Source organism: Sturnus vulgaris, chromosome 6 (genome assembly GCF_052056855.1).
Source record: "Sturnus vulgaris isolate bStuVul1 chromosome 6, bStuVul1.hap1, whole genome shotgun sequence".
Taxonomy (NCBI): domain Eukaryota; kingdom Metazoa; phylum Chordata; class Aves; order Passeriformes; family Sturnidae; genus Sturnus; species Sturnus vulgaris.
In genome coordinates, this window is record NC_142248.1 from 41,475,938 (window position 1) to 41,596,667 (window position 120,730).

Sequence of the window (120,730 nt, forward strand, 5' to 3'; positions counted from 1 at the left end):
TAGCCTGTTGCAGAAGGTCATTTAGCCTGTTGCAGAAGTATTTCTTTTCCAGCTGGGCACACAGGTGCTGTTTTCTTCTGTACAATGATTTGTCTAGGTCCCAGCTGCTTTTTAAGCTTTCATTCCGACTCAGTCAGGAGTTCACGTGATGTTCTTGCATTCACCTCTTACTGATGTCCTTGGAGAAAGTCCAGTCTAACGAGAGGAAGCAACCTCTAAAACCTCATTAGACGTATTCTCTCTTCTCAGCAGAGCTATTACCAGCCTGCTTTTTGTCAGCAGTTTGTGAACCAACTCATGCATGCAGTCATCCTCTCATACGAGAAGAGCCACATGATTCCCTTTTATGTTGCTTCATATGCAATCATGGTACAGGTGAGCCAAACCAACTGGTTCAGAAATTAAAGAGCGAGCTTTATGGGGAGGACTTCAGCACAAGTCTGATTTTCCCTTTGACAAAACATTTGCTGTTATTCCCTCATCCTGAATCTGTAAGCCATATTTTCACAGCAACTTCCAGAGCAGCTAAATTAGGCACCTCTGGCAGTGGCAGTCCTCTTTTTGATCCATTTATTTGTGTTTAGGATCAATTATTCACCCATGTCTCCTGTTTGGCAGTGTTATGTAATATGCTGTAGGCTATTCTCCATTACACACCCCAGCCAGAAATGAAGATGATATTTAGATTTCTTCAGTGAAGCAAGAGCTCAGTATCTGTATCAGAACAGAGAACTGAACCCTTAGCTTTATCTTGATAAAAGGAAGACTTTTTCCCCACGTATTTCATAAGGCAATGTAGTATAAAAATAGGACTGAACCCAACTTATAGTTCAATCAAACATCAGCCACTTGGATCATTAAGATAAAGGTGAAATGCAATGAATGATTTTTTAAGTTTGGTAGTCAGAAGACCTTACACCTTAAATTCTGGTATCCATTTCCCTAATACCCATTTCTCTTGTAAAACTATCCCAAAAATTGCATACATCAGATTGTACGGTGAGAATGGATTATTTTATAATACAGCAATCAGTTCAGGAAAGTCTAAGCAACTGCTATTCTAAGATCATGTAATATTTTGTCACAATACCTTTCCATCACTGAAATTTTTCATCTTCTTTATATTTGTGAAGGTATGTCTGGTACTTGGAATTCAGACAAGAACTACCAGTGTATGAAATGACAAGATTCTTCTAACAAGGTGTTGCATTAAAATCATAGTGTATGTGGGGGGAACTATGTAACTTACTTTGTATTTATATACCTCCAGGTTTTCTGCACAGCTGCTCCTTGTTAACTTAAAGGGCAGCCGTAATACATCATCTTACTTAAATAAGTGCTCCTTTGTTTTTGTGAATAACAAATACAGTTCTGCAAATCTGTATAACGTGTTTTTTGGCAAATTACACAAATGCGTGATCAGTACTATGGAAATACTCAGAACAGCAGAATATAGGGCACTGTAATTTCATACTGCCAAACCAGGAGTTCAAAACTAATGAGTCAGATCTCCTAAAATTATAAACCTAGTGACTTTATTCACCTTCTGGCATTTTCATTTTTACTGTATGTTCAGATTACACTTTTAGGATTTTCCATGCGATTTGTAGGTCTAATTTTTTTAATAAATAAATAGCTCATTACACCATCTCACAACTGAAACCGGGCTGACTCAGATTGATTAGATTCAATAAAATAATGGAAATTGTCAGCACTGATTTAACTAATGCTTGATGCTTCAAATAATTATTTTATAATTAAGTGGTTTTTAAGCACATTTATTCACATAGACTTCTGACAGTTTGCTGAGGCATGATTAAAAGCTGAAGTTAGTATCACTAGTGCTAACTAGATAAACGGGTGTGCTATGCATTTTAGGCAGTGAGTTCTTTATTCCTTTAACTGGAGCCTCCCTTTCTTGCAGGCAGTACCAGCTCTACTGACAGTCCTAAGCAAGTGACTTTAAAGCAAAACATTTTCCAGTAATCGCAGAATCAGATCAGAAAAGGTCATTTAGTCCCATTTTGTGTTTAACCAAGATTTCCTGTCTTGCAATTTAAGGCAATTATTTTTATTCATATTGACTGTGGATATGAGAAACAGTTGTACCATTTTTCTTTGCAATCAGATTTTATATGTGAAAATCATTTTGTTTTCCCTCCACCATCTCTTCTGTAAAATGACTTAAAATCACTCAACCTGTGCTCAGAAGCAAAATCTTCTTAGTTTCCAGACATTCACTACTTTCTGCTGGGTTCTCTGTACGCACCTTGTATCTTAGTTTTCAAGTGCTATGCTCAAAACTGGAGATGTTGCCAGATCTTGCCTTTGTGGTTCTGAAGGAGCAGATGATACTTCAGCTTTTACCTTTATTTGCAACATCATGATGTTGCAGATTAATTTTCCGAATATGATCCAAAAAAATGCATCAATTCTTTTCAGTTGAAATTGAAAAGGCAGATTTAGTTTAGATATAAGGAAGAAATCCTTTACTGTGACGGTGCTGAGGCCCCGGCACAGGTTGCCCAGAGCAGCTGTGGCTGCCCCATCCCTGGGAGTGTTCAGGGATGTTCAAGGCCAGGTCGGATGGAGCTTTGAGCAACCTACTCTGGTGGAAGGTGCCCCTGCCCATGACAGGGGGCTGGAATGAGATGATCTTTAAGGTCCCTTCCAACTCAAACCATTTTAGGATTCTATGAAATTAAGCAGCTGTTCCTTTACCTGCACATCTATGGGTTACAGCTTGCACTTTTTCCTATTAAATAATATGTTTTCAGATCCCATCTGCACCTTGCCAGGATTATTCTGAGTTCTAATCTTATCTGTTAATGTACCTGAACTCTCCTTGGTCTTCTTTGACGATACTGAAAGGATACTCTATATGGTCCAGGGAGTAAATTAATGAAAATAGACAATTTTATCTAGAACTGCTATGATGGGGTTAAACAATATACTGCAATTATTGGCAGTAACTGTAAAACTGCAAAATTATGCTAAGTCTTAAACAAGATTAATGGTGTACACAGGCAAAGACCAATAGTTCTTACTCAGAGATCAGTATGTGATTAATCTCTCAGATTTACTGATATGCTTAGTGTGAACAATTTTCATAATTGAACGGTAGCATGCTATGAATTTCTCTTGTTTTCTCATTTCTATGATTGTTTCATATTTATTAATTTCTGCTTTCCCTCTTGCCTTTAACAGGTGAATGGGAAAAACACAGGAGCTGATGAAGCAGGTGGTAACTTCACCCTGTTGCCAGGACTGTTATCAACTCAGGTATAAAATGGAATTAAATGAGAATAATAAGCAGATTTGTAAGAGTATTTTATTAAAGATACTGTTGCAAAGCACAGAATAAGCTTTAAAGATGATGATAACTAACCTGGAATGTCTTTACTGATACTCTACATAGACTAGAAGTAATTGCTAAGTTACAGAACAGTCGCAGCCTGTTCTAGATGTCCTACACTTTGTATACTGTTGAAGGCGATGCTATAAATGTGTTCCTTTCTCTCCTCTGCTTTGTGGTGGTCCTACTCTCATGGTCCTTCATGTTTTCTATAGAAAGGACATCCCATTTGCTCTTAGATATCTTGTGCCTTCTCCTTCCAGTGGTATCTGGCTTTGCCCAGATATTCACCATCCTCCCCTTTGCTCCATACAGCCACTGGAACTGAAGTGAAAGCATTCCAGTGCTGCACTGGAGGCTTTTAAAATACCTACATTAACGTTTAAGGTGTTATGTGTTAATAGAGCTGATACTTTCAACATCTATATGCTGAAACATTAGGGGGCTACGTAATTAGATTAAGCAACCACATTCAAAGATATCTGAACATCTTTTCTTGCATTTGTATAGTAACTTTATAAACTCAAAAAGAGTAAAGCAAGCACAGACACATGCCCTATACAAGCTGCAATACAGACAATATTGTACACACTTTGTAACAACAGTAATGAAAATTATGCCAATTATAAATAAAATTATAGACAGACTCTTCTTGAGATAACAGTTATAGTGAACAATGAAACATCTTTTTAAAATCATGAGTAGAATTAGTAAGATACGTAACTACAGCAGAATATAATCAGCATGTTTAGTCTGCTTTACATGTCTTAATTTGATCCACTGTTGTCTGAGAGAAGCAAAAGAAATTAATATTTTTATAATTCATGCTTTCCCTAATTTGGAACATTTACTGCCTTATTGCTTTTTTGGTTAGGGTTTTTATTCCCTCCCCCCATTAATTTAGCTGGAAACATTAGTACACCTAAAATGTTCAAATCTGAGCATGAACACCTGATTCTCTTCTTCGAGCCAACTTTTGCAAGGCTTAGCTCCAGAACAAAGTGCACCCTGTGCCCTGTGAAGATTATTTCACATTTACTCATCTCCTTGTTGGTAAAAAATTTTCACCATTCTTTTTAAAAGACCAGAGCACCATTTCTTTACTCTCCACATACAAGCACTGTGCTCCATGGAAGGTCCTCTTCAGCTTGCAAATGATGATCATGGCAGCAGGGGAAATCAAGTCAGCTGGATCTCTCTCACCATCCTGTCCTTCCTCAGGGACCCTCTGTCCTCAGTTTTAAGTTTTTCACCTCTTACTCTTTTTTTTTTTTTTTTTTTTAACACTTGATAGTTTAGCATTGTGCATGAGTATACACTTGTAATGTTTGAACTAAAAAATCTACACAGTTTTTGACAGCAACTCTAAGAAGCCTCATTTCAGAAAAGAAGCACTCCAGCATGTGAATAGAAATTTTGCAAATTCATTTCAGTGCAGCCCTTAACACCTGGCATCTGCCTCTTTTGGCTGTCTGCTGCATGAAAGACTTCAAATTTGTTTTTTACAGCTGTAAGTAATAGTCACAAGGAAGTAAGATTTATGATACATAGAAGAGTCCAAAACAACTTTTACTGCATGTTCTAATTTGACTGCTTTGGTGCCTTTTGCGACTGCTGCAGTATGTCAAAAAAGCAAAGGTGGTGCCAATTCAGATCTGGCACACGAGGTTCTGAGTTTTTATGAAATCTTTTGCCGACCAGTTCTTCCTCATGTCTTCTCCAAATCTGGTTCTCTCAGTTGTTCAGAAGCTTAGAAGTCCCTATTTCACTACTGCCATGCAGAAAAGAAATGCAAGAAAAATATTAAAAGTCAGAAGCCCACACTGCAGTACTGTATTTGCTAGCATGATGTGGTCCCTCCCACCTCACCATGTGTGGTTTTGCTCTAAATACCCATCCTTCAGTTATGTTTAGAGCACCCACCACAGTCAGGAACTCTTTTAAAAAGCCATACATTTCCTTCAACCCCTACCCCACCAGAACATGGCCCTAAACAATATCGTCATCTTGTTTCAGAAATTTTGCTTCTTTTTCCTTTGCCTTCTGTTTTCAAAACAGCTACAGATTTGCTGAAGAAAAACTTCACTTCCCAAACCTCCCTGAAGTAATTTTTCATACTGTATGTGTTACTTTCCAGCAGTGGTTTATGGCTTGGCTTAGTGGATGCTCAAAAAATTGCATGAGTATTATTTCCTCTCAGCCACTCATAGTTTGGAATACCCCCACTCTGGAATACTTCTTAGTGCTTCATATTTGACTGTATTTTTGGTTGTGGTTTTTTTAATCTTGCCTAACTCAGAGATAACTGTTGACACACACCCCACCGCACCCCAAATTCTTATTTTAGGTTAAATGCAGATAAATTGTATAAATATTTACAATTTCTGTAAGTCTCTTTCAACCACACTATTTCATGACAAATATGAGCAGCTTTGTGTCAGATAGGAATGATCAAGAAACTGGAAATGCATGGATGTAACTTTTCAGGGTTGTTGGGGGTTTTTTTGCACACTGACTTCTTTTTCTGGATATGTGAATCACATTGTACAAAGTATATGATTGTGCCACTTCTGGATAATTTACACTTTGGTGTTTCTAAGACACTGGCCCAAGTGGTTGTGTCTACACTGCAGAGGCTGCACATGAAGCCAGGTTTGGCAGCTCTTTGCATTACTTACCTGCCAAAGCATCCTCAAGGCCAGCTCAGGGCTGAATTTCCTGGCACACCTTTGAGAGGAAAGCCTCGAGTGATGCTCCACACCTCGGTGTGCACCGTGGCCAGGCTCTCACTCACTGCATGTGCCAGGCTCGGGCTTGTCTGGTATTTTATCTGCCCTCTGTGCCATGTCACATACTTAAGGTGGGCAAAAAGGCTAGCTGGCACAAAAGGCTTTTGTGCCTGATGTGAACAGGGGAAAAAGGTCTTGGGCAAACTGTTACCTTCAAAGTACTGCTGGTTCTGGCAAAAAGGCCATGTGTCTGCCTGCCACATTCTTAAAATCTTGGAGGGGAATTCACTGGACTGGTGCTGTTATTGTAAAGTAGCTCTTACATGACTAGCTCAGAAGTCAGGAAGTACTTTTTTTTTTTTTTTTTTTTTTTTTGGTAAACTAACAAAGGAGGAAAAAAAGGTATTCTAACTACAGTATGCATGTGAGCACTGTTTTTCCCCAGGCAACATCAGTGTTTACCATTGCTGTTCATTACCATGCCAGCCTGCACTTTGCAGTCCACAATCTCTGTCGTTTGCAAATCACAGACAACACACACACACGACTGAGCTGCATTCCACCACCTCCCCCAAACACATCGGCTGTGCTGTGTGGGACCACCTCTGAGTGCGGGAAGGTGGGTGAATATTAAATTCCATTTTTCCGATGAGACAGCAGAAACGCTGCTGATCAGTGCCAGCTGTGGTGGGTGGGTGTAGCACACGCAGAGCTGCCGGCGCTGCCGAGAGCCTGCAGCCCGCAGCAAGCGAGATGAGCGATAAAACGCGGTGCCCTCCTCGCAGACTCTAAACTCGCCCTAAGCACTGAAGTTGTTCGGGGATGCACAGCGGGGAGGATCCGCTTCACCTCCTCCCGGCAAACCGGAGCATTCCAGCCCTGGGAACAGGGACAGGAGCGCTCCCAGAGAGCCACGAGATGGCGCCGGAACGCCCATCCCTGCATCCCGAGCATCTGCAGCATTCCAGCCCTTCCCAGAGCTTGCAGAGGATGCGGCTTCTTCCACTTCATCAAAGTCAGAGGAAGTCTGTGATTAGCTGCATGTTTACAAATAAGAGGAGGATCTGGAGGCAGATCAAAGATGACTCTCCAGATTTGGCCCGATATCAGGTTCCTGTGCTAACAGCATCTGCATGGGTTCCACTCTTATATTCAGTGGCTGAACTTGGTGTATCTCATCATGCATTAATAATGCTTTTTCAAGGCTTAGTGCATTTATTAGAAGTCTGAAGATTCAGCCAGCTAAGGACCTGAAGAAACAAAACAACAATATCCCTTAGCCAACAAGATCTTCCAGGCTCCATCTAAGAGAAGCACCCACTGGGCTCTTCCTCACCCTGCTTCCTGCAATATAAAGGGAACCAAGAAGCAAAGATAAGCACTGTTCCAAAATCTAAAGGATGGAGTACTTCAGACTTAGTAAACAGGAGCAGTACCTCCTCTAACAATCCAAGTAGCTTGGATGGTCCAATCACACCCTACATGCTTTTCACTGAGGAGTCTGTCGTTCATGCAGGATCTCAGTGACTTTGTCACAGCCCAAAGCACCAGGGAGAGAAGCAGATGGGAGATAAAAGATGTGGTGTGTGAAATACACTGAGTTAATGTATATCTCTTCTAAGAGACATCTTTGTTTTGACTCTGTGTAACAAGCCAACATAGCTTGTGAGGTCTGGAAGGCCACAGACTATTCCTTCTCTCATAGTAGTGCTCTGTTTGAAGTTGGTATTTCTATTTGGGGTCTAAGCCACACTGAACTTGATCAAATAAACATTCTCCAAAGGAAACTGCCTTTGAACTATTTAACTCTTTGCATAACAAACTAAAGCTGAAAGAACTGTAACAATTACTGTAAAATCTCTTGTGTCTTGACTGAGTTATTTTCCAGTTTTGAAGTTACTGTACATCAGGACCTCTGTCTTTTCTGGCAGAACTGACCATGTCAGCAATGGCCAGTAAAATCTAAGTGAAACACAATCCATCTGAAAGCAGACTAGGTGGGGCTAACCCCGAGACTTCCAGGCATGCAGAGTATTAAGTGTCATATTTTACAGCATATGTAAGTGTACACAACTTCTGTTTAATTCACCTGATAACAATGTAGCTCAGACATCTGAGCTCTCTCCTGGGCTGTGGGACATACTAAGACAATTTCTTCATCAGTTCCAAGGGCTCCTACCCTGTATTTCCTCTTCCTACAATATTACTGTATCTATCCTTTTCCCAAAGGAGGGATACTTTAGATTTTGTCTCTTAAAATGTTTCTGATTTGTCTAAGTAATTCAGTAACCAGTGGCTAGAAACCAGAACCTCAGTAGTTTGGAAGCTGGGGCTCTGTACCAGTAGGTACCAGTAGGAAACCCACAAGCAGGGAAGAAACCAGGTTACCATCTTTAGCATCCTAAATAAAAGCCCTAACAACAACTTGTGTAAGAGGAGTGTAACCAATACCAGAAGTCTGGTGTGTCAGCTGCCAAAACCAAAAGCAATTTATGGTATTCAGCAAACTCTATTTTTAGGCAGCTTATCTGCATTTCCACAAACTTTCATGGTCTTTGGGGCTTTTGCCATGGAGAGAAGGACAATATGTTATTTTTCCCTTTCATTTTCTGGGGAGTCAGAAGCAGAAGTCCCTCTGGTGACCATCCACAATGTAGAGGGATGGTTACCTAAAAAGGAGAGAACAGGTATTACTGATTTGTGTAGATTCAACTGAACATGTGAGAACTATTAAAAAAGGCAACTTCTCAGCACTAGTCATTGCTTTAAAACAGGAAGAAAGCAAATCTTCCTTTTCAGAAAACAGAAAGCAAATAAAAGAGCTGAAAGGACGTGTTTTTAAAATAGCAACCTTGTCATCAGGGGAGATGGGGGAAAAGAGAGGGGGAAAGACTGATTTTTGGCAATGCAGCTGCTGCAGAGACCTTGGCAATTGCTGACACTGGTGGCACCTTGCCTGACAAACAAGCTGAGAAACTAAGGATTTAAAACAGTCCTGATTTACAGTGGATTTCCTACAATCAACACCGCTTCTGGGATTTGGAGGTCTATAAGAGATCCATTCATTCCCTGTCAGGAGTCTTGGGATGTCTACAGAACTACAAGACAGATTTATCTGAAGTCACGTCTTATTTGCAAATGAAAAAAAGTATACCCCAAAATCTCATTGATGCAAATCACACCTGAGTTTGAGTGAAAACAATAAAGTTCTGCAGCAGAACTTTGTCAGAGAGGGAAGTTCTTGAACCATTTCTTTTTTTTTCTCCCACCGGAAATTCTAGATGCAGCATTGTTTTTGTGGTTGTAGCTGCAGGAAGATTTACTATGGTTTTTAGTATGCCAGAAGGCACAGGAAAGGATTAAACCTTTTCATTTTCTTGCAAGAGAATCAAAGATCCTGACCATGTCTGAACCTCAGGGCTGCTGGGGTGAGGTATGCCACGCTGGCTACACAAAAGAGACAGTCAGAGCCTGGCCTTGGACCATCTGAGGATTCCTCATCTCACAGTTCTGTTATGTTCCCTTTAATATATTAATATAAAACTTTAAAAGTCTATTTCCAACCATTCTTACACAGGGAATCTGCATGAATACTGAAAACCATTTCTCTAAAAGCACGATGTACAATGTTGTTTTCTTATGTCTTAAATTAATTTTAAAATCCCCACCCTACAAGATATTTGAGGGCAAAAATAACCCAAATAAAGATCTGATAGTATTTCTCCTATGAAGCTGGCACTGGTCATTCAAGTACATGAAAAGAAACATGGACTGTTTGTTTCAGGGCTGAATATTTATAGTCATGATGAAGTGATTCCTGAGTCATGAGCTCTACTGCCCTGTTACAAATTAAGATTTGTCTTTCTGCATTAAAAAAAATAAAATCACAATTAATTCCAGAATTGTGGAAGTGACTGTAAAAGTACCAAAAGACACTCAATTTATAAAACGTGACCTAATTTTTGGCATCTTTCCTCTACAAAATCTCAGCCTACTCACACATCTCAGGAATACACTGCACAACAATATTTTAGGAGTTTTTTGGAAGTTGGAAGAAAATAAAAATCTGGTTTATAGCTGAGAACTACAGAAATGTCAGCTTTTGAAAACATGTTCCTAATTTCTAGCCTTCAGCAGACTTTATAAAGTCAAATTAGTCATGCTTCATCTTGTAGGTCTGTAAGTCTGTGACAAGCATCAAACCGGCTGAGAATTAGGGAAGTTAGAAGATTTGATTTTTAACCCTCTGAGACTGAGAAGCACTTAAAAGTCAGAAGCACACAGGGTTAGTAACATCAGCTAGGTAGTAGCATCAGCTTAACTTACACATGGAATTACCCCGAGCTTTCAGCATTAGACCAAAAATGAGACGACTGTCTCCCCTTGCTGTGAAAAGCAGTGAGGGGCACAGGGCAACAGAGAACTCCACAGCTGCATCTGGGCCCACAGCTGGAGGGCAGGAAGGCCAGAGGAAGGTGGGAGCCATTCCTGGTGTTTGGCCAGACAAGGGGCCCAGCTCATTCCTGGCCTCGGGCCAGGCCAACCACACAAACCCAGTGGTGTGGAGCACTACCCAGTGTGCTGCAAGAAACACTAAGAAAGCTCCAGAGCATATTTGTGGGATGAGCTGAATGCAGGAAGGTTTCCAGTTCTCACGAAGAGGGCAGATAGCAGAGATGTGTCTCACTTGTAAGAGGTTGGGCTGCCTTTTTCCTTATCAGGAAACAGGAGATGAATGTAAGAGTTCAGCTTCCCCGAGGATGCTTGGGGGAGACAGAGACCGAGTTAAATTCGGGATATGCTCTGAGTTCTGGTACAGCTCGTTTAAGCAAAGGAGCCCCCTCCCAGCCACTCATTCCTCCTCTGGTGCCACCCCTTCTATTGTGCTTGCACAAGATCTGACACAGAGATGGAGAGGGAAACACAGCAGGGAACTGATCCAGCTAAAAACCAGCCCCACAGGGAATAGAAAAACGCCCGTTGTTTGATTCAGTTCATTGTGAAGCTACATAGCTCTGTGCTTTTTGACAATGGAGAGGGTGGCACACAGGCGAGAGGAGAGCTGAAACTCATGGCGAGAAGTAAAGGGCTGCCAGGGCTCAAGGTGGCACAGCCTCCAGGAGCAAATTCGTGTCCTCACCAATAGCTCTGAGACTCTTGATGGTTTACCACTAGAGTATTCAAATACAATCATGTAGTCAAACTAATCACTTTTGTAATAATGTATTTTTAATACATTCTCCAGGGCAATATATTTTCTGTCTTCAGCTTTGAATAAAAAATAAGCTGAATTATATGTTTTACACCAACTGAACATGTTACATAGAGAAGTCCCCTAATTAAAGCATAAATTCTTAGAATTCCATGATAATCTATTTATTGAAATCAAGATATCTCCACAGACCTGTTGGCTACAAATATCATTATACACAAATATAAATACTTGAACTAACAAGTCAGCAGAAAGCATTTACAAGTATATATATATTAAAATTTTAAACATCTCCTCTAAAACTGAAAAAGAAGCTCAACAGCTTTTGTGGTATTTTAAAGCTCATACCGGGTCTTCATGAATTCCCTCTTTTTAACTTTCAGTAAATCTTGAAAGCTAAGAACTAGGCTGGCCACTTATAAATTCTCAGGATTGCAGCCCATAGCACTCCAAAATGAGAAAAACAACAGAGCACAGAGAGGTCCTCCAAAAATAAGAATAGCAAATCACTTAAAAATATAACTGATGGCATCCAGCAAATCTTTTCCTTTCTGGCTACGCCTTGTGCAATGCTTACACCTCCAGTTTTAAATATCCTTAAGTGCTTTTCAACACTAATATTCACTAAGGAGATGCAAAGGAACAATGTTATGGCAACAGAAAAGTACAAATTAGTGGAAAAGATCTCTTAAATAAAATATTTTTGCTTCTCCTTCATGATCTTTCAAGTAACAGCAAAACTTCTGGGATAACTGTTGATTTTTTTTCAAGTCTGCTTTTGTTCTGTCCCCACATTAAATCATTTTTGTCATGGTAGGAACACTGAATCACCATCATTTCACCCTCCTGCAGATGTTGTCCCATTCTGGGGAGAACACTCAGGAGTGGCCAGCCCCAGGCTGCCTCAGCACCCAGACCTTCTTCCCTTTCACAGCAGCCAAATTCCTCCTGTCACTCCAGGCCTTTTCTCTAACAGTCCCATGCTGCTCCCCTGCACGCTTTTACATGTCATCCTAAATACTCAGCTATTTAAATACCCATCTATTTGCAAGCCTGGCTGACTTGTTTATGTTCTCCTATACTCCCCCTGAACACTTCTCAGGCTACTTCAGTCATTCTGATTTTTTCTGCCTACATGTAAGTAGACCCATTTTTAAGCTTCCCTGCAGTGCAATTCATACTCTTTGTAAGCCTTAGCATGGACTTTCATACATGTGAACTCCAGGGCACTGGGTTTTGTTCCACTGGAACTGGAAAAAACATCAATTCAAGTTCAGTTGGAAAGGTTTAACAAACTTTACTTTGAAAGGCTACTACAACACAGCTTATAATTGAAAAACAGAGGTACTCAGGGTGTTTATAGTTAGATAGTACACGTAAATACCATCATTCCCAGTTTCTCCACTTAGCTTCTGTAGTTGGCAGGTCTACTTACACTGGGAAGTCACATTTTTTTAAGAAACATTTTGGGTCAAGTTCAGACCAGTAGGCTGTAAACAAGGGCTCCTGATCCTGAGCAGGAGGCTCTATAAATCACCCTTAGCCCTTCACCGAACTGAGGGCTGATCCCTTACATGGCAGAGGTCACTCCTGCTTTTCCTTAGTGCGGGCTGAGCTGTGCCCGCAGCGGGGCCGGCCGTGCTTGGTACACAACCCGCGTTTGTCCGTGAGCTCATGGCTCAGGCCACGGCTCCCCAGCCGAGCTGAGTCATCCTCACTCTGCTCTCACAGCCGGGACATTTTATCCACTCCTCCAGCCACCCCCTCCATGCCACTTTGGGGACTTGCTTCCCACTGCACGGCTCTAATCCTGCCTGCCTTTGCCACTCCCTCCCACTCAGGATCTCTTCTCCCACTCCTCCAGTGCCACGAGACCCTCCTGCCAGCTCCCCCAGTGCTCTCCAGTTCTTTTTCACATCCCTTGACCGCTTTTCCCAATCCAGCTGATACTGTGAGGGATAACCTGCATGTCAGGGAATCACTGTGTGCAGCTTTGGAGTGCTGGAGTGTATTCATGCCTGTGCTCTTTCGGCCTCGGTGCTATCGAGGACTTGGCTGACTTCAGCATCATACAAGGAAACAAAGGACTGGGCAGTTAAAGCAAAACACTAAAAGCCCACTAAACTGCACCCAAAGCAGCTGGTGCCTCGGAGCAGCTGCTGGCTCAGGACCAAGGGCTGGTGGGGGAGCCTTCTCCATCACTGCAGAAATGCACATGTCTGCCAACCAAGAGAAATCCTAACGCACATTTAAAACTGAATAAATGCAAGGCAACTCACGCTACTTTTAACAGTTAAAGTGGAGATTCTGAATTGTATTCACTCCTCTGAATAGTCTAAAATTAAAACTCAATACCCCTCATAATCCCCAAGAAACTAGGAATGAAACTTAACTCTGACAGAAACAAGCACATGAAAGCCCTGGACTAGACAGTCATCTCCTGGCTCCTATTCTCAAACCCCACCACTGGCACATGAGGTGACAGAACACTTCACTTGGAAGGGACCTGTAATGATCATCTACTCCAACTGCCTTAATTGCTGATCTAAATTACTTTCCTTGCCCCATAGCTCAGTGGGAAATAGCATTACCACCCTCTTTGATAAAGTGAGATCTGCTGGGAGTAAGTACAACTAGGTTTTATTTTTTAATTGTTTTCTCCACAATTACGTATTAGGATCCTTTCCTCCACCCCATCACAAATCACACACTTAACAAACGTTTAGACAGCTGGTGCCTAAGAGTCAAAGCCAGTTGCTCTCTCAAAGGCCAAAGTGCCTCACTGAATTGATGTCAGCTGGTACTTAGTATGATTTTTAAATTCAATTAAATTAAGAGACAAGCTGCATAGACTCTGCTAGAATCAGAAAAGAATCTTAAAAGGCATAAAATATATTTACATTTATTAAGCAAACTCTGCAGTCTTTTCTTGTTATATTCTTGTTGAGAAACAGAACATTCATAAAGTATCATGAAAACAAGAAGCAAAAAAACCTTAAGGTCCCAAGCAATGGGACTATCTCCACACCCACCCTGCTTTTAACTTTCCAACACAAGCAGCAAGGCACGGTTCACAGCTAGGCTGAAAATGCAGTCTTCAGTACACATGGCCATACTGCATTCCTAGCAACCCACCACAGCCACTCCTCCCTTGTATGTTAGGATAAGCAGGTTAAATATACCCACAGAGGTACAGACAGTCAAAGAAAGGCCACCATCAGTTGAACAGTTCTGCTAGGAATTCCCGTCTGGAAAATGAGCACTGTGCTGGAACCCCTCGGTTATTCCGACAGTCATTAACTCCCTTCCCCCTGGTGCACAGCAGCCCGAGCCTGCAAGGGTTAACTGAGCCTATGTGCTCTCACCCATGGGAAGCACCTTCCAACAAAGCCAAGAAGCAGGGACCAGGAGAGCCAGCTCTGCCCCTGCAGCAGAGTCAGAGCCCAAAGGATTATTTCTTGGCTTGGTTTGGTTTTTTTTTTTTTTCATTTTGAAAATTAATTTGGGGATTGCGAACAATTATGCTCTTGCACATTAGTTGCTGGGATCTAAAGTTTTCACATGAAGAAACAACACATGGAAATATTAAATCACTCATCTTATGGAAGATCCGAGAACTGTTTAATAGCAGTCAGTGAAGGGGTAACATTGTGCTTTTAATCTACAGTTTAAAAATAATGATTTGTATATCTACGTAGTAAAACAATAAAATTAAGAACAGAAACTGGTATTAGGAACAGTGAAAATGTAATAATTAAACACATGATGCTTTTCAAAGCTTTATACTTAATGAGCCTAAACAGACACCTATGGTTAGGAGGGTCTTAAAAAAATAATAAAAAAGAGACTTATTTTCAAATTTTTTTTTCCTTTTCAAATTTTTATACTATACTTATGCTTTGCTTTGGTGTTCTCTCTGCTGCCAACTTAATGCTTTAACAGTATGTTTATGCTTATGTTCTTTTCAAATGCTTGGCATTATAGTGAGATCTCATATCTTTCCTCAAATTAAATTTTGCTCCACATACTCCACATGTATACAGATGAACATCCCTGTGCTGCTCCAGTTGCTCATTATTTGGGAATATCTGAAAGCAGACCTGGCATATAGTCTCTCCAGCTGATAAGTGAGATATCATATGCCGTACATGGTCATGTTTTCGGAAGTTTCCTTGATCACAAATGGAACAGACATACCTGGCCATGCCTTTGTGCATATCATTGTGGAGCCGCAACTGGCGCTCTCTTAAGAACTGCTTCCCACATGTCTGACAAACAAACTGTTTTTCCTTGGTATGAACGGTATAGTGTTCCCGCAAGTGGCAACGCTGATAAAATCCTTTCCCGCAAAGGTTGCAGAAATGCTTACGCCTGTGATCCCTCTCGTTCTCTTCCAGCATGGAGTTCTTGAACAGATCTTGCTCCAGGCAGTTTGACATATGTTCAACCACTAGGTTTTCAGTATCAAAACGCTGGCCGCAATTAGGGCATCGGAAAGGACAGGCAGAATGCTTGTACAACTGGTTTTTTTGAAGGCTGTTCATTTGGAAGTGACTGTCCCTGAAGTCCTCTAGCATCTCTGCAAACATCATGTCCCTTATTTCTGACTGCTCCTCGGGGTTTTCTTCCAAGTCCATTTTCTCCTCAGAATTTCTGATCCCGTTCATGGTCAGATCCTGGGGTTCTCCACAGGTCTGTGCATGATCCTGTAGCTGCTTGCCTTTGACCAGTATTTGACCACACTTGCCACAAGCACATATATTTTCTATGTGTTTGGATAAATAATGAGAGGACAAATCTTCCTCAGTGATTGTTAGCCCACAAAGTTCACAGGGAGCATTCTCCACATCCTCCTGCACTGAAGGAGCCTTGCTGTTAAGGTGCCGTGGACTTTTCAAACACTTTCTTTCATCCTCATCCATGGATAAACGAGGCTTTAGAGTCTTCCGAGCATTTCTCTTCTCTCTCATCTCCTCCTCGACGTAGTATCTGTAAAGCGGCTCTTCTTGTTCATCGTCTAGGTCGTCATTGTCAGAAGACTCATTGCAGTCTTTATCTGCCACCTTGATAATATTAAAATCCTTCAGCTCATCTGTAGGATTGTCCTCTGGCTCTACCTTGATGATAATCCTCTTCCTCTCAGAGGCTCTACTTCCTTCTTCACCTGATGTCTCAGAGGCAACCGTGCTGCTTTTTCTGCTCGTGACGTTTGACACAGGAGACGACGAATCGTCCGCAGCGTGGTTCGAGTCCCCCTTGTACTTTTCTGTTTGTGTGGAGATCATTTTAGAAGTAGAGTTCTTTTCACTAAAGTCTATTTTCTCAGCAGTGTAGTACCTGGCACTTTGGTAGGAATGCCTGTTGGTGCATGTTAACACATGCTCATCCAGTAGCTTTTCACAGCTAAAACTAAACCCGCAGCTGTCGCAGGTGAAGCTCCTTCCAAACCGGCGCGAGTGTGACACGCGCTCTTTCGTGTGAGAGAATTTGGACGTGGTGCTTTTTTTGCAGACATCAAACAGTTGCTCAGGGAAGCTGTTGAGCTGCAAAGTTTCTTCCTCAGGCTCTTTGTTATGGGACGTATTTACCGTTGAACTTGGTGGCTCCATGCCCCACCTGTTTGCTTCACTGCCATTTCTAGCAAGTGCGTCTTCATACATTCTCACACCAAATATCATTTTACCAGTCTGGGTGCTAGAAGCAGGAGATGAACATTTTAAACTAGATGAGTCTGTGTCCTGTATATCTTCTAGACACTCAGGTACGTTATATAGCTGTAAATAGTTCATGGCCACTTTAAATTGCTCAAAATTGGCAGGGGCTGTCATAATTTTTCCTAAATACATGAACTGTAAAATAAGATCAAAGCATTCAGCACTAATCTTCATGTTGCTTAGATTCAGCTGGGCTGTAGTGTTTTGATGGTTCATAAAAAACATCCTAAAATAGGCGCTGCAGGCAGCAAGGACTGCTTTATGTGCTTGGAAATAAATATCATCGATAGCGATGCAGCAGTCGCACAGAAAGCCCCACTCTCTTTGCTTGTTTAGCTGCTGAAGGACATAGTTGCTATGGCTGGTTTTTGCCATCTTGTACTTCGATTACAGCCCTGCATAAAGAAAAAGGTATCTGTTAAATCACGAGCACAAAACCCAAAGCCTACTTAAACGCAGGGAGGAACTGCCATCTCTTTTCTCTCTAGATCTTCCTATTCTGCCAGTCTGCGGCACAGCTTCCTGTCTGGAGGTCTCTGCTGGTAGCTACTTATGAATATTGATGCCAGTGAAAACATCCATAATTCCATGTGCTCACCACTAGACTTACAAGACTAGTAAACTAATAAACATAACCAAGACACACGTCAATCAGAGCTGCTAGAATATAAATTAGCAAATATGTCTCAAAGTCCTACAGCCAAGGTTTTCAGATATGAATTCTGAACACAGAACTTCAAAAACTTCACAGAGTAGACTTCTGTAAGATGGCCCCAGGACAACACCTATACAAGGTAAGCTGGCTGTCAGAAACCACTCTTCAGTCTCAACTTGCCTTTTTACCTGCCAGTCCAACGGGCACATGATGCAACGCACACTGGAAACCAGGCCAGGCTCAAACTGGTCTTTCCCTCCCCATTAAAGGAAATTAAGAGACAACAGAGCACCCACACAAGCTACTCCATACATTTTGCCCTTCGTGGCAGCTGAGGGACCATCTCAACCTTCTCTGCAAGGCTCCTGCAGACCAGGAACTGCAAACTCAAACGCCTTCTGAGAAGCAGAGGGCAGCCGGGCTGTGGTGGCACGTCCCACGGTCGAGCCCGCTGCAGATGGTGACCAGGCGAGCTGCGTGACAGCCACAGGGACTGCAGAGGCAGGAAGTGGTGCACGCCGTGCCTCCAACTGCTCTCAAAACCGCTCGTTCAGAGAGCTGAAATGTAACCAAAACACGTAGATGGGAAACCGGACAAAGAAAAACTCAGCAATGGAGAACTGAGAGAGCCAGAGGTGGAGCCACGGTGAAATGAAGCCTCGGCAAAGACAGGAGAGAAAGGTCTGCCAGTGCTGAGGGCTGCTCTATGTGAAAGGACTAACTCGTCCTCGAGAGAAAAGAAAACATCACGGTTTATGTTAACAAAAGGTATCCAGAAGAAATGCACTGTATACAGGAGGTGTGCATTTGATTAAAGACAAACTTCACCACGTGTGGCCTAGTCACGACTCACTTTGGAAAACCTCTACTGATACACATAAGCTGTTCCAACTGCACAGGCTTGAGGGGGTGAGGAACCAGAAGAGGGTATAGAGAACAGCCTAATTGAAATGAAAAACATAAAGCAGTAATGAGGATTCTTAGCATTTTGAAAGGTTATTGCAAACAATGCAAGTAACTGTAAGAGGTTTGTACAAATAAAGTACAGGCTAGGAAATAACATATACTAAAGGGCATTTTATGACTCAATGAAATGCATGGATTGATTTGCAACCACTCTTTCAACTGTCCAAAATTTAAACACAATACACACACAAATGCTCCATTTTGCTTCTTATTTTCCTAACAGCTTACATCTCCTAGGGGGAAAAATGGGTAGAGAAATTAAATTCCACAATTAGTGTTGAATTCGCAAGTCATAGGCGTTGTCTGGCTTGTTAAGCAGCAAACCTAGCATTAAGTCCCCGTTCTTCATTCCACAAAGGGCTGCCAGGGCAGAAAGGCTCTCAAGCTCTCAAGAAAAGAACGTGCTCACCCCACCCAGTAATATTCCATACTGCCAACTCACACAGCAGTTCCTATGGATCACCACCAGCACAAGATCTTGTCTGGCATCAGGAATCTTGAGATTTGGGTTGAACTACACTGATGATGATCATCTGAATGACAGCTGCTCCTCTCCTCTCAACCCTCAACTCAACCCTCCACACCCAGAACTCCAGGCTAGCACCCTGCCATAATAATTCTCAGACTGGTTTGGCCCAGTGATGTCCACTGCAGAAATGCAACTCGTTGCTTGGAATTCATTTCTCTTTTTTACTAACTTGCAAGGCAGTGGCTTTGAAAGGAGGAGAACCTCTGAAAGAACTTCACACCTTTTCTACAGAAACTGGTTATTGTCTGTTTCACTGGGTGATTTCAGATGTTTCTGTGAAGAGCAGCAAAGCTCTTGACATCAAGTAATAAAGTGCACTTCATATTCTTCCAAGTGGAAACATGTTTTGGATTCGAGGCAATTCATTAGATGCTTAAATGTAACTCAATCTATTGTATTAAGAATAGCAGCTGCATAATGATAAAGAATTAACTCCAACTTCCACATTCTAAGAGTGAAAACCAACGAGAAAATGAAATTATGCTGTTTCAGGCACCACTGGCCTCTTGGTGTGAGCTGCCAACTGAGAAAAGGCTCAGGACAGCTCATGTGAACTTCCCCATCCTCATAAAGTGGCAAGTTCTACATGTTTTATTTAACTGTGGCTTTTTTACACTTAGATACACTTATACACTTATACACTTTAGATATACTCCATTGTGTACTCCAATAGAAAAGCAGCAATACAAGCAGCAAGCCACTAAAACAGGTGGTCACAAACTATCTGCAGGCACCTGCAGATGGGGTCGTTTCCAGATGGTGGGAACAATGAGTAACAGCACACTCATCTTTTTCAAGTCTTCTTCTTTGAAAATGGTAAAAGATATTTCTCCTTTTGACACATAAATTCCTGCAAAGCTTTCAGCACATGGATCGTGACATGCAACGATGATCCACTGGCAACACTCAGGGAAAAAAGGTTGGAGCATGAGGCTGCTTGAGCAGGATGGCAAGGTTTTGGATTTGACATATACTTGGTCTCTATCACAGTAGTGCTACATGTAAGTATTAAAACACGGTGTATGAGGCTATTTATGTTAATGCAAGTCCTGGCATCCTCCCTCTGGATGCTGTATTAACCTGCTGGATGTCACTTCCCACCACGAGAGCCTGTGTCGGGCTATTTAAAACTTCGACACATTTCAACCAGCAATGGCAAAACTTTCCTTCTGAAACTTTGGACTTACTTATCTTCCCTCCTCCACAGAAAAGCTCAGCCAAAACGGTTCCAAAAATGAGGCTAAGAAAAATCTTCCATGTATGCAGATTATTATTTTTTCATTTAGAAATTAGAAGTTTCTCTTCCAAAATCTTTGAGGAGACACATTATGTGGGAGAAAGTGTTATGGCTTAGATACGTTGTCACAATATAAAAATCTGCCCAAATTTGGCCAAGCTATATGCTTGAGTGGGAGAAGATACAAATTATCAGTTTATTCACACTTAAGATTTTTATTAGTTGTTAAAACTTCAGATTACAGCCTCACTGAGAACATTTCATCCTCTTGCAGCTGCTTAGAACACAGCCATCCACAATGAAATCCTCTTTTGCACAGAGCTCTGCCATGGTTTTAAACTACAAAAGGGTTGGTTCAGATAAAGGGAAGAAATTTTTTTTATGAGGGTGTTGAGACACTGGCACAGGTTGCCTAGAGAGGTAGTGGATGCCCCATCCCTGGAAACACTCAAGGTCAGGCTGGATTGGGCTCTGATTTTGTTGATATCCCTTCTCATTGCAGGGGGTTTGGACTAGATGGCATTTAAAGATCCCTTCCAACCCAAACCATTCCATGTGCCACCTCCACAATGTCACAGTCGACAGCAGAACCTCCTGGAGACTGCTCCATAGCATGGCTCACCACGGGGTCTCAGCTTCCCTGGTGGTAGCTGATGGAGAAGATGCCCAGTTCTAGCAGAGGGAGAGCCAGAGCCAGGAGGGGATACAGGGAAAACACAGGGAGATGGGGAAATGTCAGAAGGATGTGATGGAAACCCTCTGGAAATCTGGAGAGAAGAAGAGGGCAGGCTGAGAGTGCAGTGCTGAGCCAAGAAAAGGGCACTGGGAATTAGGAAGCAGCAGTGGGAATTAAAAATGGGTGCAATGAGAGTCTAAACAGTGGAGGGAAGAAGCCACTTGGGCAAGGGGCTGGGAAGAGCCAGGCTGCAGGGCCTAGGGCAGAAGGGGCAAAAAACACAGACAAGCTCTTTCTGGGGAATGGGTGGAAAATAATTACAGCATTAACACCTTCAGAGCAGGAACTGCACCCCAAATTCCCAATCCTGCCATCCCTTTGCCATCAACAAGCATGACAGGCTTGCTGACAAACTCCTTCCCAACAAGAGCAAGCTCTCAGAAAATGGTAATTTAACATTATTTGTTAATTGCTAAAATGGCAGCAATCTGCATTTATCACTCATGTGGGTGGATCAAGTACTGCAAACTATTTTTGAAGTTTGCTTTAGAAAAAAAAACCAGGACATTTTACAGAAAATTCAAGGTATACACATATATTATGTATATATCACAGTGTATTCTTCCACCCCTCTTACTAAATTTTCCCTTACTCAGCACATCTTCTGGATCTGTTCAGGCACAGTCTGAACAGTCAAAGACAAGATCCCTGCTCATTTGGTCAGGCATTTGGTGGATGTGAAGTGAATGAAAGGTGAGGGACAAAAAGGAAGATCTCACAGCACTGAACACTGCCTGGAGAACATCATCTCATTGCCGTCAGTGCCAGGACAAGTAATTTCAACCTTTCTGTTTTCGTTCTTTTAATAAGCCTGGCCTGCATTTTCTGGATGCCCACTTTATTCACACAGGTAAACACCACTGGGGAGCAACTGAGGCCAGTGAGAGCTATTCTCTGTATGTATTAAATACTGAGTATCTTGGAAAATTAAAGCTCCATGCAGGTCAGTTTGTCAATCCAAAGCTTTTAATTATTTCTGATCCTCTTTTTCAAAGAGAGGAGAATCACCAGCCACTTGCCCAGTGGACTAGCACACTTTGTGAAACATCCAAATCCTGGAGGCACCAACCTCACAAGTCCACGAGGAACCCAAGTAACTCCATCTTCAGCAGTGATTGATTTGTGCAGAAAATGCTGCACAGGCCACGTTGTAAGCAATACTGAATGATGCAGAGGTGTTCTGAAAAACTAAAAAATAGATGCGAGAAAAGCATCTGGTATGAAAAAGAAAACTGAAGGTATCTGACTTGGGTATTTTCACTATGCTTTTCAAACTCCAACTCTCCATATGCATTTTGTTTCCCTAGTAAATACTTTTACACAGCCAAGCTTTGATCCAAGCTACTTGTCGGCCACAAGACTTTTCTTTTGAAGCACCACTTAGGTATTATTCAGATGTGACCATGAACAAGGTTAAGTTGCACTACTACACTAACCAATTATGTTGTTTGTAAGTCTGCTAACAAGAAAAAAGAGATATTTACTACAGCTCCATGCTGTCATTTCCTCACACTCAAAGTTTTCTGAAATGTTTTAAAACAAAAGAAGTAAAAAAAGTCCTCAAGCAAAGAAGTAGTGAAGTTCTTTTGCTAACTTCTCTGTCTTTAAAACAGACATACCACAAGGTTCAGAATTCAGGAGCCTTTCGGCTCCTAAAATTAGTAGGTGGTTTTCAAAACCCAGCATTTCCACTGCTGAGCAGGCAAAAACATAGCACTTACATGCTTAGTTACTGGCTGCCTTTCTTTGGAAACCAAGAACAGGCTGGATAAAAGTATAATAAATGAGTGGGGAATTTGGTGCTAATAGAAAATGAGATGGGAAAACCTCGAGCAAACAACGCCCAGTTATCCAAAAAACAAGCACACGAGGATCAGAAAGCAAATCCCCATCACCATCTGTCTCCATACCCCACCCTGGTGTGGGTTCCCAAGAACTCTTCCCCCTAATTTTGCCATTGTGGGTCAGATCTACCAAAAAGCCTGGATTCCTAAATGACAGCATTGGCAGGCTGCAGAAAATCCTACAGAACATGTATAAATGCACACAATGCCCAAGAATTTAATAGGTTTGGCTACTGCATTGACCACAGAGCTGTCGAAAGGCTACAACTTCTACCTAGATACACTCAATAAGAAGCCACAGAGATTGCTCTGGGTGTCTCAGTTTACACAAACACTGAAAAAAACAGCAAAGAACTTGGGGCCAGGTGATAATTGTCCACCTCAACAGTGAGTATGGATCAGTTTGCACTGAAAGCATAGCCTTGATCATAAATTAAGACAGCTATGGGAATTCCATGTACTGGCAGGGAAAATGTAATTAAGCTCCATTATTCAGGCTATGAAGGACTAAAGGTATAATTTATCCTCCTCTCCCAGCCCTTCCAATCACCTGCCTTTCAGGCAGGACAGTTGGGAAGATGATTCCAGTGAGGCAGATACTCATCTTCAGACACATCCCAATGGCTGAATCAACTCATTTTAAACAGACTGCTGGACAATGAACAGGAACAAGTTTCATGGCATTTGGGCTAGATTTGAACCAGGAGAAGGGAAGATGCTCCAAAGCCTCCAGCAAGAGCTGTCAGAGCTCCTAGATGCCCTGTTCTCCACTGCTCAGCTAGCAGCTCTCTGCTGATTCAGCATCCATGCCCACAAATGAAAAACAGACGTCAAATTTTAGCAAGTTATGTTTCTCAACTGCTAACTGAAAGTTAGTTAAGATACATTACATGGTCTTAGATCAGAATATTCCTCAAAAGATAAGGAATACAGCTTGACAGAAAAAAAATAAGAAAACTGAATTTGTGCTAAAGCCCCATATCAACTTCAAACAACTTTAGGGTAGATCTAGGGAGTAGAAGTCCTAGAGAGACCTTATGCAGTCCTTTAAAGTAACTTGTTAGCCACAAAGGTTGACTCTAGAAAGTCACAGTTATCTTTTATCTGGCACCTTTACAGTTGTCAGGCAACACAGTAATGATATGTTTAAAAGAAACAATTAGTGGGGAAAAAAATATGACACCAAATTTATGCTTTGCAGCAGAAAGATGAGCCTTTTCATCTTGGCTTTCTGAGTTACACCAATTTTCAACTTCTGGAGGCATCTTGGTGGTTTAACCATGTCTTGAGACCCTCAAATGAAGGCACTTGTGCCTTCCAGGAAAGAATCCTTGGATAAATACAGGTTGCACTTCAGTGTAACAAGTTGCTGGATGCACATGAATGAAGCACAGTAACTTGTGACACACAGATCAGGCCGCAGGTTTGCTTGACTCTTCCTGGTCTTAAATGTTTCACATTTTACTTTCAGCATACTAAAAATAAAAATAAGGCTACTAAGGTCTCCATCCAATGAAATAAGTCTAACATGGGGGAGAAAAGGCAACAGCCAGCGAATTCTGGAGTTTTGCAGTGACACTGTGTGCACAAATTAAAAATTACCAGACCACTTTGAGGATATAAATGGTCCTCATGCAAATTATGTCAGCTGTTGTGCCCACACACTGTGTCCGCAGCAGAACTCTTTGGGTGAGGGTGTTTACCATTCCCAAGCAAAGGCAGGGCAGAATAACCCAACTGCTGGAGAGCCACTGTCCAAACTGAAAAATGAACACATGGCTTCTCATTCTACATGTGTGTGAGGTCTAAAGAAACTCCAGTAAGGGACCCAGCTGTAACAACTAAGAGAAAGGACACCGGGCTTGTATCAGGAAACTTTCACTATCTCAGTTCTGAGCAGCTATTCTCTTTCCATCCAGCAGGTAAATAGCTACTGCGGCTTTGTCCATCCCGGATTTTCATGGCTCTCCACTGTCAGCAAGAACAGAAATCTGTGAAAGAAGCAGCCGCTCACATTCAAGTAAGAAAGCATCTAAAACCCCAAATCCCTGGTTGGCATGAGCACTCTCAATGTAATCACTGCTAATTCCTGTGCCAGTGACAACAGTGGTTGAGTCTGATGAAGGGGAAGACTTGTGCAAGCAGAGCTGAAGCATCTGTTAAGTCTGTGATCTTATTCCACACCAAACTTTCTGGCTACTAGGAAGAAGTGGCTTCTATTATTTCTCTGAGCTTCCCACGCAGCACCAACCCACATCTTCATTACCTTCATCCAACACCCCCAGTAGGTGCCTGCTAGTTCCCTGCAACCTCAGATATCAGCAGAGTGCAACTAATACTATTTGTTACTCCTTAGGTTTTCTGGCCAGTTATCCAAAAATCTCTCCACCATCATATCAGCTAGCTGTGCTGCTGCTGCTTAGGAAAATCTCTGCAACCGCTCGCGTTTGGCCGGTTTTCCCCACGGCCATATGGTCCCAACGCCTCTCCCCCGCTCGCCATGAAAGCTTAACTTGTAATTCGGCAAAAACGAGAAGCCCGCATCACCCTGTTCACGGCTGCTCTGTGGGTTTTTCCAAGAGCTGTAATGAGGAATGTTAAACAAACACCTTTAATTAAAGGAATGTTTGTTTAGTGTAATTAAATGCCTAAGGAACACCGCACTGTTGCAACCCCGGATAGTTTTGCAGTGCGTGCTGTACCTTGCGATACTCGAGTGCGAGGGAAATAATGCAAGCAAATGACAACCTGGCAGTAAACACCCAAATATTAAGCAGCATCCAAGCCATGCTACCCGTTTACCAACGCCTACACGTCAAGAGGAACCGACACTCCTGTATCAGCTGAAACAGGGAAAACTTGAGAAACTGAGTTACAAAAAATCCTGAAAAATAGAGAGGAATAAAACCCCAGCCCCAAACTCACAGCGTTTTCAGTCCCATTTCCTCTACTCTCTTCAACTACCTTTCTATCCGAGCAGAAAAGAGGCGTCCTTTGAAGAACGAGACTTTCGACACCGCTCCCGCAGCGGCACAGGGCTTGTTTTTTATGTGACAAAAGTATTCCCCTTCCTCTCCAGCCGCCTCCACGGCGATCCAGCGCACTGCCAGCCCCGAGTGAAACCCAAGTCTCCCGCCTGGCAGGGTGGAGCATTCCCTCCGGGCTGCAGCTCCGCTCCGTTTTTCGCTAAACTACCGCAACTCACTCCAAGTTTTGGGGCGTTTATTTTGTGAAGACAAAAGGAAGAGGAGCGGCGGGACCCACGGCGGGGGCCGGGGCCAGGCGCGATAGCGGCACTCGAGATGTTTACCGCGACTTCGAGCCCCGGAGCCACGCGGGCGGCGCGGTGCCCTTCCCTTCCCTTCCCCGCCTCTCCCCCCTGCACCTCCCTAGGCCGCTTCTCGCTCTCCAGCGCGGCATCCCCCGACCCCCGCCCCGCAGGTGGGGCGCGCCCGCCGCGACCCCCGGAGAGGAGGAGGGAGGGCAGGAGGGAGGCAAAGAGCGAGCCGGAGCCGGACCCGCCGCCGCGGCGCCGCCGCTCAGCCCCCGCGCGGTCCCCGCGGCGCCGCTCCGCTCCGCGCCGTGCCCTGCCCGGCCGACGGGCGCAAGGTCACCGCTCCGGCCGCCGGCCAGGGACCGGCCGCGGCTGGAAAGCCCCTACCTGGCAGCGCCGCCGCCACTATGGCGGGCCGCGCCGGGCCACGCCGCCGTTCGGCACTTCCCACCTCCCGCCGCCGGCGGAGCTGCGGCCGCCTCCCGCCTCCTCCTCCCCGGGTCCCGGCGGCGGCCCCCGGGCCCCGCTTACCGCGGCGCGGGGAGAGGCGGCGGCCGCCGACGGGGAGCTGTGCCCGCGCCGCTCCCGCCGCTGCTGCTGCTGCCGCTGCCGCCGCGGCTGCAACAAAGGACTTCCGCCCCGCCGCGCTGCCGCTGCCGCAGCGCCGGCTCCGCCGCGACCGCACGGAGCCGGACCCCTCCCCTCGGCGGCCGCGGCTCCCGGCGCCGCCGCTGCCAGCGCTGCTGCGCCGCCGCCAATGCCGGGGCCCGGCGGGCGGCTCCCTGCCGCGCTCCGCTCTCCTCCCATGCCGCCGGGGACGCGGCGCGGCGCGGGCTGGCGCTGTCGGAGCCCCCTCTGCCCGGCTCCTCCCTGTCCTCCGGCGGAGCCCCCCGGACCCACGGAGGGGCAGCGTCCGCCGGCGGGCGCCCACCGGGACCCCTCGCCCGGGCTGTGCCGCCTCGCTGCTCTCCCGGCCCCCCCCAGTCCGCCCCTTCCCCGCGCACCCGGGCTCGCCGCAGCGAACGGGAAGTCGCTGCTCTCCCCCCCGAGCCAGCCGCGGCCGGTGCTGACGGGGAGGCTTCGGTCACCCGTGTGGGTGTCCGGCGATGGAGCGCTGCACCCGCAGCCCCACGCCCCCCGCCTGGGACGGTTCAGCTGCGAGAAGACCACTGTAAGCTGCGTGAGAAAGTATTTCCTTCTCGCTGCTATTTTTCACACGTTAATACCTCCGCCCTCCCTCCTGGAGCTTCACGGTGATGCAGAAGCACAGGGCTGGCAGCCACCGCCACGCTCTGTCACAGATCCCGAGGACAGCGCTTTTTTTCATCCTTACTGGAGCTGTCCCAGGCCCTCTTCCCACCAGTGTCTGGACCTCTCCTGTCTGACAACATCCAGCTTCTCCGGAACTATCCCATGTGAGTAAGTGGGATTTCCGGCCCCCCCTGCTATCTGCCACAGATTTGAGACAAAACATAAGCCAGGTCAGGCTTTCCTCCAGGTCTTGCCACTTGACTTTTCCACCCCCCAAATGGCATTTGTTCTTCAGCACAAGCATTGTAAGTGGTTAATCCGCACAGCTCCATCATTCAATTTCTGGAGATACCATTGTTTTTATATTGCTGCAACTGAGATCCCTCTAAGTATCTGACGAGCCAAAGGGGCAAACTTAATCATAGCAAAACGAAGAGATTTTATTACGTATTTGAAAATGGCAAAAGTAACAAAAAAAAGGGCAACAAAATAAAATGCCACAATGTTAAAATGTACCAGCATCCATCCCTGCTTCAGTGACCCCGAAGGTCTTCCTGAAGCATCCCTCCACTGTGTAAGCAAACAGGACAAACCCAACTAACACAATCCTAGTTTCCAAATGGAGGATCAGCCCTTCCTTCTGGGTCTGTCATTACAGAATGAAAGCAGAGCCTTCAAAATATGTCTTTCAGAATGGGTCTAAAAAATCCGCATTTCTCCTCTCACTCTGCTTCAGCCTTGCCTCAGGAGTGTGTAGCAATGCCAAGGGAAAAAAAGCCTCTGTGGCTGTAAGACACGAGCTCCCACAGAAGGTGGAGGGACCCCCCACATTATAGCTACTTTGTAGGTTTTCCTGTTCTATAGGAAGTTAAATAAACGGCCTCCATAACCCAACAGGGTCGTGGTTTTCAAATCGCACTGAAAAGTTGCTCCTCATATGGTTCAAGAGTCTTTTTCTCTCCACCTCTTTACACACCCCAGGGCAGCACAAGCCAAGAGTGCCCATGTGGGGCTTGTGCAGCCTCTTGCTCTGTCCCATGTGCGTCACAGCGGGAGTTCCTGCCACCTCCAGTAAGGTGGGGCACAAGGCAGTCCCCCTTTCTCACCACCCCTGTTCCTACTGCCCTCCCACCACACTTATCTTTCCAATTTGTTTTTTAAAAAATTATTATTTTCCGACCACAGAGGAGGGAGCAGAAACACCCATGAAGAGAACTGTGGTTATGTCCTGATGTCTTTCTGACCCACCAGCATAGGCTGTGTCACTTTGTATTGGCTGAGGTGAGTGATATCATCGCCTGTGTTTTACAGCAAAACACCAAATTTCATTCCTCACCACTGCTTTCATCAGTTTGGCTCTGGTTTCTCTGAAGCTCTTCAAAGTCCTCTTTGGACCAGAGTCAACCTAAATAACATGTAAATAATTAATCATTTAAATAAATAACATGCCATCTGCAAATAGCGACTCACTCCGTATGCAGGTTAATAAATATGTTAAATAACCCAAAACAGAGTACAAAACCTTGAGCCACTTACTCCCAACCTTCTTTGGGGAAGAAGAGTGGCTACTGATATTTATAGGAGCAGCAGGATTATAGCTCCATGATCTCTCAATTCTGCTGCTGTGCAAACACAAGAGGGAAAGATGGTCCCCAAGTCCTGTGAGCTTTATATTTAAAACAGAAGAAATAAAACATCAAGGCAACGGAAAAGATAAAGCTGTGCTGGTCAGTGGGATAAGCAGCAAACCCATGGATGAAAATGCTTTGGAGCCTACACTCTGTCTCAGCCCATCTTCATCATGCACCCAGGCTCAGGCTGCCTGGAAACAGCCCCACAAGCTGATGCATTCTGGTGGCCGGGGGAATACCTTGCCTTAAAAATATTCAAGAATTGCAGTTATGGGGATGCAATAAGAAAATGGACTACAAACTATCAGATGCTGAGAGGAAACCAAGAGGGATGATCCGAGGCACCGAACATCTTCTGCAGAGGCCCTGAGTCAGCAGAAATGCCATGAAGGAGGTGGGTGTGATAGATCCTGGAAACTGCACCAAAGTCATGACAAAAGAACTCAAATAGTGATTTTTCACTGCCTTTTCCAGCTGGAAAAACAACGTGTGAGCATCGAATTAACCTGGTGGCAGCAGGACGCTGTATGGACTGGGGGTTTGAACAGGTTCAGGACGCAACTTGGTAAGATTCATCGGAAGGACCACTCAGATGTTGTACAGAGTGCCAGAGCGAGGGGTGCGGCTCAGGGGACCCTCGGGAGGGGCTGCTGGTGGCCAGGCAATCGCGGTGAGGATGGCAGTGCCGCCAGCGCCTCCTCCTCTGCCTGGCACCTCACCCGGCACAGCTGCTCTCACCTAAAATAACCCCTGGTTTAACATCACCGAGCGGCTGGAGGAGGCCTGGCAGAGCAATGGTGCGTCCCGAGGACTCGCGGTGCTTAAAGCAGCACAGAGGCCGCAGACATTGGTGAGGAAGCCAGATCGTATCTTCTCATCCATTATCACGAGCGGCCAGACCAGGGAAGCTCCTTTAAAAAAAAAACAAAACAAAAAAACAACAAAAAAAACCCCAACGCAAACCAAGAAAAAACCCCCCACACCCCTCACCCACTTCATGCCGAGAGCTGAGGCGCTCAGCACACCACACTCCGCCAGTGGGCGACGAAGAAGCCAAGCCCCCCAGCCCAGGGCGATGCCTTTGGCAACGCACGGGAAAACACGCACCCTCCCAAAAGAATCCCCCACGGGGGTGCACCCGCTCTTTCCCTCCCTCACACAGGCGAGGCAGGGCCGCCCTAACCGCGCACGGGCCGCGCCCACCGCAGCGCCAGGGCCGCGCAGGGGCCGCGCTCGCGTTTCCCGGGAGAAGCCCATCCCTGCCCATCCCTGCCCATCGCTGCCCGGCCCGGCAGGAAGCGCGGGGGGGCAGCGCCCACCCCATCCGCCGGGCGGGCCGCGGGGGCGGGCGGTGGCAGCGCTTCCGCGCGGGTAAGCGGCTGCGCGGGCGCGGGGAGCCGCGGGCCGGGCCGGGAGGGAGGGAGCGCGCAGGGCCCGCGCCTCGGGGAGGCTGCCTTCACCGCCTCCCGCTGCGTGTCGTGTCTCCATCCCCTCAATAATTTTCTGCGGAAACAATAGCAAATATCAGCGTTTATTTGCGCAGGGGCCGCTGGCGGGGCGGGGCGGGGCGAGGGCGGCTCGGCCCTCACAATGGGGGCTTTGTTGGGCGCACAGCGCTCCTCTGTGCCGGAGCCGCCGCGCTCAGCCCCGCTCGGCCCCGCTCCCCCGGGCCCCCGCCGCCGCTCCGGGCAGCAGAAAGAACCCTCAGGTCACAGGGAAAACGCGAGCCACGTTTAAAGTTAGCGCTGACACCCCAAGGAGCGTAGTTAATCAGTGGGAGAAGCATCTCTGAGTGTAGCTGGCAGATGGAAAAGTCCCCGAGAGGTCTTGGGCTCATTGGTCGGGGGTTTGAGCCCCAGCGGTGGTATCGGGAGGACAAACTGTTAAATTGAGGTGCAGGGACCATCTGGAGGAGGGAAGAGGCTCCATGCCAGACGTCCATCTCGTTTCGGTGGTGAGAAGTGAACATTTGAGCCTTTGGGAGCTCTCTGATTTCTCAATGAGATGAACATCTTGTTCCCTTGCTCCCAGGCACACCATGGATACCACCGGCCACAGCGTCCTCCTCCTCCAGCAGCTGAACATGCAGCGGGAGTTTGGCTTTCTGTGTGACTGCACAGTTGCCATTGGAGATGTTTACTTCAAAGCCCACAGAGCGGTGCTCGCTGCTTTTTCAAACTATTTTAAGATGATATTTATTCATCAGACGAGGTAAGAACACACAGCTCTTGTCATGTCCTTTTACCACTCCCAAGATTCTGCTTTTTCTTCTTTCTAAAGGTATGAAGTCTAAAAGAGTATAAGTGGGGATGTTAGATGGCCTGAGTTTATTTTCCTAACCCAGCACAGGCCTTGGCTCTCTTAACAATCCCAGTCCAGAACGTGCTGCCCTTTAAGACCACTTTATTAATCAGCATATGGCAGCATCACACCCGCATTTTGGAGATGAGACATTTGTGCGGCCAGATAAATAAAGCATGTAAGTACCACCATCTTCCTGCCGTGAGAACCTTGCAGATTTGGAATCCAGGGATATCCTGATACCTCCAGCCCATGTGCAATATGTCCAGTACTTTGCCTTAGGTTGTAGTCAAGCTTGCTGGGTGAGAGTATCCTTTCTGGCAGGATACACAGGCTTGAAACAATCGAGAAGCTGTGGCCTTATCACAGTTGTGTGCTTCAGGCTCTTGCAGATAAGGGCTGAGACTGAGATCATCAATTCATTTCAAGCTGTTGTTCACATGCTTCACCTGGTCAGGAGTGGTTCTGCAGGTATAACAACAGCAGTGGCAAGGTCAGGTCTCTGACCTGGGGCTGGCTGTTTATGATGGGTTAAACCCTTCTTCATTCCCTTCCTTTCTGAGGGTCGTGGCCTCCAGCAGCTCTGCAAGATAATCTTTAGAATCGGCTGCATCGCCCCTTGGCTGGAAGTGAGAGGAGTTAACTGCTTTTCACTGTGGATGCTGTTTGCTGACACTTAAGTGCAATGCTCATAAAGATTACACAGTACTGGCAGCTGAATTTATTACTTAAATAAATGGGGTGGCACACACTAGTGATGCTCAGCTTGCATGGCATCACTGCGGTGCCGTGTGGCTGCAGCTGGCTGTGCATGGGAGGGACAGGGTGGCCAGCGCTGGTCACTTGCACCAGCCTCAGCTGCAGTTGTGCACGTGGTCTTCAGAATCACAGGGATAAACGCAGGCTCAGGCACTTGGCTTTGCAAACAGAGCTTCTGTACTTCTGCAGGGCTTGGCAGGGAGTGCTGCTTGTAAAAGCACTCTCACAACAAATGGGCAGGTAATGGATCAGGATTTGGATCCCTGTATGTACTTAATCATCTCTTTTGTTTCAGCGAGTGCATAAAAATTCAGCCTACAGACATCCAGCCTGACATATTTAGTTACTTGTTACATATCATGTACACTGGGAAAGGGCCAAAGCAGACTGTCAGCCAGAGCCGACTGGAGGAGGGCATCCGCTTTCTGCACGCAGACCACCTCTCGCACATCGCCATCGAGATGAACCAGGCCTTCTCCCCAGAGCCGGTCCAGTCCTCCAACCTGTACGGGATCCAGATCTCTACGGCACACAAGCTGGCAAAGGAGCGCCTGGGAGCGAAGGAGAGCCTGCCCAAGGCGGGGAGCAGGGCTGCGGCCCAGGGCGATCACCCCCAGCTGCAGCTGTCCCTTGCCATCGGCCTGGACGACGGCCCCCTGGACCAGCAGGTCGCTCGCCCCTCGGCCCAGCCCGCGGCTCTGGCCAAGCCGGCGGAGGAGCGCCCGAAGCTCTCAGTTTCCATAAAGCAGGAGAGGTGCGACTCGGAGCCCGTGGTGTCCCAGAGCTGCACGCCTCCCTCTCCGGAGGTAGCGAGCCCCATCTTTGCCAAGGGCAACCTCCGGGTGCACCTGTGCCACTACTGCGGGGAGCGCTTCGAGTCGCGCGAGGGGCTGCGGCAGCACCTGCACACGCACGTCTCGGGCTCGCTGCCCTTCGGCGTGCCCGCCTCCATCCTGGAGAGCAGCGACCTGGGAGAGGTGCAGCCTCTGGCTGAGGACAGGGAGCCTGGGGACGGCCATCGCCTCGGAGCCTTCCTCCTCAAGGAGGATGAGCATCAGCTGGAGCACCCGAGCTGCAGCGACCTGGAGCCTCTGCAGATCGGGCAGCTCTCCCTTATCTCCAAGGACCATGAGCCGGTGGAGTTGAACTGTAACTTTTCTTTCTCAAGGAAGAGAAAGATCAGCTGCACCGTGTGCGGCCGCACGTTTTTCCGGAAGAGCCAGCTGCTGGAGCACATGTACACTCACAGAGGGAAGCAGCACAAGTACGGCCGCTGCCAGCGGCTGGAGAGCCCCGCCACCCCCAGGTTCCACCCTTACTGTGACAGCGAGAGCGTGGGTAAGAGCTCCAGCTTGTCCCAAGACCATTTAGATGAATGTATACTGGAGTCAGATCTCATCCAAGAAAGTGTTGATACGATCCTGGTAGAGTAATTCTCCCCCTTCAGATGCTGAAACTGGATGTTTTGGCATTCTCCACCTAGGGAGCTCTGTGCAGCTGATTTTCTTGAGCCACCATTCCCCTCACCGCTGAGACAACTGTGAAGGACTGTGTACTTTGATTTGTGTACTTGCTTTTTTTACTTCTCTAACTTTTAAACTTGAGCTAATTCCCATCTAAGTCCTTCCTGGAAGCCTCCGTGTAACTCAGTTATGTTTTTCCTGAATGTGAATTTAGTCCTACTCTGCTTTACTGGAGTTAAGGCTGTATTGCTGGGTGTGAGGTTTAAACATTGTCTAGTACTCTGTGTGGTGCCTAGGACTGTTTGTGTCCCATAGAATTGCTCTTCTGAAACCAGATGGATGGAAGTGTAGAGGGAAATACATATTGTGTTTCCCGAACAGTTTGTTTTTAATGAAAATAAATATCTTAAGGAGATGAATCCTGAAGTTCATGTTGTTCATGTAACTGCAGTTAATAAATCTCTGCATAAATATTTGCAGGAGCCATAAGGCTGCTCTTTTCAAGGGAATTGGCAGTGTTGATGTAGGGGTGGCAACCTTCATTTTGACAAGCCCTGGAGTCCTCATCTGTCTTCTAAATTTACTTTTAAACTCCAGGGATTTGCATGTGTTTTTCCTCCTTCCTACTCCTCCCTCATTCACCACTACTGCATAAGCAAGGACAGATTTTGATGCCTCTCTAGGACTATATTCCATTATTGGACTGTTTTCTTTGCAGGGAGGAAGGAAAGCTGCAAAGGAATGTCCTCTCTTCTTAGAGAGGAGACATACCCTAACTTAAGTCTTTATGGCACTAAATGCCACACACATATTTTCTGAGTGAAAATGATTTCTGACTTTATAAACAGCTTGGAGTAAACACATTCTTAAATATTACAATCTGTATATTTGCTCAGAACAAATACACAGCGTGTTATTTTTTCTCTGTTTTCACAGCCACTGTGAAATGGTAACATGCAGGTTTTTTGCCATTCATATAATCATAGAATGGTTTGGGCTGGAAGGGACATTAAAGATGATCTAGTTGCAGCACCCCTACCATGGACAAGGGACACCTTCCTACTCGAACAGGTTGCTCAAAGCCCTATCCAGCTTTTCATTTATCATCACTTGTTATCTGAAGGGTAATATCCAAGAAGAGGTTAAAATTATACCTATGCCTCTTGAATTCATCGTTTGTCCCTCTCTAGTTTTTCAGCTGAAATATCCCAGGCTTCCCACCAGAGGGGCTGCAGCTCACCCCTCGGAGATGCTGTTAACCAGAAGGGCCTGAGGAGGCACACCGAGTTCTTAGAGAGCTGAGGTCTCTTCCACAGCACAGAGCAAAAGCCTCGTGAGCTGCTCCCGTAATCTCATTACCCAGTTTTTGAGAAACTGGAGGCTTCCTGCCAGTCCTGGTGGAGCCTTTGGAAAGGGGGAGCCTGAACAATGGTGAGAACAGTTTGCTGTCAGAATGCCTGCTCCAAAGCTCTTTGTAGTTGGGACTCTTGAGCTGTCTTTGATATTGTCCTTGAGCAAGAGCTGCAATTAAATCACTGCCGAATTAAAAGACCATCTGAAGTCTGCTTCCCCTGGGCAGGGAGCTGCACACTCCAGGGGATGGATGGGCCACTGAGAGCTGCCAAATTGTGTTTCAAGACAAAGGGGCAAAACAACCAGTCCCTGAGCCTGCCGAGATGGTGTTGCAAAATGCAGGCTGTGGTTTGGGGTGTGCTTCCCTGCAAACCCCAGTGCTCCTTTTGCTGCCTGTACCCATTAAAGCTGCTCTGATGTGAACACATTTGAACTCTGCTTAAAAAAAGCAGAGTTCTTCTTTAAAAACAAGCAAACAATCCGAACCCAGCCGACACCTTGGCCTGTGAATGCTGCATCTGAGCATGGAGCCATTCGCACCAAGCATTTCCTAGAAGAGAGCCTTCTGCCTCTCTCCCAGCCTAGTAGCATCAGCTAAATCACATCCAGCACAGGCTGCACATAACTGGGCAAATGCCCTCTGGCTTCCACTGACCTCTATTTCTATATGACAGGTTAAAAAAAAAGGAAAAAAAAAGGTATTTTATGGTCATTCCCTATTTGCATGTGACACTTATACTGCGTGGGCTGGCTTCTCCGGGTGCTGCTTGCTTCCCTCGGCTTCCTACATTTAATTTAAAAACAGAGAAGCATTTGCTGGGGTGGCTGGAGCTGTAGAGATGAGCTGTAGAGGGACTGAATATTTGCTATTCAGTCTGTAGATAAGCACCTCGGATCGTCAGATAGGTGCCTAAATTGCGTGAAGTAATTGGTACTGAAAGTCTCTTGATGTCTCTGCAGTGGTAACAGAGTAGTGGTAATAGAGCTCAGTATTGGGACAGCAAGCAGCAGTGCCCAAGGCATCTCTGGGACACGCTGCTCATCCTCTGGTGCGTGGGCTGGACTGTTTTGTTCACTTCTTGCCCATTAAAAAGGGAGTTTTATAAAAGCTATGATGTCGGGTAAAAGCCAAACGTCACTCAGCTGTATGTGCTGTAGGAGTGACTCCATGGCACTGACTGCAAACACACCTGCAAAGCCGAAATGAGACATAAACCAGGCCTGTGTTCATGTCTTGTGTATCCTTGAAAAGATACAACTTAAACGATTGTTTTCTGTTACCCTCACACTCCCTTTAAGAGGTGCACTTTGGTTAACCTCTGTGGGACTGAACATCTGTGATATCAAACATCTGCCAAAGGCTTTTTTTTTTGCATCATTTGCAATACAAGAAATGCATTTTCAGCAGTTTTCTAGTGCAAGTGTTAAAGCTCTATTATAATTAAAGCAGCAGGAAAAGCCGGAGACAGAAGTCATCAGCTCCGAGTTATGTTAACATAAAAACATCATTCTCTCCAAGTCTCATGAATAGAAAATAATTTTACAGGGCAGTTACATTTTCTAAGCAAGGGCAGCAGCTGCTTCTGGATAAATAATGAGAAGTTTTATTACTGGATGTGGAAGACACAAATTACTGGGTGCTTAACCTTTTTGCCGGTGCATGCTTGGAAATCTGCCTGACTTGCACAGCTGGATTTAACAGATACTCATTTCTTGTTGGGGTTTGATTTTTTTTTTTAATAAAAACCTAAAAATTTTGTCACAGTGTGCAGAATAATTATACTAGTGATTCCTTCCAGATATCTGTGATTGATTAATAGATACACATGGGCTTAGGCAAAGAAAGCACCAGGAATATTTCAAGGGTGGAGGATCCAGGGGATCCTTGGAGATTTGCCTTGTGCTCTGGAGGGGTCCCATCATTAGGGGTACTGAGCTGGTGAACCACAGTCATTGAAGTGCCTTGTCTGTGGGCTCTGCAGCTCATATTTTATGTGAAGATGGGAAGATTTGGGCTCAGACCCCCCCCCGCCATAGCCCCTAAGCATGAGCAGACTCCTCAGCCAGCTCAAGTGACCCTCTGAAATGCCACTAAGTGCAGCAGTGCCTGTCATCATGTATCTGGGTGCTGGCCCCAAAATGCTGACTGTATGTTAACTGGCTCAACCACCAGAGCATAAGGAACAATTTCAAGATAGGTAATTTGAAATATTTTGAAATATATTTAGTGCTCTGATGCTGCTGGATCCAACATGGTCTGTGTTTCTAAGGCTTCTTAAGGTGCAATAAAGTGTGTGGAGAAAAGTGTATTTATTCCCCCTTGCTGTGTGGGGTCTGTTTTTTTTACTGAGAATCTTGCTTTTGTGCACACTGAGAAGGTTGAACAGGGAAATAAAATTTGCTGTTGGGATGTAAACCTGAAGCAGTGAGCATTACAGTTAAAAATAAGGCCATGAAATACTGCTATCATGACATTTCATTTCTTCAGTGTAATGCTGATACTGAGTAGCTTTCTGCTATTTTGGAGGCAGAAAGTATTTATCTTGTGTAAGTGAAGCCTTCAGAATTGCAGTAGTCACCTCAGTATATGCAATTCAGCATCATCGAATGGGACCATGGGCTATCAGTGTCCAAACTTCATGGCTTATGGAAGCCCTCCCACAGCAATCAGCCAAGCAGGTTGTGCCATAGCTCTGCCATGATCTTCAGATTCCCTGTTTTATAAAACTCAGGCTCTTCCCCTCTTGTCCAGGATTGCCAAAAAATACTGCAACACAGTGGGCTTCCCAGCAGTCCAGCGCTAGGAAAATATATTCTGAGCAATAAGAAATCGTGAGGGAAAAGATAATGAGGATGGATGTGCCCTAAATTACATGCCAGTTAAATATTTACAACCACAGCTGTGTCAAGACTGAGTTCCCTGGGATGCAATCGCAGCATCTACAGGATTTGCATGTTTCATTAAGAAAAAGTAATGATACAACTTCAAAAGCAGCCTTCGAGAGGAAATGTTCTCCACCAACTGTTCTAAACCAGAGGCTGCACCCTTGGAGCAAAGGTGGGGCAAAGATCTCAACCTTCTCTGCTGCTCTGGGTTTCACCTGATGAAGATGGCCCTGGGAAGCTTTGGGGGTTCCAGACAGCCCTGGGGTACTTCCCGGGATGCACAGGGTAGTGCAGCAATGTGAATCCTCCTGTTGCTGGCACAAACACTGCCTAAAGCCCTCTGTCCCTCCTGGCAATCCCTAGGATTTGCAACCCATGGGTTTTAGGACATAAAGTTACAGGCACTGGGGCAGGGAAACCAGAGCGGCGAGCCATCGAGGGGTGATGGATGCTGGAGAAGAACCTCGTGGTGGGCAGACAGTGATGTCAGCCATCGAGACAGGCTCCAGCGGTGGGCGTGCAGCCTCGCCGGGCTCTGGCCGGAGCACCGGGAGCGGCGCCCGGAGCTCCTCGCCACCCGTTTGTCCGCAGCCATCCCGGGAGGGACCCGCTCCGGCAGCGCTCGCCCCCGCCGCCCGCAGCACCGCCGGAGCCAGCAGGGCAGGCGCCCCAGCCTGTCATTAGGGCCGAGCATCCTCCACCGGGCTCTTTGGGTGATTCTCTTACTCATCTCGCTAATTAATGATCGGGGTGCGCCTTCCTGTTGTTCCTGTCGCACTCGCCAGCCGGGCCCCCAGCCCGCTCCGCTGCCCGCAGGCTGCCCCACGCACGGCAGGAAGCTTCGGGACGGGATTCTCCCAGCGCCTCGGCCTCCCCTGCCTCGCTCCAGCTAGGAAATGGAATGCAAATTGGGTTTCGGGCTGTCTGGGCTGCGCCGGAGCCCGACGCCTCCGCGCAGCGCGGTTTGGCAGGAGAGAACGGCGGGGGCTGCCGGCAGCAGCGGGGCCGCTCCGCTCCCCCTTCCCGGGGGATGCTCAGCAGCTCCGCAGGAGCCGCAGTCCTTGCGCTTCCCACCCAGCTGCCATCTCTCCAGGCTGCCGTCATGCCGAGCTGTCACCGCGCTCAGCCCTGACAGCGGCACCGCGGCCTCGAGCCTTCATTAAAATGGCAAATACTGAGAGAGAGTAAATGTGACGCGAGTGAGTGGCGCTGGGGCGCAGGGATGACATCCATCCCTCTCCAGACCGAAATCTACTCCCAGGGACAACGGCAAAGTGATGCTCGGTGTGTCCGTGCACCGGTGAGGACCTGGCATTGGAAAGGACCTTACAGCAGTACCTGCAGGAGGGACCCTGCTGGAACACCCATCTTGGTAGGGGGATGTCACCTCTTCCAGATTAAAGAGGTTTGGAAGGCAAATCTCTGCGAGGTCTAACTTAAGGACTGACAGGGCGACTGCCAGCTCAAGCTGCAGATGATACTTTCATCTTAACAATCTGAATTGCAAAATATGTTTTTTTACCATCTCCCTCCCTTTTGTATCCAGCCTGCTTGTCAGTTTTTATATAACAAAACCTACTTTAAAACGCTGGATTTAGGTATTTTTGCTGAAATCCACTTTTTGGCTAAGTGGACTTTAACCCCACAGCAGAAAAATCCCATAATTTGGCACAGAACTGCACTCTTCAAAATTCTCTGCAAAAAGAAAGACACATGAAAGCTGTACCTCCTAAAAAACATCAACCTATATTGTAGCTTAAATAACTCTGTAAGAAATAACATCCTCTGATTAGTTAGTTTTTTTTTTTTCAAGTCACATTTAATGTTAAGATTTTGTCTGTTTGCAAATGAAAAGTATTTCATTATTTTGGTACTACCCAACAAGAGCTGACAAGAACCATTTCTCTGGGAAATAAACTGCAGAGGTAAAATCATATTAAAGCAATTATTTAAATCAATCTGTTTCCTTAGAGCAGTTCATTTTGAGTTACTCATATTGAAATGTTCTATCTATAACATAGGAAACATTAGGGCTTCACTGCCTGTAACATTTGGGTCTGCTTCCATCCATCCATCCATCCATCCATCCCAAGTGCAAACCAATGTATTTTGTGAATTTACTCCATTTCTTACATACATCTGTGAAAAAAAACCCCAACCAACCCAAACCCCACAAAAACAACAACCCCCCCACAACCACATCTTTGCTTTTATACATGTTGCACATGAGAATGTCCATGATTTATGCAGGGATTGCACCTTGGATTCAAACACCAGATTCCTGGCTGCTGTAGAGTCAGTCCTTTTAAGCCTAAGGAGCTGCCATGACCTTCAGCAGCTGGAGATCCAGCCCTGTGCATTTCTAATCCACTTCTGGTGCCCCAGGGCAGGAAAGAAAATGCAATATTTGTTTGTGCCATCATTGTCTACTGGCAGTTTCCACAAGGAACTTTTCAATGGACACACTTGTTTTCTGCTGGGCTCAGTGTTGACTTAACAGAAAAGCTTTTTATCCCCCTGGAAGCCTTTCTGGGTATGAGTTATACTATTTAAACACCCTTTTCTTTGCTGCTAACATAAAAAAGCTGTGGGAGATGAAAATATTCAAAATGATACAGCAAAGCAAGGATAGGGAACTTGTTGGATATAGAGCTGAATTTTGTCCCCACTGAGAAGAGCACTGGAAACGTGGGACAAAAGCAGCAGCACAGGCTGTGGGGTGAGCAAAAGAACCACTTCCATAATTCAGAGGGCAGCAAGCAATGAATTCCAGGGTAAGGAGCCAGACAGCTCAGAAGCAAGCCGAACGGGGCTATAAAAATGATTGGATATCAGGAAAAAAAATCTTCCCTGAGAGGAGTGTCCAGCATTGGAACAGGCTGCCCAGGACAGTGGTGGAGTCACCATCCCTGGAGGGATTTAAAAATATGCACATGTGGCACCTGTAGGGACATGGTTTAGTGGTGGCCATGGTGATCTTAGAGGTCTTTTCCAACCTGAATGATCCTGTGATTCTATGATAATTCCAGATTATTTTAGCTGTTGGTGAGGATGATGGTCCTATAGTCAGGCCACCCTTTGGTGCTCTGGCACAGCCAGGCAGCCACATCCTCACAGGTTCCCTGGCCCAGCACTCTTTCACAATAGTAAATTTATCATTCCTTCTATGAAAGAATGTTTTATTAATGTTCTACTCTATAATCATAAGGAAGGAGTAGAGAGTCTTAATTAAGTCATTAGCAGCTGTTATGAGACTATATTTTGTTCTATAAACCTGAAAGAGAAAATAGTATTAATACTATTAAAAATGTGTAACTTCTTTCCCTTGTATTTTGTGTATGTTTTAAAGTGTTTCAAGAAATTACATGAAGGACATTATGCAAAAAAACCAGTTAGGGTGTGGGACCGATTTCATCTCTCATAGAAAGTGCCAAAGCACCAAATGTGCTGCTCCCCCTCCCAAAATGCCAGCCCCAATCTGAACGCTGCCAGCACCAAACAGTGCACCTGAAAACAGCAATCCCAAGACTTGGGAGCAGGAGCCAGCAGTTTGCAGAGCAAACCAAATCCCCTGCATGAAATCAGAACTGTGCCATTCCATGGGCAGTGGGGTTTGCCAGTCTGCAGAGCCTCAAACATTTTTCTCTGGTGCCACGGGGTATCTAATAGGGAATTTACCCATGGGGCAGCAGGATGGCTTTTCTTAGCTGCCAGAGATTTGTGATCCTTCACACATTCCTTACAGCAGTCTCTGGGCAGCCAGGACTCTGTAGTGGAAGTCATTGACCATCAACCAAAAGGAAATGTCATGGAAAGGGCAGAGGAGGAGCAAACCTCCAAAGAATTTGGATCTGCCACCAACATTAAGATTTCTCTCTACTCACTGTATGACTGCCTGAAAAAGCTGGACACAACGGAGCACCACTGTGAGTTAATCCTTTCACATAAAAATCTCTCCATAGCTGCCCACTCAAACACAAGGCAAGAAAACAACAGGTACATTCAGCTTTAATGAAATAATCATCAGTTCTATGTACAGCTGTAACAGAGGGAAAAACAGCTACAGGAGAGGATGCAAACTCAACCCCCTGACACGGAGCAAGTCGCAGGGCAGGGCTGGACCAAGCATTTCAGCAATTCTCCTCCTGTTTTTGAGGATGTGTTTTGCCTCAAAGGCAATATTAAAATAACACAAAATCCTCCCAAAACAGCTTAGCAGGCTGACAGAGGAAGACAGCCTGGCCCTGTGGGGTAATTTTGTGTTTATTTACTAAAGCTTGGACATCCTCCTCTGCAGCTGATCCAGTGGGATGCCACAGCAATACTGCAGCCCTTTGCTCAGCAGCAGCCTGCCAGAGTGCCCAGTGTAATCCCATGAGCCACTCTCAGCATCAGGATGGCTCTTCCTGGGTGCTGCAGCAGCTCCAAAGGTACATCTAAAAGTCCTTTAAAAGTCCCTTTTCCAGAACTATGGCAAAATACCTGGAAGGACCGGTGTGAAGTAAAAAGCCATTAAAATTGTGCACACTGAATTATCAATAGCTTAATAAACAAATTCACAGGAAAAAAAAAAGACACTTTTTTTTCTTTACCACCCTCTGGGTTTTTTTTTAAGTTTTGCTTGCGCAGAAATGAGCCGTGGCTCTTGCTGCTTGCTGTCCTCTCGTGACATCGAGGAGATGTTTCATCAAGGTTTAAAACAATGTGCACCAGGTACGAGGGACAGGAACAGCCCCTGTGTTTTAGCAGGAATCCAAAGTCTGCGCTGGCAAGGGGAATCTCAGCACGTGGTCAGTGAGCAATTGCCATTGCTGCTATTTCTGTGCCGGCTCAGGAACACGCAGGAGAATTTTCTCAGAGGAACACACTTGGCCACAGCTGGATGCAAATCCCAGCCAGGCAGATGCAATCCCGTGTTATTGAAAGGCTCCTTTCTCCTGCAGAGCAGGTTAGCTGGGGGTGATGGGCGATGCTCACACACACACGCCAGCCAGTGCAAACCCCTCGGGCAGGGCAGTTCGGGGGTCTGGCAGCTGTAGGCTTGTCCAGGCATTTTCCAGCCATGTCCTCAGGCCTTCATGTCTGGATTCTTTTTTTCCCTGAGGACTTTGGTAAGACTGCTCCAGCATTTCCCTGCATGTTTCAGAGCGAGCTACATGGCGTGCCAGAGCCTGGTGGCAGCGAGCCGGGCGTAAGGCAGGATTCCCAAGGGATGGCTGGGCTGGATGGAGGCAGGAGGCGAGCGGGGAGTGGTGCGGGACAGGCTGCCGCCAGCAGCCAGGGATGCCAGCGGCACTCAGACCAAATCAAAGCCATCCCAGCGCCGGCAGCACACTGCAGCTTCCCGAACTATGCTGACTGCTAACACGCATGCAGCTCACTGCTATTTATATCACATGCCATGTATAAAAGATATGCTACATCCGAGGAGAGCTTCACCACGACACCGGGATGGGGACGGAGGGAGGCGAGGGAGGAGAGGGGCTGCCTCCCACGGCCAGGATGCCCGATGCAGGGAATTGTGCCGATGCAGGGAATCCTGCCCGATGCAGGGAATTGTGCCCGTCGAGTTCAATGGTGCGAGAAAGGCTCCCCCAGCAAACGAGGCGCTGCCGCTTTCTTGGCATTCACACAGCCCGGGGTCAGCAAGGCGAGGCTGATGCTGAGCTTTGCCGTGTCTGGAGATGCTGCTCGTGTGTCGTGACACGGGGGGAGGCCAGTGAAGGACAGAGCTCGCTGGAACCCGCTGGCTTCGTGTGACAGCAGTGACCACGGGTCCTGGTGCCTGTGCCCAGTGAGGGCCTGTTCACAGCACAAAACACAGCCTGGCACTGATGTTTTCATGTTAATATTGCAGACACTTCCCTCTTCCTCATCTGCAATAAAGCCTCCAGCTGTTTCAGAGTGCCCCAAATCCAGCCCAGCAGAAGGTCAGGCACTCACTGCCTTTCAGGACCTTTCTTCAAACACAAGGAATGTACAGATCTACAGCATGAACAGCGGGGAAACAGGGCATGGGTGACGGCAGAAATGTGGCCTTGACGTAAATGTGCCAATAAGTGAAAATACAGTCACTGTAACACCTTAGTTTTTCCACAGCTGTGGTCACTGGCGCTGTCTGCAGCCCCAGGGGACACACTGCACTCAGCAGAGCATGCCCACATCCCAGGATCTGTTTCACATAGACACACAACTGAACTGAACTGAACTGAACATGCAGAATTAACTACACCTCGGCCTCGGGAGCTCTCCGACTTCTCCACACACCCCGCAGGCCAAATGGAGCTTGAAATCACTCCCTCTCCTCTTTCTCTCTGGGGCAAGGCTGCCATCACAGAAAGCTGTTGTGTTTATTCTGTTCCAGGGCCATTTCGTTGACCAGCTGCTCTATGGATGACTGAATGGCCGCCTTCACGAGGGAAGAGGCGGTTTCTATGAGGAGCAACTCGTACTGCTCCCCAGTTCTGTGCCCCTGGTCACCCAGACCTTTCTCCTCTGCCTGGGGACCGCCATCAGCCTCGGAGCCCTCTTTTTGACCAACCTCAGCATTCCTGTTTGTTTTTTTATTCCCTTTTTGCCTTTTTTGGTGCAAAACTGGGGATGGCTCATAGGCCTGGTCAGAGTCGGTGTTGTCAGAGTCCTCAGCTTCGGTGATGGTGATGATGATGCTGACACCAGCACCTGCATTCGCTTCTAATACCTTCTGGCTGGAGCACTCCTGCACACTCGCTGCCTCCTGCACACTTGCTGCCTCTTGCACACTCGCTGCCTCCTTCACACTTGCTGCATCCTTCAGGCTTGCTACATCCTGTGCACTCACTGTATCCTGCACACCTGTGGCATCCTGCATGCTTGCTGCATCCTTCACACTCGCTGCATCCTGCACATTCACTGCCTCTTGCACACTCGCTGCCTCCTGTGCACTTGCTGCACCCTGCACACTTGCTGTCTCCTGTACACTCACTGCTTCCTGTGCACTCGCTGCCTCTTGCACACTCACTGCCTCCTGTGTGCTTTCTGCATTCTGCACACTCACTGCATCCTTCACACCCACTGCATCTTGCACACTCATGGCATCCTGCACACTCGCTGCTTCTTGCACACTCACTGCATCCCTCATGCTTTTTGCATCCTTCACACTCACTGCATCCTGTGTGCTTTCTGCATCCTTCACACTCACTGCATCCTTCACACTCACTGCCTCTTGCACACTCACTGCATCCTTCACACTCACTGCATCCTGCACACTCACTGCATCCTGCACACTCGCTGCCTCTTGCACACTCGCTGCATCCTTCACCCTTGCTGCCTCCTGCACACTCACTGCATCCTGAATGCTTTCTGCATTCTTCACACTCACTGCATCCTGTGTGCTTTCTGCATCCTTCACACTCGCTGCCTCTTGCACACTCACTGCATCCTGCATGCTTTCTGCATTCTGCACACTCACTGCATCCTGTGTGCTTTCTGCATCCTTCACACTCGCTGCCTCTTGCACACTCACTGCATCCTTCACACTCACTGCATCCTTCACACTCGCTGCCTCTTGCACACTCACTGCATCCTTCACACTCACTGCATCCTGCACACTCGCTGCCTCTTGCACACTCACTGCATCCTGCACATTCACTGCATCCTTCACACTCACTGCCTCTTGCACACTCACTGCATCCTTCACCCTTGCTGCCTCCTGCACACTTGCTGCATCACCTCCAGATGCCACCTCACTGAAACCAGTTACAGTCTCCTCGGCTTTGGACTCCTTAGAAAGATTTATGCCCTTTTCCATTTCATCCCTTTCAGGCATCTCTTTGCAGATATTAGGGATTTCCTGCCACTCTGTGATTTCAGGTGTTTCGGGAGCAACTTCCCCGCCCTCCACATTGTCAGTGGTTTGGGGTAGGCTCCCTTCCTGCAGTTTGTCCTGGGCTGTTTCATCAGCTGTCTCTGAATCAGTTATCTCCAGCTGAACAGTGCACTCTGAATATTCCTCTGCATCACCTGTGGGCTCTGTCAAGGGCTCACTCTTCCCAACAGAGGTGTCACTTTCCTTTGCTGTATCGTGGTCCTCTTTCACTGTATCCTGGTCCTGCTTCACTGTATCCTGGTCCTGCTTCACGGTATCCTGCTCCTCCTGTGCAGAGACTGGGCTGAAGGATTCAGATTTGTCCATTGGGGCCAAATCCTCTGGCTCCTCACTAGCCTTATTCACAATACCCATCACTTCATTTGCTTGAACACTGCCCTCTGACTCCTCCACTGCTTCTGAGGGGCTGGATTTTTTCTTGCCTCTGGAGAACCTCACACAGGGCATCTTCACCCCAGAGCTCACCCGTTTCTTCGGGAGGTCTTGTGCACAGCTCTCCTCGGCATCCACCTCCAGCTGCACTTGGGAATCAGACACCTTCTTCCGTGAGGAGGACTTCTGCCTTTTCCGAGGCCTGGCAAGGCTTTTGATGGCTGCCCAGGTTCCTTTGGAGGATTGTGATGGATTGGAAGCTTTTCCCTCCTCTTGGTCAGTGCTGACACATTGGCTTTTCTCCTCTGAGGGTCCTTCACACTCATCCTTCACAGTCAGCCCCTTCTTACAGGACTTCTTCCGCTTCTTAAAACAGAGCATGGAAGGTTTTTTTGCTTGTTCCTCTGGTGGGGAACATGTGGCCCCTGTGCTGGGACTCTCTGCCTCTCTTGGGTTCTCCATTTGAATTTCCTTGGCTGCCTTCACCATATTCTCTTCCCCTTTGTTGGTGTTGTGCTGCCGATTTTCCTGATCAATGCTTCAGATACAAGAACTGCAGAGATGCTCAAAGTGCATTTTTTCCTCAAATAGATTTCCAAAAAACGTTAGCTGCTTTGTAACGAGCAATGTGGCAGTGAGAAGAAGTTCTGCTGGAGCTGTCGCATCCACTTTAGAACTCCCACTTCGCCTTATTACTCACTTTATCACCTCTCCAAGGAATCCCGGGTAGATGTGGAGTTGAACAGGCTTCTCCTTGGCTTTGCTGGCCTCAGTCACTCTCATCTCTGGAGCAACCCACCTCCAGCTGTCCTTGGTCTAACTGTATAAAGGCCAGTCTGACATACCTTTTTTTCCCCCAAAGGATGACAAATCAAGCCAAGAGTTAACAATTTTTATTCACCCCACGGACCTGGAAGGAACTTGCACTCTGTGAGCTCTCTGCAATTCCACATTGCCCAGGGAGCTTGATTGAAGCACCAGTGGAACCAGCGGCTGTTTTCTGCCCCCCAGTGACAAGGTCAGATGCTGCTTTGCCTTGGCTTTGGTTTCTGCTTCAGTTCCCCTCGCGTGTTACATGAAATTTGCTGCAAAGCATGACCGAGGCTTTCATCTTTTTATCTGGAACACAATAAATGAGTGATAAGAACTGTAGAGAAATTTTTAAAAAGTACTTAAAAGGTTTTTTTTTCTCTAAACATTTCATTTTGGGAGGCAGACCAGTGCTGGATGCACTACAGTAGTTTTTTTTTTTCACTAATTAGCATCAATATCCAAAGGCAAAATAAGGCCACGAGATGTCAACCCAGTGATGTTCCACCCCAGAAAGTACTGTTTTGCTATTTTATGTAGTAAAAAGGGACTTTTTCAATATAACTGCCCATATTATGGCGAATACTTATTACACAGGCACACACATATTTCCTTCTCCTACGGTTTGCTAAATCCTTTCCCCACTGCTCCATATGCACTTACAGTTCCAGCTAGGGAAATTACACCCTGAGACAGCAGATATTTTTATCTTTAATGCACCATATGACAATATGCAAAACCAGAGAATACAAAAAGGAGGCCTGAGGAATACAAAAGCGAAATCACATGGCAAGAAGGCAGCTTATTTATACTACGTGCATGCCTCCCATGGCAACCTCAATTAACACCGTGTGTGCTCATCAAAGACACGATGTTGTAAGATGTGTGTCAACCTTAGCATAAAAAAAAAAAAAAAGAAGAAGAAGAAAAAGAAAAACTCTGCTTCGAAACATCATCAGAACCTTTTGGATAGAACAATGCAAAAAGGTGTCACCACAAACAGACCAACTTCTGCAGGACGGGCTCGGGGGCTCCGGGCAAGGCTTTACACCGCATTTCGTGCTCTGCTTTTCCAGAGTAGCGTGATTAAAAGGGGGTTCCGGGGCACGCTTCCCCCGCAGCACATCTGGGTTTTTTAAAAATTATTATTATTTTAATTAGACTATTTTAAGGGGAAGCCGAGCGGAGCTGCCAGAGCCGTGTGAGCGCGCACCCGCAGCAGCGGCGCCCCGAGCGCATCCCGCGCCCGGCTCCGCCGCCCCCGGCAAGTTTCGGGGGCGTTGGCGGGCGGGCAGCGGGACCCGCCCGGGCACGGGGAGCCCCCCACGACCGGCCGGACCCTGCGAGCGCAGAGACCGCGGAGGCGGCCCCGGCACCCCGCTCGTGTCACCGCCCCCGCGGGTTCTCCCGAAGCGGAGCCGCCCCCGGCCCCAGCCCCAGCCCCAGCCCCGAGCCCCCAGCCCCGAGCCCTCACCTGCAGCCCGGGCCGGCCCCGCTCCGCTCCGCTCCCGCGGCTGCGCTGCCGCCGCCGCCTCCGCCGCAGCCGCGCCCCCCGGGCCGGCGGGGAGGGCTCAGCCGGCAGCCCCCGAACCGCCCCCGGCCCCCGAACCGCCCCCCGCCCCGGCCCGGCCCGGCACGGCTCCCCGGCACCTGCTCGCCGCCTCCTTCCTCCCGCGGGAAAGCATCTCTCCCTGCTCGCCGATCAGCATCCCTTTCCTCTCGTGCCCTGTGGAGGGACAGCACCGCTCTTCTGGAGGGTGACAGCCCTCCTGGTGGGGCACGGTCACCTTCCGTCCCCTCCCAGGCTGCGCACAGCTGCTGCAGACCCCAAAACCATGAAGTTCAGCTCGAGGTAAAGGTCCTCTCAGAAATGGAGCTGCGGTTTTAGTTTGGATCCCAATGGCAGCAGGAGGCACTGTAAGGGAGCCCGGAGCGCACCCCGCAGGAAGGAGGGACCGCTGGGCTTTTCCTGCCTTTGTGGGAAGGGAGGGTGTCCTGCTCTTAGCAGCTGATTTTTGTGTCCCACCCGAAACCTTCACAGCTTTCAGCACTCGCTGCTGGAGGTGCTGCAGGAGCTACACCTTCGGAGGTGGAGATAAGGACAGCCAGCTCCTGGCTTCAAACTAATCCATTCGCAAAACACAGAGAAAGTGCCTCTTTTCATCGGAGCCTTTCTTCTCTCCAAAGCAGCTGAGATCTGACTTTAAAAAATCAAGTTTCCAGCTGTGATGATTGATGGGAGAGCCTCCAGAAAAAGGACTACCCAGTGCAGCTGATGAACTACAGGAAAACTGGAGTTGAGATGCCCAAACGTCCCCATTCATCTCCACGGGGAGCTGACGCCCACAAAGGCTTTACAGACATTAACTGCTTCACAGCATGTTTGCACACGAGAAACTGAGCAAAGCAGCACTCTCAACTTGCAAGTGGCTTCCAGTGTAGGCCAGGCTTAGAAAAAAAACCCTCCTCAGCTGTTTAATGGGAAAAAAGGTATACAAAACGAGTTAGCTGAGCTGAAATGCCAGCCAGGAGGGCAGAAAAAGTGCATTGAGCTTCACAAGGAATTGCCTTTCTAAAGCTCCCCTCTGAGATGTGTTTGCTTGCATTCACTCAGGATAATGAAATTCATTTGGAAACAGCTTCTCTCCTGAGGTGGGTGGTGGGTTCTAATTATGATCCACTGCTTTATTAAAGCCAAGTGAGGCCCCATAATGCAAGGAGCTTTTTCCTCCTTGCAGTTGGAGGCAGGGAAGCAGACAAGGAGGATGGCTAATGTGAGGCTGGGGAATGCAGTGGTGTGAGGCAGGCAAGCTGCTGAATCTCCTTGGGAGCACTTTGCATGGAATCCAATTATTCCTGACACTCCAGGGTCAGATGGTAACACCAATGGCTGTGGTGAAAGGGAAATGAAAGGCAGGGTCAGCAAAGGTCAGAAGTTGAGTAAGCTGGACAGAAGATCCTGGCCCAGATGGATCCTTTTTTCTTTGTGTGGTGCTGGTGACATGCAACAAACCAACCAAACAACACCTTCTCCTCTTCCTTGTCCCCAGCACTACTTAAAAACATGAATGTGTTATTTCTTACAGGATGTGATGCAGTACTCTCACAACAGCACAGCACGGGGGACAGATAGCCATAACACCAGCTAAGGACCAGGCCCACAAATAGCCCATTGAAAACAAATTTGTACATAATTCGTTTTTTCTCTAAGCAACCGGAGGAGAAGAGAACCACTGAGTACTTAGCTAGAAGAAATTAAGTGTCCTCTGTGTCCTATTTGACAGGACAAGAACCTAGCTGGCACCCTTAGCTGCAAAGGAGAGTATTAAAAAAATAACCTATTTATGTATCCATCCTGCAAGACAAGAGAGAGGGTGGAAGTGCAGGTTAGAAACATTCCCCATTAATCTCTGGAGCTGCTTGGGGCTATTTTTTGGCTCTTGTGCTTTGTTGTTGTGCAGCAAACCCTTCAACAGCTCGTGCCTGATCCGGCGCTGTGCCTCACTGCAGGAGGGGGACTAGCAACCTCTTGAACCATCTCTCTCAAGCACATGGCTATGATCTCATGCTAAACTAAAAGGAGGCTAATCTTAGCATAAATTTGCACTTATCCCATCTTTCATAAGCATAAAACGAAGGTGGAACACAGAGCACTCACAGGAAAGCAGTGTAGCAGGGAAGATTAAACGTAGGAGCTGACAGCAGACTTGGCAGCATCCTCTCTGGCACCCTGCTTCCAGGGGAGGCTGGGCCCAGGAGCTGCAGGTGAAGAGGCACCTTCAGCCAGGCTGGGGGCTGGGCAGCAATGGGAGAACTCCCTCTGATCCCCTGCAAGGGGACTGTGCCTGCACTCCTGGCTGCCTTGGCTGGATAACCTCAAAAGGAACATTTCAGGAAGCTGTGAATGCATCTCAAATGCTCTTATGACTATTTAAAGTATTCTGTTTGCTTGTGTCACAAGCAGGTAACTTTTATATAATTATTCTCCCCTCTTAATTAACTGACGAGATCTCTTTCCCTCCATATATATACATATATATATATATATTCATACACACAGTATCTGTGTACTACAGATGCTCCCCTACGTTAGTGAACACCTCCATCCTGATCCTCCCAGTTCTCACCAAATTTGGAATGGTTTTAGATCCAGTTGTGATACAAGCAGATGGGCCTCACAACTGTTAATTCAGATATTCTGCAGTCAGATGCAAGTATCTCACATTCACAGAATAATTCAGGTAGTTTATTTCCTACAGATGACATACATCATCTAGGGAAGGAAACCAGATTAAAACACACACCCTGGTGCATTGCAGGCTACTTACTACTGCAATAATCATCCTACTTGTCAATACAAGGATTGCTGTTGTGTGCAGTTAATCACAGAAATAAATTTTAATTCAGTAATCTCAGTGCATACATTAAAACCCAAAAAGCACTTGAAGTATTTGCCAGTTTATTTTATTCGTTAAAAAATTGGCAGCAATGCAATCTTCATGTTACAAAATTATTTTTGGCCTGCTGACAAAACCTGCTACAAGTCACTTGATCACTATTCATGTTGTCTCTATTGACCAGAAAGATACCTTCAGAAACAAGGCTTGTCAATGGTGTAACTGCACTTATGGCTGAGGAGAAAATGGTTCAAAGGACACATTTGGTAGAAGCCACAGACACGGGCCAGGGACCCAGTCGCTCCAGATCTGATATCCAGGGGTTTCATTCCATTGACAGAAGAATGCAGCAGTCCCAGCTGGGCTTGGGGTATCTGATGTGGCTCAGGTGCCTGCAGGAATAACTCACAGCAGCAGGCAGGTAAGCACTGGCAGGGTGCTGGAAGTGAAGGGGCTCCTCCTTGCTCCTTTGAAATGCCACTGGTGCAGTGTCAGGGCACAGCAGGTTCTCCCGAAGCACAAGAAATGGAACAGAGAATTCCACGTGGCAAATGGGAAACTGCAGCCAACAAGACTTTTAAAGATAATATATGCTGCAAAACCCCGATGCTTAAGACAATTAAGTCCCAAGACTGTTTCAAACAGTTCCAGCTTTAGGATTTTTAATTATTAAAATCATGTCACCGAATCAAAAGGGGTCATTAAACCCAAGCTTCTGTATTGTGCTTCAGCTATGATTATGAAGCAGGAGGTCTGTAGAGGAAGTATGCTTTATATGCTCCATGCCAACTAGCCTGGAACACAGCAGTTTAAAAATTACTACAGATTAAAAGTTAGTGGTTGATTCTTCGGCACTCCTCCTTCCAGTCACTTCTTTCACTATATTCTCACTGATATCTTGTTCTGACTTAAAAAAAAAGATCAGAGCACAGTTCCATTTACATGACTCATCAGGTGTTCTTCTGGGAGCTAAAAACAAAAATAAAATGTAATTATTATTATATAGTACTGCAGGCAACTTTCAGGCTGAATTACAATCAAATGTCATTTGGAAACATATGGCATAATATGGGATTGGCTTAACTCCATTATCTCAAGATCTTTGTAAAATAAAGCCCAAATATTGAAGGTCTTCAAGAAGGCACCAACCTTTCCTTTTAGAAGAGCCCATTTACTTCTCCTGACACTGAGTCCAGGTCTATATCATAGAAGCAGGGTCTTGTAGGAAGTCCTGGCATAGTGCTCATCTGGACAACAGAGAGAATGTTAAAGCAGCATCAGCAGCATTCTGTGTACAAGATCCAATAATGAAGACTTGGATGGCAACAGCTCCCTGAACACTAACAGACCAGATAATGATAATCATGGACTGTTTTGAAGCACCCCATGAGAACCAGGAACTCCTGCCTCAGTAGACAGATATGACGTTTTTGCTTTTTATGATGAGAATTAAGTTTGGTTTCTGCAGCTGCAAGTAACTGAGCCCAAGATTTGGCAAAGTACTTGGCTATGCAGCTGACCAGTTCACTGCTGGAGGAGCACTCACGGACTTTGCTGTGATGAGATAATGACTTCTGGCAGTTTTCTGGGTACTAAAGTGAAGATACAAATTTTAATACAAATTTGCCAGCTGTAAAGCCTCAGTTGATTGCAATTCTTTGAGAATCTAGAACTAGACATGTTAAGTAATTAGGAATAATTTCTGTTGAGAAGACATTTTAAATAGGTTGGAGTTTGTTCTGTTTTTTCTAAACTTGGATAAAGCAGAGATGAAGAAGTCAGTTCTGACTGGAACATGCTCAGAAAGGCTGTGCAGGAGCAGAACTGAAGCTCACAAAGCAGCTGCCAGCCCTAATGCCTCAGGCCAGTCCTCTGCACTTGTCCCACTGCCGAGTACTCAGTTTCAGGGATGCAGAACACAAGGCTGGCAGGAACTACACTTGGCCTGATTTATTCTTGCATCTGACAGCATTTTTCCTCCCTTAACTCAGCATTTAGCCCAGCAGCACACACAGGCTGAACACAGACTCTACATGGGTGGACAACTTGTAACCATGTTTGGTAGTTTGTGTCAGTGGTCATTAAGTGCATTTTTAAAAAGGGAGAACTTGAAAGGTCTCATTTTCTATCTGCATCACCCTGCCTCAGTTTTCACAGTCAGTATTGTTATGCCTGTCTCCATTAGATTAAAGATCTCTTTGGCAACGTGGTATTTTCTCCCTGAGCAAGTATTTTGCACGCTAATCAAATTACCTCCCCATCTTCCTTTTGCTAATAAGCTAAGCAGCAAGAACACAAAGCTCTGTTGGTGAGGTCTTCTCTGCAGTTCTCAAAACTGTTCAGGGAGCTTTTGAAGTCCTAGCCCATTTTCCTTAGCCATTTACAAGTGCTAACACCAGTCCTACATGTACTGTACCACTGCAAATCTTTTATGGGTTATGCAGAGGCAAAAATCACTTGAAGTCTCCTCTTTGTAATGAATTCTAGGGCTGCATTAGCTTTTTTATGAGAGCCACTGCTTTCTCACACAGAGAATAGAGGGTCCACAGAGAGGGCCCCTATTCCTTGTCTTTGAGCTCAGCTGTATAAATATTTTGCTCTCAAGAACATCTCAAGGAAGTATTAAGAGGTTCAAAGTGCCCAGAAGGGTTTTCCTGTTCTCAGCTCCCAGTCTCTGGCCACGAAGAGCAAGAAACTTCCTATTTATTTATGTACCACTGGAGAATCGTGGAGCTTTGCAGATCTCCACCTCCAGATTCAGAGGGCCACAGCAGGAGCTGAGAGAGTGACATTCAATAGAGTAGGAGGTGCTGAAAATGTGCCTGACTTTGCCATTTCTTGCACTTTCTAATTTGAAATGAACAGTCAATTTTTCCTCCTTTCCTATCCAGAGGGCAGCCTACAGTGGCTACTCTGCTATCTATTACTTCAAGGCAGTCTGCTTAAACCTCAAATTTCCATGCAGTGCAGAATAATTTCCATCCAGGCTACTAATTTTCTGTACAAGTGTCTACAATGCTTCATGCACTCAGCTATTTTCAGAGCTGAAGGAATGAACTTTTTCTCATTTATCCTCCTCCCCTTTAATACCACATGTGCTCAAAAAGAATACAGGGCAATTCACACTATTTACTTACAAGAAACCACATGGGTATAATCAAACCCCTTGCAAGATTTCAAATAAAACTAATACCAACCAAACATATATTATTTGTTGCTCTTGTGGATCTTTCAAAATAAATGCCATTTAGGGCCTAAAAAACCAGAACTGAATAACAGAATTGTTTGCCATTCAGCAGCAGCACCAGAAAAGAAACCAAATCAATCTGACTTCAATGATTTATTTCTAAATAATTTTAATAAATCACTTTAAATCTAGATAACCTTTGAAATTATATTTCCTTTAAAATCTCACAGTATTTCATGGAGGTATAAAAGTTTCAACTTTGAGCCAGAAAGGAAAATTCCAAAATTCAGAAGCTGAGAAAAAAATAAAGCGTGACGTGCCTTTGTGATTAACTTCAGACAACAATAGGCACACATCGGTGATTAATTTCACCTCACATTTATCCTAAAAGCTTCTGCATAGAGCTATGTATTTGTTGCATTTTCAGCTCACAGTTCAATGGCTGCTGCCAAAAATTTATTCTGAGGCTAACACATCCCCTGCTGAATGGGTTTAAAATAGTGATCTGATTCAAAATGCCCCAGATTGCTTCTCCAAAGGACATCCATTCCCTGGGCTTTAGACACCACAGAAGAGTGATCACATCCCAGCCAGAAGACTTATTGTTAACTCTGGCAGAATTAATGCCATGATTTGCTACATGGCCAAGCAAACATTAGGAAATGGGTTACAGGAGCAGAAAGGAAAAAGTCCAACTCCACAGAAACTAAAGACATCAGAAAAAGAGCCAAAATGTTAGTTTTAATGTCTGAAAACATCCCTCTCTTGTTTACTCATTAATGCAGTGTACCCTGTCCTTCTCCAATGCTTACGAAATAAATAATAAAATAAATCATTGTTTGGACTAAATCTTGGCTTGCAAAAAATGCCATTTATAACAGGAACAGGCATGCTATCTTTCATTCTATCCCAAAACACACATTAATCTTTAGAACATAGATGAGCCAGACTTTAATCAGGATGTGGTTACCTTATTTATGCTGGATAATCTGGAAACCTTTTATTACCTTTTATTTTTTTAAGAAATAAAAGAAAAAGGCAGCCAATATTTGGATCTAGCTAGCATTTGAAGGAAGAGAGGATCCAACTATTAAATCAGCAAACTTCATCAACTGAGTCATGCACCCCTAATACTTTTGAAACGTTAGTATAACAAACATGTTGCCATGAAGACCTCAGAAAAAGGTTCAGCCTAGTAAACAAGAAAAAGAGCTGCTTGCTCCAACTGCCTGATGCCCTAAGGTAATCTAACTAGATACTCAACATTTGCCCAGAATAGATTCCCCAGGTAAGATTTCCAGTGGATCCTTTCATCCTAGTGTAGTTTTGATGGATGCAAACCTGAATGTGGGTTCATTTTGCAGATAGCTCATCTTTCTGCCAGGCAATTCATATCAAAGCTGTTCCAGGATCCTGTTTCCATTGTTGCTACTGTCTTCCCTCTCAGCTGAAATTATGCCAATCATATCAAAGAACAGAAACTAAAAACTCAAGGGCACAGTAAAATGAGTTGTTGGAATTGTTGCAGGCTGAACAGCAAACAGATGGTCAGCAAAACCATGAGAACTGAAGTGGAGGGGAGCCTGATGAATGATTGATAGCACAGCTCAGCTTTGCTTTGGAGGTGTCTCATCCAGAGGCATCTGCTCCGTAAGCTTAGGAGGGGTTGCCTTGTTCTGCCCTGATCCACAGGTGTACACAGAGGTCACCTGCAAAGGGCTCTCACCAGGAATGCAAAGTCACAACAGCAACCAGGTGGGCCAAGGATTTCTTCCTCTACCAGACTCCTGTTCCTACAATTCACTAACTACACAGCTCACCCTTTTCTCAAAATCGAGGAAAAGAGAGATGTGGGACCTGAGGGATACAGCAGGGGCTTGCTAATTATTCAAATGTCAGATGTCTATTTCAGCCTCCCTCTTCCCCCTGAGAAAAACCCCTATTAAGGAATCTACACTGGATAGATACACTGGACTGTTACAACACCAACTGCAAATGACAAGGACTCTCCTAATTTAAGACTCTTAACAGGAAGTGATTCCTGGATTGCACATGAAGCTTTTTTCCCCACCCCACAGCTATCACATACCGTCCCCACCAGCGGATACAAGAATCCAGCCCCAACGCTGGCCCGAATGTCTCGGATTGGCAGAATGAAACCTGTAGGTGCTCCTTTTTGTTCAGGGTCATGAGACAATGACAAGTGAGTTTTAGCCATGCAGATTGGCAGGTTTCCAAATCCCTGGGAAAAGAGAAAGAAAAGGAATGACATAAGTGGAAAAAACAGTAATTTTTCCAGTATAAAAATGTAATTGCTCTATTGTGCCATTCTCTGCAGACATCAGGCATTTTATTCCCCTACAAGTGCTTCATCCACAGCCTGTCAGATCCACTGATCATTCTACATCCCCATTCCCTCTCTCTTAAATTCTCTCCCCACCCCCCATTCAATAGTAAAGAAAGAACCACCATGTCCCTTGACACATCCAGCTGAGGAAAAAATTAATGGTATGGAAGTGCAGCATATACAAACTTGACAATCAACTTACTTCCTACTCTCTTCCCAAAATGTTCAACAGCTCAGAGTTAATTTTTGTTCAGATGAAGTCAGTTAATTAGAAATGTTTGATCAATACAATTGCAGATAGTGACGAAGTGGCAATTACATGCCTTTGGGATTTTGATGGACTTGTACAGGAATATATAAAAAGCATGAAAGTGAGAAGCTATATATGCCAGTAGTAAATGGACTGCAAAAGAAAAATTGGTTACAGCACACTGCAACCAATGAATTGCCAATCTTCACATTGCTTTTCTTTTCAAAGACTTTTGATAACACAAGAAGCAGGTAAATTCACAATGTCATGCTAGAGAAGAGCAAAAGCAACACAGCAACCAGAAAACATTGAATTCAATAATCAGATGGCAGGTTCAAAAACTTAAAAAACTTTCCACATCAAATCTTCTATAACCCACAGAACTCTTTCCCCAACATAATTGTGACTGCAAAAATCCACATGGACTCAAAAACTGATTAGTGGAACTTGATCTCAATGGAACAAGATGAAAAAATAATCAGAGACTATTTAAAACCAGCGTAATGACTTGTAATTCCCTAATTCTCTAAATGCTGAAAGACTGGAGAGTATAGTAGGGAAAGATCATTAAATCCTCCTACCCTTTCTCCCCCAAACTATCACAGATGGGTACCAAGTGGTACTGGGCCCCATGAGTGAGCTCTGTCTTCCTCACCAGAAGACAAAGTCAGTTTCTCCTTTCCCATATCCTTTTCTTCCTCTGCCATAGCAGCATTTAATGAGTCCTGGATAAGGACATGATTTGAGTGAGGATTCCCTTCAAACACAGCTTGAACACCACCATTCAGTGAGTTAATTTTGAATGAAAAGCACCACTGCTACCAAGTGATGTGGAAAACTCACCTGCTTGGTGTACAGGGCAACTTTCTCCTGTGCTTCTGGAAGTAGCTCAATGTCTTTTGCCCCATAGACCTGCTGGGCAATAAGCCTGATCTTATCTACAACAGGCAGCTAGAAAAACAAAAAAGACAGGCAAGTCAGCATGGCCAAAGTACAAAGACCTGCAGCATCACAGCAGTTTCAGATCCTCCCCACGTGCTGTCAAGTCCACATCTACAGACATAAGGCTTAATTCCATTTGCTGTAGAACAAAATACAGAGTAATTTGAGGGTTTTCAAAACATGTTTCAATATTTCATTGGGTAGCCAAAACAGTAAGAACTAATTAACTAGGTCTTTGAGACTCCTAGAATCAATGTTTCAATTCTAACACCAAGTTTCTTCTCAATTTCTCAGCCTTTTAAACAGCCCTAAGCAACTTAAGCTAGTGAAAACAACTGATATAAACGAAGCATCTCTGTAATAGTGCAAGTTCTTACCTCCACATTATAGAGGAACCTGAAGTTGCTAGGGGCCTGGGATGCTCTCTGAACAGCTCGGGCCAGGGCCAGAGCTCCTTTTCCTCCCTCTGCCCAGTGAGTGCACTCCACAGCATCGAATGCTCCTGCCTCCTTTGCATGCTGTACTACAAGGGCCAGCTCAGCCTTTGTATCTGTCCTGCAAGGAGAAAGTTTGCATGTCTGTACCAGAATGCACACACAGTAAATGCATGTTTGTTCTTGTCAAGATCAAAACGTGTCCAAAGAAATCACAGCTACCAGAAAGCTGCTCGGGGGTTATCCACCACAGCCTTCTCCTTGGTTGGCATCAGCTTTAACACCACATCTCAAAGTACTTCTGCTGCATAAAAAGACCACATAGTGGTTGTTTGCTGTGCAGTACAACATGCAGAGCCCAAATCATGGATTTTCCAACAATGCAAAATTGTGGTGTTCCAGTATCTGAAGGGAGCCTACAAGAGAGCTGGAGAAAAACTTCTTAGAAGAGCATGTAGTGACAGGACAAGGGGAATGGTTTCAAACTGACCGAGTAGGTTAGATTGGATGCTAGAAAAAAATTCTTTACTGTGAAGGTGCCGAGACACTGGAACAGGTTGCCCAGGTGTTGAAAGTGTTCCTGAAAGTGTTCAAGGCCTGGTTGGATGGGGCTCTGAGCAACTTGGCCTAGTGAAAGGTATCCCTACTCATGGCAGGGGAGTGGAACTGGATGATCTTTAAGTCTCTTTCCAACTCAGGCCATCTTATGGTTTTATGATTCTATGGATATGCTGCCAACAACACATCAACAGTACTGAAAACAAGAGTTTGTGTCAAACAGAGTATATGAAGTGCCACAATGTTACACCCCTGCATCACCTCCCCATCCCAGCTCACTCACTTGAAAGCATTGACAGCCACGACCACGGGGACACCAAACATCCGTGCGTTCTGGATTTGCTTGTTTAGGTTGCTGCAGCCTTTTGCCACCAGCTGAAGATTCTGTAAAGAAGGAAGCAAGCAGGAAGCATATTTTATCAGGGGCAGGGAAACTTTTGTTCCAAACCCATTAAATCTTGAAGCTAATGGTAAAAATGTCAAAATGGGAATGAAACCACAAAGGCAAATCCTCAGTGTTGCTTTCGGAACAGTCCAGTCCGCTGCAAGCTCTTGGACAGGAGACAGGAAAAAGAATGACTATTTCTAATGATCACTGGTTTCAGCTCCCAAGTCAAGGTTAAGAGAAACCTTTTTCATCACTTTTTGTCATGCTTAAAAAGTTAATACCTGTTCTCATTAACTCCACTCAGTAAAGCCTCAGTTTCCTCTCTGATGCATTTCTCTTTATATATAAAATATCACCAGCAGTGAATTTCATGACATCCATTTGAAGTCTGTAGCAACAGCTTTCAGTTTACATATATTTACATTTTGCAGCATCAGAGACTATTCATGGAAATTCAGACATTTCATTCCTTCCTATGCAAAGGACAATATACACAGAAGCTCCACGAGTGAAAGAGCTGCAGCAGTGCAAAGAGCCTGATCAGTTATCCAAGGGTACACAACCACTCAAGGCATAAGGATGGAAGGTGAGACTTTAGTTCACTTTCCTCGTTTGCAAACAAGGGGGGATAAAAACAAAAACTTGCTAAGAAGAGAGTAATTAGAGAGGCACTCTGGATATTTTCAGAGACAGTATTTCAGCTAAGCAATTACTCCACATTGAGAAGGTTGGGGAAACAGAATAGATATTACTACAAAAAACTGAGCACACAGACAACTGCCTGAGTTAAGGAGAAGAAAAAAGCTCTGAACACTGGCTAGGTCAAGGACAATAAATGTTTGAACGAGAAGAGCCAAAGTAACATCATTAAAAAGAAAAGAACATTACAGCTAAGAAAAAGCCTTTCTGTGGCAGCTAAATAAGTGACACACTAATAATCCAGGCATGCACTGCATGACACCAACATGTCGTGACCACGTCACAACAGCTTAAAGATTACCTCTTCTGTGTATTCCTTTGGCAAAGGTACCCCAGCAGTGACCTGTGGAAAAAGGGAAAGAAATGGAGCCCCATAAGACTTTTATCCATGACAGCAATTCCCACTTGATTCTTATCAAATGGTATCAAGATACAACATTTTACTCCATGCTCATCGTTTTTATTTCTACGAAAAAAATAAAAGGAAGAAAAAAAAGAGACTGCATGATAAAATACATGACTCACTCTGGGACTGTTACAAGAGGCCCAGCATGCAGGCACTTCACTAGGGCAATAAAACAAGCAGGTATGACCCTGTAACATTCTACAATTAAACTGCTGACCAACAGAGAAATATCAATTCCTTTTACAACTCGGAATTTCAAGCTGATCAAATGCTACAGGTCTTTTAAGTGACTGGAACAGAACAACAGGAACAGCCCCTCAGGCCTACTGAAAACCTTCCCCAGTACTTACTGCAGGTCCTCCACCATGCATTTTCAGAGCTCTGACAGTAGCAACCAACACCACCACATGAGGCCGGAGACCAGAATAACGGCACTTAATGTTGAAGAATTTCTCCATGCCTATGTCTGCACCAAATCCTGCTTCTGTAACTATAGTAGGAAATAGAAACGAGTTTGTGAAAGATTTCTGGGTGGACAAATCATACTCTGTTTATATAAATCAGAAACTTCTTCCAAAGAAAAAAAAAATTAAAAAGCCTAATGATGAAAAAAAGCAGATCCCTCCAAAACAAAAGTAAACAAAAGTACTCCACACTTACCAACAAAACCATCTTTACCCACAAGCTTCAATGCTATTTTGTCTGCCAACACAGAGGAATTCCCATGTGCAATATTGGCAAAAGGTCCAGCATGAACAAACACTGGTGTTCCCTATAACAAGCGGGACGCAGGAAAGAGAAAATCAGAAAGTGCAATTTTGCAAATATGCAGCATGTTAGGAGCTAAGTACTGTGGTATCTGAAAGTAAAGAAAAATACTTTTAGAAGACAGATCTTAAAGCCTTCTGATCAGACATTTGTTATCAGCAGTAAGGACTACAGGGCAAACAGGATTATTATAATCTCCACAAGTGGAGGTATTAATCCGCTTAGGAAAAGGATGGCTAAAACCCAGCAACTCTTTGTCATTCTCCTTCATCCACACCATTTAAATTCCCAAAACACATCCTGACATTAAAGACAACAGACCAAAGACACAGCAAAGTTTAATGCATTTCGTCAGGGTCATCCCACATGCCAGTGGCAGACCTAGAAGGAACCCAGCCCTCTACCCTAGCCCTGAGCACAAAACCACAGTAAACCCCCAACTCTGAGCTGAGCAGATCCCCACTGACTGTGATGAATGAACTAAACCAGTTACTCTAAGTGCCTTCTCAGAGCCAAGAAGCAAATCATCTGTGCTTACCTCCAATGTCTGCATGAGGTTTGGTTTTACAGCATCCTTCATCAAGACGGCCAGAGCTCCAGTTACTCCCTAAAAGAAAAAATGAAAACCAGTTTCCAGATGTACCAAGACCTTGAGATGGCTCCTATGCAGTATAAAGGCTCTGATTTTGTCCTGGTGGGCTTTTGAACCAGCAGTTGCTCAACAAAGAACTAACTCTAGTCAGGGCAAAGCAGAAAAATGACCTTTACATTCCTGTGAGAGGATCTGTGATTTCTGGTAGGAGCAGCCTTTTGCTTGTGACTTTGCTGGGCCATCACTTCATAGCAAAAGCATCAAGAACAATTAATTCATATTTTTATGCTATGGCAAGCTTAGCAGATAAGAGCAGCAAGGGAGTAACCTCTCAGTAAGTATGGTGTGCTGCAGCCCAGCACAAAGAAAAGTTCTTAGATTTTGTAGGTGCACTTGTCCTGGATTTTCTTCCTTCTTTTCAGCAACTTGGTCTACATGCTGGCCTTAAAATGTCATAACAACCTGCTACAGCCTGCTCAAGTCTCTTGAGCAGAAATAACTTTTAAAGTGAACCTGTGTGCTGATGAAAACAACCAGGCTGACATGAAAGGCAAACATTGGAGCTCCTATTTCCTCCCAGGTGCAGTCATGTACCCTGCTGAATTCTGCTTCCTGTGTAACAAAAGCTTGTGATTTCATCCCCATGTGCTTTGGGAAGAGAAGAGGAGGGTTTGGTCATTTTTGTGACTGACAGTCCAGTGGAACCAAACCAGCTGTTATCCAGCACTTTCAAAAGTTAACTAAAATTGCTGTCATGAGTCCTGAGCCAAATGTTCACAGCAGTTATGAAAACCTTGACCCATAATCTCTTTTTCTTCCCTTTCAATTTCAACTGAATTGCAGCACTCAAAGATATGAAAGACTATTTCTTTATAAGACATTCACCGCTTTGTTTCATTAGTTTCAATCTTGCCACATGAAAGCTTATTTAACATTTAATGGATAAGCTTTAAACTTCAGTCATCTCCACAATAATGAAAACTGCAGAGCAAGATTTCCATGGCGACATTTCAGACCCGTGTCGCTCAGTGGCACTTTGATGCATCCCATCTCTGAAAACCTGTAGTCAGTTTTTGATTCCACGTTTCTTCCCGGATTTTTTTTTGCACTTCCTGATAGCACACTCCTGACATTGGTTGCATCACAGCAGCAGGACTCAGTCTGGTCTCTGCAATCACATTTCTGCCTGCATGAGGAGTGGGTAACATGGTCCTAACACCATGAGCCACTGGCTGCCATCAAGTGCAAACATATAACAGGCAAGAGAACCTGTTGGATGTGTGATACCATCCTCCATTCTTCAGTTGGAATGGACAGAATTAAATATAAATAGATTTTTTTAAAAGTTAAAAAAAATTGAGACGAAAGACTTCTATCACCTGGACTCCACAGAAAAGGTGAAGTAACTCCCAAGCCAAGCACCATCTGCCTACACGGCTGATGGGCAGTAAGAAACACTCCTGTTTTCCAGAAAAAGGGTTTAACTCAGTTACTTAAGTTAAACTGGCAGCATGCTAGGTGTAGGAATTAAAATCTCAAAGCTGCCTACTGAACTTTGGCACACGCTCTTTCTCATTCCCAACAAATGTCTCACATAAGGATTTACAGATAAATTGTTCCACCTGGCCCTTTTCCTGCAAGGCCAGAGTCAGGCCATCAATCTACTGTTTCTTAGCCTTATCCTGGGAGGAAGTAAAACAAATAAACAAAACTCCCATATCCCCCTAAAACGTAAGGAAACAGAAAACCTGCAGCAAGATAGCAAGAGCTGGGTAAGCCTCAGTGCCCTGTCCCACCTAGCTGGCAACACAGGTCAGGAAGAAGTGCTTGGGACACAGGGAATTGCCCTGAAACCACGCTGAAGCACCATTTGGGAAAACACTATTTGACACACTCCACAGACCTGCCAAGTACTAACAATTATTGGAGGGACAGCTGCAAAACAGTGCTGCAGCTTGTAACTGCTGCTTAGGGCTGCTTTACACACTGCTAACAGGCATCACCAGTGCGATGACATTCAGCATTTCATGAAGGGAAATTAAGTATTTGTGTCCCTCATCAAAGGCTGCCTTACAGAAAACGCACACTTTTTGCAAATGCTTTGGCTTTTGCAGCATTCATAGACTCCCAGCAGAAGATATTTCATTGTCTGTAATTGAATTTGCACAATGCTTTGTTCCTGCTCAGTATTTTCCTCGCTCCAGGGAGCCAAAGAACAGGATGGCCAGCAGGATGTATTTTGAGTTCTTCTGATTCATAAACATGCTTTTTACGTAGAAGCCACCATGTATTTCCCTTCTAACTCCTATGGTGCCATTTTCAACTTGACACACAGCACATCACACAGGACCCTTGTCCCTGCCCAGCTCACACACAGCCTCTCTGGATAAGGTGGCAGCCACACTGAAGGAAAAAAACCTTCATTAACTGCAGGGGCGGGGATTTTATCTTTCATCTTCTCTATGTTAATTTTTTTTTTCACAGAGCTGTCTCTCTGCCTTTTAATCCAAGGACTTTCAGATATAAGAGGAAAAAGGATTTAATGGCAATGACTCTTACAAGGTCATCTGCTGTAACTGGTTGTCCTTTTTTGCTGGAAGCTACCACCATTCTGCCAAATCGCTTTTTCATATCATCCAAGCCATCAGCCAGGGCTAGGACTGCCATGATTTCACTGCTCACCGTGATGTCAAACTGAGCCTGCAAGAGATGAATGAAGGACATGAACTCATTAAGATTCCCTCCCAGCAATTCTTACCTCTGTCCAATTCTTGAAACAAGGTAAATCATCACCATTGCAATAAAAAAAAAAGAAAGAAAAAAATACAGATATACAATATACAAGAAATCCAAAGCATTGCTTTCAGAACACTTCATTTAATTTGGCCATTTTAAACTGGATTCTTTTTTCTGCAAAATTAAATCAAACCTACTCATTCTGTTGCTATTACGTGTCTCTCCTGGCACGTACATTAGTGATTCATGTAAGAACACATAACACTAACAAATGATATTTTTGAAGACTGAGCTTACTAACTCATCTGATCATTACTGAACAATACAGTAAAAGACTAAAAGCCCACCAACAGAAAAACCAGATTCTATAGGAAACGCAGGATAGAATTCATCTGACATAATGCAGACACTTCTACCTTAGGGAAGCTAAGCACCTTAAGGACATTTCAAGTCAAAAGAAAGAGGCTTTTCTGAGCACAATTAATTTGAACTATAAATTTGACAGTTGCTTAAGGGATGAGGGTGGTCATAGCCCAATTGCTTCTTTTTCTCTATTGATTATACAATGAATCTAGACATGCTCAGATACAGTGTCTAGTTTTGGCCAGATAAACCCCATGCAAAACACCTGCAGTAGTGAAGATGAACCACTCTCACGACCATCTTTAGAAAGGGCACTCATGCATCACTGTTATGCCACAGCCATCCCAGTTTGGGAAGCCAATATTCAGGAGACAACAGGGAAGGAGGAAAGAGACAATAAAACAAAACACAGCACTGGTAGCAAATTTAACTGTTTGGTTGACAGGACTTTCTGCTTTCTCTTTAACAAGATAAAAGATGAAAAAAATAGCTGGAGTTATAGAAACTTCCTTTAGGCACACCTTTTTCAAGTTACTTTTTAAAACGGGCAAGAAAAGGGAACAATTACCGTCCGTGAGAAGCCTTTCTCTGTCACCGACTGTCCAATAGTGATTTTCCTAAGGAATCTGTCATTTGTATCCAGTACTGCAAGGAATGCAGAGAGGTAAGATGTCACATTGCCAAGTCATAAATTCACATCTTTGTCCTGTGACAAATACCCAGCCAGGTCAGCAATGAAGAGAAGAAGGGCAGTTTGAGAAACCACCCTCTCCTAAACAATGGCAAGTGCTTCCCAGAATGATTCTTACACAAAAACTGCAATGAAATTAAAATACCCAAGATATACCAGAGCCTGCACTGCATCCAGAGGGTGTCTGCCTCCCTTTGTGTGCATTAACCACCAGACCAACGCTTCTCTGAAAAGCAGAACTGATAATATTACTCCAATTGATTTTTCACCATCATTAACCAATATGAATGCAGGAAATTATTGCAGTCAAAGAGAAATAAAATTAATACTTTATCACTGAAGTGATAAAACAGTCAGATACTATCATTTAGTGAGAATTGTTTCACACAGCTCCATTAAGTCAAATTACCTTAGAAACACAAACTACGAAACATTGGCTTAAATTTGCTGTTTCTTTCTATATGCTTGAAATATTCCAAGTATTTTATAAAGTATTTCCCATGAGGCAGACTACTTAAATCTCATTACAGGTTATGAAGCAAATTCTGGAGAATACATTTCATACTGTATTTCAAAAGAAAGAAGAAAAAGCTATACTCTTGGAGCCTAACTCAGGAAGAAAGCCCACTTTTAAAATTTGATAGTGAAATATTAACTCTGCCAGACCAGAGAATAATTTTACCTTCAATTATCCTTTTAAAAAATCTGGTCTTCATTTGCTGTCAGTCCCCAACAGAGCAAGTGGGCAGATTAAAACCGAGTTTAATCCCAGAGCAGAACCCTCTCCTTACTCACACAGCAGTAAGGCAAAAAGGCCGTTGGCTACAGTTGCCAATGACTGACAAATCCAGAAACACAAACTTGCACCCATTAGCAAACTCTTTAATGTTTGTGAATTCAGAGGAGATTCAAGCCCCTGTGTTAGACCCTTTAGAAATGGGATACCAGCTGCAGGCAACTATCCCACCAAACTTAAGGAAGGAGGAACCAGCTCTGCCCTCTTTCCCATTTTCCCAGGAAACAGTTTCAGTTGCAACTGCAAATGTCTCTTTTGACACATTTTCTTTGATTTAATGTCTCTAGTACCTCTTTGCCACGTAATGGTGCCTGGGTCAATGTCCAGTCTCACAAATGCATTTATTTCTTCCTTTGTCAAAGCCATAGGATCTGTTTTGTTAATGCCCAGTTTCTATGGGAAGAAAAGACAAACAAGAAATATAGTGAAAAGATTCACAGAAACGAACCTTTTATTGCAGCACTGAGGCTTTGGCAGCATCTGCATATTCAGAAATAAGGAGGGGCTGCCTTTTTGGGACCCTTTCTTCCAGACCCCACAACAACATAAGAAGATCCATATCAGCACATGCTGGACAGAGCTTGCTGCTGTCCAGCTTGCAAAGGGCAAGGCAGACAATGGAACTCATTAGGGCAGGTTGTCACCAAGCTTTGTGCAAAGCACCTACAGAAAGAGTAAGAGACAGCTCTGCAGTTCCTTCCACGCCTTGTTCTCGTCATTAGTCTCACACGCTTACATCCATTTCTCATTAGTTTGCCTGGGGTCACTGCACACCACCACACGTATTTAAAGCCACTGCTTTCAGCATGCTGGTTAAAGCAGCACAAAGGAGGAATTAAACAATTCAGTCACAAGGCTGTCAGCATCCCAGAAAGCTGATCTTGAACACACTGAGAGGATGGGCAGTTTGCCAAGTTGCTTAATTGAGAGAAGAATTATCTCAAGAAGCCCGATACAAGCACAAGCTTAGGCATGAGGGAAACGATTCAACTGATTTATGAACGAGCAAGGTTTTTTTAATTAACTAGACAGTTAAGTCGCATTTTTCTCCTGAAGAACAGCAGGGAAGAAGAAAGTCTGTTCTTTTCCTCTTCAAGCATATCATTTAGAAAAGGAAATAAACAACAACAATGACAGAGAGATCATCTTTCTGAAGTATTAGCATCCTGTTCACATCTTGACATGTAATAACCAGAAGAGTGGTTAGGGTAGAGTTGCCTCAGCAGTCCATCAGGAACACCAAGCAGTATGACATCATTTCTTGCTCAGCAGTGGAAGCAAACCACATATTCTCTAATGGTTAAGACATTATAGCCAATTAATATGTCAGAGTTTTACCTTCCTAAGTAGTCTGACTATTGCTCCTGACTTCCAAATAGGCAATTGATCCAGCCTGAATACAAAACAGGCTTGTACCTTGAAGGAGCTCAGCAGGGCTCAGTCGGTCCTAGCTGCAAGGTTCAAGCCCAGCACAAAACTATTCATCTGCTAGTCCTCATTTTTGCAGAAGTCAATGTGAACTTGTACAGGCCCTTAAGTTTTAAGGATTAGAGGAGCTGTGGGCTGTTTAGGGTCTGCCATTCTATTAATCTAACCGGGATTTATTTTTTATTTTTGCAGAGGAGAAATTTGCCATGTAGGGAATGGATTTTTTTTTTCATTTTCCTTTGTTTTCTCAATCTGGGTAAGACTAAGAAAGTTCTGTATGTTCTCTTTTTGCTGAATTTTACAAATTGCTTTTTTTTTTGTGCTGCATTATCTACACAGCTGTCACATGGGAACCACTAATCTCCAGCAGTAAAATTGTGTTAGGTACAGAGACTAATTCTGGTCTTTTCTTAAACTGCATTAAGGACACTGAACTGACACCACTAATAAAGGACACTAATCTCTGTCTCTTTCCACCGTATTAATCACAGAGTATTTGACAGAGTTATATCAATGATTCCTCCCCTTGGGGCTGCATCAGTTTTCTGTGCTGTATGAAGGATTACCACACTTTTGCACACTATGTAAAAAATAAATGCCAGCAGAATGACTTAAGGGACAACACAGGTGTTTCTGTAACACAGCTCTGCATACCTAAAGGATAATAAATGGAACAGAACCAGAAACCCATGAGAAAGCAGTGAGCTCACCTGTAGTCTTCGGATCTGAATGTCTGAGAACTTCCTGACACCATTGACAGATGGCACCAAACGGTTGTAGAGAGCCTTGCAAGATGAAACAAGCAGTTAATCAGCACTGCTGGAACACCCAAAACAGCCTGGCCAAAGTGGGCATGGATCAAATATAGGGTAAGAAAGGATTGTACCTGGTCAGACTGAGTCAGCTCGTGGAACATACGGGCGTCAATAGCAGCAGCGACCAGGTTGTTGGCTGCAGTGATGGCATGGATGTCACCAGTGAGGTGAAGGTTAAACTAGAGGACATAAAACATATCAGTTACCTCATCCTGCTGCAATTTTCATTTATTCCAACTCACCGTAGACAGATGGAAAGAGGAGTATTAATAGTAATGTTAAAGTGGGTGAGGGTGGAGGGGGAGAGATTGCTCAGTGCAGTATGTGGAAGAGAGGAAAGAATTTCTCTAAAACATAAAAATGCCTCCCCCACATTCATGTCATTTTACAAACTTCTAAAACAAAGCTCCCAAATAGAAAGTTGTTTGTTTTTTTTTCTTTTCATGTCCACCAGAACAGTTCTCACAGGCTCCCTGGCACAGAAAAGACCCAACTTGGCACACTCTATGTTCTGCATTGCTCGTCTTTCACCTTTTACTGACCCCCTCGTTTGCACAGCAGGTTTCACACATACATTAGCTGAAGTGGCTGCTGCTCCCACAAGGGAATCTGAGCTATACTGGAACTAGCAACCTTGTGCAGCACTGGCAGAGGAGCTGTGGTTGCACAGAGCTCTGCTTAAGGTAACCACCCAAACACGGAATCACAGGCAGAACTTGTAGACCACATACTACAGAGTGGCACTGCTAATAGTTTTCTTAGTTCTATCTCATTAAAACATAGTTTGAGTGGGTTTGCCTACATGAGTTATCTGGCTGCACTGTAGCTGTGAAGCTGATGAAAGATCTAGATTGGGTATGAGAGAAAACTTCTTCATGGAAGAGGCTGTCAAGCACAGGAACAGGCTGCCCAGGGAAGTGGTGGGGTCACCATCCCTGGACATATTTCAGCAACATGCAGTGGCACTTGGGGACACAGTTTAGTGGTGGGCTTGGCAGTGCTGGAGGAATGGTCAGACTTAGGGGTCTTAAAGATCTTTTCCAACCTAAATGGTCCTATGATTATGGCAGGTGAGTAAAAGGTGTGGTTGAAACAATCCTCTTCATCTCTAGCAAAGTAGCAAAGGAAGAAGATGAAAAAGGAATATTAGAAAAGGTGATATGACAAGAATACCTTACAACATCATTTTATTGAAGCCTTGTTACTGTGGTCTCAAAACCCACAAAGCTAAAACAGAATGCAGCTAGTCACACACCAATTATAAATCCTAATTATGTTGCCTCATTCTGCATACATGCAACAAGAAGCAATTATTATTACCTTTGTTCTGCAGCATGAACTCAAGTTTTTCACTTGCTATTTTTTTTTTCATAGGATGAAAGCTGCATGCAGAATTATTAAATGATGTATCAAGGTCATTATTGTAACTAGTGACCCCAGATACTTTAATTTTACCTAACGTGCACTGACTAAAACACCCCCATAAACTGTGCATTTGCACCACGTGGGTCATACTTAAAAAGTCATTCCAGCCAGTTTGGTTCCTAGAGTGTGGCTGTTTCCCACTGCAGCACGCAGTAAGGTATTTTGGCTTATCTTATTAACACTCCCAAAGAGGAGGAGGATATTTTTCCTGTCACATCTATCCTTCACACATGTCTTGGCACGTGACTCAATCAATATTCTGCCTCCTGAACATCTTTATCTTTTATGGACTGCTGCATCAATTACAGCAAACAGCCCTTTTGATTATTTCTGCTTTTCTTCCTGAAATTGTCCTGTGTCAATCTACAAGGCCTGAGACAAAGGTAGAATTCTACAGGCAATTACTCTGAGAGCTGAGAGGCAGAGAGCACACACTACACGTGCTTTTTAATTCCCTGCCTCCAGACGCACAATTTTGCTTGTTGCCAAGTCACACCAGAAATATGCTCCAGTGCCAGCCCCCCACAGGCTGAGGTCTTGGCATTGCTGATTCCCAAATCCCCTTTTCCCAGTTCATGTTAGTAATCTAAAACACAACTACACCAAAATAGCTCACGGAAAGAGTCGGTGGCCACCACAGCGGACAGAACTATGCAATATTCTTCCAAAATGCATTAAGCCATTATCATCTTCATTTCAGTGCTAGGAAAATGAGGCACAGGATGTACTTTGCTCCAGGGTACACAGCAATTCAAGGCAGAGAAGGGGAGGGAAGAGAGGAACTGGAAATTACTAGCTCTATGAAGTTCCCTGACCATGAAGTTGCACTTCTGAGACAACACAAGGATGGTTGTTTGCTAAAAAAAGGGCTTTGCTGAAATCAAGCACCCAGCTCTTTCAAGTAGCACCCAGCTCTTTCAAGTGCTACACTAGGTCATAAACCCATACATTTTCTAAGTTATCTGACTGCAGTACCTCTTCAAGGTCTGTGAGTGCAATGAGGTTTTGTATAAAGAATTACCTCTTCCATGGGGACAACTTGACAATAGCCACCACCTGCAGCTCCACCTGCAGAGAGACAACAGTCAGACTACAGCAATCCAGGTGTCTATAGCCCAGAGTGCTATTACACCTGTTTGCTTAATGGCTCCAAGAGGGCAACTACTACCACAGAGCAGCTGAGTTTAAGTTCCAACACAGTACCTTGAAGGCAAAACCAAAGAACTTACCCAAAGCTCTTTTTTCTTAAAGTAACTGCACTTATAACTAGAAATAATGTAAAACTACAGTGCAGCAGAACAGCATTTCTGAATGCCATCTTTGTCCATTTAGGCCAACTGCAAGCAACAGAACAATCATACCTTTTATGCCAAAAGTTGGCCCCTGAGAAGGCTGCCGAACACAGGCAAAGACATTCTGGTGAAGGTGTGCTCCTAAGGCTTGGACCAGACCAACAGTGGTGGTGCTCTTCCCTTCTCCCAGGGGAGTGGGAGTTATTCTGCAGCAAACAAAGCAGAAGAGACACAATTACAACCTTGTAGTGGGTGAGAATCAAATCCCAGGGACAAAAGAGTCACCCAGTGATTGCAGTTAATGAGAATTCAAGTTCTGAACTGGCTCATACTTCAGCTAATCTTTATCAATTCAAAACTGGAAAGAGATTGGCAAATTATCATGTAACTGCTGACCACTTGCCTTTGAAGCTATTTGCTAGATCCTACTGAAGGCAGGGTACTAGACCAGGAGAAGTTTGGCTAGGAACCAGTCTACCCTTCAAAACCCTGACCTGTAGATCAAAACAAATCATCTGCTGGAGAGAAATGTTAAGCTACGTTCCCACTGTTTGCCACAAGTGATTAATCTACTTCCCAAACTATTAGATTTTCATAGTGTGATTTACTAAAACACACAAACAGCACCCCAAACAATCTCCCCACCAAAAGACAATTCAATGACAAGCCATACTAATAAAATTTCTTTTCATCTTGTAAGTGATGTCTCGGTTCAGGAAGCACCTACCCAGTAACAACGACGTATTTGCCATCTGGCTGGTTCTGCAGACGCTTCAGAGCTGAGAGCTGAACCTTGGCTTTAGTTTGGCCATAGAGCTCCACCTCATCAGGGAAAAGGCCAACTTCTTTTGCAACTTGTTCAATGGGCTTGGGCATGCAAGACTTTGAGATTTCAATATCACTTAAAAAAAAAAGAGCAAGATGAGTTTACAAGTCAAAGACTTCCCAAAAGTTCCCCACTTCTGTATGGAATAAATTACAAACATCTAATCTATATTTTAGAAGTCAATTTTTAAACACCCTGTTAAAGGAATCAATCCCACCAATATCAGGTACATTAGAACAGACACTTCCTCAGAATTGCCTTTTTAAAAATAAAAAAAAGGCCAAACCAAACAACAACTCCCATCCTCAACCTCCTCATTTTCCCGAATGTCTTTTGTATGCAATGTGTTACGATCCCATATGGTATTTTGTGTATTTTCAGCTGCTCCTTGGGGACTTGACACGAGCAACTCCTATTTGAACATGCTAGGGTTTTGGCATGCCAGACTGAAAATTTTCCAAAACTATTACAAGTTATTCTCTATTTCCTGAATCAGCAACCATCTAGCCGGCCTGAAGTCTGTCAAAGTTCAAGGAGACCACACTTCAAGAGATATCACAGCACCACTGCAGCATAGCTCTGCTTCCTCAGGAAGACTGACTTAGAGTGCCTTCATTTGAAAGCATTACCTTGGAACAGGCATCTGTAGGGTAAGCTGGTTGTATTGGATAGTCCATTTTCCAGGCTGGAACTTCTCCAGAAAACGCTGGGCACTCTCCACAGTGCTCTAAAATGAGCAAGCGAATGCATTAAAGCAACCACCACTGCATGAACCGCACTGCTAAACAAAGAGACCAGAGAGTTTTGCCCCTCCTATCTGTCTCAGTCTGGGATTAAACCAGAGTGCTTTTATTAAAGCATTTGCTAATAATCCAAAATGAGATTCTGCTTGCTGTTTTCTTAAAAGGAAAAAGATCCCACCATATTTATCTCTCTACCAATCTTCCACTGTGCTGGATTTTTTTGGGTGTTCTGCACCAGCAGGGTATCTTAAGCAAAGCACGCAAACAGAGGGAGCTGGTTTATACTGTTACTCTCCTTTTTATCCAATCACCCTAAGGATAGTTTTAGAACTACAGCCATAGCATTATAAGACAAGCCCATTTCTTTTAGTTTTGACTGACCACATTCAAAAACCCCTAAAAAACCCCCCAAAACTGACCAACCAGAAACCTCTGCTCTAACATTTCCTTAGAGTCCATCTTTCTCAGTTAACTGAACCCAAATTATCTGCACTAGAAGTTGGAAATCCTAACTAGATTTTGCAAGAGCAAGAAGGCAGCATCAGCTGCTTTGGAAGTGTGCTGATGGTCAGCAGCAACACCCCTCAAAGCAAACACAGAGGAGATGACCACAGTCTGCTCAGTACCTGCATTAACATGGCCACAGTCATAGGCCCAACACCACCAGGAACTGGGGTGATGAAGGAAGCTTTTTCCTTTGCTGAACTGTATGCCACATCTCCCACAACTCTTTTTCCACTGGGCTTTGTGCTGTCTGGGGATTTAAGGAGAAAAGTAAGTTACACATCACATTTCACCACAGCAACAGAGGAGACAGCACTCACTGAAGCTGAAGTCTTTAATTCTGCTGGAGCAAACAAAATAGAAGCTGAGTACCCAGGAAACTGCAAAGAATGATAAAAAAGCTAAGACAACATCACAAGATGAAGCTGTTATCATACTTCACTTGCAGAGTGTCAACAGCTCATGCAACACATCCTCCCATTAAGCCCCACTTATCCTCAGCCAGACAAATCTCCCTTTCCTGGAGGATGCAAGTCTTTTCTCAGTGGCTCATGGCCCACAGGGCAGCTTGAATGAGATATAAACCAACAGTCAGGAAGAGGTGAGAGATGAAACACGGCTGACTTGTTCCAAACCCCCAAGTTTACACTTGCTCTGTTCCATTTTGGAGGGCATCTGGGCCTTACTACTGAATAAAATCATCTGCTTTTACAGAAACTGAAGGCAAAAAGTTCTGAAATTTTCAATTATCACTTCTAGTTTAATGATGGACCAGTAAATACTGCAGTTCACAAAGATTGGTCTTGTCAAAACAAACTTCACAGGTGGCTTAAGAAAGTGTCAGTACGATAATCTTCCTCTCGGGCAATGTATTTTGCTATATCCTGCTGCACTACATGACCTGACAATTCAGAAGCAGACACAGTTCTTTTTTCCTGTGGTGACCTTTAAATTCACTCATAAAGAGAGGAAGAGACAAAATTAATTAGTAAACTAGCACAGTCATTCAAGGAAGTCACTGATTACAGCCCATAAAACCAGAAAATTTAAGTTGCTCCCAGAATGGCAGATTCTCACTTCAGATAAAGGACTCTACGGAGCTTCTAATCAGCGTGAAAATCTGAGAATAGATTTTAATGTTGTTATATTGAAATATTATATTACATACAATAACTGTATGTTTGAACAGAACACAGTCAATAGCTTTCATATACATCTGGTGAGGGGGAAGAGTGGAAGAGAAATCAAACTCCTCAACAGCTGATTATGTTAAAAGCAAAGACAGAACAAAAGCAGCTCCTGCCAACATTATTTTTTAGCTGCATTGTTACTGACAATTAGCAGCTTGGATGCTTTACTGTGTGTTTTAAGCAACACTACTTCTCCCTAAAGCTCAAAGCCCGAACAATATCACAGCTGGTAACCAGTGTTTCTGCAGCCACTGTCAGTTTGCTGCCTGAACTGCAGACCAGTCTGACTTTCCCCCCTAGAGACCAATTTAATTAAGGCTGCAAACGATAAATAAAGTAATTTTATTTTCTTCCAAGGATGCCAAGCAGGCTCATCAGCCATCCAGGAAGGCTCTCAGCCCAAGAAGGAGGAAAACAAGCTGGCACTCCAAACTGCCTCATCTGTTCCACAGACACAGAGAGGAGCACAAGCCAAACAATCCCCCAGTCCCTGCATCTGCACCTCACGCCAAGCACTGCTGAGCACAGCCTAGGAGCTATTCAATTACCTGCAAAATGTCATTTTGAAAGAAAGCTCACATACAGTACTTGCCACCTCTCCCAATAATTTCACCTTCTCAGTATTCATCATCCCACTCTTAAATATACAAACTAGTTACAGGGAGCATCAGTGACACTATAATCGTGTTGCGAAAAAACTGCTCTCATATTCCACTCTCACGGCTCCTTGTTAGCAAGGGCTGCAAAATCCTATAGCAGGCAACTTTTGAGCAGAGTTGCTTTCTCCATCAGGACTCAGAAAGGGACATTCCAGGGACTGCCATCTCTGGGAATATCCTCTACCTGCACTGCTTTCCCTCTCTGTAGCAAAACAAATTCTACAGGCCTGGAACAGGGTATTCAGAGTATTTGTTGGACCAGCCTTCCAACTGCAGGCTGTGGGGAGAGACAAATACAACCCAGTTTGACAAGAAGCACTTGTCTGCTCTAGTAGAGGTTTCAGGAGATTTTTTTTCCCTCTCTATCTGGAGGAAATTCTGTTCATTGCAGTACACAAAGCCATATGTGGCTGAAGTGTCTCTTCCAGTCTCCAAACTGGCACCCTTGGAGCCACTCTCCATTCAAAAGCACAATTTCTATTGTGCTACATGGCTATAACTTGTCCTAACTCCAGCTCGGCTAGACTGCATGAGGTAATGTCCTGATATATCAAATCAGTTTGGGATCTGCCTGGATGGGGTACCCTGACCAGCAAACCAAAGCCATATCCAGAGATTGCCACGTCCTCCAGCTGCAACCCCCTGATCCTGGGAGGCACCTAGCTGGGTGCACTTTCACTGTGGTAAGATGTATGTGCTCTCACCCTATCACATATAAAGCACCATCACAACTAGCAGCAATATTCTATCTGTACAGTGACTTAGCTGGAGAAGCCAGCAAGCGGGCTGCTGTTCTTTCTGTAGCACTGCAATTCCCACAATTCTGGTACTCATTTCCCAAAAGATTAATCTGAAAACTTTTTCACAACATATCAAAGGAAAAAAAAAGTCAGGAAAATTCAGCAGCTTCAGAAAACCACAGGAAAGAACAAAGAAAAGAGAGTGTGTAGCATCCATAATTTCAAAATGTGGCAGTTTTCATGATACTCTATCAAGTCTCAATTATCAAATCTCAATCCCATTAAATGCACTCCACGTGACACTGACTGGGCTGGGTGCACAAGAAGCTCAGATGTCAATGAACTGCTCAAGGCAGGCTAATTGCAAAGGAACAAGATGTGTTCTCAGAGATGCTGTTCATCTAAAGCCTGAAGAAAAGGTCATACCACCATATACCATAAACACAATGGGGGTTTTATTTGCAACATGTCAGCTGGGGAGACTCCAACCCATTCTGCTTCATGCACATCAGCAGTGACCCTGTGGGTTTTGGCAAATGGCCTAAGTTTGGGTAGCTTGGAACAAAAGCATCAAGCAACAAACGGCAACAGCAAACGACTTTTTAATTTTAATTAGATAGAGGACTAATGTTTTTAAAAGCAGCCTAATGTCAACTTTGAGTAACAAAACCACAGAACAGAAATTTCTTTACATTCTGTTAAATAATGGCAACAAAATGACTGATTAATTATGAAAACTACCTTTTAAAAGCCTTGTGGGTGTAGCACAGAAAGTGTGACTAATTTTCCATATCATTCAATATCTGTAATTTGGATTTAAAATGAGATGAAAACAGAAATTGCCAGACTGTCTGTACCATCTTTATAAGGAAGAAGCAACTAAATGAAACCCTACCCTAAAATCCATTACGTTAAAGCACTTTATTCTATGCCTGAGCCATTGTCACCAATACTCTTGCACAATCTGCTTTGTTTCAAGACAACAGCCATTCAAGCCTAAGAAGTTAATGCTGTGATTCAACAAATCCACAGCTACTTTAAGAGACTGCTTGTCATTTCTGTACTTCAAATGGAACAGCTTCACCAGATCCAACCACGAAGTAATGACAGCAAAGCTCTCAATCTGCGCTCCAAAGTGACAACAGCGACAAGACTTCACTATGTAGCTGGGGCAAATTAAATGGATATTCTATTGCAACATTTCGCGGGCCTCCTCTTTCCTCTATTAATCATCAGCCTCGCTGAAGGTAGAATCAAAACTGCCACTGATCTGCTTTAGAAGAGTACTTCAGATCAGTGTTTTGTTTACTTTGGCATTGCCAGAGGTTGCCATCACTACTTAAGACAGATTTACAGGAAAAAGAAGTCTATGTGGACCAGAGACACCAAGGAAACAGTATTCATGAACTTAGCAAATGCATTTATATACAAACATATCCCCACTTGTTATAATTGCCCACGCACCTGGAACATGGTTAATTCCACAGTCTATTACGATTGCACCAGGCTTGATCCATTCACCTTTTACCATTTCAGCTCTACCAGCTGCAACCACCAGGATGTCAGCTTTGCCAACCTATAAAAAAATTAAAAACAGACAACTGTGTATCACACTGGCAGTGGAAAAATGCAGAGCTGCTTCTGCAGCAAGTTAGATCAGCTTCAGCAGAAGTGAAACTGTGCTCACCCAATTCCATTGGAGGCATGGAAGGGCACTCTCAGCAATTAAAGGTAGTTGCCAGCTCCTTGGTAAGGACAAATTCCTGCAGCTAGAAATAATGGCCTATTTTCACACTCCTACCCCAAACTATTGCTAGTCAACACTTCACAACCTCCTCTGAACTCCTCCATGATTCCCAAGTGGATCATACAGGCTACATTTAGATAAAATTAAAGCCTTCTGAATATTCGTCTCTTCCTTCAAATATCCCTACACATTCAGTGCTAGAAATATACCCAGCACTCATCAGACAGCAAGAACTCATCTTGTTCAGCCAAGAACAACCCCTGCACAGAACTAAGCAGCACTTCACTTGAGACAGCACTGTCTCGTGCTTTTCATGTCCAGGACTCCGTATCACACAACTCCAGGGAAAGCTGACTGTATTTCAGCACTAATATTCAGTCAGGGACTACTCACTAAATTTGACAGATCCAGTAATGAAGCTGGTGCTAAAGATTCTTACTAAAGCTCGTTGTCAGTTCCTGCACTGCTTCATTCACATTTGCTTAGGAAGTTGCTATCCCTTGGAATTTTTTTCTCTTAATCTTCAAGGGAGATAAACTATTTTTAAGATATCATTAAGTATTAGCACTTCAATTTTTAATCAACGTGATGATGGTCTTACTGAACAGCAACTTAACAGCGTGAAGCACTGCAGTGTTTCTGATCTACTTTGCAAGTTATATTCAAACACTCCTACTCCCTTTTCAGCTTTAATACTTGCCTACAGAGCCTGGCAGTGCTGATGGCTCTACGAAATCCAAGTAGGTGGCAGCACAGCAAAACACTATTTCTGTCACTCTCACTGCTGAAGAGGAAAATGGTACCAACTCCCTGTCATAGAAAATCGACTGAAAAAAATAAACCAGCGGAGAAATCATTTGGCTTAACATTTCTCAGCCATTAGAGAAGAAGACCAACTGGTTGTTTTGGTAAAAAAAAAAAAAAATCAAAACAACAAAAACATATGCTGTTTTGCCAGCCCCTACATGGAGTTTAGGAAGGGATGATTAAATTCTCAGCACTTGCTCAAAGACAACAAAAATAGTAATTTTATTGTTATAATTAAACCCCTCTAATTAAATGCCAAAAATAATCAAGATCCTATTCCAGCGGAAGTATTTACACAACCATGCAATGAGCAGGACTGGAAAACCAATTCAGATGAAAGACACCCCAGACCTAATGACTCACAGCAGCAACATACTGAGCAGCAATGTGCATGGAGTAGCAGTGGCCTGGAACAAATAACTACAGCCTGCCCTTACCTCCTCAGCCAGGGTGGAGGTCTTGGAATGGCACGTGGTGACTGTTGCATTATTCCAGAGCAGCAGGTCGTGCATGGGAGCACCCACGATCTTACTGCGACCGATCACCACGGCTCTTTTCCCTGCCACCTGGACACCTGCACCACAAAGAGTCAGGAGAGAGCAAAAAAAGAGGTCACTGTGCAGCCTGGTACACACTAACTCAAACTGCTCTGGACTCGTGGTCAGTTTAAGTCTGGCCCTGGTACTTCAGAATAATATTCTTTGTTATGTGTGGTAGAGAACTGTAGCTGGGAGGGAGGAAGGCAAGATCATTTTAACCTAGTTCTTTTACTATCTAAGGCAGCAGAGATGAAATGTGGTATCTCAGCAGAAGTTGTGAAGCAGAGCCTTGCAATGTGTGTAATTTCTACTCTTATTGAAGACTACTGAACTCATGAATAATGTATGGAAACCTCCTTACCTGTCTGCCTGATGAGTTCCATGCATCCCTTTGGCGTACACGGAATAAAGCAGTCTCCAAGGTCTCCTCTAGAGAGTTTCCCAGCATTGATGCTACTTAAGCTGTATTTTGAATAAATAAAGGCCAAGTAAGATACCTAGCCTCACTGTTCAAGAGAAAATAAAGAAAAAAGGTTTCTTTCTGGAGCAGCTGTCATGCTCTCCAGGGGTGAAGTCAGTTTACCCATCCACATCCTTCTCAGGTGCAACAGCATTGGTTATTTTTTCTGTGTTGATGGGTTTATTGGAGTCGAGCGGCAGCTGCACTATAAATCCATGAACAGCTGGGTCTGCATTCAGAGAGGCAATGCACTTGAGCACCTACAACAGCAAACACCAAAAAACGAATGGCTAATGAACTGAAATACAACTGATGCAAAGGAAAAAACAATCCTATCTGAATTAAAAGATACAAACTTCGTATTTAGTTTTTCCACCCAGAAGTATAAACCACTTACATTTTGTATTTTAAAAAAATAGTTCCTAAAGTCTCTAAGTCTTACATTGTTTTAGTTTTCTTAAAAAAAAACAAAACACAAAAACACCTCAGCAGATTCCAAGTCTTTTTTCATGAGTTAGCATCAATAATCAAGTAGTCCTTTTTTATGCAATGACAGGGCAAAGATATCTTGAGCTCAACACCAAAGTTATGTATTTTTTCATTACTGGCTATATTACTTACATCAGCTTCTGTTGCTGTGTTTGGCAATTTTATGTGGTTGGCACTGATCCCAATCTGCAAATGAGAATAACAACAAATCATCTGATTTCTGAATTGACATCCAATCGATCTGGCTAATCTCTCTATCCAGCTAAATCACAGTTGAATTCTGTCACATTTCCCAAGTCTATCTCCTGTTCCTAAAGCTTAAAGTCCTACAATTTAGAAATACCATCAAAGAAAGGTCAGTGCTTTGCCTACTGAGTCTGTCCTTTAACTGTCCTATTCACCTTTTGACATGAACAGCATTAGCTTTGCTTGACAGCACACTGCCTTCAAGTGGCAGGTATCACCTAGGGAAGAAAAATGCACTCATCTGTGTTCCTGCCCTGCTAAAACATGTAATGTTCTACCTGTGACAAGCACAAGGCAACTGCAGGTACAAGACACTCAGGGAAGATAAGGACAAGGCCACAGATCAGGAAAGACACAGCACTTGAGACAAACGTAATCTGTGATGATCACACAAAAACTGCCACCAACCCACACTGCTGTGACTAGAGAACCCCACTTGATTCTCAGGTTACACACCTACACTGCATTCTTGCAACTGAGAACTCAGGCCAACACTGCTTTCTCCAATACTGGCCAAGCTTGGACAAAACTATTGACTTGCATCTGTTTTTTCATATTCAGATCTGACTGACTATAGGAGGGTAAAAAGTAGTCCTAAAAGTCCAGCCATTACCTCAGCAGCAGCCTTCAGCTTCATGTTAATGTAGAGGTTTGAATCATCCCGATTTCCAACCTAAGGATGAAAAAAAAAGTTGAATTACAGCACAGAATAGCGACCCAGATACAGGCTGAGATGGGCTTAGCCCTCAGCTTCCTTGGATCTACAAAGAGACAGAGGTATTCCTGAATTACTGTAAAACACACTGATAGAGGATATAAGCAGCTAGAGCTAACAGGAAAGTTCTTTCAAGTACGAGGCAGATAAAGACAAGTTGTCTGATCTCCTGCACAAACACCATTTGCACCCGTTGAAAAACCTTAAAAACTCACTGGTCTCCAAAGCAGAAAATACTGCCTGCCTTGTGATCTGAGAAAGTTAAATCCTTAGCTAATTAACATGATCAGCAGGTGCTGATAACATTCAATTATCTCATTAAGACTTTCAGAAACAGTGGGCCTCTTTGATATCCAGGAATCTTAATTTTATGTACATAAATGCTTTGATGGAGACATTTTTTCCACTGCTGTTTTGAACCTTGAGAATTTTCCTGCCAAACAAAAACCAAAACAAAGACAATGCACAAAGAAACAAAACAAAGCGATGCACAAAGAAAAAGCAGCAAGTGGAACAAATGTCTGCAGATTTTGGCAGTACTGGGTGCTTACAGTACAACTGCATTTCAGGAGACCACTTGCATCATCCAGTATGTTTTGCTAAAGGTAATACTCCTTCCAACCTTAAGAAAATCGGTGTCAAATAAGGAAAAGCTGATAAAGAAGCTCTTGAAATACTGTTCCCTGGTACTTGGGAGTGATCCCTGTTCTCATATAGACTGCAAGCTGCAGAGGTGACTGCATTACCTGATCACTCAGAACACATCGGTTCTTCCTCCCTAGGCACAGATAAAGGGGCTGTCTTCCCCGTAAAGTTTGCTGGGTTTAAGAAAAAGTTTGCTTCATACAGGGCAGAGAAACAGGAGATGTCAGCAAATATATGTTTTGTGAATGAGGAATTACTGACTACAGGACAAAAAAATAAAGATTAACTGACTTATTCTTTGAGCTCAGAGGACACCAGATGCCTCCCAAGAACAGAGCACATAATGCATGGTGTGCTACACACAAGAAACAGCTCATTGTCCTGACTTCACTGAAAAACAGACAGCTGCAAATATCAGTATTAGGAGATGAACTCCAAGCCCAGACTGTTTGGCAGCTTACAGAAGTGTCAGGCAGCCGAAGAGAAACAGGTTGTAAAGGACTCTGAGACAATCCAGCACTGAATACAGGCTCACCATGAAAACAATCCAGTAATTCCACAAGACAGCAATTTTTGAAGACAGTTTGAGGTCAACAGAACAGCAGCTTTCATCAAAGCACTACTAAATTTTTAGATCCTCCTTCCTTCCTTCTAAGCATCTGCAGACAAATTTTCTGTAGAGACAATCTACTTGAAGTTAACAGAAAGGAAAACCAGAAACACAAACACAGATTTGCTCCTGGCATCTGAGAGGAGCATGGCCTTTGTGTGGTATGGTGGCATTAGCACTGGAATCCACACAGGGACCAAAGGCTCTGCAGGAGCACAAAATACTGAGTAAGGACTTTTCTAAGCAGCCACTTACATCCCCTCAATCCTTTGTGGACACACCGTTCCTTCCTCTAGCATAACACTTGCTATTGCTAGTCACCTTCTGGCCTAAGCACAAAGGGCTTCCATTTTTTATAGCTGCAAAGGAAAAAAATTCTGCCAAACACAGGTCAAACCGCCATACTTGACATGTGCTTTTTACCTCTGCAAACCTTTCTGTGTAGACTCTAACACTTGCTCACTTCTGAGAGATATCCAATTCAGCAACAGAATATTGTTCCATCCCTTGCACTCTAAGTCATCTTGGCCAAAGGCAGTTTTAGTTTTGTTTGAGTTTCCTTCCCCCCTCTGCCCCTCTTTTCTCTCCATGTTTTGACATAACAGCAGACCAAATCACTTAATAAACATCCCACGTGGAGAATTTCTGGTACAAACACATCTCTGAAAGCTGCCAAACTTCAGGGCTCACTCAAGTGCAGAGATCTGGAATGGAGTCTACAAGCACTGCTTGCTCTTAATAGGCAAACAGCTTGATTCCACCATTGCACAAACACAACACTCCAACAGAGAACAGGGTCTGAAAAAAGAAATAGAACAACTGAAAAATTAAAAAAAAATTTAAATTGGGCCCTGATACTTGGCAAAAAGATATAACAGGACTGTGTTACCATCCCACAGAGAATACTGTTCCTAATAAAATGCTACCAACTATAAGTCAGCTTTGATGAAGCTCATCAGCTGTGCCCTTACCACTGCAAAACAATTCAAATTTTCTGTAGTTGTCATTAGAGAAAACAATACCTGCAAAATGGCAAGTCCTGGTCTGAAGCCTGGAAATTTCTCAGTCATCTCAACAACTTGCTGCTTTAGTCTGTCTCTCACTTGTCTGAAGAGGGGGAAAAAAAGAGAAAATAAATGCAAGGTAGAAGTTAATCACAAGGCTGAATTCTGAAATAGGGATGGAGTTGTTCTGATACAGTCAGGAGTTGTAAAGGTGAGAGATGGGCAGACTGGCAAACATGTACTTATGCCTTGAGTACACAGCTCCTAGCAATCTCCAAATAAGACTGATGCCCATAAGTCACTAAGACACTCTGGAACCAGGTTCATTCAAATTTATTTAAATAATTTTATTTTTTGAAGTCCACATTGTGCTTCTTCATGCTCTCAAAGGATACAAGGGTAAAAAAAAAAAAAAAAAAAGGTTCGAAATATGGCATGGAAATTCCTGGGATTTCAAACTCCTTTCTCTAAAGGAAATCCTCTTTCCACCCTTGCTGTACTAAAATTACCTGGGAAATAACTAAACAAGCAGGAGATAAAGCAGAGATGAGAATAGGAGGTGGACAGACGTGAGGAAAAGCCACCAAACCCTGACAGCTCAGGTCAACCCTTCAGTAAAGGCAAGTTTAAGGATACAATTGTAAAAATCTCAACTTTGAAACAGAGCACTGATTAGTTGTTCTACTTCAGATGAGAACTCACACCCAGTTTACCATGGAATGTTTTAATAACAAGTACCCAGCACTGAAATTAGCCACAGACAGCTCAAAAGCCACTGTGACCACCTCTCCCCAGTCTTGCATTCCTCTCTTATTTCTCAACCACTCTGGCCCCACACACATAATCCTTCACCAGGGAAGGTGCCAGGCTCAACTGCTCCGTCTTCTCACCACAGGCAGTCAGGACTGTGAAAAAACTGACCAGTTCTGTGCATCTCACGGGCTCATGGCACTGGAAGGAGGCTGTGGCACTGTACTGCAAATATAAGAGACATTCAGAACCAAAAGCCAGGTAAGCAAAACCTCAAAGACATGAGAGGCTTGACAGGTCTGTCCTCCATGTGATCTCCATCCTGCGTCACATCCCCATTCTCAGAGATGAGAAGGTGCTACCACCACACTCAGCAAATCTACCCTGCACCAAACACCCTCTGGTTTAAACCACAGGTCTCCTTGTGCTCATCTACCCTCAGATCAGCATTACCAGCTCTGCTACTTCCCAAGTGGGACCAGATTTCCCAGACTGAAGCAGGTGCTGTTGGTGCCAGTTCATTAAAATTGTGACCAGATAAAGCAAGGGTACAGGGACAAGGTACATAGCTGTCCAGCTGGGAGTCTGTGATTCCTGCAAAGAGGGAAACTCCAGGAAAACAGATAGCCAGTGAAGCAACCCTGCAACTATGAGCTCCAAATTAGAACTGCCAGAGGCATGAAGACAGGGAAATGGGAACAGCACACAGCTCTCTCAACCCAGCAGCACTGATCCCAGGGGACAGCTGCAGCTGGCCCAGCTAGAAGCAGCCCTAAGGCTGCTTTAGGTCTTATCTCAGAGGGAGTCACAGCCTCCAGCTACATCCCAAATCATGCATCTCTCCTGCTGCATCCTGAATCACATGGCCAGAGCTCTGCTGCACCTGAGGAATGGGTTCAGAGTATTTATAGGTGTTTGCACCTAGCCATGTGGTTCAGTCTCTTAACAAGCTTCAGCAGAAGCAAGTGTTTGCAGCCTTACTTAACAAACAGTAGTTCTGGGCCTTCCTTCAGCTACCACCTCTGTAGAAGACCTGACATCAAGACCAGCTGATGAGTTCAGAAAACTCATAGCAAACCTTACCCCAGCAATTATTTGTGCTTAAGTGACAAAAATTCATCTGCTGGAGAGCAAAATCCCCAATTGCCTCTCCTTACACTCCAGCTGTAAGTCCCTAGGGAAGCACCTGAGCTGGCTCATGAGCAGCCTCTAACAACAACACAACAATCTCAAGGAGCATCAGAAACCCCTCTGCATGTGGCCTGTGGGCAACTCTCCAAGGGAACTATTTCTGAGGACTTTGGTGTTCCAGTAAGGAAAGGCAGCACTGGTTTGTGGCCAGCAAACCAAAAGAAATGCAAACAAACGAAATATTAGAAAGGATCCCAGGTTTAGGTATTACTTTTATTCCAGTCTTCTCAGCTGAAGAAAAACAAGCCCACCCAATTTCCTCTGTGAAGTAGGGCTGTGCTGTGCTTTTACCCCCAGCAGCCACAATTATTCACACTTACAATGCTGTCATTTTCTGTACTTAGGCACTAGGTCACTTCCCCTTCAGCTCCAGAAGAAAGGTAATACCCACAAACATACAAACGTGGTGCTGTCAGTGCGGTTTTCTTTAGGAGCTTTGAATCAAGAAATCACTTGTTAGACAGCCACCTAGCGTTGGGTAGCACTGCTCTCCAGTGGTCAAAAAAAACACAGGGGCAAAGGTTTGAGAGAAAATTCAAGAAAAAAAGAAGAAATCTTTGTTTTAACTCCACAGACTTACAAAAGCCATAAAAATAACCTTTGCAAACCAGCAGCAATTTAGTTATATAGTCTGCAAAATTCTATTGTGGACCTCAGGCCTTCCCAAAGATAAAAGTTTATATTGATAAATCAATATCACTTTTTACTAGCTGTATGAAAACTCTTTTAAATCTTCAAACAAAAAATTTGCAGTTCTATGTGGCTGCTGCCCCAAAAGCCTTCTCTCTGACTCGAAGCCCCCTCATATGTTCACGTGCCCTTCCACAAACAAATACATACAGCAAACAAAAGTCCAGGGTCCACACAGGTTAAGGACAACACGTGGTTCTAAGCATACACTGCAACAGCCAGCTCCAAAGATTAAAGAATTTGTTAGCATTTCTTTCTGTAGACTGCAACAGTGAGCTGAATTTAAATTTATTAAGGAATTTCCCAAAAATTGAAACAAAGGACAAACCACACTCATTCAGCTCTGCTGGAAATGGAGAGAATATGGCTCCCATATCAGCAGAACCCCACACCCTCCTGTGGGATTATGGACACTGCTCAGCTGGTGAGGACACAGCACCATACTGAAGATGACAGCAGGCTGTGTTTCTGTCCCTTCTGTGAGTAACAGGGTCCAGGGTCTGTGCAAATAGTGCCAAACACAGGACCTGGCAAACACCTCCTCAGAGACAGTGAAGCTCCAGAAGATGCCTGTCCCCAGAGGGGAGGGTTTGGCTTTACTGCCTGGATCACAGATTCCCCAAGGGTTTCATACACATGCAGCAGAAATGCTCCTGCTGCAGCCCTGCAGAAATAGCTGCATGAGGCTGATGGTCCTCCCCAGGTCCTGCACCATCCTGGTCAGAGCTGTTATCCCTGCAGCCATTCCTCCTTACAGCTTGCAGCACTGCCACTGCTCACCTCCTGTTGCTCCCATGGGAGCATATTTTTCCACCACAATATGGAAAAACAAGTTTTCCCATCTCCAAACCACCATGGCATCACGTCCTAGCCCCGGACAACTGTATTATCTTAAAATGCTGGGAGGGGGGCTGCAAAGAAGAACGTCACAGAACATCCCACTCGCACCCAAAGGAGGCACAGAGTGTCTTCTGAGGGAAGTCACAGGTTGGCTCAGTGAGTGGCACTGGGATAGGAAATACCTTGGGAAAGACCAACTGAACACTGCTGGCAATTCAACAGATGGCTTCAGTTGCAGGAAGACATCATTTAGAGCTGGAATGAGTTCACAGGTCTCCCATCCTCTTGTCTCATGCTCTACTGCTGCATGCTCCTGGCACACTATCATTATCTCCAAGAAAAAATACCTGCTACTTTCTACCACTTCCACACTCACAAGGCTTTTAAACCACCTTTTTAGTTGTGTTGATGCCTTCCCTGTAAGCTGGTGCTGATGTGCACAGATCACACAGCCCTGCTGCCCAGACAATGTTTTCTCCTATCTTATTGACTCTTTAGAGCAGGGTCACATTTTTTTAAACTGTGTCTGCACAGCACTGAGCATTAGGGGTTCTTACTCATATTGCAGCCACCCAATAGCACTGGCAGTTCAGTTTAAATCAGCCCATCCACAGTGTAGGACCCTTCAGTGCAAGCCTGAAACATTGTGAGTAGGATCTGGTAAAAGAGAACTCAGATATCAGGGAATTTTTTCAGACTAGATTTACCTGGAGTTACAATAGGAACCCAAAAAAAAAACAACCAACCAACTAAAAAAACAGCATTTAAGGCCCAGACTGAAAAGGTTGAGGAGTTGTTTACTGCACTGTTACCTCCAGTTATAAGTTCAGCCTGCTCACCACTTTACTGAGCACTCTAAACCCAAAGCACTACCTGGCCCATCCCCAGGGGCTGTGAGGGGTGCTAAGTCTTCCCTGCCATCACAACTCATGAGCCACTCTTCCAGAACAGAAATGCTGGTTCACTCCTGGTTCTACCAACCAATTTAGGCCAAGCCAGAGGTTTCCAAACCTGGGCTCTTTCAGATGGTAAAGCCTGAACACACAGCTCACTGCAGCGGACATAAACTGTAAAGAAGAGCCACTACCATATTTTGCTCTGATTATCTCTTTAGATACAGAAACAGAGATTGATTTTTCTTCAGGGACTACCAGCAATAAAAGGTGGAGAACACTGTATTTTTATTACCTTAAACCCACCATATCCTGCATACTTAAAGCACTGCTTCTCTTCCTCCCTTTAGTCATTTGTTTACTGTACTGTTATACAGTAACTCATCTTTTGCAACTCATTTGCCAATGAGGCAAATTTAACTTGGAGCAAAATCTAAAGAAGAATTACTAAACAGTCACTCAGAAAACTAGAGGAAAGCAACTCTGAGCCAACTCAGCCAGCTCAGATTGATGCAGAAGCCATCCAATATTTAATATATTTCACAAACTGTGCAGGCTTCTTGTTTGTACTGACAGAGCAGACTTTTTGATGTTGACGCATTAACATCAACACCAAAATCTTACAGAGAAAACAATGTCTGCTGTGTTCTCCTTCCCATGCCCAGCCTACCCACATTTTCCATCATCATAGGTAATACTCAAAGCCACTGAAAATGTCAATTTTCCTTTGTACCTCTTCTGAGCTTTCCAAAGGTGTGAACTAGCTTTATCACCTCACCAAGTTTTCCTTATTTATAGGGGCAAGGAAACTCTCTCAAAGTATTTATTCTCTTTACATGTTTCACAAGAATAAGAATGCCAGTATCTACCTGATTTTTGTTTAAATAGCTGGTATGATTGTGAATTAGGTATTTTTTCATCTGCTTTGAGGAAGGGGTGCTTGGTGGCTGGAGGAGAAAGTTCACTTAAAGAGCTTTGATTTAAAACACACAGAGAAACCCAGCATTAAGCAGCTGGAACACCACTACCTTCAACTCATTTGTCAATATCTGACTGACTTACAAATAAACATTTTTCTTGATTAAAGGGTAAAGTAACAAAAAAACCTACCCCCTACAAGATAGGAACGGAAAAGGTTTTGCAGTTGATGTAAAGTCAGGGACGTTCCCTTTCTACAGCAGGCAGTTCAGTTGAAAATTCCTAGAAAAACCACATGCCTATCACCTTCTGCTGCTGCCAGACTCTTGGCCTGGAGGTGAACTCTGGCCAGTGAGAATCCTTTGGAGCAGCATTTCTCTAGGGGTCTGGAAGAAAGGGACAGCTGTCTTCAGGGTAGACAGCCAAATTTCTCATGATTCCTTCAAGTACTCCACTAGAAAAAGGCATGGCCCATGGGGAACAGGTGTTGCTTTTGCTATATTGAACACAAATACAGCACGAAAGGAACTGAAGGACAGCTGAACAACTGCAATTATTTTTCCATTTTGTGCTGTCTTCAGGTCAAGATTTGATAACTCTGGAAGACAGACTTCAGCCAAACACCTGAAGAGATGTGCTAGAAGTTAATAAAACCTTTCCCCTGTATGTGCCTATTAAAAGCTCATGCCTCTTCCCAGGTATTTCCACATCATGAATATCCCCTGAGAACTGCTAGTTTGTAGCTGCTACTACAGTACAGAAAACAAACAGAAATAAATTTCACTGCTATATCTTTAAAATTAAGTAATTAATGCAACACGCCATACTAAGGAAGCTAGAAGTTTTAATGTGAATTATCACTGTACCCAAACTAGCATCTTTCCAGGACCTATTGCACTTCAGGGTGACTTTCTATGACAGGAAAGAAACCCTACAACAGGCAAATCATGAAGTCCCACCAGCCACAAGTACAGGTGTTGCAGAGTGTGCTGGCCCCAACACTGCCAAAAGAATCAGGTGGAACGAAGTATATAAGACTGAGAGACTGCAATACACAGGTGGTAGTGGCTCCAAAATTACCAGGTAGAAAACATGCAAGTATCCTTTCCTCATGGATATTCAGATTCAAGGCACATTAGGCCTGCTTTTCAGAACTGCTTCACTGTTGGTTAGATGTAGATGTGCCATACACGGCAATACTGAAGAGGAGAACTAAATGCTTTGCTGAGATTACTTTATATCTTTCCAAATGTAACCTTTCTGTCTGAATTCCCTGATTATATCAACAGGAGGTATCCAATGAACCTACCTAACCAAACCCTGTTTCCACAGAGTGTAACAGAACCATTACACTGCATTTCCCCCAGACTAAGGAAGTTTATTTGGCTTTCTTATCAAATGTGTATGTTGAGTGGCAGCAGGAAAAACAAGCAAATTAAAAGACACAACGCAGGCTCACCTATACCCAAGGCTTGCCAGCTAAGTAAATGCTGAAAAGTACAAGACCACTCCTTTTTCCTTCAAGGTCTCCCAAATGTTTTAAATAGCTTTGGCAGGACACCCGTGAACATTCAGCTGCGTGTTATCCGACATGTGGATAAACTTCCTTTGCTTTTAGAGAGGAACTGTCAATGCTTGTAGAGTATGAAAACAGAGCCCATACCTAAAGCACATGTTCCCAACTCTGCTCATAAAGCATCCCAGCTTACAAACACTGAAGCTGTAGGTCAGCCGGTGGCTTCACACCTGCCTGGGCTCTCATCCCATCGATGCTCAGCGACCACCAGGCGCTTTCTGGGGCTGCCAGAGACCCCACCTGACGCGCCACTGGCAGCACTTTGCATTCTCCTTCAGACCTTTCATACTGTACTTTGTCTAATAACTCCCAGTTTACAGCCAGGAAGAGCTTTGGCTGCAACGTAGTGAAAAAGCTTTAGGATGTCTCCAAACCTGCTTTGTCCACAGAGCCAGAGTGGAAGTCGCCCACAGCCCCATCCCGCTGCCAGCACACCCGCGGACCGCCGGGGCACCCCTCAGCTCCTCGGCCACACCGGTCCCTTCCCGAAAGGCAAAAGCCCCGCGGCTCCCAGACTTTCCCGCCCGAGGGAACCCGGCCGAGCGCTGCGGGCAGGGCGGGCAGCCCCGCTACGTACCCGGAGACAATCTTGCCGCTGAGGATCTCGGCGGGGGCCATAGCGAGGGCTGGAGGGCGGGCGAGCAGCGGGCCTGCACAGGCGAGCGCGGCGGGGCTCCCGGGAGATCTGCGGGACACGCTGTGCCCACTCCTGCCTCACTCGCGCCCCACGTGGCCCCGAACTTTCGGCGGCCCCGGCCCCGGCCCTGGCCCCGGTCCCGCCGCGCAGGCGCTGCCCCCGCCCCGTCCCGCCCCGCGGCTCCCTCAGCGCGGGCACCGCTCCCCTTCCCGCCCGCTGCCTCCCGCGGCCCGGCTGCAGCGCGGGCGAGCGGGGCTGAGGCGAAATGGCCGCCAAAACGCCCTCAAAATGCCCTTCAAAATGCCCTCCAAAACGCTTCCGAGGCAGCGCTCCCGGGCGTGCCCGGCCCCTGCTCCACGCAGAGCGGGGCCGGCTGGAAGGAGAGGGCAGCCCTGGAGGGAGCTGAGGGATGCTGATGTTAGGCTGTGCACAGGGAATGCATAGGAAAATTCCACATCGGTGTAGCAATAATCTGTGTTTCTTGTCCCGTGGTTCTTGTAAGGGGTTGTGCCGAGAGTAGAAGTTAAGAGTAGAACCGTAGATTCACAGAATGGTTTGGGTTGGAAGGGACTTAGAAGATGATCTAGTTTCACCTCCCAGCCATGGGCAGGGGCACCTTCCACCAGATCAGGGTGCTCCAAGCCCTGGCCAACCTGGCCTTGAACGTTCCCAGGGATGGGGCATCCACAGCTTCTCTGGGCAACCTATGGCAGGGCCTCACCACCCTCATGGCAAAGAGCTTCTTCCCAGTATCTAAATCTACCCACTTTTTGGTTTGAAGCCGTTCCCCCTTGTCCTATTGCTACATGCCCTTGTAAAGCATCCCTCGTTCTTATTTGCATAAAAATAAGTTAATTTTAGTTTTTAGGATTTCAACACATTTATCCAACATGAAGTCGCCAAACCAGTGGCTGACCAGAAAGAGGGTGATGAAAAGCAGTGTGGGATTGTGGCCTAAATTCATACAAGTTATCGAGAATGAGAAACAGGTTCCTAACAGTGGCCTCCAGGGGATGTATTTGCACTAAGTAATCCCATTAAAACTCGTGAAGGTGGTGATTTCCTGTCAGATCCATACAGTTGTCCACATGTACATGTTATATTTGTGTAACCAATGCTTTTCCTTACTCTGCAGACCAGTGTGTGTGTTTTAGGACCTTTCTTAGGAAGGTGGTCTGCAGTGATTTTCTCACACATGTGGTGAATGAGTGATTAACATCCAGCCAGAGCTGGGGATGGAAAAAGCAGTTAAATATCACTGATATAGACTTGCCCAGGCAAGATAATGCTGTGACCCAGAGAACTGTTAAGGACCTCATCAGTGTCCCCTGCAAGTGTCTTAGCACATGGTTAGAGAACAGGTCCATGACTAAAGAAACTGGTGATAAGGTTCTAGGGCAGAGAACTGGCAGATGGGGATTGATGCTGGGCTGACCCCACAGTGTTAGATTGCTGTTGGGGAATAGTAGCACATTCCTGTGCCTCCAGTAAATCAGTGCTCTTACTGTTTTGGGACCTAGCAACATCTACCAAATGTTGGCAGTACAGCAAAATATGGGATAATCTCACTGCAAATCATCAAGTTATGGAGAATCAGGACTGGATGTTAGAATAGCAGTCTTCCTGCTAAGAATTTGAGGCTGAAAATGCCTGTGTGAAGTGCTTTCACATAGACTTCTGCTTTACATAGAATGCATAGATTTGGAAAAATAAAGTATCTGTTCCAAAGAGTTTGCTGAGAAAACTTTCAATCCTGCTACTCCATAATGTAATCAGCTCACAAAGGGATTTGAGGAGCTCTTGGATTTTGAGAAGAGAGAAATGCAGGTCTTGAAGCTTCCGCCTGGGGCACAGAACTGCAAGGATAGAAATATACTTTCTGTTTCAGAAGGTCAGAGGTTTTAAGGTTGCTTCTTTGGCATTCTAGGAGGGGAATATAAACCATACATAGTTCAAAACTCAACTCATCTGGGTTTACTTTCGTACACTAAAAAGTGACATATTTTCTGCTTTTTTCTGCTTTTTTTCCTGTTGAGGCTAGAAATTGCTACCTTGAGTGATTAAATTACCTTAAGTTAACAACATGCGATTGTAGGATAAAAGGTCAGAAATTTTTCTTTAGGAGTGACTTGGAAAAGAGAGAAAACATTGTCGTTTAAGACTTTTGTATGTTAAATAAGAAAATTCATACGAATAAATACAAAAAAGCTAGAAGAACTTCTTTTTCCCCTTCATTATGTATTCCCTGTATTTCCTGGAATGCAGCAGGCACTTGCAGTATTATACAGTGAAAACTAAGATTACGCAATTGGTCAAGAGGAGAGATTTTTCTAGGCTGCTTAAAATTCTGTGCCTTAGTTGTTTCTTCTGTTGCCTTTATCTGAGGCCTGAATGAACTCTTGGAGGGGGAAATGACCCAGTGATGAGGAAAAAAAACCCCAAACCACAAAAGATGAACTCCTTCAGCTAAGGACTTAAGGGTAAGGATAAGCTCACAAAAACAGCTTTTGCCAAAAATAGACCTAACACTCAGGATTGCAGTGTAAAAAAATCAGGCAGGAAAAGAAAAAAAGAAAACCCTTTTGTTTAAAATATTCAGGTGACCTTACTTGCAGAGTGAGCAGAAGACACTGTTGCCATCAGGAGCTGGAGATTCCTACCCAGAGCTGCTAACTTGCATGATTTACATGTGTGTGTGAGCAATAAATCTCCCTTCTTGCTTTTCTTAATGCCTCAGCTTTTGAATAATACATATGTCATGATGACAGATAAAACTTTGAATATTACCCAAATTTATTGCAGGAAAGGAAATAAGAATACTTCCAAATAACTTCTTCTATTACTTCTTTAGTTTTGATCCAGATTCTAATTTTCAGAAAGGGACAGACTCATGAATTTTAAATATACTTATGCCAGAAAATCAGACTAACCTTCTTTTTTTCAGAGCAGGAAGTCCTTTTGTATTTCTGACTTGTCTGATGTGGCAGTCAAGCTGGGATTTTTTCTCAGAAGTTGTGTACATCATGTCTCTAAGTAGGAACATGTTCTTTAACATTTATTCTTAATTTTCATCCTGATATCAAAATGCTGGAAAAGGAGATGGAAAGGGACAGAAAAGGGATTATGTGATGAGCAATGGCTGAACAGGCCTTTCTGCCCAGCTCAGAGCCATATCCAGCCCTGAAATGCAGTAAAAAAGTTAAAGTTCCTATTCATGTATAGGAACTCTCAGAGAAACACAGTGTAAAGGAGACAAACATTGTGAAAATGTTTACAAAGTTGACAGCAAAATCAATGTTTTATGCATTCAGTATCAAAGCAGGCTTACTGCTTAGTGGTTGTTAGGATAAAGAGATATAAAAGCAGTTAGTTTGGGATAGGCTGAAGCCTCAGTGTAAGAGTTCTCTCTGCTCTGAGTGTTGCTCCAGCATAGTCATTCTCCCTCCTTCACCTCCCTGCCAGGATCCCTGGGTTTGATTTGGCAACTCCCACAGTGTGACTGTTTACCTTTGCATCCGCCCCCTCTTACCCAACATGTCAAAAGTTATGAAGCTTGCTCTTTAAAAAAGCCCTGAAGGCTGCAAAATACATGCCAGAAAGACGTTCAGTGTTACTGGTGAGCTAACAGCTGTGACACAGGGCCCCAGAACCTGTGATTTGTCATAAGAAACTGATCCCAAACCATCAAAGTGAGGAAGAACTTTAAGCTTTGCTTTACCCATTAAGTGGGATGGCTAGGATAGGACGTTGTCTCTATTAAAGGGGAGGAACAGACAAGTTAGATTAGTTTTATAAACTGATCAGAGAAGAGATTTTGAGAAAACCTGTTCTCAGGAGCAACCAGAAAATCAGTGTTAGACTTTGATACTTCAGATGTTTATGGGGAATTTTTTGTGTTTAAAGATGCCCCACTGAACAACGAATGACATTACCCAAGAATGTACCTTTATCTGCCATGATGGGAGACACAGCTTTGTCACTGAGTAACAGTGACACATTTAAACACATTCTATTGGTCCTCTTTCCCTTTGATCAGAGGATGACTGAGCTTTGACGTAAGGCTTGAGATTGATCTCAATGTACACTCTTTGGAACAGCTCTCATAGCTAGGCTGTGTTGATGAAATAGTAGATGGCTTGAGCTATGATTTGTTCCATCATGAAATGTTTCCCGAGTGTAGTTGTCTCCTAATCTGTTTAGCCATATCATGTTCCATCACTGCAATAAGAAGGTGGTGACACAGCCAGCTGTTGGACAGTCACTACAGAAGTTGCTCTCCTGGGTTAGAATGATTTTTCCTCTCTGGCTTCCCCATGGTTCCTGTTCTCATGGCTGAACCAGCGGAATACATACTTGGAGTGCTCTTTGTCCATTTCAGTGCTAAGGCAGACAAATTAACCAAATCACTTCCAAGCACAGATTTAACTCCAACAAACTGGTTTTTTATATAAAATCTGTGAAGGGTACTTTCTGGCAGGGAGGTAAAGCTGGTTGTGCCCCACAAAGTTGCAGTAGCAAACACACCTGACCCATCTCGAGCTTGCTGATCACTTGCCTACCATGCAGAGCTATTGTATTGTTTTCTGTCACTCTAAAGACAGCAATAACAGTTCAGATTATCTCTGAATTTCCACTGTGTTACTATGCCAATGACACAAATTTGTGTAGTTGAGTGAATTTTCCATTGGCTATTTTTCTTGTTCTTCCAGCTAGCTTCCTTTAGCTACATATCTTACCTTCACACAGAAATCCAACAGTTCCCATTGACCTCCTAGGGATCCTGCACAAGGTCTTGGTAACAGTTTGAAGAATTTTGTGTCAAACTTGATTCCACTGAGAACAGTGCCAGAGCGCTTGATAAATGTGGGCCCTAGGTTGTCCCAACTCTTTGATATTAAGAGAGAATTCAGATCAAATAGACCATTTTCTTAGTAGCCCCCTCTCTCACATAGTAACCATTCCTAATACTTCTACAGCACGTTGAGACACTCCCTGCAATAAACAAAAGCCTAATTCATTGTCCCAACCTGCCTGTGAGTCGTGTATTACCACACTTTCCAGATAAGGTAGCTGAGAAAGAAGGGAATATTGATTGCCTAAAGCAGAATACAAACTGAAGCAATGGAGCTGTGATTAACTACCTTGACATTTCCACCTCCTCCTAATTCTCTTTTGCTAAAAATTTTTAGTTAACAGTGTGTGCCTACAGCGGACTTCTCCCTTCTTTTGCCTAAGAGCTGAGTAATTCAGTAGTTACACCAAGAACTGCTCCATTAATAAGTGAGGCAGAGCCTGGTGAGGCACATTATTCAGAGACACATTGCTAATGTTTGCCCTGAAGCTGTGGAGTGTCCCTTCCCTCATGCTCAGCTGCATCAGGGAAGAAAAGCAGTGATTCCAGTGATTTAATCTCACAAGTCTGCAGAGACCTAGTGCCTGTCCTGCACATCTTTGGGAGAAAGATTTCTCAAAAGAACAGTAGGTCTTGCTCCTGTCTGCTACTGTGAGCTCTCTTTGAGCTTCCTGATTCATAAACCAGCTGGACATCTCATTAGAAAGTTTTTGCCATGAAATGGTCCATCCTTTGCTCCTGTCTCCAAGACCTTTCAATAACCCAGCAAGGCAGTGGTAATGTTTTATCCTATGTTAGCCATAGCTGGCAAGAAGCTCAATAAGGACCTTTCTGGTCCTCTCTATTGTTTTAAAGCTTTGGATTTTGGATATCTGTAGTCTGAGCACCCTGGTGCAGATGTTTGTATATGTCATAATTCTGCACTGGAGCCCCAGTGTTTTGCAGATAAAAACGTGATGAGCCTGTGCCCCAAGCTGTTCCTGAGACAGAGACAGTGGCTGGTGCTGCCTGGAAGCAGGAAGCACCAGAGCCTGTAGACTTGCAGTGGAATGGGAATATGGTGAGCTCAGCAGAGAGAAGGCTGCTTGGCGTGTAATTCTCTTTATGGCCTAGAAGCCAGGAGAAGAAAATTAATAATCCTTCCAAGAGGAGCTGTGCCAAGCTGGGATGTTGCTGGTGTCCCTTGTGCCCACCAGAGATAGCAGTGTAGGATTGGCAGGCAGATTCTGGAGGATCATACAGGATTAGCAAAGACAATATTGTAGCAAGGAATCAACCAGACAATCAGATTGTGCCCTGAGATCTCTGCTGCAGTGTAACATCAACACCAGTGCAGGCACTGACACTGTGGACATTCATGATGGGATGTCAGAATAAGAATAGATAAGCAGTATGGTCTGAGTTGCTGCCACGGTTTAGAGCAGTTTAATTTGAAATGTGCTTACTAGCTGATGTTTCTGGATGGCAGGGGACACAAAGCATGCTGACTTAGGACTTTCTTTTCCTCAGTCTTGGAAAAATCTAAAGCAGAGAGCTGTCCACAGCCTGCATCCACAGTCATGATGAGTGCCCAAAAATGGTTTTGTCTTCAAAGGCCTTGAGGATGGAGTGGAAGAAAGACCTTTGCTTCTACAGCTTCTACAGTTACGCATGGCCCTCTGTGGGGTGGTTTGTGCCCCCACGTCACCTTCCCAGGTGTGGCTGCAGTACTGTTCCATCTCCTGCTTTCCATGGAGATCCACAGCTCTGTGAGAAGAAGAGGAGCATCCTAGAATTTGCTGGATAGAACATGGGTCCTTCTGTTTTGTTGCTTGTGCAAGAATGCTTTCCTGGTTTGGGAAAGCACTTTGTAATGTGTTTTTGTCCAAAGTCCCTGTCGAGCAATTCTGGCGTAGCTGGATAGTGCTGTTGAAATCAGTGAGGTTGATTTTGTGCCTGCTGGTTCAGGAAATTTATGTGTCATCATGTCTTCACCCCTTATCAGTGGATTTCTCTTGAGGTGTGGTGTTATCGTTCATCATCATTGATGTTAGCAACATTAACGTCATTTTAAGAGTGAAAAGTACAAAACATAATAATTGGTTATCCTATAAAGAGAAACTACCATCCTCATCCAGGCTGAGGCCTTAGATTTTTTTGAAAAGGAGTCTGTCAGTGGCATTATTAACAGAAATATTTCAGTTGATTTTTATATAGATAACTTTTCATTTGCACCAGTAACAGAATTAAGCTCTTTAAACTCAGAATATCCAGCCATGGTACTGCTGTACATCAGAGCTGGATTGCTGGGAGTTGGGGGAAGCCTTTCCTCTCCTATAGCACTGACATCTCTCTCAGCTGCAGCTGAAGAACCATAAATTCAAGCTAAAAGTGACTCTATGCTGGAATTGAATTGACCAATCTGTCAATAACCTAAGGTGCTTATCACACAGGAAAGGATTCATTTGGGGTGATTTCTCTTGCTGCATATGGGGAAGTTTTAGAGTGGAGTAGGGATGTGTATCCTGAGAGGTCAGGCGTCTGTGTGGTTGCAGGCAAGAGTCTGGGCATGAGGAGCTGTGTGTGCATCCTCACTGCCCTCAGCTTGTGTCTTGGCGGCTAAAGCTCCTTCCCCACCTCACTGCACCCAGTGTGAAGCGTTCCACAATTACCTTTTAAATGTAAGAACTGATGCTGGTAGCTCTCAGTGTGAGGTTTATTATCTCTTATTTAAGTGTGATTATTACGAGGGGAAGAACATTCACGTTAGAGCTCAAATTGCTTACAAACACCAACATACACTCACACTTCCCTTTAGTCTCTGTGATTTACCATTTTCAATTGTCCCAGTGCTGCTCAATCAGCTGGAAAAACAGTTGGGATATAGTGCTTGGCTTTTATCCTGGCTGTTTCCCACCAGTACCCATCTTACAGATGATGCAGGCTTAAACCTGGAAGATTTGTATTATGTTATAACAGAGGGCTTCTATGAAGGAGAATTGGCCGATTTGTCTGTTTGCCATTGGCTAAACAACATCTCGTGAAAGCCCTGGAAGGTAGGGAATGGAGGAGTCTGGTGAGTTGCTGGTGTCCTGCCAAACTGCACTGCAAGATACATGTGGCAGAGCCTGTGCTGAGCATCTGGATGAGCTCAGGCTTTCTTTCTAATTGTCCCAAATATCACCATGACATAAACATGTGCTTCTGAGCTTGGGCTGGAAACCAGACAGCTTGACTGCAAGATGAATTTGGGCTTCAAGCTGAACAGACTGGCTTAGAGTGAGTGAACAGCATTACACAGGTGTAGTGGGTGGCCCTGTCTGGGTGCCAGCAAACACTGCTCATGACAATGCTGAAGTCAAAAAATTACGTCCCATGCCCCAAAATTAGCAGATCTCAAATACTTCCTTGTGGCAGGTTAAGAAATGAACAAATACAGAATTTAGTGATGCAAAGAATTCCCACACCAAACCCCATCCTTGGGCCAAACATTCAAGCTTTGAATAAGATAGCAGGCGAAAAACTCCCTGGTTTTGTTTTGGGTGTCACTCTGCTAAGGCAGGATCCTAGGATAGTGCTGTTCCTGTTGTGGTGCTATGATGGAACATGCTGTGACATCCCAGCCCACTGAAGTGGGTGGGAATCTTGCCATTTGTTCTGTGACTGTCAGTGACTTCTGTTATCACAGGTGATGCAACGTCTGTGGTACAATGATACAAACGTCACAATGTAGGTGCTTGACCCAGTGGGAAAAAAAAGCAAATAAACAGTAACAGTAGCTGCCAGCCAAGGCAAATAAAACTTGGAGGAAGGTAAATTGTTCAGGATTTTTTTTAACTTTACACAGTGTTCTGCATGCACAGAATTTCTATTCTTGTTAAATAGCTCTGAAGAAGAATTAGTCATCTTTTCTTAAATAGTGAGAAACATTTTGGTTATACCACAAGTTCAAAGTAAATGCTCCTCACTCAGCAAGAGCAGGAATCAGTGCTTCTTTCCTGGAGAAATATGAACTTCACAAAGAACTTCTTTAATTTTACTCTGTGAGGTCTAGTTGGGGTTACCTGTCAGCTACATTCATAGGCTATTCTCTGTGGGCTGAGCCCTCTGAAAATCGAGAGGCTAGCTGAAAGCAATCACTTCAAATGTGGTTTTAGACTTTCTGAATATGTCCCTGACTGCACAGGTCTGGCAGATACTGCATTTGGTAATGATTAAGGTCAACAAGCTGAAAATCTGCACAGAGCAGAAAGGACATTTTAAGCTGTGCAACAAATATCACAAGCTCACTGTCTGTGCTTTTACACAAAACACCAACAGCTGTGTTTAAACAATGCTGAAGGACTCTTTTGGTAAAAGGCAGTGCTATCACTTCCAGTTCTGAGGGAGAGATGGATATGAACTGAACCTTTCCCCACCCTCTCATGACAAGTGGCAGTGACAGCACATGCTGAACACACTCAGACAGTGGCAGTATTCCCAGTGAAGCACATGCTCCCCTGAGCTTCAGGAGCAGAACTGGCTGGGCCAGACAGCATTTTGCCCAAGGCCTTTCCATGCTCCCAATTCTACTTGAAGGGAGACAGTTATTTATAGAAAGCAATGTGAATTTTCAGTATTGGTCCTTTCCTTGCAAACCATTGCTCTTCAAGAAATATTTTGGCAGTGCCATGTCCTGCAAGTGGTAATATTGTCAGGAGTCTCTCCTGGAAGAGTCCAGATATCCTACAGCTTATTTGGAGGGTCCTCTACACCATAAAAAAAAAAAAAAGGGAAATATCTTAGACTGAATTCAACAGCCTGTGAGTTAAGCACAACCTGCCACTCAAGACTGCATTATGAATATTTATAGTTTCAATCAACTTGAACAAGAACTTTGTGGATCTAACTATTTATTCAGACTTCTGTGATGATATAAAAGTTTAATCTGGGAGACTGTGGGTGTGAAATTGTCCATCTAATCTTAATGTAGCTACATGTCTATGAAGAGTGTGATTAAATTGCAGAGAACCCAAAATCATAAGGTGAAATGAAGCATCTGAATTACTAAGTGGGCAGGTGCAACCCATATACTTGCCCTAGTACCAAAACCTAGTACCAAAAATTCGTGGAATTAACCTGGTAAAATCGAAAATGTTGAGAGGCAAAGCAGTTTCCCAATGCCTGGTGTGAGATCTTTAGACTGAGAATCGACAATAGAGTGTTTTTTCTTGCCAGGTGACCTGCCTTTGGTTTTCTCTTCAGAACCCCTCCTATAGCTGTACGTGTAAAATAGGCTACACACTTTTCTATCAGAGTATTTCAGTACTGCGTTTACACTCCAAGATGTAATAAATATGCTCCACTGTACACTGAGTTGAGTGACCACATGGCCCTTGCATGCCAGAACCTGAGAGAGTGGACCCGAGGTAGATCTCAGTAAATTGTGAATTAAAGCTGTTATTCAGATGCTCGACACAAAGGGGAGCTCTGGTAATGGAGAAGAGAAACTTGCCCTGCATCATCTGCGGACTCCAAACGGGAAAGGATGGTGTAAGGCTGCTCCCAGCATTAGTCTGCTCCTACGGCTTTATTTGCAAAACCTAAGTGTATTTATCTCATTTGCTAATAAAGAGCTCTTTTTGTGCAGGCAGCTAAAGCCTGCACAGCTGGTGAGATAATCGCCTGTGTCTGTGTGCTACAGAGCGCCCGCCTGTCTGGCTGAAAACAAAAGATTTCTTTTTGTCTTTCTCATCTTTTAGGTTTCAACCTCAGTTCTACTGACTGCAGATTAGTTCAGTCCCTATGACTCCTTGGTTAGTGCTAAGTCTGAAAAACAGGGTCCATACTTTATCAAGGTCCTGTTATAAAATGATCTCGTGTATTGCCCCATTGTTCTTAACAAGGGAAACAAAATAGCATCATTTAATTAATTATTTTCTGTTTTTCTATGGGCAGAATAAAAGCAGAAGGGAAATTTAAAATTACATACATTTTTGGGCATTCCAAAATAATTGTCAGGGAGCAGCAAGGGCTGGTTGTTCCATAAGGGAAGGTGAGCCAGGAGGAGAGGGTGATTCCAGCCTGGTCAGTGTCCTCACTGATGGCTGAACTTAGAATCACAGAATGGTTTGGGTTAGAAGAGACCATAAAGACAATTTTGTTCCAAACCCCCTGCCATGGACAGGGACATATTTCTCTAGACCAGGTTGCTCAAAGCCACATCCAACATTTGAATCCAGGGATAAGGCATCCACAGCTTCTCTGGGCAACCTGTTCTAGTGCTTCACCACCCTCTGAGTAAAGAATTCCTTCCTAACACCTAATCTAAATCTCTTCTCTTTTAAAACCATTTAAAACCATTGCCCCTTATCCTATCACTATCTGCCTGTATAAAAGGTCACCCTTCCTTATTTTTATTACACCCTTTAGGTACTGGAATGTGCTCTAAGTTCATCCTGGAGCCTTCTCTTCTCCAGGCTGGACAATCCCAGCCCTCAGCCTGTCTTTGTAAGAAGGATGTATTCATGCCTTCACGTCCTGTCTGGATATGTTGGACAGAGATGGATGATGTTAACAGAGTTCATCAACAGTCCCAGACCAGGCAAGTAATGAACTAAATCCAAATGAATCCAAATCCAGCGTCCAAACTCAGATCCAGAGCAAATGGAGACAGGGTTATAGACAGGGCTAGTACATGGATCCAAAGTCCATCCAGGATCCAGGGACAAAGACAGGCTGGAGACAAGCTAAAATGTGCATTCTTAGGGTCCATCCACCTGTGGCACAGCTCCATGGCCTGTCCGGGACACGGGCCTGAGACTGGACTGGGGATAGGTTTGGGTATAACTCAGCCTGGGGAGGGGCTGCAGCCCCTGAGGGCCTGGCCAGGGCTGTTCAGGTGGGGTGCAGGGCCAGCAGCCTCCCCTTCCCTCAGAGCTGCCATGGGGGAGCCTCCTGCCCATGCTGTGGGACAGCCACCAGCACAGTGTGTAATGAAAAGTCTGTCTGGCTGCTGAAAGCACACAGCCTTCAGAGGCAGATCTATAAAATAAATATTGATATGCTGCATTAGGGATTACACATTCTTCAGAGACTTGGTGAAGTGGGGGGAAAAAAATCATCATTTGGGCCTTCTGTAAGATTAGTTTTAGTCATTATAGTGAAAAATTATTATTAATCATACCTCTTCTGGATTTTTGTCATTGGGCTTTTAAAGCACTGCAATCTGCATTGCAGGCTTTCCCTAGCAGCAGCCTGCATGTCAGAAATTGTTTCCTCATTTACACCCAAATGATAACTTGCTTAATACTTCTCATTTGCTTTTCACCTGAAGAGCACAATTCATGAGAAACAAACTCATGCTTTTTGAAGGAGTAGGGCTTAGTTCTTTTACAGAAGGCAGTTTATTGTGACTGCACACTTCCTGAAGCATCTGGAGAGGTTTGAGCAAGATATTAAGCAGTTTACCTCTTGGTATGGCAGATCATTTGTTGTGAACTCACACAGTTCCTGTTATCTTTTATGTTACTGTACCTCAGTTCAGTAGCACTTCTCTCCTCTGCCTGTCCAGGTTGTTTAAGGAAGATACTGCTCAGTGTAAGGGTCTCACCAAAAGTTTTTATCTGTGGAAGACATTTCTAGAGCCTGTAATAAACAAGATGTGATGGTTTCTTGTTTAGCTAGTACTATCTTCATGACATCTAGGAAGTCCTCCCTGTTTTATAGATATCCTGAATTTCCAGTAACACACTTCTTCTTTCTGATACTAAGCCATGATTATTTTCTCCTGTTACATGGATTGCATCTGCCCACTTAGTAATTCAGATGCTTCATTTTACCTTATGATTTTGAGTTTTCTGCAATTTAATCACACTCTTCATAGACATGTAGCTACATTAAGATTAGATGGACAATTTCACACCCACAGTCTCCCAGATTAAACTTGTATATCATCACAGAAGTCTGAATTTCACTGTTTTTCTTACTGGCTAGCTGGTTGTCTTCTCTGCTAGATCAGCTTATTGAAAAAGATCCCACAGAGAAGCTCATTTGTTTTTGAAACTGGGACTGGTATTGCCTTTTGGGCCAAAAAAATCATGGATGGTCGGCAGCTGCTCTTTCTTTCCTCTGGCCAGTGGATATTATCAGACTGGCTGAGGCTGGTGGGACCCAGCCAGACCTGATCCAAAAAAGTGACTTTTAGATACTCAGCAAGTGAGGAAAGCCTATCTATTATGGTATGACACTGGTCTTACGTCATCAAAAAAGCAGCCAGGAAATAACTAGGAGTGACTGATTGGATTTTAGGTTCAGTAATGGGCTAAAATAGATTAGAATTTCAAAATAATTGCAGTAGCTCTAGCAGTTTCATACTACATCAATTATACAAAGATATGATAAGGATTGGTAATTTGTTACCTGGAGATTGTACCAAGCACCTCACACATGCATGGATTGGAACTCATTAGCTCTCACTCCAATGAGTGTACCCGAAGTATAGCAAATAATCAGTGGAGGGAAAACATCTATCAAATATTGTATTAAAAAAAAAATGGAAGAGGGGGGACACTCATACACTATCACAGTTTCTAATTTTTTTACATGAAACTGATTAGTTTAAAAGTACCTGCTTCTGGCACCTGTTTCCATGACAACAGGAGCAGCAGCTAGAAGTGGCATCCTTGGAGTTCTTGTTGGTTGCACTGGCACAGGAAACTGGAGATATCGTATACAGGCATTGGGACCATTCAGCAGGGTGTTGTCAGGAGAAGAGGAAGGTTTCATGGTGTGTTAAAATCCCTTAACACACAGGAACTCCCTACAGCTAATACTATTGTTATTCTTAAAAAAAAAAAAAAATTAAAGGTAATTTTCTATTTAAAGCTAAAATTACCAGTGAGAAGTACATTTTGCCTGGAAAAAGTGCACCTCTCAAACAGCTAATAACATGAGGCTTGGAAAAGAAACACTTAATGTAACAACATTGTTTTATTGTTCTGTGCCTCTAAAATTGCCTGATAGACACTTATTTGCCTTTTATCACATCCTTTCCTTAATGGTATTGCATTACATCTAATTTCAATATGTGCTGGCAAAACATCTTTCTGAATGTTGCTGAATCATATATTTACTTGGAGTTTGTTACAATAAACAGTCTTATTTCTCTATGTGATTGCCTAAATATTTTCTTGGACCAGAAGTGTTTTGTAATGGAAAACTTAGGCATGAATTCCTGCTTAGTTGGGCAATACTGTAAAATCACCACCAGCATGATAGAGTATTCTACTTCTGTGGGAGATGTTGTTCAGATGTCTTCCATGTAAAATGGAGCTGTGAGCCATTTGTGCAAAATTTCTGAATGTTTGCAAAGTATCCGATCTGAGCAGTCCTGAACTGAACGTGACAGCTTCCTGCTTCTTCCACAAATTCTCTGTCTCTCCTAAGAAGTATAGACCATTCCTTCATCCAGAAAGTGTATTTAAAACCACAATTTTTGAGTCATAACACCTATGACTTAATACATAACTGAGAATAAAGTTCTACTTAGAAAAATATCTAGTTTTTAATGTTGATCAATAATTGATGTCCAAGAAAAAGTGTGAGGAAGGGTTCCTGCATGCAGCAATAGCCTTAGAAGAATCTGAGAAGCCAGAGGCAGGTTATCCTCTTACATGATGTTAATGACAAGACGATCTGCTGGGATTTCTGCTAATAAAGGTGAGGGTGTTCAAGTCCCTCTTTATTTGCAGAGATTACAAGGGGAAGCATTGCAGTGACTTGCTGTGGTAGTTTTCATAGCTGTGCTCTTCTATACTGCCAAAGGAAAGAAACTTTTGTGCATTAAACAACTCTGTCCAGAGGGGATGTGCTTTTGTTGTCTTTGGTCAGATCCACCACTCATTTAATAGATAATGAGGGAACTTTTGTTCCCAGCTCAGAAATTCCAACAGATGTGGAGCTTATTTCTGTCACAGGATGCAATTGACTTTCAGCTGAAATAATGATTATTTGGGGTGACAAAGACTGAGCACATGCTCCCTGCTGTGGGGTTTTGAAGTCTGGAGGCTTGGCTATTGAGGGGGTGAGTTGTGATAGCCAGCTATGAGTGACATACAAGTAAAGTCAGAGGTGAATTTAAAGCCTCATGCTCCAGCTTTGCAGTGACAGTAAACGCACCCATAGGCAGTAACAGCTGAATGGAAATGTGAAAACATGCTCCTCATCATCTCTCAGCTCTTAGTGCCAACTCCCAGCTGAAGCCAGTGCATCCTAAGAGTGCACAAGTAGATTTAGCTGTGGATTAGCATTCCAAATCTTCCTGTACCTGCAGTGCATGTGCAGTCCTGCTGTGTCTGGGAACAAGACCTCAGTAGGTGTGATGAGCATCAATAGCTCCTCCAAGAAACCAGTAGTATCTCCTCTATAAATTCGAAGCAATATGTCTCACTTCCTGCCTGAGGTGAACTCTAGCAGAAAAAATGACAATGCTGGTAGGGCGTCCATGGTACACATTTTTTTTGTGCTGAAATAAAAGGTTCTAGGAAAACTTTTTGAAGCATTATGTGCATGGATTCCTCACTGCAGCTGACATGTACCTGCACAGTAATTTCCAGCTGGTGAAATGTTCCTAGAAAATACATTTTCACCAGCTGCTCCAGGTCAGAGTAATCAATGGCATCTCAGAGGTACAAAATAACTCCTTTGTTGGCTTGCCACTCGCATTTTATACCCACAAGTACATTAAAGCTTTTTGTAAATAATGAAAGGATTTTGCTGTTGAGTGACAATGGTGTTCCCATATTGCATTATATCCTGTTCATTATTTTTATTCCCTGACTTGAGCCATAAGTAGGACAGCAAAATGTGTCACTTTCCCTGCACATCTGCCTTTTCGAGCTCTGTGATTCACAATACCTTGAAAGAACATTGCCTGCAGAAGAGCAGTACTGCACTCTTTAAAAGGCATTGACTACTCAGGAAATTAAACTTTAAGTTAGTAGAGAAGCTAAAGTGTAGCTTTAGAAGAGAAATAGAGAAAAGTGAACAAGCATCAGCAGCTGGCTTCATTGAACAAGTGATACAATGAAAAGGTAGCAAATTCTTCATATTGATCTGTCCTGATTGCTATCAGTTGGCTACCTCATTGTGAAGAGCTATATTATTTAGCAATAAAAGGAAAGCATGATGCCCTTTTCTCCCTTCAGGAAAAATAACATTAATTTATGATACCTTGAACTCCTTCCAGTTGATGTTCAAGGAAGTACTTATCAAAGCAAAGTACTCGCTCTTCTCAGGTTTATAAGTAGGCCACTTTCCACTGTTGTTGGGTTTTAGTGCTCAAATAGTTCCTGGTTAAAAAGTTATTGGGGTACTAGATGATGCAGGACCTGAAACCAATCTTTCAGGAAGGAGCACAAAGAACAGGTATCAGCCTTGCAACAGACAGGAGCAAACTGTTCTGGTTTTCTCAAATAAAACAAACAAAACAAAATGAAACAAACAAATAAAATCAAAATGTTGTGAAATGTAAAAGGGCTTTTATCTTCTTTGGAGATATACAACTTTCAGGAAAACAGAGTACCTTTATGAAAGTTGCATTGTGGGAATACTGGTGTATTTAGGAGTCATAAAGAGATTTAGCAAAAATGCACGAAGTCACAATTTTTCCCTTGGAAAACACAAGTAACATGCAGTATTTAACAGGCAGGAGAAAATAAATGCTGTTTTTCTGAGTCAAGCTGGTAGTTGGTGTTAGTTGATCCTGACCACCTTCACAGCCTGAGAAGCAGTGCCTTGATGTAGTTTGGTCCTCCTGACAGACATGAGGCTGTACTGACCATGCAAAATACTGAATGGAACAGTAATATTTTTACAGAGACAGGTAAAATATTTCCCAAGGTTTAATTCCACAAAATTCCGTGTAAAGAGGAAAAGAAAAAAAAACACCCTAACTTACTTAAAATTCTGATCTTACCTTGGTTGGATACATTTGTGAGCAACATATTATTGACAAATTAAGACCAAAAAATGCCAAGAAAAAATATACAATAGTTCCAGAAATTTTCAAGATGGGTCTGTCCAATTTAAATTGCCATTTCCCTTAGGATTCATAGTAAGCTCTCAAACACAGACTTTTAATATTCCATTTGAACTGTGGATACATAACTCTTCTGCAGTTTTACTGTATAAATAATTTCCAATAGGATTTTAAGTTCTGCAGTTACATGGGTTTGAAAAATAGGGCATACAGGACCATATACCTTTTTCTAAAAACTATTATTTTCTCCGTCATCCTTTATCATAGTTTTGGGAAAAGCTGACCATTCCCAGAACCTACCCCCAGGAAGGACTTCTGGGAGCAGGAATAGCTAGTCCTCCAGTGAAGGCATGGCCAAAGAATTTTCAAAAGCAAACAAGCCAGGAGATGGCCAGCTGAGCTGTCAACTGATGTAAGCACAAGCCAGTCATAAAATCATAGAATGCTTAAGGTTGGAAAAGACCTCTAAGATCAAGGCCAGCCTTAAGCCAAATACCATTATGCCCATTAAACCACTTTGTGAAGTGCTATGTCTGCTCATTCTTTGAATACTTCCAAGGATGGTGACTCAGCCATTTCCCTGGAGAGACTGTTTCAGTGTGTAACCACTCTTTCAAGTGAAGAATTTTTTTTGTAGTATTCTACTCCCCTAGAGCAGTTTTCACAGTATTCAAAATATTCTAAAATGCAATATTAAAAAAAAAAAAACAACAAAACAACACCACCTTAAACAAACAACAAACAAATAAACAAACAGAAAAACCCCAAAGTATGACAGTCTTGAATATGTATCACTGAAGATCAGCAGCACAAGGTTTGGGCACCCAGCATAAGGAAGGAGCAGACACTTTGCTGTCTCATCATACACAGGCTGTTTTCCCCTGTTTGTAGCACAAAATCTGGTGTTTGCTATGAGGAAAATGCTGTGGGCTCCCCTTGCCAGCATAATCTTTCTGCCTCTTTTTAATTAAGCTTGAAAGGCTGAGGAGTGTATGTGAGGAATGAGAAATGAACTAATCAGGTTTGAATTAATAATTTTTTTCCTCTTCTAAATTTACATCTGACAGCAAAGCTGGGAGCCCTGGCGTGGGCAGTGGCTTTTTGAGGGGTTAGAGCTTCTCCTACCCTTGTCCTGTCCACACAAGGCATCACCGTGGCTCCCAGGGCAGGCTGCAAACTGTCAGGCCTGCCAGAGTTCATCTTTTCCTTTTTCCCCCAGAGCACTTCACCTTGTAGCCATGGCAACTTGCTGCCAGGAACAGGCAGCATCCCTTCATGAGCTGCAGCATCCCTTTGTGGTCCACAGCACCCTTTCATGGGCTGCAGCATCCCCTCCTGGGTCACAGCACCCCTTCACGGGTTGCTCCCACATCTGCACCAGAGCTATGGAGCTGGAGATGCTGAACAAGACTCCACATTCAATCTGAGCAGGAGAATGGATCTGCTCACTTTGGAAAGGCTGTTACCAGCATTTGAGTTTGCTTCTGTCACAAACAGCCCTGTACCCACAGTGAAGATTTCTTCTTTTTTACTCACAGGAAGATTTCTTCATTAAGATTTCTTAATGAAAACCTTTACTTCAGGTTCCCAGTAGGTTGCTCTTTATTGACACAGCAGTCCAAACCCTTTCCTTTCATCGTCTTGAAGCGTCATCCTGCTTCTGAGGGCCTGAGGAAAAAGAGGAGGTAAGGGAAGATCAAACCCCCACACTCTTGATTCTGACAGCATCTTTTTAGGTCTGCAAGAGGAGCTGGGTCGAGGCACCATTCTGAGGTGATGAGTGGAAACTTCCCTGGGCACATCCTGACCTGATCTAGCTTGAGAGCAGCCTGCTGTGTGGCGTGGCTCCGTCCTTGCTGCCACCTCCTGCAGTTCATCTCCTGCTGCCCAAAAGCATCGCTGTAACCAGGAGCCGCAGCTCCACAGGTCTTCACATTGATCCCTGTGGGATCATTCTGGCTTTGCTGGAAGTGGCAATGCTGTGCCTGCAGAGCAATGTGCCAGCAAAAAGGCTACACTGGAGTCCCAGATCTGCATTGCTCATAGTCTGCAATGCTGATACTTCTGTGTGCCCAAGTACCCACCCCTGGCTTTCACAACAAGAGTTGTTTCTCATATAATGATATATCTGGAAAAGTGCAAATCTCCAGGTTCACACGTGCATTATGACAGCAGAGGTGGGGAGGCTGGACTGGCTGGAAAGAGATGCCACTGTGGTGACACTTGTAAAAAGAGAGGAATCCATAGGGTTATATTATTCCAAAGAGAAGAGTCTGTTGGCAGATTGCCACTGCCACCACATAGAAACTTGTGCCTTCTGGCTCTGCACAGATCTATTTAATCTTGTGAAGGTACACAAATTATTCAAGGAACCATGGACTAGAGGCCTTTGAAGACATTTTCTTGCTTCCAGCTCCTGGAGGCATTTTGCTCACCAAATATCAGCTTGATTTCAAACTCAGAGACATCCCGTGGGAGACCAGAACAGCGGGCTGTGATTATTTGAGGAGGCTCATGAAGCATCCTTGGTCTGGCTGGCCAGAGGACCACAGTGACCAGGACCAGGGCTGCTAGAGCTGTCCAAAACAGACACTGCCAGTGCAATGTGGAAAAGAGTGTGTCTTCCTCTGTGCTCTCCTCAATCTCCTGGAGCAGGCGAATCATCTCCTTACGCAGATACACCTCACGCTCCAGCATCTTTCTGGCTATGGCCAGGTCGTTTGGGCTATCCTTCAGGACAGGCCGGACAGCCAGCAGGAACAGAAACAGCATCGTTAGCAAGGACATGGCCTGAAGGAGGTGAGAGGAAAGGGAGCTCATCAGGGTGGGAGAGAGTGGGGAGCTAAGGGCACCCAGCATATCCCCAAAGTCTCTCTGGGCACTCAGCTCTCCCTCTGGGTTAGAAGCACCCCTGGGCATCACCCTGGTCCCCCATCCAGCCCAGCCTTTCCCCTGTATGACAACTTGCCGGTTGTCCAAGTCCAGCTGCAGTGGGGCCGAGGCTGCCTGTGGGTACTCCTGGTGACTGGTCCCATTGTGCCCGGTCCTGAATGATGTCACAACCACCAGAGCCTCATTTCCTGGCTGACAAGATGATGATGGCCCTGCTGACAGCTCCCATTGTGAGCTGTCCCCAGTGATGTCATAGCCATCAGAGTGACATCACCCTGCTTGAAGCTCCAGCCTTTGTCCCACCCAGCACAGCGGGTCCAGGACATCACCACACCAAGTGCAAACCCTCCTGAGGAATGAGTGCCAGGGGCTCTCTGCACAAAGTGAGCAGACCCCCCAAAGCTGTAAATGAAACAAAATTCCAGTTGTGTCCCTGATGCAGGTGTAAAAGAGCTACCACTATACTGTGTCCCTAAGTGCCATAAGTCCTTTAAATTCCTCTAGGGATAGTGACTCCATCACTTCCCTGGACAGCCTGTTCTTCAGTTCTTGATAACGCTTCTGGGGAAGAAATTTTTCCTTGTATCCAACTTAAACCTTTCCTGGTGCAACTTTATGCTGTTTCTTTGTCCTATAACTTGTTACCTAGGAGAAGAGACCAACCCCCCACCTGGCTACAGCCTTCCTTCTTGGACTTAGAATCAGACCTTTAAATTAGATTTGGCAGGGAAAGGGCATGTACTCCCAAGTGTCAGAGAGGAGCCAGAAAACACTAACATTTTAGGAAACAACAGGGAAATACCTGTAAATAGGTGTAATTACAGAGCTAGGCTGGGCAGGAGGGGTGTGTGTGTGTGTGTGTGTGTGTGTGTGTGTGTTGTGCTCTGTGTTGAGGAATGGATTGATATGGAGAGCTGTGTCTGAGGAGCAGCCAGGAACAGGCTGAGAGCTTGAGGGCACAAATCAAAGACCAGAGCAACAAAAGGCACCTCGTGCTCGGGGTCTGCTCCAGGGCTCTGACCTCTGGTTTCAGCTACAGCAGCATCTCACTCCCAAGCTCTCCTCCTGGTGAGGGTTTCAGTCCTCCAGGTTGTCTACTGGGAAGGCAGCACAGCTGGCTGTGAGCAATCCAGGAGACTCCTGGAGAGTGTCCAGGACAACTTCTTGGGGCAGCTACTGCCAGAGGAGAAGGTTGCTGCACCTGGTGCTCACATACACAAATAAACTCATCAGAAGCTGAGTGGAACAACCTGGGCTGTAGGGACTGTGTCCTGGAGGAGTTTGTGATCCTGAGGAACGTGGGCTTGGTGAGGAGCAGAGTCAGGACCCTGAACTTTGAAAGAATGAACTTCCAGCTGTTTAAGGACTTGCATGTGAGCAGTGAGCAAATTTAAACTGTTTCATAGCCCTGTGCTTTTGGGAACAGCTAAAGACAGGTTTTGAGTAGAATATGAGACATTTACTTCAGTGAAGCTTTCTTGCTTTTCAAGCTTCCTTTATACCTGCTACAGCAGTTCTGTTATTTGCTTTTTCTCCACATAGGAGATTCAGATTAGTGTAATGACTTTACACAGATGTGGCAGACATCCCTGCTGCTCTTCAACCTTTCTGATAAATCTGAAAACAATATATCCTGCACAATACATGATTCTGCTGAAAAATGCTTAGTCTCCAAATGTCTGCCCTACTAGTTTTTTGAATGACCCTGAGTAACAACAGGCTAAATAAGTCTATAGTGAAATTTCACAGATTATGAAGAAAAGGTATGATGGACTATTTTTCCTGAAAACTTTTGATAAAAATATTATAATAAATTAGTTCCTATCATAAAAAATCATTCAGTCTTGTTTTTTCCTAGAAGTCAGGAAATTTCCTTTCTTTCCCTTCCTACCATCAGTTTTTACCCCATTCTGTTGCTTTCCTATAGTGTCCTCAAAAAAATACTTTATTCCCTTTCCTTGCAGTGTTTGGATTAAGAACATTTTATGGAATACAATCATTAGGCCAGTTCAGATACTTTTTGCTCTCAAATTACGTATTCCTTACATTAGGGAAGGGATAGCCATAAGCATGTAATGGAATCACTTTGCCTTAAATTAAGAATGTCTCTTTAAAAAATATTTTGTGAGTCTAGAATAATAATGTTCCCAGTTGGTGAAATGTCACTGATTTTATTTTAGTTCTATCAGAGTGTGGAAAGATCCCTTAACTAATTATGTTTTTCCTGAAAGTACTTAAATAACATTTTTCCTCAATGATTTTTTTGAGTTCTTTGTCTCCTCTTCCAACTGTATTATGAAACAAACAGATGAGTAATTGTGTAATATAATTTTGATGAAACCATGCTAGAGATAAGACATTTAGAAATATTTTTGCCATTTAATTTATTGCATTTTCTTTTGTTCTCAGAAGTTTCATGTTAAAAACAACTCATGGCCACTTTTCTGTGAAATTGGTGAATAAAATGCACTCCTACACAAATTAACATAATGTCTGTTATTCCTTAATTAAAAATAATTATCTTCAGAATGCACAATGTAGGTTTCTGGTAACCAGAAAGATACTGCCTATAATGTTAAATATTGGACAGCCTGCCTGAAACGTTGTGAATGGTTTTGTTTTCCTCGGGGTTTGTCTGAACTGCACATGAGAGGTCCATACAGAACCTACTGGAAACCAACTGGCCACGGCATCAGAGAGGCTGGAGCTTCTTGGTGGTGAGGGCTGTGTGAAGTACCAGGTTGTCACAGTTACATGCCCCTGGAACTTACACTAACTGAAGCTATTTTGGATATGTAGTACAAACAATTCGATAAAGTGATGAGTGTTTTGAGGCAGAATAAATGAACTAATGGGTAATTGATTTTCCTCACTACAGCAGTCCACCATTCCTGAACTCCTTGACTTCTGGAGCAATACAAGAGTACTTTGGATATTCTCTAGCCCCTCTTGTAAATGCAGATTAATAAAGGCAGAACCCAGCAAATGGTCACCAAGATAATTAAAAGGATGGAGCAAATGATCACAGAACCCTGGAATGAGTTGGGTTGGAAGGGACCTTAAAGATCATCTAATTCCAAAGATGGGCAGGGACACCTTCCACTGGACCAGGCTGCTCAGAGCCCCATCCAACCTGATCTTGGTGCATAAGGAAAAGCCAGTTGGGCAGGAATTTGTTCAGCCTGGAGAAAGAAATTATCTTTTCAATTCAAATGCATCAATGAACACCCACTAGGAAACACAGCCAGACTCGCCATTCATGTAAACATGGAAAGGATAAAAAGCAACAGAAAAAATAGCAGCAAAACAAACTTCAATCAGATATAAAGAGAAAAATTCATCATGAGACCCAACCAGCAATGTTACAAGTATCCCAGAGGGGTTCTGGAACCTCTTTGGAGATACTCAGAATTTGACTGTGCTGAGGAACCTAATGTAACTGCTTTAAGCAGTAAAGTTGGACCAGATGACCTACATTATACAGTTTTTCTAAAAAAAAAAATCCATCACTACCCTGATACCTATGATAGCAGTGACATCCCTACCACAGCGCTCTGAGAACAAATTTCTAAAGGCACGAATGTACTTCAAAAATTTGAAACGCTGGGTAAAGGAAGCTTGAAGAAGAAAATTTGCATACAATAACAAGACTAAAATGAGAGAACAAGATTGAAAAGAAAGAATAGTGGGCTATGTTAAAGGCACTGTCTAATTCTGGCAATAGCAGCCCTGACACCCTGCTGACTAATTTAATCTTTATTTAGCCTTGATGAGGCAGTGGCACTGGGAATAAAGCAGGAAGGGACCAGCTCTTCAGGCTCTGGCAGCTCTCAGATTTCCTGGGGCTTTAAAAACACTCAACACTTCCAGGGAGAAGTGACAGATTTTAACAAGGCAGAAGAAGAGTCCAGTGAGCAAATAACTTGGGAAGTTACTCTTTCCTTTCATTATGTTCTTTCCCTTCGTGCTTCTTTTAATTATTATTCATGACTCTTCTAATTTCTCTCACCTATTAATTTTTCCAATGCTTCCTCCAGTCACATACATCCATTTCTTCTAGGATGTTACACGTGGTCTGTGAGAAGACAAGAAATAAATACACGTGGTACTTGTGTTGATTTCAGGATTCTTCTGGCAGTATCCATCTTCTCTGTTCACTTTGCTGCTGTACAGAGTACAAAGAAACATCTGATGATATTGTTTATGCCTAGGTACAGCTCTTAATTTAACTGAATAATCAAATAGAATTGAGGTATTTCTGTTTCTTGTGTGATGTTTTGGGATTAGAGCTGTGATGACATTTCTTATAGATACAAAAGACACCATCTGTGTCTTTGTACATGGAATCTGAGATAATATGCCTTTAAAGACAAAGGGATTCTAAACAGATTTCTAAAAGATAGATTCTAAAAGAAAGGTAGATTCTATACAGATTTCAAAAGATTTCTGATTTCTTAGTAACCTTGGCTACAACAATGGAAAGATTATGCTGTTGCTGTTATGATTTCTGCACAACACAAAGTAGAAGAAATGAGGTGGACACTGCAGATAAGGAAGTTGAGTTTATCAGTGCTCTGGGTTCTTCTGGTGTTCTTGAAAAATGAACAAGACCAGACTCTGCCTGCCACTACTAATTGCACATCTAACCTACAGGGAAAGTCAGTGTAAATTTTCAAGTTCACATGCAAAATTCAGTGTGATTGCTTCCTCCTATCTTAGGATGATGAATTACTGTTATCAGGAGGTTGCAATCTTGTCTCCGTTGCTGTGATTCCATGGAATGCCTTGCAACAACTGAATGAGCAGAAACATAATCCGTTAAGATGAATACTCATTAGTTAACATTAAAAATACAAATATGTATCCCCCTTTCAACTACAAACCTTTCCTACAGGGTACAGAAATCTGTAAATTTAATCTGCAAGTACTTCAGATAGAATACTGGGCCACAAAGTACTAGTAAAGGCAACAATATGTTCCATATATTAATGCAAGTTTCCTTGAAGCAAACTCCAGATGAAAAATCTAGTGAGTAGAGTTGAAACAAGTACCAGAGGAAATTTAATCACCCTGAGAGAAGGAAAGGGAAAGAAGTTTGTTTCAATGCTGGAAGTTTCTCAGAACCTCAAAACTCTCCATGATGCTGAGAAACTTCAGGAGGAGCTCAGTGAAAAGGTGGTGTCAAATCCACAGCTGCAGCCTCAATTTACAATCTGAACATTAAGTACAGCAATCCTATTTTAGTGATCAGGTAGAGGATATTGCTGCAGATTGCTAGCACAGTGGCATCAAGGCAATTTTTTTACAGTTCTTTTCAAGTCAGATGTCTGAGCACAATGTTACCCAAGTTAGAGCAGTGCTCAGAAGTTAGCAGCTGATGCAGTTTTAACATTTTAACTCATATCTGTATTAACTGGGACAAGATGATTCCATTTGACCACAGGTGCTTCAAGCAAATCAGTAGCTACAGCTATTTCTTCCAGCACCTATATATTTCACAAAATTTAGATAATAATTTGCAGATTTGCCCCATCCCATTCTTTCCACAATAAGCAGCTCATTGGATTAATTACACCATGGATCTGTCTGACAAAACTACCAGCTTGGGGAATTTAGCTCCTTGTTTACAATTTGAATGTTTGGATGCAACTTGTGATTTCTTTCCTTTATTTAGTAATTGTATTTTGCAGAAAATGAATCATAGCAGAACCCTAAGTGTTTTGGGAGGATTTTAGAGGGCTAGAGAAAAAGAAGTATCTGGAAAGGTGGTCAGTTTGAAAACAGATCAAGGCTCCACAGGCTATGAAATAGGAAAAGATGAAGACAGCATATGTTGGAAGCAGTCACTGATGAGCTGCACTTGGCCAAAAGAGCACTTGAAGAAATAGCAAGATGAGGAAAAAAAAGAGCCAGGTACTTTTCCCCCTCTGTATTGCTATTACAGTGAATCATTAAGGTCTCTTAAGACACTCTTTAAAACCTTATTAAACAGGTTTTGGGTGCTCTAGTTTTAATGCAAGTTGGCTCTCTGTTCGAATGATGGTAGCTTAAGGAGTTTTTAAGAGACTTCTGCAATCTGAAAGAATGAGTCTTGTCACAAAAAGAGATAGAATACATTGCAGGAACTGAACAAAAGAACTGTTTGTAAGAGAGGAGTCACAAGAACTATCTTGTTCCTTTAAAAAGCAATCAGGAGTTGGTTTAGCAAGAGTTTAAAAAAATGAACAAAGAACAATTTTACAAGTTTAATTAAAAACAATTCTGGTCTTTTATTAAAAATTATTTTAGTAACAGTCTCTGTACTTTCATACCATTGCTATTATTATTGCTGGGAAAGTAATCATGTTCATTGGTTCACTACAGCATGCTGGCTGCATAGAATAAGTTATGAAGAAAATGTGCTTTAATAGCAATGCATTGCTGATATCAGATGCAGACATTAGATGCATGGAGTAATAGAGAGTTGCAGTTACATGAAGAATTAATTACTACTTGCAATTGTTAGGTTCTTTAGCATCAGAGCAACTAGGAAATACATTCAGTAAAGTCAGAGTTGTGATGATATGGACACTATTTTCAAGAAATCAAAATAGGAGACCATATTCTCTGTATGGCTCTGCTTTTATTTGCAATACACAGAGTAACTCTCGTATGTAAAACTCCCAGGTGGATTTCTTTTGGTTTTTTTTGCAGAACTATATGTTTAAATATATCTAGAAGTAAATAAAATATGCATATAGATGTGTTGTACATATATATATATTTAATTGTCTGTTTTAAGCAGCCTTTTTCTTAAGATGGTGGCTGGTGTTAAGATGATGATCTTCAGGTTCAGGTGGATAATGATGACTGTAAGAGATGCAAAGTTGCTTCCCAAGAGAGAAAGCTGGGGATTACAAACTATGTGGAATATTTTAGGATCACCTATAAAGCAGCAAGGAAAGGCTCACAGTTTAGAAAGTCACTTAAAGAAACTTGCATATAGATTAATATCTCATTTCCATTACATGGAAAATATTTACAGTGCACTTTCCCCATTAATGGTTGTATAAACTGTCTAATCTACTTTTCACAGCATGGGAAATTGGAAGGAACGAAAATAAAATATAAATAAAAACGAGTGCAAGGTATAGTCAGGAGATAATGAGTTCCATTACATGTAGGTCTAACACATGTATTTTTTCTTCCCAAAAATGTAACTGAAGAAGCGGTAGGTGAGTCCAGCCCTACATGTAGCACATAGCATGCTACATCATGGTAAACAGTCTATTTCCACAGAGCCAGGTACTGTGACTTGTAGGGTAAATTACTTTTGCTGCCTTTGGACCACCTTTAAGTTGATATACTTTAGGTCATATATGTTAGTAGTGTATCCCAGGAAAATGTGTTTAACCAAGGCTGTTTTTTCACTAATGAGTGCTCTGGAGGTCCTCGCCCTGTGACAAAAGTGGATCTTGGCAAGTGGGTGCAGTCAAGGGAAAAGATGGTTGGCACTGCTGGGGCTGCTCTTGGCAGCCCTCTGGCACCCCTGAGGGGGGTTTAGTTTCCCTGAAGCACAGAATCTGTCTACAAGATTCTGTAAAATCAAAACCTCAGGTGTTTCAGTGAGCTCAAATAACTGGCTTCAAGATGTTTAGATTCCAGGGACCTGAGTATGCTGTTTGTCTTTGCTCTTCTTTGGTTAATTTTGGCACAGAATGCAAGAAAAGCTTAGTCAATGGAGTCTTGGGATTATTCTGGATTTTGAATGCTGGTTTTCCTTCATTTTAATACCATATGGAAGTAGTGATCCCAGCCCTGGTGAACTTAATGGCAAGAATTCCATTGACCTCAGCAAGAACATGGCTTCTCAGAGAGACCATGCCCTTCCACCAGTAGCAGCTTCATGCAGCTAAGAATTTAGAGGCAGGTCATAAAAATATATAGAAAGGAGGTCACATTCCCAGAAAAGAATCGCTGAAATAGTTTTGAAAATGATTTTTCCAACACTAATAAAGAAAATGTAATAGACCATTTTATGCTCCTGTCCTTAGGCTATGCCTTATACCATGAGCAATATAAAAGGAAATTATATTTCCTTGATTACTCATTCAAGCAGAAAATGAGTTCTGTTACCTGAAAATTTAGAAGTTTCCCAAGTAATTGGATAGCCTTTGTACGTCTTCAATTTTTGATGTTATTGGGTAGTTCATGTTATTTACTAAGATGTTTAGTCTAATCTTTTTTTTGACAGGTTAAAATATCACTATTACAGTTGGAACATTCTCCTAACAGTGGAAACCATTTAACAAATTAGATGCTGAAGGCAATTTCCTGGTCACCGATGCAGAATATACAATGCATGTGCAAGGAATAGTTTAAATATCAACCAGAAACTAACTATGTAAATTACACAAAAATATCCTGCATTGTGCTGGCGCTTTCTCTTTCTTCCAAGAGTGCAGCAGACACTGGCAGGAATAATTTGAGCAAATAAATTGTATAGAAATCTGTCTGCTTAAGAATTACAGGCTCTTCTTTCAGTGCTGAGCACACTTAAAAAATAGAGTTCAGGATTTGAAGGAGAGTGGATTAACCAGGAGTATTCATCAATTCTCTCTGGTACTCATAAAATAGTCAGCAGTCTTGAGGGGTGTCTGCCAAAGACAGGCTGGTACCTTTGGAAGTGTTTGTAGGGAAGATCTGCCACCTTGGCTTGCAGGAGTGTCCCTGAGGCATCTGAGCCCTGGCGTGGGTCCTGTTTGGATTTGTGACTAGTGCACAGCAACAACAGCAAGTCAGCTGTGACAAAGAGAGAGAGATCTCCCAGTTTCTGCACCTACTGAAATTTCAGCAGAACTGAGGTTTAGCTTCAGCCAGAACATACTCACTCACTCACTCACTCACTCACTCACTCACTCACTCACTCACTCACTCACTCACTCATTCACTCACTCACTCACTCACTCACTCTCTTTCTTCCCCCCAGCTGATGGGATGGGGAGAGAATCAGAAAAGTCGTAGTGAGAAAACATGTGGGTTCAGATAAAGACAGTTTGATAAACTGGAAAGCAAGAGACACCCACACAAGCAAAGCAAATCAAGGAATTAATTCACTGCTTCCCATAGCCTGGAAAGTGTTCAGCCATCCCCAGGAGAGCAGGGCCCCCTCACATGAAACAGTGAGTTGGGAAAACGGAGAGTTTTGTTTTCTAGTGCATGCACAGACTCACCAAAAAGAAAATCTGTGCCTTTCATCCTCATATTTCTCCCCTAATCTATTTCTGATGTCGTCAGGCATCAGGCTCTGGTGTTGTCTTCTCAGCAATTTCCCCACTAGCCCTAGACTGCATATATTTTATCTTGTTTCTTTTGACTGTGTTTTTGTATGTGCACAACTCCGGGATTTTTTCCCCTCTAAATCTCTCAAAAGAGGTGTATTAGCCAGATGGTTCCAGTTTGCATATTACCAAGATTTCACCTGCACAGAATAATATGATAGAGTAATTATTTTATGTGTAGAATTTGTTCAGCCATGGACCTCTCTTGAGAAGCTTATTCTATTCTTTCCTAATTCCTACCATCACTATTACTATATCTCTTCACAATGCTGCCCAGGGAGAGATTGACAAAATAGAAAATTAATTAGTGAGATGTCTCTAATGTTCATTATTTTTTTGGCTATTCAAGGTAAAATAGCTTTGAGAGATAAGTAGGAATGCTGTTTGCATTCAACTGTACCCACCATTCCTAGTTTTTGACACCTTTTTTATTACATTTGTGACTGCTGCAGCAGAAGTAAGTGGCTGCAGCTTCTGCTGTGTTCAGTATTCACAATCCTGTGGATTCTGTGAATATCCTTTCCTGACTTTCTTCCTTCCTCCTTGCTTCGTGTGAGGATCCCTTAGAGCTTTGCTCTTCATCTTGTACATGAGGAAAGTGTCAGAAAGAGATTAAGGTTAAAATGTCAGGTTTCTCTCATTTTTAGGTGTTGATTTTATGTGTCCAGGCCCCAATCCTTTCAAGTGCACTCTGCATTATTGGACTCTCAGATAGAAGCTGCCCTTTGAAAACGAACCATTGTTGCTTCTTGCTTTCTACATTCCTCTTGTTAAAAATCTCTTTAAGCTGA

At 44.0% G+C, this 120,730-nt stretch overlaps 4 protein-coding genes across 15 annotated transcripts; 1 reads left to right on the forward strand and 3 right to left on the reverse strand.

Annotated features, from left to right (window-relative positions):
* Nucleotides 1-3,313: 3,313 nt before the first annotated feature.
* On the reverse strand, nucleotides 3,314-27,630 carry ZBTB1 (zinc finger and BTB domain containing 1). Of its 7 annotated transcripts, none has more exons than XM_014871348.2 (3): nucleotides 27,478-27,629; nucleotides 15,494-17,405; nucleotides 3,314-5,126 (listed from the first exon to the last, which is right to left on the reverse strand). In XM_014871348.2, the coding sequence occupies exons 2-3, from the start codon at nucleotides 17,383-17,385 to the stop codon at nucleotides 5,090-5,092; spliced, it is 1,929 nt and encodes a 642-aa protein (XP_014726834.1). In that variant the 5' UTR covers nucleotides 17,386-17,405; nucleotides 27,478-27,629; the 3' UTR covers nucleotides 3,314-5,089. The 7 variants fall into 7 exon arrangements, with proteins under 7 accessions (XP_014726834.1, XP_088022439.1, XP_088022440.1 ...); XM_088166313.1 differs by lacking the exon at nucleotides 27,478-27,629 and adding an exon at nucleotides 26,783-26,923; XM_088166314.1 differs by lacking the exon at nucleotides 27,478-27,629 and adding an exon at nucleotides 26,639-26,693.
* Nucleotides 27,631-30,367: 2,737 nt separating this feature from the next.
* On the forward strand, nucleotides 30,368-34,075 carry ZBTB25 (zinc finger and BTB domain containing 25). Of its 5 annotated transcripts, none has more exons than XM_088166316.1 (3): nucleotides 30,368-30,504; nucleotides 31,165-31,344; nucleotides 32,489-34,075. In XM_088166316.1, exons 2-3 carry the CDS (start codon nucleotides 31,172-31,174, stop codon nucleotides 33,624-33,626), a joined length of 1,311 nt encoding a protein of 436 aa, XP_088022442.1. In that variant the 5' UTR covers nucleotides 30,368-30,504; nucleotides 31,165-31,171; the 3' UTR covers nucleotides 33,627-34,075. The 5 variants fall into 5 exon arrangements, with proteins under 5 accessions (XP_088022442.1, XP_088022443.1, XP_014726835.2 ...); XM_088166317.1 differs by lacking the exon at nucleotides 30,368-30,504 and adding an exon at nucleotides 30,770-31,087; XM_014871349.2 differs by lacking the exon at nucleotides 30,368-30,504 and having other exon boundaries at nucleotides 30,770-31,344.
* A 7,811-nt stretch (nucleotides 34,076-41,886) lies between these two features.
* AKAP5 (A-kinase anchoring protein 5) lies at nucleotides 41,887-48,863 on the reverse strand. 2 transcript variants are annotated; one of them, XM_088166322.1, is made up of 2 exons: nucleotides 48,595-48,863; nucleotides 41,887-47,253 (listed from the first exon to the last, which is right to left on the reverse strand). In XM_088166322.1, the coding sequence occupies exon 2, from the start codon at nucleotides 46,621-46,623 to the stop codon at nucleotides 44,227-44,229; it is 2,397 nt and encodes a 798-aa protein (XP_088022448.1). In that variant the 5' UTR covers nucleotides 46,624-47,253; nucleotides 48,595-48,863; the 3' UTR covers nucleotides 41,887-44,226. The 2 variants fall into 2 exon arrangements, with proteins under 2 accessions (XP_088022448.1, XP_088022447.1); XM_088166321.1 differs by lacking the exon at nucleotides 48,595-48,863 and adding an exon at nucleotides 48,419-48,482.
* Nucleotides 48,864-51,392: 2,529 nt separating this feature from the next.
* Nucleotides 51,393-91,037, reverse strand: MTHFD1 (methylenetetrahydrofolate dehydrogenase, cyclohydrolase and formyltetrahydrofolate synthetase 1). Its single transcript, XM_088166320.1, has 28 exons — nucleotides 90,818-91,037; nucleotides 83,401-83,485; nucleotides 81,022-81,081; nucleotides 80,295-80,348; nucleotides 79,797-79,933; nucleotides 79,575-79,675; nucleotides 79,112-79,248; nucleotides 77,585-77,696; nucleotides 73,654-73,781; nucleotides 72,914-73,011; nucleotides 72,186-72,359; nucleotides 71,528-71,664; nucleotides 71,188-71,234; nucleotides 68,813-68,920; nucleotides 68,637-68,711; nucleotides 66,789-66,891; nucleotides 65,580-65,656; nucleotides 64,472-64,612; nucleotides 61,859-61,927; nucleotides 61,213-61,324; nucleotides 60,903-61,042; nucleotides 60,448-60,489; nucleotides 59,343-59,443; nucleotides 58,445-58,622; nucleotides 57,969-58,076; nucleotides 56,618-56,770; nucleotides 52,491-52,588; nucleotides 51,393-52,310 (listed from the first exon to the last, which is right to left on the reverse strand). The coding sequence occupies exons 1-27, from the start codon at nucleotides 90,856-90,858 to the stop codon at nucleotides 52,499-52,501; spliced, it is 2,808 nt and encodes a 935-aa protein (XP_088022446.1). The 5' UTR covers nucleotides 90,859-91,037; the 3' UTR covers nucleotides 51,393-52,310; nucleotides 52,491-52,498.
* Between the last annotated feature and the right edge of the window lie 29,693 nt (nucleotides 91,038-120,730).

Bases quoted from the DNA above. Each gene is read 5' to 3' on its own strand.
- ZBTB1 (XM_014871346.2), bottom strand. From the start codon at position 17,385: ATGGCAAAAACCAGCCATAGCAACTATGTCCTTCAGCAGCTAAACAAG.
- ZBTB25 (XM_088166316.1), top strand. From the start codon at position 31,172: ATGGATACCACCGGCCACAGCGTCCTCCTCCTCCAGCAGCTGAACATG. The intron at 31,345-32,488 runs GTAAGAACACAC...CTTTTGTTTCAG, and splicing joins ATATTTATTCATCAGACGAG to CGAGTGCATAAAAATTCAGC.
- AKAP5 (XM_088166322.1), bottom strand. From the start codon at position 46,623: ATGGTGAAGGCAGCCAAGGAAATTCAAATGGAGAACCCAAGAGAGGCA.
- MTHFD1 (XM_088166320.1), bottom strand. From the start codon at position 90,858: ATGGCCCCCGCCGAGATCCTCAGCGGCAAGATTGTCTCCGG. The intron at 71,665-72,185 runs GTAGGTGCTTCC...TGTTTGCTGCAG, and splicing joins AAATACGTCGTTGTTACTGG to AATAACTCCCACTCCCCTGG. The intron at 71,235-71,527 runs GTATGATTGTTC...GTCTCTCTGCAG, and splicing joins GCCAACTTTTGGCATAAAAG to GTGGAGCTGCAGGTGGTGGC.